At 38.1% G+C, this 144,179-nt stretch overlaps 1 long non-coding RNA gene and 1 other non-coding gene across 2 annotated transcripts; one reads left to right on the plus strand and one right to left on the minus strand.

Moving 5' to 3' along the window:
- Positions 1-24,348: 24,348 nt before the first annotated feature.
- On the plus strand, positions 24,349-108,258 carry LOC119797945. Its single transcript, XR_005282641.1, has 3 exons — positions 24,349-24,463; positions 88,784-88,859; positions 107,208-108,258. It is a non-coding gene; the product is annotated as an uncharacterized LOC119797945 (long non-coding RNA).
- On the minus strand, positions 41,456-41,528 carry trnak-cuu. Its single transcript has one exon. It is a non-coding gene; the product is annotated as a tRNA-Lys (tRNA).
- Positions 108,259-144,179: the final 35,921 nt, after the last annotated feature.

The raw sequence follows: 144,179 nt of genomic DNA on the forward strand, positions 1-144,179 counted from the left end.
TAACATAAACAAGTTCTACATTTTTCCGTTTACTCCCATACTCACTGGCTTCAAGGAAGGAGAGGAATGTTTATCAGATAGGGATGTCTCTGCCCTCGATGCAGAGCCAGAACATAGACAGGAGAGCCAAATGATTTGTAGCATGCTGGGCATATACAGGCTATTAGATCCATTTCTTGCTTCATTTTTGAGCCAGTGGAAACTTGGATTGCTTGATCCTCCTTAAACAATGCATATAAAAAAAGAACTTCAGCAGCAGCTGCACTTAGTGAAATAATATGTTCAGGTGTAATGGGACTGAGTAAAAAAGATCAGAACAGGATAACTTTTGGATTCTTACCATGACACTAAACTTGGGATGAGTTCTTGGTTCATTGCAGCTGACACCGTATTTATAAAAAAAGGAGGGAGGAAATTAAATGTAGCTATTTAGACAGCCGGGGAGATTTTATATTCTCTCTTTGAAACTTCAGTTGTGTGGAACCAATAGGAAGGAAGCACCAGGAAGTGGCTCTCCATATGCTGCACAATTAGTCAGGATGAAAGGCAGGCCAAGCCAAATTTTGTTGTGCCCTGGTCAGCACATGTAATTATCATTGCTTTGGATATCAATTACTGTCCAGTCAATTGGTTTGGACAGTTTGTGTAAGAGAACCTATGTTAAAAAAGTTTATGCATTTGCTCTATTATCAAAAGATGCATTCTGTAGCAATTTACTGTTAGATTTTATTAGCACAGAATTGTTAAAATTAGATTTCCAACTGATACTTATCGACTTGACTATCTTGTTTTTCCATACATGTTCCCTTTACCTCACCTTGTTCCTAAAAGGCTCTGCAAAACAGCAAAAACAAAATGAATATAAATAATCGGTTCAAATGAACATACCAAAAACTAGTGCGATTCCAATATGAACAATAAAATAATACATGAGGGAGAGAATACACATTTTCTTAATCACTAAACTTAAATCACCATGTCTTAACTTATCCAACAGTGTATGTTTAAAATAACTGTCTACAGGAATATATGCACAAACCTGACATTTACCTACTTAAACGTATTATATAGCAGATATCTTGGCTATATAAGTCCACTTTCCATATGCCTGCCAGCAAATAAATGATAAATGGACAAATGTTACCATTTGCCATTAATTTAAAATTAATACATTTTATTTTCATTTTAGCAAGATAGCACATTTATAAAAAGATTTTATATTTGAGTAAATCGAGCAAAGCTGGGGAGAGTACCTCAACATCATACGGGTAGCATAACTTCTACCCCTCTATTAATCCGTTTTCTCCCTCTTACTCCAACAGGGTTGGGCCGGTGCCCGACCCTGGCAGCCTATGGGCGAGAGGCAGAATACACCCAGGACAGTTTTTTCTGTGTCAGAGAAGAACAACCCTAGGGAGGATTTATAGATGCCATTCAGTTTTAGTATTCTGCAATTTGGATAAGAAAAACTAGAGGTTAGTTTAAAAAGACGTTGAGGTAATTTAAAGCTACAGTGTGTAATTTTCAGCGACATCTAACGTCCAGACTGCAGACCGCAGCAACATGAACATCTACCCCCCACCGCTTCTCCCCCCCATCAGTACGGCGAGCGTTACGGGACAAAACGTCTTCCACGACGTCCGCATCACCTACCTTCTCAAGTGATGAGGTTTGTTTACATAGATAATTTTAATACTGCCATCTATTGTTCAGTATCGTCTCAGTTCATCTCTCTCAACTTGCCGTAGTTACTTTCGAGCGTAATGGGCGATCTCGTAATCGCTAGTTTGTTGGCTCTGCGCTGCCGTAGTGCAAAGATGTCTGCCTCCATGGCTGCGAGACCCGCTCCTATGTAATTATAAATAACGAATTCTAAGGCAACGCAAATATTAAGGTTAAGAGGCTGAGCTCGTAGATGATGATAAATAACATAGTTATGTATAATATGTTACATTTCTGACTGTATATCCCTGTAATGATTACACACTGTAGCTTTAATTACCTGAAAATAATAAATATATTTTCCTGAAATGGGATTGCTATTCCCCCTGATGTACTGTTTTAAGGAATGCCAAGATTTGAATAATTATTGACTTAAATGCAGGATATTCCATTGACTTTATGTTAACATAACCCTTTTTCTACGATTTGGCCTTCTGATGCAAAATAAATTAGTCTGATTTTGCAAATCAGATCATTAACAGGATCTTTAAAGAGAGAGACTATTTATGTATTAACTAGATTCTGTTTTCTAAATTTTCTGAAATGTTAATGATCATGGGTATTAGCATCTCTGTGTTTCACTTTTTGAATGAAGTTCCTGTACTGTTTGATTACATTCAAATTTATCAAGATGCACCTGTATGAAATAGTGGCAATAAAAGTCTTTAAAATCATATTAATAACTTGCATGAAGCATATTTCAGTTTTTAAAAAAAAATCTTTCTTCCAACAACCCTAAACAACCAACACTTGGCGTAAGCAAGGTAAAGAATTACATTTGAAATTTTAATCATGTTTTTTTTGCCTTAGGAAAACATGATCTTCATGGCTCACCTCTGCAGCAAAACCCTCTGGGTTTATCTATAGTTGTTTTTTTTACAAAGACACTTATTTCAGAAAGAAATTCTTTGTTTAATTAGTAGACCTGATTATTCATTTGAGAGCCATTGATTATAGACGTGCGCTGTCAACACCCTTATTATTCCCTTTGGAGGATAAGAGTTCTTTGTCAAGATGCGTGATGAGTCGATGATGTGTACCTCTTAGCGGTATGGCATCTTAATCCATCATGGAAATTTTGGATCTCTCAATCTTCATTCCTTTGGCTCTCAATCACAGCTCCCTCAGTGGCTGACAGGCAGCCACTGTAACATGCAGAGGTAGCAGCAGATGAGTTCTCCATTAATGAAAAAATAACACATCACACAATACAAATGGGTGCAAAGAAGTGAGAGCACTTCAGAAATGCCCAGATAATTAGACTGTCCAGCACCAGATTGATGGATGCACTATAATTACCTTTTCTGTTATTATTTCAGGACCAGACAAAAAAGAAAAAGCTGCATTGTGTTGCACTGATTCATTAATCTCATTAATGTGTGGAATAAATATCATTTTATCAGACATTCCAGAGGTGTGTGCAGTTGAAGCCATGATTCAGAACTGTCAGCAAGCGCAAAACATACTGTTAGTAGATATGGTTTCAAATCAAAGCAGAGAGAAAAAGGATAAACACAAACTCGTTTAGTGTGGTTTTTTGACATGCTTTCTCTTGTGTCAGATTAATAGTATAAAGAAAAACAATTTCAATACGAGCTCAAGTACACTGTTTGATTAAAAACAGAAATGTTTCAACTTTTAAATTCAATAGACAGACCGGTTGATTATTTTTATTAGTTTAACTTTTTAAACTTTTTAAACTGTAAGACCATATAAACATACTGTACATAACCTTACATTTTTAAATTATTAATAACGATTTTTTTTCTACATTAGTGTAAAGTGTAATAATAATCAGAAATTACCCTAATTACTTATTAGAAGTTGGCTTTCTGGAAATGTTTCTTCATTTCATGCTATGACATGACTTCAAATGGCTTCTCATGGTTATAAAGAATATTGTTGAACCAATGATACTTATATAATATGTAAATGCTGTACTTTTTTTTTAACCAGTAGTGTAACTTTTATGCAAGCCTTAGCCTTTTAAAAAGTTTACAACTTGACCAAAACAGATGCCAATGATTGGCACTGTGGAATTGATAGGGCAAAGAATGCTTTGAAATGTCAAACTTCTATTTGTTTTGGCTTACTTCACTTGGTGTATTCCTCACACTAAATCAATACCAAACTGCTTGGAGAATGTCATGCAGTATGTCTGGACAATATGGCTAAACTTGTATCACAACACCATATTTCACAATTATTTCTATACAATAAAACTCTGATATGAACATAAACAACATGAAAGCCTCAGAAAAACTGCCAGCAATGACCTCAACAGATATAAAAACTTGTGAAAATGATTTTGCCATATCTATTAAGGTTTTCCATTGTAACATAATTAATAACATATGAAATTAACATATGCCTTAACATATTCTCAATATCAGTTCGTATGAAATCCTACAAGAAGTAATGCACGGTATTTCGTACGTTTTTGACGTTTTTCCTCGAAAAAAACAGATCAGTGCGCATGCGCAGCCAGACAGACGAACAAAGCAGATCCGCGGACAGACGTAAAACTGGGAAAAACAATACGGCAATAACTACTTCTTGTAGTCTCTCACTAGGTTGCTTGCTGTTTTGTATCTTAGGGTTAGGGTTAGGGTTAATTGTATGTTAAATTCTATGTTATTGAATCGTGCGTAAGATGCGCATGTGCAAGGATATCTTGTCTCGAGGCAAGACGTAAAAATACGACGAAAAAAACGTCAAAAAAATACAAAATACTGTGCATAACTTTTCGTATGATTTCATACGAACTGATAATGAGAATACACTGTATGGTTAGGTGATTATTTCTCTCCTCTGATATTTCAATCCAAGTGTTGTTTAAAGGGGAAAACCATTTTTATTTTTACATTGGGCCCTTGATTTTACGTTATTACATCATGTTCTACTCACACATATGAGTTTGGTGTCATTTGGAGCTGTTCCAAAGATATTCGGTTTGGAGGCACAAACTAAACTGTTCATAATGTATTCTTTATGGTACGCCAGCTTTCATAACATGTAGGTGAATTACTGTCCCACACATAGCACATACAGTTAGTCACAGTCAGAGAAACAGGACTATACTGAAAAAACAGGAGAAGCTTCATCATCTATAAACATGGTCCCCTCAAATTCTATGTTCTCAGCCTCAAGGAGGAGAAAGTTGAACATCCCTGACAGATGGCTCAACATAATGTTTCCAGCATACCCATACTACACGCTTGGGACAAACGTATCTCACTTCCTCCTCTACCACCTCAGCACCAGGACATGAGTTGGAGAGCTCTGCCCCTCTCTTTACCTGATTGTCCAAGAATTCCATCATCAATCTCTGAGCTTGGGTGTCCTAGTGCCAAGTGTACTGATGAAAATTTTTATCCTCAAACATGACATTACACATAATCTGTAACTTGTACAAAAGTCATATAATGAAATATGATTCAGGTTTGGAGCAGGGATCCATTTCTCCCAATCACTGTCATTTCCCACATGGCCACTGAAGTCCCCCAAGAGTAATAGAATCCCCCAGAGGGGCGCTATCCGGCAACTCCACCAGGGAACCCCCCCCACATCATGTCCTATCACCCTGCAGGTGGTTCAGTTTGTCAGAGGGAGGAAATGGGATCTTAACACTCAATTTGAGGTGAAGTGACTCAGAGTTTACATGTAGGATATCCCGTGACCCTGGAGTAATGACTTCCAGACTGCAGGTGGTCCTGCTCTTGTGTGGCAGTGATAGGACTCCATAAACAGATTTAATCACATTTTCAGCCAGTCTTGTCTGACTTTTTCATCGGTTGCTCATCATGCAATATTTTTGTGCATATATTTTCTTAATGAACATTATGTTAAGAGATGTTTGACTGCCCTCTAATTCTGATATCAATTTGTAAAATTGTAAAAAAAATTGTAAAATAACTACTAACATTTCCTACCCGTTTTCTGTTAGCAGCAAGTTGATCATCTTGTTCTGTGTGAGTAGTGTGTCAGGACAACTAAAGCAGTTGTAACAATAAAAGAATATCTGAACATATTTAAATTCCATAAAAATATTTTTTTTTTACTTTGATCTCTTTAAGCCAGACTTCTGAGAAAAGGCAAACCATTTCTATTTTATTGCATGTAAAACACTTGTAATTTATTCTACCCATATTTACATTATGTAATGTTTTGCAGGTCTCTGGATTTGTGGCTATTCTTGTCCTATCTTATAGTCTAAAAAAGCAAGTGATGCTGAAAAAAAGATAACAGATCTTTTGTGTTCTTAATGACGCAGTAGAATCTTATGAAATGTACTGATTATGATATCGGACCTGCTTTCAATGTACAACTAGATTTGGCTATCAATATATCTTTAATAAATCTATTGATCGCTTTTTTGATCAACTGAGTGTTCCTTATTGAGTAGCAAGAATGTTGTTTTAAGAGCAATTCAGTTTTACAGGGTTAGGGTACAATTTTTCAGACGTTAAGACAACTATAAAAGCAACAATTAAAGCTAATAGAAACAAATTATAATAAAAAATAATAATTAATATGGAATTGTCTTCATAGGCCCCATGCATGAAGCTGTTGCAGAACTGGAGAGCTCCTTCAGTGACAGACTGCTGCACCCTAAATGCAGCAGGGAGCGCTTATCACAGATCCTTCCTCCCAGCAGCTGGAAGACTCAATAGCCACCACTGTTCCCAACAACCTCAATAAGTTGTTACGTTCATGACTACCTTAGTCAGTTAAATAACATCCTGCTGTCATTTGGCATATCTCTGATGTTGCTGCTATTTTCAAATATGCATAACTACAAAAATGTCTGAAGCTGTATATAAGTTATTTATTTTCCAAGTGCACAGTTTTAACACTTTACAGTACAGTATTTTATTGTTTATCTTTTAACTCTTTCCTAGTATGTTATTCATGTGGATTTTTCTAAGGTTCACATATGAGTGACCATTTATTCTATTCAATTATATTACTTAACAAAAAAAAGGTATCTCTAAGAGGGAGCCTGGATTTTGCTTTCTGTGGGCTTCTTTCCCAGTTTGGGATGATGTTGATCTAAGAGAGTTGAGCTCCTGAGGCATGTCTTACAAAATTTATCATTGGTTGGGGGAGGCTTGAGCAGTAGAAACCCATGAAACCTGCCATCCAGGCCATAATTGGAGGTCATTAATCATGTGAGGCCATCATGTAGTGAATAGTTCTCTGTTTCTCTTTGTTGTTTGGCCAGTGTAGCGATGCCCGCACGCCTGCCTTCACTAGGATGTTCAGTCATGGACGGGATAGTTTAATTAGGCAATATGTTTCTCGTTTTTTCGTTTTAACACAATTTTTCTATATACATTTGACCTGATATCTCCTTCCAGTTCAGTAAAAAAAACATATTTATTAATGAATTACTCATAGAAACATATGTATTTGATTTGAAGGCAATTGAACCTGTAAATCCACATATCTCCTACTGCATTTTTGAAAAACAATTTCAAAACTTCAATTGATTTGACCATGACTTTCTTTTTGTAGGGTATCAGATGCAAGAAACAAACTCATAAATTTGGTTGTCGTAACACTAAGGCCTGAATTGTAACCAAAGATGAAAAATAAAAAATATGCAAATGCATAAAATTTAATTCCCAGAAAGCAGTTTATTTAGTAGAAACTCTACACTGCCACATTTTAAAATCCTTTTAATGACCTCCAATTAGTCCAGAGTAAGAGCTCCACTTTAAGCTCATAGATATGAATTAGATGTGGGAGTATATTTCAAAAGCTGGAAATCACAACCACCCTTCCAGCTGTTATTGATCGCAGCAGTGGAAAATCCATAGTGGCTGATTTGTGAACCATTAAGTTTTGAACCCGAAGCTTATAATGTTCATATTCACAGCTCTCCTTTGTACCGATGAGGGCGAGGGTGGGATAAAGCAGCAGGGGTTAGAACATTAGATACTGAGTAGGGGGCTGGGGGTGTTAGAAGGCAGGCTGTTAGGGAATGAATCAGAAGAAAACGAGGGATTTAAGATCATTGAGCCAATTGATTCTGCTCTAACTGGAAGATAGCCCATAAATGCAACAGAGCAATGTGAAAGGGCACAGTGGGGACAATTTGTTACTATCATATTTACATGTCTGTTCTAATTCCGTTTGAAATGTGTAGGCTGAGGCCAGATCAGAGAAGGAATGGTCTGATCATTGTTTTGAGTTCAAATGCAACAATAACTAAACAGAATTTTTCAAGTTGTGCCTTTTATCATCTTCTATTTTTCCTTTTCTTGCTCTGTGGTTACTCTGTCCCTTCTTCTTCCCCCTCTGGTTTCCCCGAGTTCATTTCACATCTCTAACATTTCTATGCTGTCATTACTTAATTACAATCCAGCTAGAAATTAAAGATTCTGAACACCTGGCTCCTGGCATGAAAGTTCAATATTATGCTCTGGTTAAGTCATAGAGTTAAAAAACAGCTATGACAACATTTTTGAGTGAACCCAAATGATAATTAACAGTTTCTAGAATAAGAAACTATTACCCTGGAGGTGTCAAAAAACTAAAGAAAAAACATTAATCACATCCCTCATAGCACTTTCTTGGTTACACATTCTCCACACTTTTGATCATCAACTTTTCACCACATGGAACTACAAACTGTGACAAACCCCAAGGAAAACGCTAAAAAGTTTTTCATCCAATTTTTAATTTCACCCAACTATAAGCTCCAAATGAAAATTATAACTTACTCACAGAAAGCTATTGAGATTTCCTGGATGTCAGCCATCTAACTGCAGTAATTTAGTGAGAGGTATTTGGGGGACAGAACTCAAAACATACCCTGGAACAGTTGGGTCTTTTACTGCCCAGCTAGGCTTAAAAAGACATCTTTGTTTTACAGTAATGGAATATATTGTCAATGTGGATTACTGCTTCTTTTCGTTGCACTTTTTATTCAAAGGTAAAACCTTTTTTGGTTGTTCAGAAGCTATGGGTTTACATTTATTTTTGACAGAGAGGTCAATGAGGGGAAAATTGTATAGTTCATTGTATAGAAATCTACGTCATTTTAATTACAGAATACACCCGGAGTCACCAAACTTTTTTAAAACAGAGCTACTAAACTGGTACTGAGTTGTAGGAAGGGCTACCACTACTTACCTATGAACTGGAGGAGTCACCATTCACCTAAAATTCATACATAATAAACATATTATTATTATTTTTTTTCATTTCTAATTTTCTTTCAGATAATTCCATTTAGAAATCAAATGTTTAACTTTTGCAATAACTAATGTGCAATCACCATTTAATACCATGTAATTTATTTAAATATTTAAGTACATATACATATAGTGTGTAGCACTGCAGGCTTGCAAAAAGAAAGTTCCGGGTTTGATTCCCAGCCCGGGGTCTTTCTGCATGGAGTTTGCTTCTTGATATATATACAGTGGGGCAAAAAAGTATTTAGTCAGCCACCAATAGTTCAAGTTCTCCCACTTAAAAAGATGAGAGATGCCGGTAATTTTCATCATAGATATACCTCAGCTATGAGAGACAAAATGAGAAAAAAAAATCCAGAAAATCACATTGTCTGATTTTTAAAGAATTCATTTGCAAAATATGGTGGAAAATAAGTATTTGGTCAGTTACAAACAAGCAAGATTTCTGGCTCTCACAGACTCGTTACTCGTTACCTTCATTAATGGCACCTGTTTGAACCCGTTATCAGTATAAAAGACACCTGTCCACAACCTCAAACAGTCACACTCTAAACTCCACCATGGCCAAAACTAGAGAGCTGTCAAAGGACACCCGAAACAAAATTATAGACCTGCACCAGGCTGGGAAGTCTGAATCTGCAATAGGTAAACAGCTTGGTGTGAAGAAATCAACTGTGGGATCAATTATTAGAAAATGGAAAACATACAAGACCACTGATAATCTTCCTCGATCTGGGGCTCCACGCAAGATCTCACCCCGTGGGGTCAAAATGATCACAAGAACGGTGAGTAAAAATCCTAGAACCACACGGGGGGACCTAGTGAATGACCTGCAGAGAGCTGGGACCAAAGTAACAAAGGCTACCATCAGTAACACATTACGCCGCCAGGGACTGAAATCCTGCAGTGCCAGACGTGTCCCCCTGCTTAAGCCAGTACATGTCAAGGCCCGTCTCAAGTTTGCTAGAGAGCATTTGGATGATCCAGACGATGACTGCGAGAATATCATATGGTCAGATGAAACCAAAATAGAACTTTTTGGTAAAAACTCTACTCGTCGTGTTTGGAGGAGAGAGAATGCTGAGTTGTATCCAAAGAACACCATACCTACAGTGAAGCATGGGGGTGGAAACATCATGCTTTGGGGCTGTTTTTCTGCCAAGGGACCAGGACGACTGATCTGTGTGAAGGAAAGAATGAATGGGGCCATGTATCGTCAAATTTTGAGTGAAAACCTCCTTCCATCAGCAAGGGCATTGAAGATGAAACGTGGCTGGGTCTTTCAGCATGACAATGATCCCAAACACACCGCCCGGGTAACGAAGGAGTGGCTTCGTAAGAAGCATTTCAAGGTCCTGGAGTGGCCTAGCCAGTCTCCAGATCTCAACCCCATAGAAAATCTTTGGAGGGAGTTGAAAGTCCGTGTTGCCCAGCGACAGACCCAGAACATCACTGCTCTAGAGGAGATCTGCATGGAGGAATGGGCCAAAATAGCAGCAACAGTGTGTGAAAACCTTGTGAAGACTTACAGAAAACGTTTGATCTCTGTCATTGCCAACAAAGGTTATATAACAAAGTACTGAGATGAACTTTTGTTATTGACCAAATACTTATTTTCCACCATATTTTGCAAATAAATGCTTTAATAATCAGACAATGTGATTTTCTGGATTTTTTTTCCTCATTTTGTCTCTCATAGTTGAGGTATATCTATGATGAAAATTACCGGCCTCTCTCATCTTTTTAAGTGGGAGAACTTGCACTATTGGTGGCTGACTAAATACTTTTTTGCCCCACTGTATATATATATATATATATATATATATATATATATATATATATATATATATATATATATATATATATATATATATATATATATATATACACACACCTGTGTGGACGCACTGTTTATAATGTATATTGCCCATGCACCTTTTCCTCCATATGGCACCATCTTTTGACTAATGAGCAAATGGGACAAGTGAATTTCTCCACTGTAAGCTCTATAAAGTCTATCTTATCTGATAAATAATTTAAAAAGGATCATATAAAATGTCAATCTTAGCCCACTGGTGAATTTTTTCCATTTACATAAGACACAGAGGGCACCCAATGTGGTTCTTGAGGGCCCCTTGGTACCCATGGACTCTGCGTCGGTGACACCTTATAAACACACGTTTATAATAAAACATTCTTCTAATAAGTCATCATGGAAAATAATTCAATTTGAGCAAAAAGTTGGTATATACTCATAAAACAGCAAGAATACCTGTGGGAATCCGGAAAAGGCAGTCTAACTTATAGGATATATTTTACCTGGGGGTTCAAAATGTGTTGACTGGTGTCCTAATCAAAAATCAATATTCCCACTTGACTAGGCCTACAAGGCTGCTGTAGCGGGTTATGTAATCTGATAATATCAATCATAACTGTGTTAGAGGCAATCTGTCTGACTTGCACAGGACTGGGGTCAGTGAGTAGGGGGAAGGAAGGATGAAAAAGCCTTGGCCTCCCATGCCATCAATTACCACTTAATATAAGAAGCTGCTTACTCGAGCAGAGCTGTGTAAGCCCCCCCAATAAATAATATTAACAGCACCACCCCATCAATCAATACAATCACAGCTGTATTGTTCCAGTCTAAATGGCAGCTTCCATAGCTCCTCAGCCTCAATCAATGACCATGGCTCCTACTGTTGGCGCAAAATGGGAAATCTGGCTGCATTTGAGCCCAGGGATCTTCAACCTGGGCCTTCTACTTTTGCAACATTTGTTATCCTCTATCGCACTGGCTTTGTTTCCCTTTTCAGTTTTGTTTTGGCTGCATTCCACAGAAATCATTTCGTACACTTAACTTTTCTTCACACGAGAGTTATTTTCTTTTTGGCGTAATAAATAAAGAGGTCAACATTATTGAAAGTGGCCTGATCTGGATATCACAAATTTCAAAGGACCGTATAAAACATAGAATCAAAACTCTTAAAATTTGTTTGACCAAAAAATGTAATCTAAAAAACTAATTTTAAATGTACATTTTTAGAAATAAACTTCTGTCGATTCCCAGTCTTACCTGTATATTGAGTGCACAACTACTGTTTTTGTCTGAGGTTGATGGAACTGCAGTCTCTGTAGAGCTCTCGCTGGTTGGTAACAGTATGAAGCACACATAGCAGAAGTGTCAGAAAAGTGTCCAAAAGAGTGATTATGCAGAATTAATGAGTCAGTTAATGATTCTCTTCCCTCCTCTTTTCCACCTCCTAGTGACATTTCCTGTTGTAAGGGATGTGCTAGGAATACAGGCAATTTAGGCTCATGTACAGTCAGTATGTGCTGTTTCACAAGTTTTACAAGTTATACACAAATTGTGATAAGCCATGTGAGATCAGAAGCATGGTGGGTAATTAATTAATTTTTTGTCCTTTCCTAATAACTTTTATTTTATTTAATTTTATATACTCCATATGTTTTTAACGCTTCTTTTATTTTTCCGTGTACTATAAATGCTTTTAAATTGTCTTTAAAATATTGATTTATTCCTTCTAATACCTTTTCGATCTATATTCATTTATACTGTCCTTTATTTTAATAATTATCTATGCAGTGTTTTTTTTTGTTTTTCTGCTGTCTTTTTGTGATCCATGGAATTTACATTTTTTCATATATTTTATTATTGATTAGTATTTGTCATGACACAGAACAGAAGGACCCAGTATTCAGGCTTGACAGACAGTGGGGTATTAAAAAGGCATTTATTTAAACTACAAGCTGCGGATCTGCAGTAGCAGCAGCTAGGCAGGAAACTCTGGAGAGAAGAAAATACAGGTTAGTATCCATAAACCTAAGGGGGGAAGATTGTGAACGGGAGTCACTCAGCTGGTTTATAAGACCAGTTCATAGCCAGAGAACGAGGTAGGATCCAGCATGTGTGCTGCCAACAAGAGGCTGCCCAGTGTGTCCCAGATGCTGCAGCCCTGGAGAACATGCAGAAGTTTGAAGCTAGGGCAGGGAAACAGATCAGAACAGGAAATGGCAGCCTTAGAGATCCACGAGTCCGAAGTGAGGTCAGGCAAACAGATCTGAACAGGAACAGGCAGCCTTAGAGACTCACAAGTCCGAAGTGAGGTCAGGCAAACAGATCTGAACAGGAACAGTCAGGCTCAGAGTTCCAGGAGTCTGAAGCCAAGTCAGGCAAACATATTAGAACTGGAACAGGCAGGCTCAGATGTTAAAAGGCAGAACATGTCAGGATCTGGAATTTAGAAACACTCAGGTATGCTAAAAACACTCTCACCACTGAGCTCAGACGGGAAGAGGCAGGCTCAGTGGTTGATAGGCAGAACAGGTCAAGGCCAGGAAATTATAAACACCAAGGAACTCCAAGAAAAAATCTCTCACCACTGGGTAAAGAGAACAACAATAATCTTGATCTGAAGACTGGATGTAAGCAGCTTAAATAGAGGCAGGAGCAGCTGGATTCAGACAAGAGAGACAGTGGGATTATACAAAAGGCGTTTATTTAAACTACAGGCTGTGGATCTGCAGTAGCAGCGGCTAGGGTGTCTGAGGCAAGAAACACTGGAGAGAGGAAAACACAGGTTAGTGACCACATAAATCTAATGGGAGAAAATTATGAACGTAAGTCACTAACCTGGTTCATAAATTCAGTTCAGATCAGACTGGGCAGAATTCGATAGGTGAATGAAATGAGCAATCAAGCTAGTCATCAGTGCCAAGATCATGACAGTTTTTCGTATGTATCTTAGAAAATGTTTAGGAATGTTATTTAAGCTTTATCTATGTTTACCTCCAGAAGTATTTATTTCCAAATTTGATTACTGTAAGTAGAATGTTTCTAAATGCAATCAGTGACTCCTCTGTTTGCATTCTTTTGTCATTTTGTGTGAATATGAATTCCTCCATAACTTTCCTATAATAGTTGTAATAAACCACAAACACTGGTAGATGGTACATTAATAAATAATCCAGCTATTGATTTCTTATTTTAAAGTTCTTAGAAATGTGAGCTCAAACTGATAATGCATCTGTTGAAAAAGCGAGCAGTTGTATTACATGGAACCGGTAACTATGCACAAAAAAACATGTTTCTTCAAATCAAATGCTGGTTTTAAGCAGTTAGGGAAGTCAAACAAGTGAAAACATTTTTGACCCTGATACTAGAATGCCTTTTCTATTGACAGTTCTTTCTTAGAATTGCTCTGCCAAACACCTGGTTTGTTTTTGCTGACTGGGTGATGGTAGGATTTATGGCTTAAATCTGTACCTTTATTGTTTCTGCATCTGATTTGTGTGTGATCACTTGACTCAGGTTGCTAATAAATGCAACGAAGTGGTCTGCAATCAATTTGGAATGTGGATGTGTCCTTTATCTTTTCTTTTGTCTTTCAGGTATGTTTAATGATTTTTAAACAATGACGTCTTTTTCCTTAGCTTTCAGTTATATTCCAGGACACTATGTACAAATAATGTCACTCAATAACACAGAGTTTACAACAACTGTTTAATCCAACATTATAAGCTTTCCAAACATGACATAATTTTCAAGTAGAAACATGCAACCCCTCTAAACACCAGACATCATTCAGACAGTGTTTTTTAGGCTAAATCTGGTTGGTCCCTCACAGTTTTGATTTATTTCAAAAAATAATTGTTGAAAATTGGGCTGTGTTTGATCAGTCTGGTTTTGTCCCATATTAGTCCAATAATGGATGTTTAAAAGATGTTGAAAACCCAGTTTTCAATGATCTGAAAATTACAGGATTTCTCCTCACTTTTCAACCAAATGTAGACCTTGTTTGGAGGTAAATCATGTTGTCCTTTCATCCAATTTTTGTTTGGTGGGAAAGTTGCAAGAAATCACTTGTCTTACCTCTTCTTGATGCCCCTCCTCAGCTTAGACTGCCTGAGAGCCGCTGCAGTGTTGTACCATGCCCCTGCTGACGATTAGTCTGTTTATTGACAAGGCTTGGCAATTTCGAGACCACTTGCAACGAAAACACATTTTTGCAAGTTAGAAATGATCTAAAAACAGACCCTCCAAACACCAGAGGTCATTAAGACATTGCAATTTGGGCTTAATCTGGTTGGTCCATCATAGTTTTGATTTAGTCAAGAAATTGATGTTGAAAATTGGCTGTTTGGTCGTACTGATTTTTAGTCCAATAATAGATCTGAAAATTATGGCTTTTCAGCCAAATTTAGATGTCATTTTCCCTTAAATCATGTTGTCTTTTCAATGTCTATTTAAATAATTTTTGCTCGGTGGGGCAGAGTCGCTGTCACTGGGCAGATTAGCATTGAGAAGTTGGAACAATTCTGCCATTACTATAGAGTAATATGGAAATAACCTCACAAATAAGATAAAGCTTTTGCAAATCACAGACTGGGTTTGAAACTTTTTGCTATTACAGTAGACTCATATAATCCAGGTTTAAAAAGTAGATGTATTGTATTTGTAAAACTACAAAAGATTTAAGATGTTATTAACAAAATGGGTGGAAAAGCCCTTCAGCAGTGTCCCAAATTGTAGGTTGCAACCTTAAGTTAAATTCAGCTCTATGCTCAACGGTTCTTAACAATGGTGTATTTAATTTTAATACTATGAAGAGCAAATAATATCATCTTGAAAATACGATCATAGACAATGTATACAATATACAAGATAACATTCCCGCTTCTGTATGGGCTGTTCTAAACAGGGGTCAACAGGGACAGTCTCCTTGAAGAACTGTTCCTGGCCTCTATTATGGCCACTGTACTTGTGACAACATAGTAATAAGTAATAAGTAAGTTTCTTATGTTCTTATATACTGGCACAGCCACAAAACCTGATTGGATCCCTGCACCAATTTAACTTTTTACCTTTATTATTTTAACAATGATTAAGGTGTTACAGTATGCTTTTAGCTTCAGCCATAGTGAGATAGAATCACAGCTTTCATTTGCAAACTGCAGCTCTAGAACAACTAGTAGCTCTTTGATTCATTTAATATAATTAGAAATGGACTATCCCCTTCAGGTTGGAGGAGAGTCCCTGCCTCAAGTGGAGGAGTTCAAGTATCTTGGGGTCCTGTTCACGAGTGAGGGAAGAATGGAGCGGGAGATCGATAGACGGATAGGTGCGGCTGCTGCAATAATGCGGACGCTGCACCGATCTGTCGTGGTGAAGAGAGAGCTGAGCGAAAAGGCAAAGCTCTCAATTTACCGTTCGGTCTACGTTCCTACCCTCACCTATGGTCATGAAATCTAGATCATGACCGAAAGAACGAGATCCCGGATACAAGTGGCTGAAATTAGCTTTCTCCGCAGGGTGGCTGGGCTCTCCCTTAGAGATAGGGTGAGGAGCTCGGTCATTCGGGATTCGGGTTCTCCTCCACATCGAGAGGAGTCAGTTGAGGTGGCTTGGACATCCTCTTTGGATGCCCCCTGGACGCCTCCCTCAGTAGGTGTTCCAGGCACGTCCCACTGGGAGGAGGCCCAGGTCTAGGGCTTCCCCCAACAGAGCTGGAGGAGGTGTCTGCGGAGAGGAAAGTCTGGGAGTCTCTGCTTAGTCTGCTGCCCCTGCGACCCGGTTCCGGATAAAGCGGGAGACGACGAGTATGAGTACGAGTACTATTGCCCCTTTATTTTGTTTGTTTCTGTCATTTGCTGTGTGCAACCATGATAAACTATTGGCCCTATAATAAATTGACGTAGAGCTGTCACTGGTTTTCGGAAATTAATCCACCCAACGATGTGCTTATGTGTATGCAACTTAATCTAGCACGTTGCTAGCTGTACAAGCAGGCAGCCAGGTGGAATACTAATCACTATTTAGGGATCAAGCAATTTGGCAGTAGGTCCAACCTGCTGCCACTGATTGACTGAAGTTTTCATCTTTCATCTTAGTTTTCATCTCAAGGCGATGGTGGAAAATATCACGTTGAAATAAAAGCTGAATTCTTAAATACATTTTGAATTAAAATTCCTGGAAATGAATAAAAAATCGGTATTAATAATTTCTAATAAATACAAAAAAAAATATTTTTCATTAATATTGAATTTTAATATTATGAAAAATGTTTTAATAATATTAGGATGATATTTTTGTTGCACTAAGTTAATTCAAAATTTGTCATAATATATATTTATATATTATCTATTAAATACATATTTTTATTGTGATTTATTTATTTGATTTTGAGCAATTTTATGTTCCATAGCCTAGTGACCGACTGTGTCACATTTCAAAAGCATCAGGTATTTTAATTCTCTACATAGTCTTTGGTATAGTCTAGTAAACAAATTACAAAAAGCAAAATTCAGCAAGATGAAAAATATTTTCCTGTTTATATTGTAAGAATTATGAACCATGCTAAAAGTAGGGACTATTAAGCACACTTTAATGTCTCTAAAGGTGACTGTAAATCATATATTTAAGGTTTTTAATTTGCTAATTTGAAATGTTTAGAAACTTAGAAGACTGACACGCGTATTGTGCATGGATATCTGCTTTTTTTTTATTCTTATGCATTTACTGGACAACACCCATTCAGTCGAACCTCAGCAGTGACTTCAAATGCTGGCCTTACACTGACCTGCAAACTTCAAAGCTTGATCAAGCCTTCCCCAGACAAGGAATTCTGTGGTTCAAGCAATTTGTTTAACAGGAGAGGGGTTTAGTTTGATTTGGGAATAAAAGGATGTTTCAGTAGTCCAGGATAACCCCACAGCCAAGCCACTAAGGGCCTGTGAGAAGTACAACAGATCAAGTCAGGAAAAAAAAAAAGGTCCCTAATGATACTTGGCTTGGAAAAGCAGGTATTGCTTTTTTCCCAGGGAATAACAACATGGACTAAAACAAGATTTTCAAACAAGGAGATATTTTTATTCTATGTTCTAATCTTGATTTTGAAAAGCAAGTTAATCTGCTAAATCTACATTTGATAAATTCCATAGCAAGGAAGAGTTGTTAAGAACAATCATCCTGGATGTGTGCTTTTGCTGTGCCTCAAATCAGGACTTCTCATAATTATTGGCCAACTATACAGCAAACAAATATACCCACTTCAGTTAAAGTTGTTAATTACACCCTACAAGTCCTGCCAAAGGACTTCACTGTGTAACATAACCTTCAATAGACTCATTGAGTCAGAAAGATAAGTCTAAGATTTTACAGGGCTTTTTTTTTCCCAACTGCAAAAATAATCTGTTTGGATCTTTTTCTAACACATGAAATAGTTATATTATTTTGGTGATATTGGTGATATTGTAATTCTTTACAATAAATTTTTGGTCACATTATCATTTGTGCTTTCCTATGGTAGTATATTGCATGCAGCTTAAAGCACACTCGCCTTGTTTTCAAGATGTTTTATTTTAATCATTTTCACAAGAGGGAAGTCAAAACCGCTGTTATATACGCCTCCAGTAATCGTTACAGTTGGCTGAAATCTGTCAAGCGAAGATGTATGAGCGGGCATATAAAACGGACATAATTCCACTGTGAAGATGGGAACTGTTATTGCTGTTTGATTATCGGAGCTTTTTTGGGGTGACTGCAAAAGCCTTTACTCCGGATTACCATTCAGGTTAAACCCAATTATTTATGTATAACTCACAATGGTGTTTTGAAATCTGTCTCCCTCTTTAAACAGTGTAAACAAAGGCTATCCATCATAACCCCACGACAGCTGTAATTGCTACCAGAGTGAGTGAGTTCTCTCAAAGCTGTATTAACACATTGTTTAGTCTCAGTATTCTGGCTGGTCTCATCAAAGTCCCATGAATGGAAAAAGTCATTTATTTTTAAGGTTTTTTTGAATCAATTTAGTCAACCTAGATTCCCTGTTTTCATGGCTTTTTATCTAACTTTAGAAACTCAAATATCCTTATAGACTTTATCACCTTATCACTTTGACAGATGAGTAATTTTTTTTTTAACTCATTAAAAGATGACAGTAAGTGATCTGAATTGCTTCTTTAGCTTATATGTAAATATCCAGTGTCCCTTTGTCTTAACATACATATCACAAAAGTAAAAAAAAAAAATACTTTTACGGAACAATACATTTCCTTTCCCATGAAAAGTATAAAGTAGGGGGGTGTTTAGAATAGAAGGATGGGTTTAAAGTCCCTGAGTGACCTGAATGTGTAACTTTTTTAAGTACCAGGAAAACAGCTTAGCAGAAGAAGCACAACACCTTAGCATGGTGCAGCTCGGTGAACACCACTGTTTCTTAATCATGCTTGGTTCATACGGAAATATTCCAGTATAACAATATTTTTTCTGTTCTGAAGATCATTTTGTGTGGCAGTAGGATAGAAGGGATGGCTCGTTTATCTTCTCCAGAATATTTTATATCCTGGACTTTTATTAGTTTAAAGCAGGATTACATATGAGGGCGAAAAATGTATTTTCTACTTAATGTCACTGGGATATGTAGCCGGAAAAAAAAAAAAAAAAGGATTTTTTAGGAACTTAACGAAAAAAAAAGTTCTGTAAAAAAGAATGTGGTAGATTATTAAGGAGGAACCATATAGTTGATCAGGCTTGGTTCAAATCGACTGGGAAAAAACCCCTCCTGGGAAATTTTGCTGTATCTCTGTTGACGACATATGCAGATGAAACAACCAAAAAGGTCTTTAAAAAATAGTAGACCAAATTTAACCCACAGGCCAATGTTAAAACAAAACGAATGTTGTTCTTACCACATTCTTTAAGCTTGGCGCAAATCCTTAAATGTAAGCAACCATAAACATAAAAAATATGTCTAATATTCAATGTTTTTCATTGTGCAGACCAGACAGGTTTAGACTTTACACTTTGACTTATTAGCTATCAACATAAACTAATCACAAATTACTTTCTAGATCATATGGATCCCTTAAATTAGGAATCCTTTCTTTGGAATCATCCAAACAGGACAAAACTGTGGCACGCATTTAAGACACAAGAAATAATTGTGATAGTATCACTGGTTAAAAGAGTTATTGTGGGTGAAAAGGTAAATATGAGATTGTTTTTCATCCTTCAAGGGTAGGGAAAATAATTTTTCACAGCTGCAGGACAGGTTGAAATATGGACCTCAAGGATGTTCATTCAATGAAAATTAAAGATAGAAATAGATTAAAATAGTATAAAGCAAAAATGAAAACAAAATAAAGCCTTTTATCTGGAATAAAGCTACACTACTAGATTAAAATTAAACAAGCCTTTCATTTTCAACACATGGTTTTAAATGTTTCAAACATTATATACAGCTTTTATATTCGTTTTTATTTGCCTTTTGACAGCCGTATCTATACGCAGGAAGCTGCCAGTCAAGCAGGGGAAGAGGAGGAAATGTAGACAGAGATCATGGACTCCTTTCCTGTTAATGAATTGAGAGGAATAGATTTTATGAAGCTGAGTCGTATTGACCTGTGGCTGCCACCTACTTCTTAGTTTCATAACATAATCAGCTCTTGACACATGATTATAATAACCCAGTGCGATTTACTGCACTCTCTGCAAACACATTGATTTTTCTGAACAGCTCTGAGAACCAATTACATAAATATTGCGGCATAATTTGTTTACACATTACTAAATTACTGAGAGATTAAAAGTGAAATAGCACGGTTCATACCCTGTATAACAAAACTGCAAGAGAGGAAATTAATATAGATTCAAGAGGCCCTTAGAGACGTGTGCGGTAAAAGGGAGAAGAAAAAAAAGAGACAACAATCTATAAGGAATGCTTGCACTTGGGTATTCTCTCTACAGGTTAGCCAGATGTTACATTCAACATTCATTGGGGCCTAGGTAATTAATATGGTCTTTAATTAGATTTGCATATGAATATCGATAGACTCTGATCCCTCCGAGGGTTTCAGCTTTCTCACAGTTAGGCTTGGATATGGACAGTTTTCCTTTAATTCACTGATTCACCAAGTTGCCTCCTGGAAACTTCAGCAAATTTGAGTCAGTGTTTTAAAAACCAGGATTGGAACATATTAGAAGCCTCTATACTGCACCTCCTCTCCAGTGAGGCCAAACTGCTAAAAAGCACACCAACTTTTCTGCAGAAATGTGTTTCACTGACCTTTGACGGCCCACATTGATCCGGTGTACTGAGTGGCCATTTCCGCACAAACAAACATATATAATTGGTATTGGGTTCCAATGGTGCTCTTTCAATGTCTTGAGGATGCTTTGCGGCAATATAAATCAATTCACACTTATAGACACGATATGGGTGCATTAGTGCTGACTGGTCATTTGAAGATGTGCAGTGAGACTCAGAATTCAATAGACCTTGATCAGGCACAGCCAATCGTTCTACATTAATCCATAGTTTCTGTCAGTATGCAGGTGTTTTAGATGGTTATATAAGAGAATTTAATCTCAAAGCCTTTGATTTTGCTTTTTTATTTGGTTGTTTTACTTGCCTGTATTTTTGAATGTGTGCTTTGTTTAAAAAATGGTATCTTGCCTGGTTTGCTTAACAAATGCAGTACTTTAGACTGTATGCCATCATAGTGTTGAAAATAAAAGCTCCCCTATGTTGTTTACACAGTATTTTATTTGCATTTTAGCAGCAGTCAAAACAAAATGTGATAAATCAACATTTCTGCTTTTAATGATTTTTTTTATTTTAATGCTTTTTATTGTTTTATGAGGTGCTGTATAGTCAACGAACATTTCAGATCTCCAAGGTGATTCTAGTCTGGTATTTTTAGATTACTGTGTTGAAAGATTTTGTTATCCTACTAACAATGAACAGATCCCTACGTAAGTTAGACTTTAAATATTTATTTTAAAGAAAGCAGTTTCAGTCCTCTAGGTCCCCACAAACCCCATTTCCAAATGGGGCTTGTGTGCAGAAATGGAGGCCGGGTAAGTTTGTATGTATTTCAGTGACTGCCATACAACTACAAACGTAACATAACAATTTTTTATGTTTTGGGTTAGAGATGTAACAATACATCTCTACCCTATCGATTTATGTTGATCTATATTTTTAAGACATTTTTTTTTAAGAATAATGTCTTTAATTCAAGCAGCTATTTTGATATACTGTAGATACCACATCATATCAGGTACAGACTTCTAAATTTAAATAAATCAAAACAGTACCAGGTTGTAGTATGTTGCGATATTGGGAAACATTGTATCAGCATCTAAACAAATCAACACAATATTTTGATAAAGCTAGTAATTTACCCTCCTGATAAGTAGCTTCTTAAGTGAGAAACTAGTAGAAAAATTTTTCAAAAGCAGTACATTGTGATGAAAAATGTCTAATAAATATATATATATATATATATATATATATATATATATATATATATATATATATATATATATATATATATATATATATATATAGTCCACATTTTCCTTAAAAGCCAGTTTCTTTCCTTTGACATATTTTACAATACTGGCAATATAATAGTGTCAATATATCAATTTAGCTGTAATATAATTAAAGAAGAGAAGCCGAAAATACATTTTGTAAAAAAAATATGTTCCATATTTGCTTTTGTATTTAATCTAAATCATGTGTAGCATGAGAGAAACGATATCTTGGAAAATTAACACAAACGTAATTTCAGAATCCAAACCAGCCTGGCCATATGTGAAATAATTCTGCCCCCTAAAGCTACTAACTGGTTGTGCCACTTTGCTGGGAGCTGCTGCCATCAAATGATTTTGATAACCGGCAGTCACTCTTTTATGTCACTTTAGAGAAATGTGGTGCTTCCTTCTTTTAAAAAAAACATGTTCCAATTAACCTAAACTAAAACAGTTGTTGTATCAAAGGCCTATTTAAGGTTATTGCACTGTCAGCAGAATTCAGTTTTTTGTCACTTATTTCAAGTCACCCAGATTTGGAAGCTACAAAGCAGACCTAGACCATGGAAGTAAATGTAGTTTTAGTTTTATACAAGATTTAAAATGATACACACCTTACTAAAAAATTAAGCTTTTGCCTTATCACAGCATATTTTCACAAATTTTTGGTGACACTTTATGCAGTTTGGAGTTCCAAAAGCCTTCTTGACTGTCAGTGAATTTTTTTTCTCACCTGTTTCTGGATTTAATTTAGATCAATGCCTGACGTTTTGCTTTTTGAAATATTGTTTTCTTACTTTGTGCTGTCAGAGAGGTACCCTATAAAGTGTCTTTTAAATCCATAGGTTAGATACTAATTAGAACTGAATATAAAAATATAGTACATTTTACCTTTATTGATCTGAAACAAAATGACTAGAAACATCTGTCAGGTAGAAAACACTTTTTCACAACCCTCTAAATCACTCTTAATTATTTGGAAAGCTTTACATAGACAGGCTCGAAGTAAAGAGTTAATGGCTGAATGATAAAAGCAGGAGATCTCTTCCATGTATTTTTATTGAAAAGTGAAAATATATCTTAAGGACTCTGCTATTTCCTACCAAGATTTATCCTTTTTTAACCACACATTCTACTCAAGGATTTTCAAAAGTCTTGTTTTTCCCAATTATTTTCCATTTATGTTTGAGAGAGAAAATGAGAGTCTCTGTTTACGTTTCTCATTTTGGCTAGAGGTTATTTTATTGGTCAGTGCTGGAAGGAAGATGGGTGCTAGCTATTACCTGTCCACTAAGCAGCTCTGCGCTGTTGTTTACTCAGCTGTAAGGCCTAGATCTTCTGCATTAGGGGCAAAAGGAGAAGGTCACTAAATATTTCATTTCCTAAGTAAAACACACTTACCCTTGTCAGCCTAAAAAAAAGAAGCGAAAGAAATAGGTTGTAGTGACGAATGTGCAATCAGCCTGATTAACCCATTATTAGTTGTGCAAAGGATCCACAGAAGAGAAGAAGAGGCTGTTTATATGTCTTGCAGTTAAAGTTATAAATGTGATGTAAGGCAAAGGTCTTATGAAGCTTTGCCTTTGCAATTTGGTGTAATAGAGTATTTATAACCTTTTTTTTATTTTCTGTCTTAGTTACATAAGTGTTTTATCCACATTGTAAACCAAAAAACATAAATTGCAAATTAGTTTAACCCTAAGAGAAAACAATTCACCAGCTTCTTAAAACTTCAAACTTCAGTTATCCCCACTTTTACCTCTTTGTTTACCTTGTTGCCAGCAGATGGTGCTACAGTGTCTTCACACTGCATCTACACTCTTATAGTTAGACACCATATGTTCTGCTCTGACGGCCTTCCACTGCCATGCAAACACTTGTAAAAGAAAATAGAAAAAACTTTATCTCTGCTTTATTTTTAATTTTTGCCACAAAAAAAGTTTTTATTTTTATTTTTTTTACTTTCTTTTTAGAAAAGAAAAAAATAAGTTTATTCACAGGATGTGATTCAGGGTATTAAAACTGCAGTGCATTGACTTTTTTTTTCTTTTTCCTTCGATGAATGAGATCAGCCAATGTTTTTTGGTCCCTGTTGTGTCCTGCAGCTGCAGCCTGAGAACCAGTGGACTCAGTATACAGGGTTCTACTGCATGGATTGGAGAGATGAGCCAAATGTCAGAGCTAATATGCACAGATGTGGGTAAGAGTGTTAATATCTTTGCTTTTAACCCCTTGGGAGTGGACAGGTTAATTATTAACTTTATGTGCTGGTATCTATTTTTTCTGATGTGATTTCTGATACTTTTAAGGAAAAAATGTATTTACTTTATTTGGATCTTATATTTTTTGTTACCTGATTATAATTATTATTAATATTATTATTATTATTATGAAATCAAGGTGGATTTATACATTTTTGGTGTTGAGCATTGAACATCAGGCTCCTGGTTGGTGGGCTGAGGTGGTAGACTATAGCATGTAAGCTATTAAAAAGGAGGAATGTGAAAAAGCGTTATTGCCCACACTTCATGTGAATGGAAAAGGCGTTAAAGAAATGACAGCGTACAGTGGGTGGTAGGGCCTCAGCGTAGCCCGGGAGGAAATGGAATGAGAAAGTGCAGTCAGGCACACCACTCATTCACCATGACAAATGGGAGAGGCCTAGGCCAAGGGGGATACCTGATACCCCACGGTGGGCTGTGTGCACCTGCCTGGGCTTCGTGTGCGCCAAGATGGAAATAAACCTTAACCACTTGTAGCAGCAAACCTCTGCTGTTTGCAAAAGGGAACATAGTTAAATAGAAAACAAAAACATTCATGACACAGTTATTGGAAATCAATTCAAATTGTTAAGATTTGTGTGAAGATTGTAAAAGTATCATCATGTTTTTAGAAAAACCAGATGAAAGAAAAAATTAAGAGACAAAAATTATTTACTTTACAATAATACTTTACTACTAAGAAGAACTACTATTAGTGTGCACTTTTAAAAAACGAATAAGCATTGAATAAAATAATCTCCGAGTTCATAAAACAAATAATACAACATGAGGAAAATGTCTTTTAAAACCATTGTTGTAAATCAGCCCTAACGCAACCAGTCAAAGTACAAAAATACTTTTACTATATTTTCTAAATACATCGTAAATTTTAGAGACATGAAAGCAGTTCTTATAAAATATTGCAAAAGCTCAGATACATTATTAATAATGAATACTTTAAATACATAAAATACATTTACAAAAGCTATTATTACATATAACGTTCTTCTATTGTGTTTTGTAATTAAAATGTAAACATTTTTCCCTACGTTTATTTCATTTTCCAAATGGGCCTTATGACTGCGCAGATAATTCAAATGTAAAAAGTTTAACCAAATAATCTTAATGCTATGTTTAGAGAAGGCTTGTAGAAATTTCCAAAAAGTGAAGAAACAAAATTCTTCAGCCGTCTCATTAAGGATCACCATGATTTCAAATAGAAGGTCACAAGTTGCACATCATGGGGCTCCTGACTTCTGCATGGATCAAATTCCGGGAGCATATTAAATCTTTTGGGAACTCCTGGGAATTATCTATAATCCAATTGTGTATATATGAGGACACAACAGTTAAACAGCAGAGAATCAGCCTTCTCTCCACATATGCTGACATATAGCTGGGAAAGCAATGGCAGACTTTAGGTTTCATTCTGCCAGGAGTGATGAGGAAGGATTTTGCTTACAGTACTTGTGACGCAGACAATAGAAATCAGATGTAGTCACAGCAGTTTTCTATGCATGCCATAAAAATATCTATTAACCTCCTCCCAGTTTTTAATTTCAAGTTTCTATTTGTAAATGTCATAATTTTAATATTGAATAACCAATTTTTTCATAATCCTGTTTAATAAATCAAACATAAATGTCTGATTTATTTTTGTTTTTCACTTAGAATGACGGGAAAAAAATCATTTCATTAACATTGTTACTATTATTATTATAATTATCATTATTAGCAGCAGCAGTACTAGTATGAATAGGCTTACTGCCTCTTGACTTGCTTTTATTTGACAAAATTTTGGGTCACTTTTATTTTCCAGTTCTTTGTCAGTCTTGAAGTGCAAAACATTTTATTTTTTTTCACTTTAAGACTGAAGTGTTGGTTGGAGCTGAGCATTTCCTTAATTAAAGGTGCTTGAAACTACTAGAAATCTGCTGCATACGCCTGGTTATATACGGTTTTACAGTTTCAGATTACTTTTAAAGTATATTTTTAGAGATAACATTTGCTGCTTTTTAATTGTATCGGTCTGACTTAACTTAGTTTTGCAAATTAAATCGTACCCCACATAATTTTTAGCATTATTTGACACCGCAGCAAAGTTTTAAATACAGCAGAACAACATTCCTCTTTGGATGATGAAATAGTGACACTTGTAGTTATATTAAAAATGATTAAAAGAATAATAAATAGAGGTAAAGGATTTAGACACAGTCATTAACAGCGTCTGTGAGGTCTTCACTGTTTTTCATCATTGTTTCTACAATCTCTTGTTAAAGTGTGTGTGTGTGTGTGTGTGTGTGCATGTGTGTGTGTGTGTGTGTGTGTGTGTGTGTGTGTGTGTGTGTGTGTGTGTGTGTGTGTGTGTGTGTGTGTGTGTAATCAGATTGCTCTAAGATTCCATACAACAGGAGCGCACATGTTTTGAAAATACTGTTACAATGGCTGTGATTATCCATGGGCTCAGCTCATTTTAGCTTTGTTTGTAAAGGTGATTAAAAGGAAACCACTGAAAATGCAGAATTGCACATTTAACAGTGTTTTATAAGTTGCATTTTTATGGCTCTGAAATTAATCTACAGTAGCAGTAAGTTTTCTTTTTAATTGAGTGGAAAGCATCTGGGTTAATCTCATATTAATCAGCAAGGGTCATTCTCACGGACAGTCATAGACTTGTTTCAGAGAACTGTGCTCTAAATTAAAGCTGACGGCGTTGGTAAATGATTCTGTTTTATTTTGAAAAGTGTTGAAAATCTGCATAACATCTAAAAAAATTATTTTTCCATAGCTTTTCTGAATTCAGGGCTGCAACGAGTTGCAAGATTAGTTAAATTAAAATTGGATCCTCTACATTTTTTGTCCTATAGTCTCCATATCCATATAGAAAGTAAAATGTGTACCTCATATGAAACCTCCATAAGTCAGTTTAGTTAAGGCTTCAGCCTAACAATCCTGACTTTTTGCTCCTAACACTGCTTGTCCACTTTTGTGCAGTTGTTTGTGCTGCATTGTATACATTAATGTTATTTAAAGGATCCGGTGGTTTGCATTACTGGGCTCTGCATTCTTTGCCTATTACATATTGCACATCTCCCAGTTCAACAATTTGACTTTCAAATTGAAATTAAGCAAGAAAAAGGAATAAATATGTTCAGAATTAAGGTCTGATTTTAGAATAAACCTTATGTTGTGCATGAATCATATGGATTAAAACATGCTCTGTAAGTAGATTAGGTCAACTGAACTACCCCCAACCATCTCAGACGGTATGACCCTCAACATTGAAAGCTCAGAGATGTAATCCAGATTCATAATCCAATGATTCTTACAAGCTGTTTTGGGCCATTAATTACTGGGTATTTGTGTTGATTTAATATCTTTCTAATCTCCTTTAAACTGACAGTTGCCGTCTGTTTCACAGCCACGTTGTTTATTGCTTGCTCTCTATTCTTGACAGAAGTTACATCTTATGAGACTAACGACTTATTTTCTTGGGTCGGATAAAAAGTATAAAAAATATTCAAGAGAAGCTGTTTAGCTAAATTTTTTAAAAGGTGTATTTATTATTTATAAAGTTTATTGTGCTAACCTTGCCTTGGTCTAAACTGCAACAAGGGAATTGCACTGATTGCAATGATATTATATTCAATACATTTAAAACCTGAGAAAAAAAGTTTTAAAAATGGATAAATGTGTTTTATAGCAAAAAAGGTGAAATTTCCTTATTTAAGGCTGAAAAAAGTATTCTTGTGAATGTTTTAGATCAACTAATTATAAATACTTAAAAATTGTTTTTAAACCTGGTTCGCATTTTTATAAACAATGAATTAAATGTATTTAACAGTATAATATATATGATCAAAATGTGTTGTAAAAAACTGTGTATTTAAAGAATGAAACAGATCATAAAGAATCTCTCCATAGTTTTATCCATGTGGGTGTGTGTCGGGGTGTGTGTGTGTGTGTGTATCTTGTAGTTTCCAGCTACATATTTCAGAAATAAAACCTTTAGAAAAAAGGTTTATCACAGCTTGTGAATATTGTCGAATCCAACAGGTGGTACTGAGAATTTTGACTTGGAGGTATTTACTGTCAATAGTACTTTAAGGTAATTGACTTGTCATAAAGCTTAGGCTGATAATTACCCTTGCTATTTTTATTTAGTTTTATTTTAAGTGGATTCTGCTGCTGGAGGACTTCTTTAGTCCTCTGACTTGCTCGTCTAATATTATTAGATGCTATGAGTTGAGCCAGAGCAAATCTGTTAATGCATAAGACCATAAGAACCTCTTATGTTCAAGCCAGGTCAGAGAGAAGACACAGCAGATTAATATTTGATCATGCAGAGGGGGCCCTTAATCAGATCTGCTTATTCCTTCAGCTGAGGGCTCTGCTTCAATTACCATAATTGTTGTGTTAAACATGCTTGTTTTTTTGTTGTTCTCTACGGTTAGTGGTAGGACGTGAGCGTGTGCTGTGAGAGAGGGATTCCAGCAGCAAACCCAATTAATGCAGGATGGATGGCTGGGCAAGCTGAGGGACGAGGAGGATATTACGGGGAGGAAAGGGAGGGCTGTGGGCACAGGTTCTGCTCCAAGCCACAGTTGGTGGCATAGCCCCGGGCAGCACAGGTAACTCCAGCCAACCAGAGCTCCCTAGGAGGGCAGCCTGCCCTGCTATGATGCTCGCTCTGCTTTGCCCCCAGCAGCACTGAATCACACAGAAATCAAATTGGCGCAGAACATTCACCATTTCAGCCCACAGGTTTTCATTCAAGTTCAACAACTGTCATTGTTCTCTTTGTCATTTGGGCTTCTAACTGAAGAGTTTATTTTCTGTTTGCTTCTCTGTTGTCTGTCGCTCTATGACTGTCAGCAAAGGTTGATATTTAGAAAAAAACACAGTGTGCTTGTTCTTTTTCCATAACTGCATGGTTCCTAGGTGTAGGGTGTTAAAGTAGTTTTACTTGGAGTAATGAAAGGGCTGAGAATAATGGCTTTATAGCCCTTAAAAATTAATTTTCAGGGTATATTATGGAGCAAAAGGGCTAAAATACTGTAAGTGTTTGCAAATACACTCATAAATGAAAAACTCTCTTAACTAATACAAATTGTTGCAATAACCTGATTGTTTTCAAATTTTGCAAACATTAAACAAATCTAAATTAAAAATATTTTTTCTTTAAATTTAATTAGGAAGAATTAATTTGTGCAGTTTAATTCATAAAAGATTTTTTTTTTCACAATTGTATTTCCTCTCAACATGCCAATAAAGACAAAATACCTTAATACGTCTCTTATATTTATTTATAAATTTAAAAGGTAAAGTATCCTGAAGTACAACCTTGTTGAAAAATAAATAAATTTGGAACGTACCTAATTGTGTCTAGTCAGAATAATCATCACTATGCTTTTAATGTGCTTGAGCATTATACTGTATTTGTAACAGTTTGCTGTTTTTAGACTTTATTTCTCATATACAAACTTTAAGACTAGATGCTCTTTAGATGTATTAATATCCAAAGCCTTTTTTTTTACCCTTCTAACAGAGAGCATATAGGATGTCATTTAGTTTTTCTTTTTTGAATTCCTTTTTAAAAGTTATTGGTTAGTCAAAAGCAGACAGTAACACAGAACAACTCCCAGATGCTGAAAGATGTGGGCCTCGTGGGAAAATCGTAAGGAGAAATCACTCACCTTTTTTTATCTTCTGCTGCCATAAAATCTAAATAAATCCAGAAGTTTTGTATAAAGCTCTGATCATAAGAGGGGGGACTGCTAGCTGAAACAAATGTTAAGAGATGGGAGTGTTTGGGGTAAGGATAACACAGGGAAATGGGATTCAGCCTTAGGGTCTGATTCGTTAAATTTTAGGGAGTTTCACTGTGATAGTTTCTACTGCAATGCATTATATTTCATAATAATAATAACAATAATACAAATAATACATATGAATACATATTTTTTCATTTTATGTTGGCATGGAGAAAACAGAAAAATGTTTATTAGACGCTGTAATAAATCTAATAGATTTTTATGTTTCAAATTCTCTTCATGGCAATGGCAATGGATTTACCACTTTTTTAAATCTAAAAGATTTAGGTTTATAAATGTATTTGTGAAGTGAAGAATAACCTTGATTGCTCATGCAAGCAAACACAGACAACATGTTTAATTATTATCCAAATCTCCGCAAAGGAGAAAATAGTTATTTCTATCTAAGAAAATAATAAAAGAATGAAGCACCTAGTATTTTTAGTCCAACAAAGAAGTGCCAGAAGGTCAGGATGTTTTACACAAAATTTGTTTAAAGAAATAGATGTTGGTTATATAGTGATTGATACTGATTTTATCAATTGAAATGATTGGATGACAACTAAACATTGGATGACAACATTTCTGCAAAGAATATGTAAAATAATATTCTTTATATTTTGAAAATGTTACACTGGTTACTGCATGTTTATTTGGGAAAAAAAAATTACTTTCCTGATGTTTTCTCAGAAAATACTTATGGGTGTGAATGAAAAAAATAATCAGAAGCTATGGGGGGAAACTTTCCTATTATTTTATAATCTGTTATATGGAGCAAAGATTATTGGTGTGGTTGAGTGAGGATTTTATTGAGTCCACAGTGATTAGAAAAAAGTTGCCACAACTTTCAGATTAATATCCTTTCTTAGTATTAAAGCAGTCATGTCTCTAATTCTGTTCATATGTCACATTAAACAATAAAATTGCCAAAGCAAAACTCTGCTCTGTGTCATTTTGATTGCTGTTTCATGAATATGCTGTCAACCAGCCAGTTCGTCATACGCTTTCCTGTTGGACAAATGAGTCTGTGAACCACTTCTGTCTCTATGAAAGCCATCTATCCTGCTGGAGGCATAGCACAGTGCAAAAAAACACTAGATGAGATGGTCCTCCATTAATCTATGTTGACTGGCTGGAAATTGCATCTTTGTAATGAGTATTAGGTGTGCATCTACATGAATTAAAGCTGAATGAGCCTCAGATTGATCACCTCATCCTCAAATGACACTCCTTCCTGTGATCATTATTGTTTAAAAGTGACCAAATCATATCGGGATGAACACATTTCTTTGTAAAGAAAGAAACAGAGATGAGGTCAAGCCACAAAGCTGGAACAATTGAATCTGTCTCCAGGTGGGAGTTTATGTACAGTAATTTTGGTTGAATGATAAAGCTAAATTTGAGGATGTGTCAGCAGCTTAATTCTGTGTCTCTGCAAAAAAATCTTCAGTTTAAGTTGTTTTCAATTTGTACCTTGCGCCCCCTAACCCACTTTTTTTCAATTTGACATTTTGCAGTCTAAAACCACAATGAGATTTATGTGAAAGAGCAACATAAAGTAGAAAATAAAGGGAAGAAGTGAAAATACGGAAGAAAAAATATATTCCAATAGTACAGAAATGTGTAATTTCTCCTGGTCCCATGAGTTGATACTGTGTAAAAGCACTTTTCACACCTATGTTTCGAGATTTCTTCTTTGGAAACTGGAAACAAAGCCTTTGCAAACAATAGATTTCTGATGTCTTTCCACAAACTCCAAGATGTATAGTATTCCAGTGGGACTTTGACTAGGCCATTTTACCGATGACTATGCTTTGGTCTAAACCATTCAGCTGTATCTCTGGATGTATATTTAGAGTCATCATCCTGTTAGATTATGCTTTTTTTTTTTCCTCTCACTTTTTGCTGATTTCACAGCAACTGGCTCCACTTATCTTTATTTCAATGTTTTCCCGCTTCCCTCTCCATGCTGAATACAAGCATTCCCACAGCAAGACGATGCCCCCATCATGTTTCCTCTAGACAGCATTTTTTTGTGGGATTTTAAATTGTTCGGTTTTAGTTTCTTGTGGCCAAAGCACCATCTTGCACATGTTTTTGTGTCTTTTACATGTTTTTTTTTTTCTCTCTCTCTCTTCCTGTAACTATTTTACAAAGAGACTGATTAGTATGGAGATACATTTTGTAAATGATAAAAACACAGTCCAGTAAAAAATTTTTTTTTTGCTTTTTCAGAAAGTAAAGTACAGATTGCATTCTTTTGAAATTGTGGTTTACAGATCACATTGTTCTCACGTCAGGCTTAATACAAACACCCGCTCTTGAAAAATCCAGAGCAAAATCAGACCCCACAAGGGAAGAGAACGCTATCTATGAAACGCAATTTGAAAAGAATGCAAAACTCAATGTGAAAAAGAGAATCTGAAAAATAATATTTGAAAAAACATTTTCAAATAAGAACTGCATCTCTTATTAAAAGAATTAGGTCTGTTTCATCTACCTAACTTGCAATGCAATGAATCCTGCGAATACAGGTGCAAAAAAACTCAAAAAATATTCCATGTCTATCCTCCTTTAGAGGATAGCAAAACAAGCACTATGTGTAAAATGCAAGAAAACACACTGCGGATGGGCACATGGTTACATTGTGCCCATCATGTGGAGGACACTGAATATGTTGAACATGGACAGTTTGAAAGAAAGTTAGAAAAAAGAAATGTACTTTTGGAAAAATGAAAACTTAAACTTAACATTTCTCAAAAATAGTGCTGGAATAAAACATTTTATCGGGTGTCACTTATCAGAATATCTATCTAATAAAACAAAAGTTAAGTGGCTCAGATTTCTGACTGTTCTTACAAGATTAATACATTATTATTAAAATTCAATGTCATTTTTTCCCCAACATGATATAATGGTTAATGGAAACCCAGCTTTTGCATTAAGTCATTGACTTTACAGGTGATTGATTGATTGACTTTATTGATATCATAGTGGAGACATTTTCTAAGGTGGGAATACATAGATCACAGTAACAAATCTGTGTTACTGTTTTGCATTTTTTATGTTTTTTTATCTTCAGCCATTCTGTTTTGTTTGTTGATCTTCATTGAGACGTTCGTTCACTAATGTTCCCTAACAAAGCTCTGATGCCCCTTTGAGAACAGCTGTATTTAGGTGGATTTTGTACACAAACTGAGAGGGTACTTATTTGCAGAGGAATTTGTTTATTCGAATTAAGCTAAAAGGCTTAAGACAAATGCATTCCACACCTTTCAAATATGTATCTTTAAAAATTGCAAACCATATGTATTTTGAAACAATGTATTATGAAATGAAACAAAATATGAAACAATAAGATTTCTCATTGCTTGTCATAATATGAAAGAGGACTTTTTTATAGCAACAGTGTGCCCAACAACGTAATAAAACCTATAAAGTATATTCTAACATTCCTATATTTTACATCAAACTATTTTGAACGTTTGTGCATTAAAGTGACTCCAACTGCAGGTTCGAGGAGGACAACCTGACACAGGAGAGATTTTGCCTCAGATGAAAAGCAAAGCCCTTCACCTCATGCCTCGACATATTTACCGTACCTGGACACACTAATACTCCTTTGTAATGTCTTTCTGGTAATTACGCTGCCAGGCACCCTGTTGGGGTAATTATACTAAAAACACCCTCATTAGCAGCATCAAGATGAAAACTCCCAGAAGCTACACCATTGTTCTTTCCATGCTAACACCTTATTGTTAAATTTTGCTTGATGCACCACAACTGCTTTTCAAAGAGACTGCAACGAAAGACGGTTAATTTTTATTATTGGAGGTTATGTTGTTCATCCCTCCTGTATCTATACAGTACTGAGACTAAGCGATACTGCACACCACTTTAAATGAAGAATGTTACACAAGCCTGTTTACCATTCCACTACAGTTTATTTTGTAGTACACCAGAACTACCAGTATTATACAATTACTGGTTGTGAAGAAGCAAAATTAAAAATTCATCATGTTAACACTGTATTTGTTTAATTCTTTCTTAACTGACATTCTACAGACATATTACTGGATAAATATTTAAAGTTTGCTGAATCTTTTACAAAGATATTAGCATATTGCTATAAACCAGCTTTAGTTAAAGAACATAACTAAGAATATGTTTGAGAGTTTTATTTCTCTAACGTAAAGGCAAATGGTGCTAAACATATCAAACCAACGAGAAAATTATATGAGTTCTGAGCCCTGAACTGTCTGACAATTTGCTCTTTTTAAATTATTCAGGGGCAAGCTTTTTTTATGTCAGCAACTGTGTGTTTTCCAGTGACAAGCAAGCCTCACCTAATAGTTTCACTGTGTCTGCCGTTTTATGACTGACATAGCAATACGCTGATTGTCCAGATATTTATGCCATCTGCAGCTAGGAGAGATAATTAAAGTATATAAATTAATCAAGTGCAATTAATTAAAGGCTTTATGTTCACAGCAGTACATCTTTGCATGTATAATTTATATTTATTGATTTGTTTGGTTTCATTAGCCCATAGGATAACAGTGCAGATGCATTAGAGAGGAAAATGCACAATTAGCATGCAGTAAGGGCTGCTGGTAATTGATACATCAGAGCGCACTCCCTGCAGATATAAAGCTGTGTAAACTGTCATAAGCAGTTACGATCGATGACTGATATTTCGCACCATATCTCCTGCTTGATTAATGATGTTTTTGAAAGCGGGCCCCCACTTAATGGGACCCTGATAGGTGTTCAGAATTTACTGTTTAATCAGGGGAAAAAATTTATTGCTGTGCAGAACTTGCGCCGTTGCAGGCGGAAATGTATGATTGGTCTCTGTAAGTGCTATGCTGATGTTATTTGCTCCCGTCAGCAGCCAATATGGCTAAGCATTTAGAGCTTTGTGCTTCCTGGTTGATTTTTCATTGACTGTGCTGCCATCGTTCATCACTAGCTGGTTTCCCTCTGTTTTGCAAGGCTGAGAAGAAGGCAAGCTGTGTAGTCAATAGAAGTCAAGGTGTAGTCTGTTTTTTGGCATTCTCGGAAGTTCTTACAATGTGTAAAATGTCCTCAAAGCTAACTATGAGATACATTTCTAATGTTTCTATATAAAAGTCTACATGCCCTATCAGATGTGCACCTTTGTCAATGGCCCTTAGTTATATTTATCCTTTACAGTGAAGATACAGAGTGAAGCAATCAAAACTATAAAGAAAAAAAAACTCCCATTTTAGACTCTTTAAAATTGCTTTGATAACTGTTTTTTACACTTTGTTTAATGCATACGCACATAGTCACCTGAAATATTTTTTAATTAAAAATAAAGGTCAACTTTTAGATGAGAAGGTGTCTATTCCTTGGACTGGGTGTGTGCTTTTTTATGTGAGTGTAAATAAATATATTTAGAAAAAAATTTACCGTATTTTCACGACCATAAGGCGCACCGGACTAAAAGGCGCACTCTCAGTTATGTGTGCCATTTCTGTATTTAAAGGAATAGTACACCCAAAACATGATTAGCCTTCATTTTCTACTCACCTCCATGCTGAACAACACTCTGGAGTACTTTTTTGATATCTCAAATGCATCTGGAGATCTGGGAGGCTTCTTGCTGTCTGCTGACATTCAAATAATGGAGGTCCATGGCGCCCGAGACAGAAAGGTCCATAAAAGTCCACAAAAACGTGTCAATATTCCTCCATACTGCTCGTCCAATGTAATCCAAGTGTCCTGAGTGGGTAGCATCCAGAATTTACTCGAAACGAAGTCATTTAGAATGTTTTTAGAGCATAAACAGTAGTGTATAGGATTTCCTAATAGCGCCCCCATGCGCGCTCACGATTCTACGGAAGCCGGCAGACCAAACCAGCGCATTCAGCTCGGCAAAGAACTCATGCTCTTCCTCAACACTGAAGTCCTCAGACATTTTTCTTTCGTTGTTTCTTTCTTTGCACAGGTAAACAGCACATTTCTTCTTCTATGCTTGCATTATCGGCAGACCAGACGCTGAATGCGCACTTTCTTCCGGTTTGGTCTGCCGGCTTCCGTAGAATCGTGAGCGCGCATGGGGGCGCTATTAGGAAATCCTATACACTACTGTTTATGCTCTAAAAACATTCTAAATGACTTCGTTTCGAGTAATTTCTGGATGCTACCCACTCAGGACACTTGGATTACATTGGACGAGCAGTATGGAGGAATATTGACACGTTTTTGTGGACTTTTATGGACCTTTCTGTCTCGGGCGCCATGGACCTCCATTATTTGAATGTCAGCAGACAGCAAGAAGCCTCCCAGATCTCCAGATGCATTTGAGATATCAAAAAAGTACTCCAGAGTGTTGTTCAGCATGGAGGTGAGTAGAAAATGAAGGCTAATCATGTTTTGGGTGTACTATTCCTTTAACACACACATAAGGCGCACCGGACTATAGGGCGCGTTTTTTATATACAGGTACATGTCCTCTCAGGTGGATTTTCTCACTTAAAAACATATTAAAACTACTTTATTCCCACTGATCACAGCAAATAAAGCTGCAAGGTGTATTTATTACAAAGTATTATTAAAACCTGGGAACCGGCCGTGAGAGACACATCGCTGATGACACAGGGCTGTGATTACTCCTCTGATACAGTTTATTGACGCATAAATTAACTTAAAAAATAGGCAGGATAATAATCTGGATGAACTGACTGCAATGATTAAATTTTCAGGTGGACTTTCTCACTTAAAAAGATTTAAATTATTTAGATGAAAAAACACCTGCTGAGGTGAGTCCGGATGCGCGCGGCCCAGAGGCTGGTGTTGAATTAAGTTTTCAGGTAGAAAAATAGAGCGGGAGCAAAACTGAGTATGATTGTGTTTTATTCATGTATTTATTACAAAGTATTAATCAAACCCATCAAAGTCCTCATCCTCTGTTTCTGAATTAAACAGCTGCGCTAAATCCGACATGCCAGTTCCCCCTTCTTCTTCGTTTATTGACGCATAAATTAACTTAAAACATAGGCAGGATAATAATCTGGATGAACTGACTGCAATGATTAAATTTTCCGGTGGGCTTTCTCACTTAAAAAGATTTAGATTATTTAGATGAAAAAACACCTGCTGATGTGAGCCCGGATGCGCTGCGGCCCAGAGGCTGCTGTTGAATTAAGTTTTTTAGGTAGAAAAATAGAGCGGGAGCAAAACTGAGTATGATTGTGCTTTATTCAAGTATTTATTACAGAGTATTAATCAAACCCATCAAAGTCCTCATCCTCTGTTTCGGAATTAAACAGCTGCGCTAAATCCGACATGCCGGTTTCCCCTTCTTCTTTGCTGTCAGAGTCACTTTCCGTGCCGGGCGGCTCCTTGGAAATGATGCCGGCTTTTGCGAAAGCTCGAACAACAGTCCCAGCAGACACGTTAGTCCAAGCATCTACAATCCATCCGCAAACGGTGGCGTAACTTGCCCGCCGCTGCCTTCCACTTTTAGTGAAACTGTGGTCTCCGTCTGTCATCCATCGCTCCCACGCCGCTCGCAGCCTTACTTTGAACGGGCGGTTCACACCGATGTCGAGCGGTTGAAGCTCCTTTGTCAGACCTCCCGGAATAACAGCAAGCATAGCGTTCATTTCTTTGACCTTTTTTTTCACATCGGCTGTGAGATGGGCACGCATGGAATCACAAATTAACAGAGATGGAGATGCGTGGAAAAAACCACCTGGTCTCCTTACATACACCTCCCTCAGCCAAGCTTTCATCATCCCCTCGTCCATCCAGCCTTTTTCATTCGCCTTAAACCCATCAAAGTCATCATCCTCTGTTATCCTCAGCATTCCTCTGAATAAAACAGCTGCGCTAAATCAGACATGCCAGTTTCCCCATCTGCGCTGTCAGAGTCCCTTTCCGTGCAGCGCAGCTCCTCAGAAATGATGCCGGCTTTTGCGAAAGCTTGAACAACAGAGCCAGCAGACACAGTCCATCTACAATCCATCCGCAAACGGTGGCGTAACTTGCACGGCGCTGCCTTCCGTTTATCATGAAACTGTGGTCTCAGTCTGTCATCCATCGCTCCCACGCCGCTCGCAGCCTTACTTTGAACGGGCGCGTCACACCGATGTCGAGCGGTGGAAGTTCCTTTGTCAGACCCCCGGGATAACGGCGAGCACAGCGTTCATTTGATTAATCTTTTTTTCACATCGGCTGTGAAATGGGCACGCAGCGATGGTGATGCGTGGAAAAAAGCACCTGGTCTCCTCACATACACCTGCCTTTCATCATCTCCTCATTCATCCAGCCTTTTCATTTGCGTTAATATCATCAGAGCGCTGTGTCTCGCTGTCAGCTCCCAGATCAGCTTCTCTGATTGGTTGATGCGGCGCGTCCAGCAGCAAAACTTCAATTTTTCCATCTGAGCAGCAGCAGCGCGTTGGCGGTGCGTCAGATACTTAAACGCTCCCGACGTGCTGCACCAAAATGCGCTGCAGGACCTTTTACTGCACCTATATGCGCGTCAACCATTGACTTTGCATGTAAACTCGCTGCTTCTGCTGCACCTGCTGGGTCCGGTTCACACCGATGTCGAGCGGTTGAACAGCGAGCACAGCGTTAATTTGTTTCCCCATGTTTTTCACATCAGCTGTGAGATGGGCACGCATGGAGTTACATATTAACAGCGATGGTGAGGGGTGGAAAAAACACCTGGTCTCCTTACATTCAGCCACTCTTTCATCATCTCCTCAATGAGGTGGTCTCAAAAGTCGCAGTTACAACACACATAGGGCGCACCGCACCATAGGGCGCACCGCACATTTTGAGGGAAAAAAAAGACGTTTAAGTGCGCCTTATAGTCGTGAAAATACGGTAAACAAATAAAATAATGAAATTTAAAAAGACTATCAAAATAACTACAAAACTAGCTTTATCACAAGAATATAATTCTTTTTAAAACACAAACATACTGTACAAGGCAAGATAAGCTGCATCAAAACAAGTCTGACGGATGAAAAATGTTAAAAGCTAAACAGTAAATGTTATCTTCAGTATTCAACTCAATTTCATTTCAGTTTATTTACATAAAACCAATTCACAACATATTTTAGCATTTACTGAGATTTTATGTAGTATTGTATGCTCGGTCCCCTTGTTTGTTCTTTATATTGCCTGTTAGAAATGGTGCCGCCATCAGACACCTCCTTTGGTTACACTCAACAAAATATAAATGCAGCTACACAACATCCCCATTTCCCTCAAATATTGTTCACAAATCAGTCTAAATCTGTAATAGTGAGCACTTCTCCTTTGCTGAGATAATCCATCCCACCTCCAAGGTGTGCCATATCAAGATGCTGATTAGACACCATGATTAGTGCCCAGGTGTGCCTTAGACTGCCCTCAATTGGACCAGCAATGGTCCAACACCTGCAACAAGTAAGGCAAGTCCTGAGAAGTCAGCTCAGTGGCAAGTTCAAGTTCCAGGAAAATCAACAGCTATTCCTTCCCAGACATAATATGCTCAGCTGGCGTAAGGGTGGCCAAAGGAGTAAATTAGGGTGGCAACAATTTACTAATAATCTGTGGTAGATTGTACCCCAAATTCAGTATCCACAGAATATACACTAAGCACAAAGGAGGCAAAGGCCTAGTGAACATCAGTTTATCTATCTGTCTATCTATCTATATAGATATTTATATGTATAGCCGGGTACTCTGGCTTCCTCCCACTTTCCAAAAACATGACTTGTATGAGTCCATGTTGCCCTGTGATGACACAAGGGAGGAATAAACTTAAGGAAAGAAGATAATTCAGCAAACAGTAACTGCAGAGGAGGAGTATATATGCTCAACAGAACAATGCATGTAATCAACTGATTGGGAGCAGGTGTGGACAGAAGTATCTAAATGCTACCTAGGGCAAGGAGACTGGCACAAGGGGGCACCAGAGAGTAAACAAGAAGAACAACGGTGCTCAAATATAACCAGAAAACAACAAGGATAATTGAAAATGAAACCAATGACCTATAAAACACAGAATGGCATAAGTCAAAGTGTAACTGAAAACTCAGAAAGAAACTTTAATAGAAACCAAAAGGATAGAATTATACAAAATAAATCTTACACAAATATCTAAAAACCTTTTCGTTCATTTGAGTAATTGTTCAGACCTTTGAATTGGCAGCATACAGTATCTATACAAATATTGAAGCCTTTCCACAAATTCTTGGTTTCCTGTCAGTCTGAACTCTGATTGGGCCATTTTAACATATGGATTTGCCTTGATATAAGAAAAATTACATCAATTACATTAGCTCTGACTGTCTTACTAAATAGACAGCCTCTAATGAGGGTCTGCTGGGAATGTGTGGTGGAGCCCTCAGTCAGCGACATGTTCAACTCTCACCTTAGGGACAGCTTCTCCCAGATTCCGAGGGAGGCTATAGGGACAGGGAATCTGAGTGGAACATGTTCTCTGCCTCCATTGTCGATGGACAGCCCGTAGCTGTGGCCATGAGCTCTGTGGTGCTAGCCATGGTGGCAATCCCCGAACCCGGTGGTGGATACTTTCAGTAACGGATGCTGTTAAGTTCAAGGAGCCTCCAAAGGACTGGCAAACCGCCAGGCGCCTCTGCGGGAAGCAGTGCTTTGTTTACACTCTGAACTGCTTTTTGCTGCTGTAGAATAGTATAGAAGACAATTAACTGAATTAAACTTTATTGTCAGAAGCACAAAGCAAGGAAATTCCCTCTCTGCATTTCACCCATCCCTTTGGGGAGTAGTGGGCTGTCATTGTGTGGTGCACAGGGAGCAGTGTGGGGGTTAAGTGTCTTGCTCAGGGACTCAGAGTTGCAGTCTGTGTGAGTAATGCTTAAACTCAGAACCTCTGAGATCCAAGTGCAATTAGAATAGAATTCAAATTTATTGTCATTCCACTGTCACAAGTACAGAGCAACAAAAGGAATTCTCTGCATATAACCCATCCCTTGGGGAGCAGTGTGCTGCCATTGTGCGGCGCCCAGGGAGCAGTGTTATGGTTGTTGCTCATACCAGAGTAGCAGTGGGCTTGAACTCCAAGGTTTATGCCCTTGCCCATAGGCTGCCATTCCGCCAAGAGGTTTGCGCCCAACGTGGGGCTGGAACCCACGACCCTGAGATCAAGAGTCTCATGCTCTACCGACTGAGCTAGCCGGGCTCTGGCTACCAGGTCAGCATTCCCCAGATCAGTGTATCTTCTTATATACAGGCCACATACATTGAAAGTGTGGTTTTAATGTCATTACTGGGTATTACGTTTCAAATTCATCGCACTGTTGGTTTTTGATTCCACCTAGATCATACACACTTGTTTTATTTTTATTTTTTTTATCGAGAGTTGGTTATATCTCATTCTTTGGGCAATGTTTTATCATCAGTCCCGGTACCACTTGTTTTTTTTTTCTGATGTGCTATGAGGACTAATTAACTATGTTGTTAATGTTAAATAATTGATAAGTCATGTGGCTGTTGCAAATTGTATATGGGGTTTATAGCCACCACATATGGTGTTTGGGAAAAACCTCAGTACAGTATTCATGAAAAGCTTGTGGAGGAGACCATGTTAAATTAACCAGGATGCTGTCTGGTCTGTATGGAATACAATACACTCCATGGCAACTAAATGTTTTAGGGGATCCTTTCTCCAGGTGGGCGCCAGACAAAAGTACATTACCTTCTGTCCAAAACAATTTCCCCCTCTAATGTCAATGTAAATGCCTATAGAAATCCTGCCCCCTGTTTAGGGGTGCAAATATTTGACTGTATGGTCTGGTTGAACTGTAAAGTGCCTTGAGATGACATGTGTTTTGAATTGGTGCTATATGTATAATATGAATTGAATTGAACTGAATATGTCCAATATTAGAAAAAAAAGTTTTTAGGCCGCTGGGCATGTGCTTCAGTTAAGACCTACACCTGCTGCTCCCTCAATAAACACTTAATAATCACATGAGTTACATCTGCACAGAAAAAATTTAAGTCTTTTTCTGAATTTGAATTTTATTCTTTGATGCAAAGCTGAGGTTGTATTTGGACTTTAGGGGTGAAGAAAAAAAGTTATAGAATACAAATGTTCTCCCAACCTAATTCTGCTGTGAGAAAATAACTGAAAATGTTTGTTCCTTAAATGTGTCCCTTTAATCCTGCAGTGAGAGCTGGCAGTGAGGTAAACATCAAGGATTAAGTAATGGTAATCTTTCTCAATTTGATTTAGATCCAGACTCTAACAAGGTCATTCCAATGCGTAAATATGTTTTGATCTAAACCATTTCATTGCAGGCCTGTTTGCATGTTAATGGTATTGTGGAATATGTTCTTTTTCGGGGTGGATCATCTCAGTAAGTGGTCTTCCTAGTTGTCAATCATTCTGGTGATATCTTTTGTAAGACTATGTGCTCGCCCCCATTTTCACTTACAGTACCAGTGGTGAGTCTGACATAGTGGAAAAATTGCAAAAATTTTTTTAGAAAGTAAGCTTGTATGAGCGATGCAAACTGCAACTTTTAGACAGAGGAGAAATAGCCTCATGCATGCTCTCGCATGCGTTAAATATGCGCTCCCTCTCAGAAGCGGGTAAAGGTTTTTTTTTTGTTTGTTTTTTTTTCGTTTTTTTTTTGGTTTTTTGTTGAGAGGACGGGTCTTTTCAAAAATTTGCAAAAATCCTCTACTACCCCTTTAATGGTCACTGCCATTGTTCGAGGTGATCCTGAGTTTGCTTTAGTTACCAGTATTTCAGAGTCTTTCAAATAATCTCCAAGATATGATGAATCAACCATTATATTTTGCAGTTGAAATAGTTTGGATAGATTAATTACAACAATAGTTACATTTCCTAAGTATTTATCACATATATGACATTTTAACATCAGATAAAATAAAACAGGCTGTACAGTGGTACAGTGTACAGCACTGTTGCCCAGAAACAAGAAAGTCCTGTGTTCGATTTCTGGCCTATGTTTTTTATGCATGGAGTTTACATGTTCTCCCCATGCACCGGGTAATTCGGGTTCTTCCAACTGCCCAAAAAAACATGACCATCGAGTTAATCTGCGTTTCTAGACTGTCCCTATGGTAGGTGAGAGTGTGCGTGGTGGTGGTGGTGGTCTGTGTTGCCCTGTGACAGACTTGCACCCTGTGCAGTGTTTTCCCCCGTCTTTTGCTCATACGCTGCTGTAGATAGCTAACAGCCATAAAAATCTATAAAAAAGTATAAATTTTCATTATAATTATAAAACGGGACTTCTCAAAAATATTCTTTTCAGTTGCAAATGACAAAGCTTTGGCATTAAATAATCAAGCTAATAGCTTAGCACATGCAGAAGGCTGATCTGTAGCTAAGTTACAGCTTATTAACTTTATGAAACATCTTTTGTCACAAGGTTCAAGACTTTGGTAAAAGAAAGTTACCATCACCCTTCTTTTGCTCCGTCCCCTGATTTTCTATTATATTCCCTTTCGGAAATATACTGTAGCTGGACCTTTCCAATCATCAATATATTGAAAACTATTTTAATAGATGTAATTACTTTAAAGCTGTATCTTCCAGGGATATGAATAGATTTGGGGTGACATGTTTTTTTTATTATTATTATTTTGTTTAAAAAGGTCAGATTAGTCTCATATGACCTGGGCACTTTTTTGCATGTTTAGGTCTTATTAAGTAATGCAGAACTGTAAGAGAAACCCTTTGACCTTCTCTCCTTCCACAAACCAGGAGCAGAGCTGACATAACAGTTGGATTTTTTCTCATTCAATCCTCTGATCTTTATGTAAGTGCTGGTAAAGAGGATGACCCATCTCATCCTGTAGCTGGACCATATTGAGGAGACTGAATTGGGATAACTTTAGAAATATAAAAGGCTATGAGATTTTCTTTTGAGGGTTCCCAAGAGAATGAGAAGTTTTGTTTTTTTTTTCTTCTTGTGTATAAGTAAACTGCAGAACCCGACAGGGCGGTCAAATCAATCTTTGCTATTTATTACACAGAAATGTGACACTCCATCCTAAATGCCCCCATCCCAAGTGATTTAACATCTTGTCTGTGCTGTCTGCTGAGCGCGCCTACCGCTGTGTGTATTTCTGTGTGCCAGCGAGGTGAGGAGCGCTGCGTTTTACGACCATTGTGCCAAACTGTCTTCTTTCTCTGACTCGTCTCTTGTAAACAAAGATGGCTTAATATGCTCTTTGGAGACAGTTTTATGTAAAGCTTTTAGCCCTGGTGTATGTATCATATTTACTGTAAGTACACTTCAAACACAAGGACAGGCTAATGCAACCAGGCTGAGTAAGGATTGTATTTGAGCCCAGGTCAAATCCTGAACACAGAGACTAAATATGATCAGTGTCTCATTCTTTGATGCACATTCAGGTTTTGTCTCTATTAAGTTGTTTAAACTGTGCAGAAGACCAGGACAGCAGTCCCATTTCAGTGGGAATCTGAGTGCTCTTTACTGCGTGACAATGTGATATTGTGTTGCTCATGCTGTCTAAATTGAAAACAGTCTCACCCCACAAAAAGAGGCATGAGACCCTTGATTTGGTAAGGCAATCTCATTGCTCCCCTTTCCCACCACCCTTCCACTTACCCCCCTCCTCTTTGCCTCTGAAGCAGCAGCGCAACCCCCTGAAGCATTTCCTTAATCCTCCAGAAGATCATGCTCTCCCACTAAATATGGTACCTGTGGACAAACAATAGATTTTTCTATAATAATAAGCTGAAGATTTCATTATGACTGACTAATGGGTGGACAGGTCCAGGTCTAAGCAGACACTCAGAGAAGCTTCCTTTTGATCAGCAGCACAGGGTTAATCCATGGTAAGAAATAATGGAGACTTGGAGAGAGAGGAGGGGGAGAAAAGTATTGAGCTGGGCTGAATTTACAGCTGAGAGGGCTCAGTAAAAGGATGATTTTTAGAGCCTCTCGCTGTGTATTGAAGGGAAGACTGTCTGACAAGTCATCAATGAGCCCTTGCGCTATACTAAACTAATGAAAGCTGCATTTGATCTTCTGCGAAGAGGTTCAATACTTCTCCTGCTATTATTTAAGTCCTTGGCTTTACCCAAACCTGTTTTCAGACCCACAAAATCAGTAAATTGCACAGTGAAGTAAACCGTGTTGGTAATTATTGGAAGGGGAGGAAATACCCAAACTGCTTCTAATGTATCCCTGTTGACTGTACCTGATATATGCTTTCTTATTTGTTCTCTGTTTTTCTTTGCACTCAAGATGGTTTGAATAACATTCACATGTTGCATTTCTCACTTCCATTCAAATGCTAGGTATACACAGACAGTTTTTGTTAAGCATTTAGCCTTTATCGTCTTTCTTTCTACTTTGTTTGGCCACCTTGTGTGGTCTGTTGACTTTGGTTCACTTCAGCTCTTGAATATGAACCAGTATATAGCAGTCTAACAGCACTTGAAGCATTTTATGTGTTTTGACCTTGTCTGTGTTCAGCTTTCCCAACTCTTACACCCAGATGCCTGCATCTTATCTCCTGTTCACACATTTAACAAAAACTCTGAAATCTGTTGCCAGCTGTATTATTTTCTCATCGAAGCCAAATCAAAATAAAGGCTGTCTGGAATTTATATTAATGCCCAAATGTTACAGGCCCACCCCAGCTGCACTTGAGAGGTGAAGCTGGATGAAAGATTTGGTCTGAGCTCATGCCAAGGAACAGGGCATGCGTCATCTGCTAACATCAATGATGGGGTTGCACCGCAAGCAAAACAGCCCATCCTTACACTTGAACTGCTGTGATTCAAGGTTATGTTAACTGAAACATGTTGAAGCAATAATATAAACACTGTGATAAACCAGCAGTTTGGTAGATTTCAGTAATAAATCTGGCCAGAGGGGGCATGGCTGAAATTTGTGACAACATCAAGGGGTTGTTACTGTTAAAGTCTCCCATTATGCAGCTGTTCAGCTTCACATTTCATTGCAGAGGCTTTGAAGTTATTGTTTGTTAGGTTTATTCTTTATTCTAAAATATATTACAAAGGCATGCACTTAATAAAGTAATTATCCTCTTGCAAAAAACATCCTGCAGCACAAATTCACACAGTCCTTGAATTTATTTTAAGCAGACCTGTGTTATGTTATAGAAAAATCATCTGAGGAACAAGTCCATTTAAAAATGTTTTGAAAACAAGATTAAGTTTTTGAAGTTTCCTAGTAAAAGACCAGACTCATAACTATTGAAATGCTGAAAAATTAACTCCAATAAATTGCTTGTTTTGCAATACTCTTAATGTCTTTGTCAGAAGTGGCACAGCCGGCTTCATTTTTGGACAATTACATGGTTTACCAACTGTAACAGCTTGATAACTGGAATCATTGTTTAAAAGTAGTTTTTTTTTTTGTGGAGATGTATATGCAGGTGTCTATCTGAAGCACTGTACATCACTTTAATTGAAGACTTAAAATTTCTACTGTTTCCCAACACATGAGCAATAAAGCATACAATATTAAAACTTTTTGATGACAGCCCCCTGTAGTTACACACATATAACATAAAAGTTGCAGACAAGAGGCACTAAAACAGATCATTCTGCAAAATGGTCCATTACATTGTTAAAATCATAACCAAGATGTTTCTGAAGCTTACGTGGTGTGATAGAAATAAGGTGGAGACAAAATGAGACTTTCAGAGAAGAGCCCTAGAAATGATAGAGTAAAAATAGAAAGGGAGACACGGGTGAGACCTTCTTATCCTCACATATATATTGCCTTATTAATCCTGATTACTAAATTTTAATCAGCCTGCTAAGGGTGCCCTGGAATAAACCAACCCTTCCTAATAAATTAAACCTTCTGTTACCAACATTTTTTTAGCATCTTATGTTAGTTTTGTGTGGGGGCAGTGTGGTCTCCCTCTTCTCAAGTTTACTGCTAAATCACACCTGTGCCCCTCAATGGGCTCTGGATTTCATTTCAGTTAAAAATGATTAGATTTAGAACATTACTGTGCCTTACAAAACTAAATAGCCCCTGACATTTTTCCCAATTTTTTTTCACAAACTTTAATTGATTATGTCAATCCAATTAGGTTTAAATATTTATTGATACTTTATATCTCTTTATGTATCGAGAGACATATCTATATATATGTATCTATATAGGTATAGATATGTGTAGCGCCAATTCGCAACACTTCAATTTAATAAAATCATACAATTAGAGTGTTTTTAGAAATTTTTATATTTAAGGAAAGCCAGTTGATTGCCTAAAGTATTTGACTTTACAGGATTTGCTCTTCCTTGATGAGCGTGTAGTAACAGTATATATTTGACTGCATCGTCGTTGACTCTGCAGCAATCCCTCATGGCAAGCATGAATGGAGTGCCAGTGGAGAGAAAAAAAAACTTCCTTTAACAAGGAGGACTCGTCCAAAAGAACCAGAACAAGGATAAGTGCGAGTGGCCTTCTGTTCAGACAGGGTTCCAAAGACTCAGAAGCCAAAACACAAATGAAACACAGCAGTTCTAAATAGGTGCTAAATAGGTGAATTTGTCTAGGAAAGAAAAATTGAGCTCTGAGCCAGTTTTTATGGCAAAAAGGAAGAAAAGAGCCCACATGGTTAGTCATAGTAAAAGCTGAGCCATGGCTTTGTCTATAATGGAAGATTTTGCAGTCAAAAGACCAGCTGTTTCTTCCAGGCTGCTGTCGATGCTGCCAGGCTAGATAAAACTACTATGAAGAGAAAAAGCAGAGTAAACATAAAGTTAGAAATTGAACTGCCAAATACTGCAGAATTAGAGAATAGAAGTAGAAGGGAGCAAAATGATGAAAAGTGGTCACTTTGTACTCCAGCAGCCTAAGCTTATAGCAGCATAACTATAGAGGTAGCTCAGAAGAGCTTGAGTAAGAACACATCATTGTGAATTGTAAAAGAATAACACAACTTTTTTCAGCAATCGCACCAGTATCTCCAGTTTGGCATGTCTAAAACTATTTTTCTCTGTTATTGGCAAAATACCTCTAACATAGTCAAATTGCATTGACAGGTACTGTAAACAACAATACCTAATATTTTGTTTATTCTATACTCAATTGAATTTAAATCTGTTGCTACTTATTGCTGGGTAATTTGAGCACATGAGTATTTGATTTGAAATTTGTCATTGCATCTCTTACTGTGTAATGAGACATGTCATCCTGCTTCAAAACTTCTAGGGTATTTGTGTCGAATCGTCATGTTAGCAACTCTCACTAGCTTACCTGGTCCTGCAAAAGAAAAAAATCCCCAAAGCATGATGCTACTGTACAGAAGCACAGTGGGACTATTTCGATTGGTTTTGCTCTATCCAAGACATTATGCATGTACTGTAAGCAAAAAGGCATCATTTGATCAGAGCAGTTTCATGTGTACCCTTAAGCCCTTCTTCTATCAGATTTGTGGGCGCCCTGCCTTCTTCTCTTTTTAAAGTTCTTAAACCACCTTGTAATTTGTTGTGGATGGCTCTGTCCTTTAAATGATGTGTTTGTTCCATGCACTGGCTCTAGATGATGAAGTGAACATTCTGTGAAAAATAAATCTCTATTATTTTGTCCCTGATTTATGTCAGCTGTGTGTCTTGAACTTTTCCCATTCTGTTTGTTTGCTAATTATTTCTCAGAAACATTGAGGCCTTCACAGAGCAACTGTTTTTATACTTGCATTAAATTATGCACAACTTGCCCCATGTTAACCGAATACTGTAGTTCTGGAGAAATTTACTTTCACAGAATTTTTCAACAGTATCAGTATCCAGCGCCTGCTTATATGAGTTTTTAAAATATCCAGCATGCAATTGTAATGTGACACAATGGGCAAAAGTTCAAACAGTAAAAAATATTGTAGAAGGTGCTGTATATGTTTGGTGTATGATGGTGAATGTGGTAGATAAAAACTTTTTTTTAATTTAAACTCCAGTCTACCTTTTAACTTGAAATGAATTTCCCATATATGAGTGTGTATACATGTAACCATGTTTTTCCTTCCAGGTCAGTGGTGGTCAGTGGCGAAGTGGTTTGAGACCATAGCTGTAATGAAGTCTGTCCCCCTGCGGTCAGGCCCTCTGCCTTCCTTATTTGAGTGGTCCATCCCTGGAAGATGGGATCCTGTGAGGCAGTGATTGTTTCCACAATTAGGTGAGCAGTGTGGAGCGGGAGTGCTCATGGATCCCTCCCACAGTTTCGCTCCCTCAACTCAACCTGGCCTAAAAACAATAGCTAGCTGTCGCCTGTTGGCTGATGTGCCTTTGATCAGCCAAATGAAGGCTGCTGGCATGTCTTATGGAGTGGAGATTGCTTATCGATCTATATCAAAATATTCATGCTAATCCAGGGCAGTGGGAGACTATTTTCAAGCCGGGTTAGCAATCAGAGCAGCCGTCCTGTCTGGAGCAATTCGCTGAGCTGGGAAGACTAATCAGCTCAGGGTCCTCCAGTCAAATGCACTTTGCCGTTTAAATTTGGACCCCTGACATTGATGGAGGAGTCCAGAGAAAGGTGTTGACAAACCAAATTGTTTGTTCCAGCACTATTTTGCTAGAGATCAAGTCCAGAGTAATGTGCAGTGAATTTGTTCATTACTAGCTCAGGTTGGAGAAGAGAGGGCTGAGGTTTACCCCTCACTCCAACAGAGAAAGGCTGCTTTAGACTTTTAGGGGAGAGCTTGATATTGGTTTTGGGGTGTGTGCGTGTTTGGACTGTCGGTGCATTTAGATTAGATGTATGATGTGGACAGTTTGCAGGCAGATTGTTTCTATGTGGCAGGGTTGGACACAGTGCTGAAATCATTTGGGAACTGATTCTTGGAATATGCACAGATTACTATTTATTTTCCCTCTTCCTTTCTATTGTTTCAATAAAAATTGCTGTGCTGCCATGCAGAACCACAATGTATTTTGTTCTCATTTTATATGATTACTCAATAAAGACATTACACAAATGTTAAGGTAATGTAAATTGTACATGCCCTAATAACAAATAAATAATAAAATAAGAAATATGCTCTGTGAATCTGCTCCTTTGAATTGATATTCTTAAGTTGAATTACAACTGCAATTTATCTGGAATGCCTATACTATTTATTTTATCAAAAGACAAAGGTTTGTCAATATATTTCTTTTAAGAATCGCATTATTTGAAACTCCGGATAGAGTAGGTAGGTCTGGACTGTAACATAGCCATTTTTAAGACTTTAATTTAGTAAGCTATTTTATGAATACCTCTAGCTGTTTGTCAAGTGTTCTGTTTTACATTCAGTATGACTAGAAAAGTGCTGTAGAAATTCCCTCCATTTACCAGTTGCGTAGACCAAAAAGCTCAACTTCTGACCAGAGAATCATCTCTCACATATTGTTTTTTAACTCCAACATGGTTTATGCTAAACTGCCAATGTGACTTAAGATGGTTTTCCCTCAACAATGTCTCTCTTGACAGTGGCGCCGGATGCAGGAGTTTTCCCTGAAATCTAAGGGTTGGCGGTTATAGCCAAGGCTTTGGCCTTGGGCGACAGTGGCGTTGGATGTAGGAGTTTGCCCTGAAATCGAAGGATTGACGGTTCAAGCCCTGGCTCCGACTTTCAGTGTCGTTGTGTCCTTGGGCAAGACACTTTACCTGCATTGTCTACTGATGGTGGTCAGAGGGCCTGGTGGCGCCAGTGTATGGCAGCCCCGCTTCTTTCAGTGAGCCCCAGGGCAGCTGTGGCTACAATGTAGCTTGCCGCCATCAGTGTGTGTGCGTGAATGGGTGAATGAATGCAGTGTAAAGTGCTTTAGTCAAGTTTCCTGACTTGAAAAAAGGCGCTATATAAGTACATGCCATTTACCATCTAAGTGTTGTTGTGTCTATTGGCAAGACACTTCACCCACATTGTCTACTGATGGTGGTCAGGGGGCCCGGTGGTGCCAGTGTACAGCAGCCTCCCATCTGTCAGTTAGCCCCAAGGCAGCTATGGCTAAGATATATTTTGCCAAGGTCAGTGCATGATTGTATGAATGGGTGAATGACTGTAGTGTAAAGCACTTTGGTCTCTTGACTTGAAAAAGTGCTATATCTCTAATGGTCATTTTCCATTTTCCTTCATCCTGGTATATGTATTATTAATAGATTGTTTCATCTGAACATCTCTAGCTTTTCTGGAATTAGAGGTGTAATGCTGATTCACATTTCTATTTGCTCAGTGTGTCACTTCAGGTCATATCTCAGTGGGTTTGCCACACCCTTTCAATTTTAAAATGAGTCAGCAGTTCTAGATTAGAAGGTAATATTTTAACAATTTAGTCCACGCTAAAAAAAAAAAACTGGTGGTCTATAATTTCCAATTTGGTGACCTGTGTGGGCAACTGGTTGCAATTCATTTTTATAATGTATTTAAGGGGCTAAAACACATCCATACCTCACTGTGCAGAGATTGATTTATAATAACATTTGAAAACCATCTCTTCCACTTACCAGTTATGCACAATTTTTAGGGGGGGCCTTAACCAAAAATCTCAACCAATTGTGAAGTTTTGTCACAATGTGGAAAACTTGAAAAATGTTTGAATAAAGCTGAAGAAAAATTCAGATAGAATACATTTTGTTACTAACCACAACAAAATTAAAGCTACAATTAGTGTTTTTTTAGGCCTCCATATAGTCTGCCACTAAATTTGTTCACTTGCTGTAGAAGACAGTAATCCTAGCAAGCCTTAAAATTACCATCAATAAAGTTCACTTTGGTGCTGGTGAGCGGTCTTCAAAATGTCACCTTCTGATAGAAGTTCTGGTCATTTCCTCTTGCAAGGTGTAGTTAAAGTGAGTCCGTTAATTACCTGTAAATATGCTGTTTTAACAACTTGTTTGTCTTTGCTGGAAGAAGTCAATATTTTAATGCTTAGCTTACCATATTTTTTGTTGTAGCACTTTTTTATGCTCTAAGACTACACTCTGATGAGATAAGGGAAATTATAGCCTAGTGAAACAGATAGGCATGGCAAAACATTAAACATTGTTAGGTGTCACAGCAACATCATCCAACAAAAGGTCTCTGACATTGGAAGTAAATGAAGCCAACTGGTTATCTTCCTTTTGGTTGGAGTTAGTTTGGTGAAGGCCGTCAAAGGGGGATTTTTTTTTCAAGTCCAAAAAGGGATTGCTTATTTTTATATGGCATGCCCTAGATGATGATCAAAAGGCAGCGAAAGGGCAGTCTGAGGACTGACTTAAACTCAATATTGTATAGTTTTTAACTTCTGTCCAGCTTGGTTATATAAAAAAAACATATATATATATATATATATATATATATATATATATATATATATATATATATATATATATAATATATGCTGACCTCCTGTTTGGTTATGAGCATACCTGCAGGAACCTTGTGGAGGGTTTTGCATAACAAATTAAATTTTTTTATGTTATGCTAATTGCTGTGGCTAAGTGTAGGGTGTCACAGTTGAGTGCTTTAAGCATATGTACCATTTTACCACAATTGAAATACTACAGTTTAAAGGCACACTATGCAACATTTTTCAGTTAATTAATGTGTTCCATAACGTTTTGGATGATTAAATGAGTCATTTCAGGTTGAACAAAGGTATTCTTGGCCGCCCTGGTGGTCTGTGGGGGAAATACCGCACTTGCAAAGGCAGGAGCCCTCGGCCCGCACCCACAGGCTCAGAAGTCTCGCGAGAGTCGGTCTTGCTTTACGGCGAGAACTGCTACACGCCCCCAGTTAAAAGCATGCTCGTTGCTAGCACAGTGGCGATCTTTGTGCAGTTATCATGGCGGAACCAGCGTGAAATCAGCGAAAGCCCATGTCGGAGCAGGCAAGAAAGAGGAAAAGGGCTCCGGACAGAGAGAGGAGTCGTACACGGGTGAACATCGGGCAAGCTTTTTCCGAATGACGAGAGCTAAAATAAAAAGAAGGCTGCAAGGCTGTCGCGGACCTCGCGTTTCTGCTGATGCGATTGTAAGTAGCATTGGAATGGTTTCTCTCTCTCTGTGTGCATGTTCATACTTTCACTGTGTTAGTCATTCGTTGCGTTCGCCTGTCTGCTAAGCTCAAAACAACCGCGCCTGGCTTGACGGAGAAACCAGGAGAACAGCTGTGCATATTTACGACAGTGCACTTTTACTTTCGCCCTCTGGGGGGGGCCTCGCTGGAAAATCAACACCGGTTGCATAGTATACCTTTAACTAAGGGCTGAATTAAGTTCAAAATTTGGTAATTAGAATATACATTTAGGTCTTCCTAATCTACTTTATTTTGGGAGAAAACAATGATGGGCATTTAAATACCATCAAACCATTGCAGAACTTTCTCTGCTTAGGCCTAAATAACCAATGATAACCTTTGAGACTTCAAAGGACTGTATGCATGACCTTCTTGCTCACATCATTTTTTTCTTTCTCCTATTATAAGCCACTCCTCCTGTACAGTGACGCAAGATTTGCTAAATCCGTCCGAGTACTTTAATACTGTCATGCAACAATTGTGCAAAGAAATCTGGTAAGAAAAAGCATTGCCAGAACTAAGAGATTATCCTGCTAGAGGGTTGAAGGGCTAATGTCTTGCCATATGGCCCAGATTGTAATGTGCAGTGTCCTGGTTCAGGGTCAATCATACATCAAGTATTAGTGTCAGGAGGGGATTAATGCTTAATGTTTCCCCACCTCCGACATATAGTGGTGTACTGTAGAGCTCTCTACCTGGCATAATGTATTTCGCATCTGCCAGGTTGTTAAACAGGTGTTGTTGTGAGGGAGTGGGAGAACAATAGAATGCAAATTATGTATGTTAATAGTTAAAAACTGTTAGACACATTTTTGGAAAATGCAAAAAGAATAATCTGCTTTTGCTTTTTCTGCTGTTTGCTTGGAAATGTATGTCTGCTATTGCTGCATAAACTACAGATTAGTCAGAATATTGCTAATGTTGGTTGGTGCAGAGTTCTGCATTTTTACACAGCATTATTTACTCCACACTTACAGCTTGTAGGTGCCAAAGCCAGAGTGGTTTCTCTGTGCATAATAAAGATTTATTTTTCTTAGTTTCTGTGCTGATATTTAGCTTATATTGCTCGTTATCATTCATCCAATAAAATGTGCTCACAGTCAGGAAAAACTGTAATTTGATGCAAAGTGGAGTGGGTGTAAAACAGGCTTACACGATCTTATATTAATTTATTATTGCTCGTGGTTAAATGGAGCTTAGCTTTGTTTTAACACTTATCTAGGTCACTTCATAACAATGTGTGCAAAGCTCTTTCTAGAGATCGTAATTTCCATGGATTTTGCAGCTGCCCTATAAGTGGCCTACCACTGTTTGTCACCTGGCAAAGCATTAAGCCAAGTCCTGGCTAAGGAATTAACCTGAATCACTATATAAGTAATTACCCTCATAATCCCTTTTTGACTGATTAGAATTGATGGGTTGTTTCTCAATTGACATTCATGCCCATCATTATGAATCCTGTGCAAACAAAGTGGCAAACACAAATGTCAAAGAGGAGGAGAAGGAGTGTTGTGGGGGCAAAACATATTGTGTATTGTAACCTTGAAAAATGTGTTGATGGAGATGTGGGTGTGACATGGTTAGCTGAGGTGTTTCTGTGTGTATATTTCTGTGTGTGTATGCATGTGGGGTTCACATATGTCAGACGGCAGGATGTAAGGTGCAGGTGTCGCTAGGCTTTGGTGCTGCTTGTCACCTTGTGAATAAACAGCAGTTGTTCATCAGGAAAGGCGGGACTGATTCATGTGAGACGAGCGGATCATGGCAGATGGATGTACTTTTTCATATGTGTAAATAGTCGCAGCAAGCTATTAACATTCCTCTGTGCAGATGGCAAACTGTAATAAAGTACAGGCGATAAAACAAGGCTGCTCGTCGATGGCTGACGCCCAGCCGATGTTTGTTCATTTTTACATACAGTGCAATATGTTCTCTATAGCACAAGGGCACAATAACTAGTGGGGATATTTAGAAGTGCCTGTTGTTCCCGAATAGTAAACAGTTTTAATGTCACACTAAAAAGCCATTTGATCTGTTTTGATTTTGCATGGCAGAACTTGAAAAACTTATAATTGTATGCCACTCCAAATTCAAAATGGTGAAATACTTTTATAAAGTTTTGTCTCTGTAAATTAGAATATATATTAGGAAACACCAGCTATTTTAGTCGTTTGATTATGTGAAAATGATACATTGAGTCCTTACACACAGTAAAGTATTTCAAGCTTTAATTTCTATTACTTTGTGTTATTTTTGGTGTGAAAATTGAACAGAAAATCCCTTCATTGTCCAACCATGGGGGAATTCTAGTGTGAAAAATGCAAACCATTAGAGTTATGTCTGTGTTGTGTAATGTATAAATGGCCAGTACCTCTTTTGTATGGTGGGTTGTATGAAGGCAGCTCAACATGGAGAAAGTCATCTGCATTTTTGTCTCAGGTGTCTCCAATCCTTACCTTGGTACTTCATTGATTTTCTTTTGGTGGCTCCATGGACATTAAATTATGCATTGGTGCTTTGGACCATGTGGGTAGGTGTGAAATTCTGCTGGAAAATATATCATAATTAATCATTGTTAATTTTAGAAGCACTTGGCTGACAACAGCAGATGTTATTGCTTTATGAAATTATCACTGACCTTAGGACCCTGATTTAAAAAAAGATACTTTGGATTTTTTTCTCCTTAGCAAAGGTAAGATGTAGCGCTAGCTTGTCCTTCCTGCTGCATGAAGGGTGTCGGTGACCATTTACTTGAAACTGACCCCTTTCCCCATGATTGTATAGGCCATAAACTTTTTGTAATAGAATTAATTTTATTAACATTGTTTTTTTTCCAAGAAATATACTATTGGGTTTTCTATCAACAATTAGCATAGATGTTAGAGAAATAAACAAAGGATATAGTAGAGCTATAGCCATTCTGATCATCACCCAAAAAAGATGCCTCTTTGCACTTTTTGGCCATTAAAATATAAGTGCATACAACAATAGTGAAAATATTTCCAGTGCAATATAATAAATTACGAACTAATTTTTCTAAGTGCAACCCGAATCCATGTCCTTTGAATTTAATCCATGTCTTAAGCAGTAGTTGGCTGTTACTGCACAGCGCTGTTGCTGTTCAAGCAAATACTAAGATTTACATTAATCTCACCCTTTTATTTTTTATATTGAGAATTGTTTGTGACTATGTTCTTTTATTCCAAATTTTGTATCCACTGAGCCAATATACATTCTAGTTGATTTGGGCCATAACAGAGGTGCTATGAACTCTTTTTTTCTGCGCCATTTAGGCCTGTTTTAAAAATACATAATTCCTTTATTCTGCCATGAAGTTTGTAGTGTAAAGGGTTAGGGTATTACGTCTATTTAAAGAGTTTTAATTAAAAAATGTAAGTCGATGCACTATGTTAATGGTATAGTTGCATGAGAAGTAGTTCTATGCTTGATCAGGGGAATAAGCTGACGTCAGAGTAGCCATGGTCCACAGCTGGTTCCCCTCCAACAAGATGATTACCTACTTCCTTACTCCAGAGGCCAGTAGGAAGAGGCTGAGAAACCAAGAAAACAAGTAAAAGCAGAACAGCCAAATGTGTAAAAAGTGAGAGAGAGGGAAGGGCAGGGAAATGTTGAAGAAGATAAGCTTGAGTAAGAGGAAAAAGTGGGGGCACAAGGCCCCGACATGCACTACAGGCAGTCTGATGTGTGTCTTTGTAGCAGTGGAGTGGGTCCGCCGAGCTGTAGGACTGGTCGTCTGTCTGCTGCTGGTTGTGGCAGCCAGCTGTCAGGGGGAGCTCAGGGGAAGGGACAGGGGAGACCAGGTGAGAGGAGGGCTAGCGGCAGACAAGGACTGGAGCCAGGGCTCGCTCACTCTAAATGAATGGTGACAAGAGCGCTAGAGCCATTGATCCACTGGTCAAAGCACCCCTAAGGCTGCAACCTAATGTGCTGAAAAAAAGAAACATCAGCCCCAGTTGGGACTCTGGGAGAGACAATCCTCATCGGATGAAACACACCTTACACACAACACAGAGTGGATCAATAGAGAGCTGATGGACATGGTCATTCAATACATTTGCATTCATTATAGACAAAAGGCACGTAAGACATTACAATTTGAAAAATACAAGAACATAATAGAAATACTTTGGGAGGTGTTTTTCAAGTCGAAAAATAGAAATAAAATAGATCAGGCATTTTACTTTTCTACTGATGTATAATAATATAATCTACATAAAGGCAACCTTAGAGATCACTTACAAAACAAATCAAATTTTGAAAACCTATATACGGATAAGTCAGTGGCTGTGTCTGAATTCAATTATGAGAAATGTAGTTTGTTTAGAATTTCAAAGCAGTTATAATAGCATCACACATACAGCCATATCCTTTATCTATCAAAAACCCCTGAAGCCATACCACACCATGTGGACATTTCAATCTCACTGATGAATTCCAGAGCTTTGCCCTGAAACATCTGCATGATGGGGAGCATTAACAACAGTTTGTGTTGGCAGCTGCAATTTTCATGTTTATTTAGAATGTTTGCGGTGACTGTTTATCTGTTATTGACAAATAACTTCAACAAAACACTTAAATTTAACAGACAGAGGATAAACCATGCAACATAACTTTGAACAATCTAAAGTCAACAAACAAACATGGTGTAAAATATCACATAGGATCCAAAATAGGATGTAATTCAGGACACTTTGCAAACACCCTTCGAGCATAACAACTGCATGGTTCCAGGACTGTTGGATGATAGTGAGGCTAATTACCTGAGCTGCTCCACCTGGCTCTTCACTATTCAAATGTTGTGACAAGAAATTAAATTACATTAATATAAATTATTCCATACAATTAGTTCTCAGGGCGAGCAATTGAAAATTATACAGATGCTCCCTTATGATTTAGAATATTTCCAGGTGATTTGGGTTCTGCTGGTGGGACACTTGATTGTTTGGTGTAACCCGAGCCAGGTGGGGAAGAAAAGAAGAAGGCCCTTTCAAGGTGCAGCGCCATCTGATTGATCGGTGATACGAGCTGAGGGAGATGATTGATTGATTGAGGTTGGTTAGGTGACAAACAATGCAGCGCCTAGCCTATCAAGGTGCAGCCCTGTCAGTGGCAATAAGCCTTGATTGCCTTTACTCCTCCTGTAACTCCCCCCTGTCCACCTCACCTGAAGGAAACACAGGCTTATTTTCATTTATCTTTTTGTACTTTGAAAATAACTAAAAGTGATGCAGTCCAAAAAGAAAGGGGAACTTCTCATGAAATTAAAATAACAGATTAAAGTATTAAATAAAAATATAAATAAAACATTATATAAATTAACCATTTCAATGATATTGAGATGAAAAAAATATTTTAATCAACAATGTGTTCAGTCAGGATTTAACAGGTGACCAATGACCTGAGTGGTGTAGCTTATACCTAACTGAGGTGTTTTTAGCCCATAGCTGTTTGTTTTTTGTTTTCTTTTTGTTATGAGTTTTTTGTTGTTGTTGTGTACCTTTTGTTGTTCCACAATGTGAATATTGGCAAAGATAAGTATACAGAAGAAATATTACAGATACGCAGGCTGAATAATTTGAAGAAAAAGAAATGACTTTGTGGTTACTCAAAAAAGAATATTCAGGTAAAAAGGAGAAACACTTAAGTAAAATAAATAAATAAATAAATAAATAAATAAATAAATAAATAAATAAATAAATAAAAGCTAGTTAAAGTCAAATCTGTGCAATAAGCATTATCGAACAACAAAAGACTTCCAGAGCAGCTAACTGCAAACAGTGATAACATCTCTATAGATGTACAAAAACACACACTGAGCGATCAGAAACTGGGCAAATCGCTGTTTGTATATAAACAAAACCATCTCTATTAACAAATACAGAATCTGTGCTACTAATGGTGTAGTTATGCATTCTTTATAAAGCCCGTTTGTAGAAGTGGAGATTTTTAAGTCTCACAGTAGTAGTTTTTTTCTGTTTTATTCTGATAGATACCACCTTATACATAGCATCATGTGTCATCATAAATCCGCATATATCCCACCTGACACAGCAATTACAGCAGGGGTCAATGACTATGTAGTAACAAATGGTTGTGAATGAGTATCGATAGGCCCAGATACCAAAATCTTGATACCAGTCTTGAGTGGAATATGGAAGCAGTAGTCATCTTCCTCTGGCACCTTCTTCTTATCATTTGACTATTTGTGCTGATGTAACATGTACATTTCTCCTCTGTGAGATCAATAAAGTCAGTCAATCAGTCATTCCTGGAAGGTAGACAAACCGTCTTTCTATAATTTTCCAACATAGAAAGGATCAAGAAGATCAGCTTTGGTGAAAGGATCGGTGAAATCGGCAAAACCTGGAGTTCAAACACAAAGTGGACCTGCGTGTGTAGTTGGCAGTGTAGGCCTTTATGCAGCAGAGACTAGCTTTTGTAATCAAAATGGGAGATAGAGAAAATAATGTAGACATTAAGTGCGAAATGAAGTGGGAAGATTCTCTTAAGAAGTTTGAGGGCGGCTTCTATAAGAGCCGATTTAATTTAGCCTTAGGAGGACTACTTTGTGTTCTTTACCTCCAGACACCGGCCAGCTGCTGCTTTCCTCTGCAGACTTATCTGATCATCTGCCTATGTGTTCTGGAAATGTTACAAGACTGAAACAAGTTAGTTTAGTTGAATCAAGGCCTTGGCCTTAACGCCCCCTAGGTTACTTTATTGCGATTCTAACCTTGTTGTATCTGTTTAAGTGCTATTGTCTGATCTTGTATTTTTAGGACTAATACAATCTGTCTGTTTTGCATAAAAATCTGAGAAAAAATCCGACCCATTCTCTCAGAATTTAAATGTTCACAACTAAATCTGTGGATGTAAAGAACTGTTGTCATATGATAACATAGAAATAAAAAATTTTCTACATATTTTTTCCTTCTAATTTATCTTGTAATATATTAAAAAAGGACTGCTTTGCCAAAAAAAGATCTGAACCATTCAGGCATCAGAAAATCCAAATAAATATGTTCTGATTAGTCATTTAAAAATAGCCTGGACTTAAAGAGATTCTAAATATAATATGAAGTTTTTACTTATTTAAAACTTGAAGAGGTTATCAAGCATTTTTAGAGCATATTTCGGAAAAGCATGTGTTCTCTCCACTTACCCTCTCTGTTAGCATTCTTAGAGAATCCCACTTTTCAAAGCCATAAACCTGTAAATGTATGTGTGTGCATGCCTGTGCCTGCTTTGTCTAAGTGTGCAGTTCTGTGAGTAATCTGTCTGTCTGTTTCACTGCAGAAAATATTGTAAGTAGCCAACGGCAACCAGGCCCCTTGCACATATTATTTCCATTACTGTCAATTTTGAAAAATTAGTTTCCAGGATATGAGTGCAAGATTGCAGAGATTAAGAGAAACTTTAAATCCTTCCCAGATCCAGTTAGCATATCGCACAGCATGTCTAAGCTGGTGATTGTTTCCGGGCTTCAATCAGGTGCTGTTCTGCATCGGCTGAGGAGAATTGTGGGTGATGTGGTTTTCCTTCTTTTTCATATTTCCTATAAAAAACAAATGCATTATTCCTACCTCAGTCTATAGATTTATTTGATAAAATTAATCTGAGTGATGATTTTATTAAGACTTTCACAAAAACCTTTGTTTCTCCTTTAACTAATTCAAGATTTCAACCTTGCTTCCTCCGTGTTTGACAGACTGCCCTGAAGCTCTTCCGCTCAATGTGGGCGGCCTGGTAGCTCTGCTTTGCACGTTTGGTTCATGTCCCACACATTTTCCATCTTGTGGGCATCACAAGTATTTTGCTTTAATTGCAAAACGTTGCCTGAATGAGTGGAGCTTATTTGTATGTTTGCTTGCCTCCCTGCCTGAGCTATTGGTAATCCATTCTCGCCCTCTTAGTAGGAAGAAACTTAGGCAGCCACTGTCTGAATTCATTGAGCTGGCAACACAGTTAGAGCATTACCCTGCTGGGTTTGATGCTGGAACAAATTCAGCTGTCTTTCCCTTATTTCTAAACTATGGACCTCTGTAGTTTAAACACATGAAAACCCCATCACATTTAGGACTCGCTGCATGTCTATTCAATATTCTATCTTTATTTGCAGAGATGTTATGGAGTGATATGCACTTCTTATCCTCGGGTAGTAAATACATTGATAATCTCTGAAGAGATCCAGCTCACAAAAGGCAGATTTTACCGATGATCCATCTCCAAACAGTAGGTCTTCAAATCAAAAGCACTAATTGTACATGTCTATAACTTATTATTATTATTATTTTTATATATTGGCTTTTTATTTCCCCCTTAGTGGAAAAAATAAAAAACTTACTAAATTGTACTACATAAAAACCTCACACTTCAAAGCGCTTTGATAACACTGCCCATAATAAACAGCACTATGAGATAAAAAACAGCAAAAACAAAAATAACGTCCTTGTTAAAAGAAGAAAGAACAAGGATGCAGAATGAGTTCAAGGAGCACTGATATAATATTTGTGGCATACACAGATCTGAAACATTTTAATCTTTTAAGTTCAAGTATCTTATCTTTTAAAGATAATAAATGTTTATGAGTCCTTCCAGTTTCTTTAAAAATACACTTAAGGGAATAGGGCCACCATATGGGAGATATGCACACGCACATGCAGCTCTGCAATCCTAACCTTGGTGTCAACATATTTTTTATGTTTTATTTGCACAGAGATGATAGTGGTTGATTTACACAGGTTCATTGCCAAGAGATAAATGCATTAGATGTTCCTTAAAATAATATTCATACACCCTGAACATTTCTAAAGGTGAAGGAAAAGGATTTAAAAAATTAACTTTTCCCGAAACAAGTTCTCTTACAGGATTGTCCTTTCTTTTAGCAATGGCTGCTTTTTTGCCTCTCATCTTAAATAGACAGATTTTTATTGATAACAATGTCCAGATTCTGCTCTGAGATATGGATCACTGCTGGGCTTTCGTGTTCACCGTTGACATCTTAGCTGTTTTCTCTAAACAATGCTCCTCTTTAATAATGACTGATCTTATCAGTTTAAATCTCCAAGCATATTTTGATAGTTTTGCTAAAGTGCCATTTTTTCACATTTTCAGATTATGTATCAAACAATGACCAGTGAGGTGTTACTTCTGTAAAAGTTTAACCTGTATTATTGTTTTTTCCCTTTTTTTAGGAGACGTTTCTGCCTGTTTTTAATACCCTCTTTACTAATGTCCTCTAACAAGTTGCTGAGGCCCAGAACTCAGAAATGTTGAAGCTATAATAAGTGTAAAATTTCCAAACAGCTTGACATAATTTGATAAATAAGGCACTTTTTAATGCATTTAATTGCAATGGACTGTATTTAGGTGTAACACATTAAGATATAAATATAAATGTACAATACATGTATTAAAAATATTAAAACTGCTTTCCTTATTCATTCATTTCTCAATTATGCATTATATTATGTTTGTCTGTTGGATAAAATACATTCTAAAGCCTGTGGTTATAGCAAAAAAAAAAACTACAATGGCTCAAACATTACTGCAAAGGCATTCAGCACAAACCTTATGAAAGCTTCTGTATCCTGGAAACCAGCTAGAACAAATCCCTGGTTAATAATATACATGTAGACTTATTCACACAGGCAGTTTGTTTAAGATGTGGAAAAACATACTTCCCATACATCACTTTTCTGAGAAGTTGATTCACATGCACACGTGTGATATACAACGAGAATGCTGAGTAATCTAGTAATTAGTGAACCTCTAAACCCCACTCACTTGCACACGGTCTCTGTGTCACAATTAAGCAGGAACAAAAGCAGAGCATGGCAGTATTATAGATCACATAAAGAGCATATTGTCATTAGATTAATATCACTGCTTGCAGGAGTCTTGACATACTGCCAGCACAGACAAGTGTGAAATTGAGTACATAATTATGACATCCATAACCCTCCACGCTAGCTCTTAGCACAATATTAACTGAAGAAATAATATGTTTGAGTACAGTATGTGTTAATGCTATGAAAGCCTGTTTAATTGAAATATGACAGGGGAGCAATGACGATTAAATTAAACTGGAGATAATCTTCTGACACAAAGATAATTGAGGTGAAATCCTCAGGCACTGAAGAATAGCTCAGTAAGAGGAAAGAAATAATCTAGCCTTGTGCTGGGGAGGAATAAGAATATTTCTCCTTGATGGGGGGATGGACATATAAATTCAGCACTCAGATTAAAGTGTGATTAATCAAAGCAGTAATCCACAATTTGAGTGGAATCAGAATGGCATATGTCCACTTTATGTAATTTTCTTTTCTGTCTCCTCAAGGAGACTTTGTGTTCTCAACTTTGTGTTCTTGACTTTGTCCTCAAGGAGAAGTGTTTGTTTTTGTTTCGATCCCCTGAGATCTGTCATCCGTCCTCGCAGGATGACTTGATGACTGATCCGGTTGCAGCGGGAAGAGAGGCTGGCAAAATGTTTTCGTCTTTCTTGCCCACTTAAAATAGCACAGGGGAGCTCTTGTGCACTTCCAAACATATGGCCTCATGTTAGTGCTAGGGCTGGTTCAAAAGGGATTAGAGCCTGTGGGTTAAAGTGTCTCCGTGTCAGCGGTGGCACCCTGCTGAATTTCCAAGTCCCTGTTCTGCCAAACACCAGACACACTTGTTTGAGCTTGCACACTGAAAAAGTCATGCATAAAGCAATTACATTTTTTAAGTAAATATCTTTACTCTTGTCATTTAGTTACCTTTAAAAGCAGCATAGAGACACTTTTGCTTAATTCTTTGCAGTTTTCTACCACAATTGAGTTGTCCTGAATTAAATTAGTTCTCCAAAATATATACACATCCCAAAGAAGTTTGCAGTTCCCTTTGATTTTTTGCATTGTCCAACCACATATGAAAATAAAGCCTTTAACAGCAAATGGCTATTGATACTGAACTTAGTGTTACAGAATCTAAAATACTGTAAAGGCCACTGTCATCTAACAAAATGTGTTGTTAAGGGAGAATATTGAGCAAATAATTATTATTATTATTATTATTTTTTTATCTAAACGTTCGTATCAAGTGACATGATGAAAGGCTACTTTGTTTTCAGAAAGGTGCTCATCAGGGATTTTAGTCTGTGCTCGGTCAGGTGAGGACAGAGGGAGGGGCTTGCATAAGCTGCATTCATTCAGTGTATTCTCATTATCAGTTCGTATGAAATCGTACAAAAAGTTATGCACAGTATTTCGTACGTTTTTGACGTTTTTTTCGTCGTATTTCGTTGTATTTTTACGTCTTGCCTCGAGACAAGATATCCTTGCGCATGCGCATCTTGCGCACCATTCAATAACATAGAATTTAACATACAATGAACCCTGACCCTAACCCTAAGATACAAAACAGCAAGCAACCTAGTGAGAGACATCATGAAGTAATTATTGCACTGTCCGTCCCAGTTTTACGTCCGTCCGCGGATCTGATTTTTTCGTCTGTCTGGCTGCGCATGCGCACTGATATGTTTTTTCGAGGAAAAACGTCAAAAACGCACAAAATACTGTGCATAACTTTTCGTACGATTTCATACGAACTGATAATGAGAATATGTTGATTCATTTGAGAATCAAGGCCAATTAGACATTCAGGCATTAGTACAGTATTGTTTCCATCTACTTCTCTGTAGTATTGTATTAATATTTATGTTCTCAGTTCTTTTTTTGATGATTACCTATTTACTGCTGAGTTTCGGTAATATCCGTAAATGACTGTGACCTTAAATGTTACTTCCATACAAATTTAAATGAGAGCTACGCATGTAGACAGTCGGTCTAGTTTTGTTTGGAACCCTTTAAGACCAAATGTCTAACGATCGTTGATATTAGAACTCATGGAATTTTTTGTAAATAAAAACAGAGTGGGTTATGATGGTCTCTATTGTATTTCTTTTTAGGAGAGGTTGTCTGAAGTCAATATTATTTATAGTTCTTTTACCTACAGTAGAAAAATGTCTAATCACTTTAAACTTGTGCAACACGATTTTGTGGATAAATCTTTCTGAATAGAAGAAACTAGCAATTAATTCTGTTATGAGTTTTAAGTGATTTTAGGAATTTCAAACAACTCAAAAATATTATAAATATATTTTTAGTCAAGTTTAGCACTGATAAGACCATCGCAGTACCTGAAATCAAGACTATACCTTTAATGCTGCTGATCGCAGCTGTAGCTCCTTAATAATTTTATCCCTCTGCATCAACCAATATACAGTTATTGGCTGATGACTGGCTGGATTACTCATTTCATTCACCTGCCTAACTCCGCCCATTTTCTCTTTACCGTTCTTCCGATCCACCTGCTCCTGCTTCCAATTAACCAGCTCTCTAACCAGTCATTAATGCCAGATTATTCTTGAGTCAGTGGCGTTTCAGAGTGTTTCAGCTTTACCTTAGCGTTTCTGATTTCCTGATCCTGACCTATTCTGCCTCTCGACCACTGAATCTGCCGGTTCCTGTCTGAACTGTTTGCCTGACCTGTCTTTAGACGTTTGCTGGATTTTGTCTGTTTGCTTAGCTTGGAGCTGCTCCCAGTCAATGACTTAGATTTCCCTTCGGAACCTCTTCGGACTTCTGATCTCCTGGTTCTGATCCTGAGCATATCCTCGACACGGGCTTTTGCCTCGCGCTCTGGATTTTCCTGCCTTCCTTTGTCTGCTCGCATCTGATCTCCTGCATGTTCTCTCTCCTCCATGGCTGTTGCATCTGGGAAAGTCTGGGTGGCGCCCTCCGCATCTTTGGGCAGCCCACCAGCTGGATAGTACCTCATTCTCTGGGCACGGACTAAACTATAAAACCAAGTTAGTAAATCACACATTCACGCATTAATCATTCTCTGTCAGATTAATGCGGTCACTAACTTGAGTTTTCCTCCTGCAGAGATTCCTGCCTTAGACATCCTTGCTGTTTTTGCAGATCCGTCATTTTAAAGTAAATGCCATTACATTTTCTGACTGTCTGTCTGGCTTGAATACTGGGTCCCCTGTTCTGGGCCCTGACAGTTATATCCTTCTTCGTCACTGTTTACCCTTTTCTATTTAACTCTCTGTCGTATTTAGCTTAAATGTTTAATTCCATATCTTTAACCTTCTTTTATCTATAGAATGAGCAAAAAAACAGAAATTGAAAAAAATATAGATTTTATAGTTGTGCTGTTGGCTAGAGGTCACTGAGCTTCCCTGGTTCCAAATGTCCGATTTTGTTTTGTTAATAATTTAAACTGTGCTCATGGGGGTGGTATAGTATTACAATACAAGGAGAATGGGTTAGAAAGGCCAAATTACTAAGGGCAAAGGTCACATCTAAGAATTGCCTCCAATTTGTGGTTACTGTGGAGCAAGAGTAAAATTAGACAAGCATAGAGGCTGTTTATCCAACATAAATAAGCACAGAAAGATGAATAAAAGTTATATTAATTGATTTGGGTTAGTTAAATGCCAGATACAGTTTAGTGTATGAGAATTTTCTCCTAAAAGTCCCTGTAGCAAAGCCAGAACAGAACAACTCCAAAAAAAAAAGGTTACAGCAATCTGATGATGACAGTAATAGAGGAGAGAAATGTTATCCAAGAATGTCTCCTAATAATGGTTTTGTCACTATCTCCAAACTGGTTTTAAATTTAAACAATACTTATTTTATTTTTGATCACTGCTGCACTTTATAAATGGATGCTAAGCCTCTGCTCATTCACTGTCGAAAAGCTGAATGTAAGGAAATTTCCTTTTTTTATACACTATGTATACAAAAGGAAAAAGTTTGTCTAAGTCTAAGTCTAAATGGAATAATTTTTCCTTAATTTCTACATGTTGAATTTCATAAAAATTAGGCAATTTGCCAACTAGCTCAAATATATTGATATTTGTAGAATATTGTTTCATATTTTAAACAGAGAAAATACATAAAGACTGTTCTTTGTTTATGTATTTTAACAAATGCTAATTGTTTTCAAACTGAGATCATGTAATGAATTGAAGTTTGACTTGATTTTAGCTATAAACAATGAGCCTTTAAGCACTGTCCATACCCTGGTGATTTTAATAACTTTTAAAAAACATAAGCATGTGTGCTTAGAAACACCTCAAATATTTACCAACAAAATAATCCCACCCTATTAGGGGGTAAACATGCAGAGCCAGTGCGATGAAATGTTCAAAACCAAAAGAGGTGTGTAGTGCGAGGTTACATATTACAGCATAGCAGGTCATAGGAGGAGCTTGGAGGACAGAGAGTGTTGTTCCCAGAGGCCAAATGCATTGAGGAGGGGCGTCAGCCAGCACCAGCGATCTGCCTTCCCTGTGCCTTCCCAGCTGCTGGGAAAGATGAAGATACCAGCAAATCTGTGTTTGTTCAGCCACTCCACAAATATCCCTTCTCTAGATTGCGTCTGGCTAAGGAAACGGCACTTGACTGGGATTCAGAAATGATTATTGGTGGCAGTGTCCTTCTGGGGCTGCTTTTCTAAATGTGCCAATAAATTTCACATGTCTAGCTTTGTTTTGCTTTCATTAGGCCTCTAATCTCCGTCCCTGGGCCAGGCAGTTTCTGCCATGACTGAACTCTCTGTTTTCTCTTCAGCAGAGCCAGTGATTAATGACTGGACAGCATTATTACTAAGGCTCTGCTTTTTGAGTTGCATATATGATTTTGTAGAAATTGTCACAATCTAAACACAAAATGAATATATGGTGCTCTGCAAACATAGTCTACCAAATACTATTTCATTTGTCACATTACAACCATGTATTGTGGGGGTTTTGTGTTAGAATTGTGTGACAGAACAACATACGTGAGGCATAATTGTAAAGTGGACAAAAACAAAATTAATACATGGTTTTACATTTTTTTGCAAATTGAATAGAAATAGAATGGAATAGAAAGAGCGTTGTGCATATGTTCTGCAAAGTCTTATATACTTTGATGACATTAGTGGCTAACCAGGATCATGAAGACCAAGGAATACACAAGACATGTTCTGAATAAATTCTTTGATACATTTAAAGCTTGGTTTGCTATATAGTACAAGCTTTAATTTAGTTCTTTATCTAAAAATTGAAATAGTTTGGCACAACTGTTGTCCTACCTAGACTGACTGTCTAATTAAATGGTAATTGGACTTATGTCTAAAATTCCTTGCGAGGCTGCTTTAAAACATCAGATTGGGGCAATGGTTGAACTTCCAGTAAAGCAGAGACCCTAACAACAAAGCCAAAATAACAATATGGTTGATGCAATCAAAAGATCTTGCTGCAGTACTGGTCTGATGAAAATCTAGCCTTAAATCAAATTTAGAAAATAATTTAAACAAGTTCAAATATCCTCTCCACCGATTCTGACCCTGTGTTTCTTTACAGGCACCTTTTGACTATGCATAAATGTGTTTTGGTCTATCTCATAAAACTACAAGATGTTTTCGTAAAGTAACAAAGTGTGAAATCATTCATGTTAATGACTAGAAAACAAACCAGTTTTACCTTCTGTTACATTGTGTGTACAGCAGCTCATTTTTCTTTCCTCTGTTTTACATTTCAAATCTATCACTAATAATCTGTAAATGATTACACCTCTAGACTGTTTATGAAACCTGACCTGCCAACAACCCTTCATCTTTTCAAAATGTGACTGTTGTCTGTGTTTTTCTTTGAAAATGACTGAGCCATCAATAGTCTTCCGTTAACTTGACATTTATGCTACTTTTAATGACTTCTAGCTGCTCTGAGTCATAACAGTCATATACTCATATCCGTGGCTGTTAGTCACCCATGATTTTGCCGTTGTAATATCATATGTTCTTTTTTTGTCTTAGTTAGAGCTCCTGGCATAGGGATCTATGCTTGGCCTCACAAACCAACGTGCCATAAACCCAGCTATTGTGCTACATTCATCCAGCTAAGCTGACTGTGTTTTCATGTGACTAATGTATGATGCATGGTGTGTGCCAGTGTAAGTTTTTACTTTACTTTCACCTCAGAGTCCAGAGAGTGTGCGATGGGAACAGGCAGGCCAGGTTTTCAAAGAAAGGCAAAGCCACTTGTAGAGTGCAGTAAGCAGGTGCTCAGCCTCTCAGGTCTCAACACCTTTGCTGTCTGGGGAGGGAATGAGCTGCCTGCTAACCAGCTGCTTTTGTGAAGGGAAAGAGAGATTTACTTTTGCCACAGAGAAGTTGCCTCTTTGTGTAAAATGTGTTAACATTATAACCAACACCAGTTGGAACCTAAACCCAAAGTAGCTGGACCCACAGGGAAAACCTTTAAAAAAGACTTGATGAATGATATTTTTGTAGCAATGAGGCCTTTGTTGATTTTTTATTCTTTTTCTGAATGTTTTTTTTCATACTAGATTGAGTGTTTTCCTGGGGACTGAATAAGCCTGTCACTCCCATATTAAACACTAATAAATGGACACCACCTGTTTAAACGGTCAGTGACATGTCAGGGTCAAGCAGGTTTCTCTATGATTGGCCACACTGAGTGAATGGAGCATGTTGGATACCCTCTGTGGTAACTTTAAAAAATGTTCAGGAAGTTTGGTTCACCCTTTACGGCCTAGGACATTTCCTACTACAGGAGTTAAGCACTCAGGACAGGAAACCATTTGCTGTGGCTGTAAGATCTCTTTAATGACTGTCTAACTAGAAACAGGCTGGACTAATTCAGTGCCTGGAGCCAGCAGGAATGGCCTTGCATCTAGACGTTGTTAGAATATTTACTGCTTCTTCGATGGGAGTCTTTTTGACAGTGCTGTAATAAAATTTACAAGGAATCCCTTTTTAGCGTGATGCGAGGCAAAGCGTGGTCAAGAGGGGCAGAATCATGCCTGAAAAAGTAGCGGGCCATTAAAGTTATCGTTTGTCTTTGTTTATGTGGATCAGGAACTACAGATGGCTGACATTTAAATAGCGTTTGATCGGCTGTGTCCCCGGCTACCTTAGAATACAGCAGGATGATGCTCAGCATCATCTGACTTTGCAGGATGTCAGAGGAGATCACTGTTGCAGTTGAGGGAAGTATCAGAGGTGTCCTTTTGATGTAAAAAACAAACAAACTGCTGATTCAGACATATTGAGCGGTTCATGCTCTCCCCTCTTTTTTGTTGAATGTTCAGGTACTTCAGATCAAAGGCATTTGTTTTGTTTTATTCAGAAAACATTGTGGAAGCCAACACTGTTGGACGCACAAACTTGCCAACAGTGGGACTGGTTATAGATTAGGGGCTTGCATACATGGCCATGTCTAACTTGTCTATGTGGGTGTCCATGCACTGCATTACACAGCTTGTCAGTGCTCCTGTTGACTGAGGAAATGAGCTTGGACCACCAGAGGTGATTGCGTTTGTGCAATTGGAGACTAGAATTGGCTTGTTCTAGCCAATGACGGGGTCTGCTCTATGAACCACCAAGTTTCAACCCCCTTCAATCTTGGGTTAATAAGCTCACAGAGTGGTAGTCCCATTTTTTTTCCTAAAGGGCTGCAATGTCTGGACAAACTGAGACACTTCGGTTTCACTCCGACCTCTCCACCCTCCTTTCTCCTTCTTCTGTTGGTTTAAACAAATGCAGTCAACCCCAATTAGGGGAGAGTGAGAGCAGTGCCAGAGAGGCGTTGGTAATAGTAACTTTGTTCAGCTGGTTCCTGCTGTGACCAGCCCTCATTTAAATGAGCCGCTTGATAACCCTAAGAAATACGATCCTAGCAAGAGAGAGAGGGAGAGGGGGAACAAGGCGGTCTCTCCACTTTCCTTGCTCCCAGTGGAGCCTCTTTAACAGGCCTCTTACCTCTCTGTGTGGAGGGACACCAAAATGACGCAAAAGAGCCAGCTGGGAAACAGGGAATTGGTGTTCACTTTCTGCAATTGCATATTCAATCTTTATGATGTGCAATTTAATTTTCTCGCAAATTATTTCATATTATGACAACTTTGAGTATAAAATATCAGATATGGTCTGATAAACCAAACAATTAGATTAGTACAGAAATGAAAAAAACATGATCAATAACATGTTATTGATCACTACAATTTTAACAATGCTCTCCAGGTCATAAAGATTTTGGAACAAACACTCATGAACCTTGATAGTACTTTTTTGTGGAATAATAAACATATTTGCCCCTCTGCTCTTTACAGTGTAATTTGATAACCTCATATTGTCAAGTTAAATAGTTGGGCTATCTGTTCAAGTAGTTAGTTGTGTGTTTTTGATTCAAGATTTTATTCTTCTGAAAACTGCAGCCAAGAACAGCTAAAACCAAACAGACCACAGATTAAAAAGACTTTGTCATGCAGGTGCAACAGGTGCAGCAATACAATAAATGGGATGCCACAAACGGTACTAGAGTAACTGGTGTTTTCTCTGGATTTATGTGGTATTGTACGTAAGTAATAATCCTTCTCCCTAAACTGTTGCAGTGTACTGCTTCTTTAACTACCTGAAAGAGGATTGCTGAGAATTTGGTTCCTTTATGAAAAGAAATAAATTTTGCTATTGGAACATATTTTTGATCACAATAAACAAAAACCAGCCTGAAAACTAATGTTGTGTAACCAATTTCTCTTACACTGTTTTTAGCTCTACATTAAGGTAAATCTTTCAGGTAATTGCTCAAATCAAATGTCAAGAGAAAAGATATAGATAACAGAGACTGAAAGATTGAAGGATTCTCTATCTTGAACTATATGGACCCCAGCAGATATGAAAGTACTGTTAACCAGCTTATTGTGTGTGGGTTGATGGAAAAACTAGAAGTCCAGAAGATATGCATTGCATCCTTGTTTACGTATCAGTATATTTTACTTATTTAACCTACATTTGCGCTAAACACGATTTCCGCTATTACTGCACAAGGTCACTGTTAGTAGGCTCTGTATGTCTTTGAAAAAAAACAAAAGCATTGTCTTCTTGATATACAGTTAAATCCTTTATGTTTTCAACATATTTTTACGTTCATATCTTTAAATAAGAGTAAAAATAAAGCACAATGTAATCTGTCACAAATATTGATGGACGCATATTTTGTGTTTTATGTTTTTACAGAACGTAAATAAAACAATCCTCCTTCAAAATTATTTTACCTCACCATATTTGATCTGTTTTCCAGCATATATCCTTACTGACCCTAAAGCCTGCTGCCTTGGCTACTTCAGGCAGATGGTGCTTTTGTCACTTTGATAATAAACATCCAATAAAAATGGTAATCATATTAAAAGCAGCATATTGTTGTTGGGACTTTTTGTTCTGGTCCTGGGAATGGCAAACAGTTTATAGCACTCAGCCCATACACAAGCTGACTTCCTAAGCTTTGAAATCAGCACTTGGTTCTATCATAACAAGGACTTACAGTGTTAACATTTTCTCAGACTCCCTTTGACATTGCCAGCAGGTCAGAACAGAGGAGCTGTTTGGTCTTTGATAGGCGCTCAATTGTCCTGGAAGAGGATATCTCAGGGAACCCACAGGTCTCGCTGCCCATGCTCCTTCCTCCATCCTTTCATTGCACAAATCAAGCTGTGACACCAGCTTGTGTTTCCACAGGCACTTTAAGAGACCGGATTTATGGGACCATTGGGTTTATGTCAGCTTCAGAAAAATGACAAACGGTAAAAACAGGCATAATAGTGCTTTAACTGGAGCAGGACAATGGTCTGCCACTTATGTCTTGTCAGAGACACATTTTAATGCCTTCTTTATCTTAAAGAAAGCTAACAAAAAAAAAACAAGCACTTAAGGATTAGAACAATCTTGCTCTTTTAAAAACAGTGTTAAGATAAATTGTTTATTGGATTTTTGCTTTCTGTGATGTGCTTTTGTCCATGACAAAAATCATAGTCCCCGCATCAGACTATTGAATTAATAAAATGCTACTTTGTAGCAGGGGGGATGCATTCTGATGATTGCAGTAGCACTAGCAAAGTCCTGCGTTTCCCCCAATGGGATCAAAGATCTCCTCCTTAGTACAGCAGCACCATCCTGATTTATGCAGGCCTTTTTACATTTGACATTGTTGTCAAATCTGGTTCCATTTAGGAATCAGCAAGCTCTTTTTGTTACAAGTGACTGTCGCTGGGTGCTGTAATCAGATTAGTGTGATACGCCACAATGACAGACACAGCTGTTTGAGAGGCTTCAGGCATCTGGTAGGGAGGGGCAGCAGTAATGTGGACTTGTTTTGGTGGCTGCTGCAAAACATAGCACTGTTCTACCTGCTTGCTGAGTGAAGTGCTCTGTTTATTTATTTTTGCAGAGATTCAGGATTAAAGTGTGGAACCTAAAGAAGACTCATCTATAATACAGGTATTATGGGGGAATCTAACATTTAATATAGTATGGGGAAAGAACTATAGCCGACAAGCTGTTTGAAATAGTTATACATATTGCTTCAGTTTTTTGTTGTAATATTGTAAATAATTGTATTATGATATTCTTATCACATCCAGAAATGTAATTCAGTAACCAAAACGTAAACAGACTAAATGGTAAATGGCCTTTACTTATATCGCACTTTTTCAAGTCAGGAGACTAAACCAAAGCGCTTTACACTACATTCAGTCATTCACCCATTCAAACACACACTCACTGATGGTGGCAAGCTACATTGTAGCCACAGTTGCCCTGGGGCTCACTGACAGAAGCAAAGCTGCCGTAAACTGGCGCCACCGGGCCCTCTGACCACCATCAGTGGACAATGCAGGTGAAGTGTCTTGCCCAAGGACACAACACTGAAAGCCGGAGCCGGGGCTTTAACTCTCCTACACCCGACGCCACTGTCGCCCCACTAAAAATTATGTGTTATTGCAGTCATATATATTTATTTCCTTACTCCAATATATATATAAAAAAATAATGGTTGCAATATAGACAGGATTTACATTAATTATCTAGCTACTTTTAGTCACACAATTGTGCTCACAAATCATTGGGGAGCAATGTTTATTTGAGAGTGGCACACCTCATTTTAGGATTTTTATGCTACAAAGCTTTGAACAGGGCAAAATAAATTGACAGATTTATGGCAAAAAAGTTTATTTGTATAGCACAATTAAGTACGAAGACAAATTAAACTAGTTTACATGAATTAAACAACATAATAGATGAGAATAACAGCAGAATAATAGCAAATAAAGATAAAAACTTGATAAAAGTTAATACCGTATTTTCACGACCATAAGGCGCACCGTACTAAAAGGCGCAGTCTCAGTTATGTGTCCCATTTCTGTATTTAACACACACATAAGGCGCACCGGACTATAGGGCGCATTTATTATATACAGGTACATGTCCTCTACTACCTTTAAATAGCTCTACTGCGTATTTTAAAAATACAGCGGGCCCAAAACTGAGTATGACTGTGCTTTATTCATGTATTTATTACAAAGTATTAATCAATCCTGCGAGCTGGCCATGAGACAGACACATCGCTGATGACACAGCGCTGTGATTACTCCTAAATTAACTTAAAATCCTGAAACCTGCCGACGGAATATGTTCGCTTTTATTGCCGGTATCCTGGTGCCTGCACTGTAAATTATTTAGATGAAAAACACCTGCCAGCCGCCGCGGTGAGGCTGCTGTTGAAGGGATTTCTGCTGTCGGTGCACCACTGGTATGTGGGGGTCTGAGCGCCTCCGACAGAAATAGATAATCTGGATGAACTGACTGCAATTAAGTTTTCAGGTGGCCTTTCCCACTTAAAAACATATTAAAACTACTTTATTCCCACTGATCACAGCAAATATAGCTGCAAGATTTAGATTATTTAGATGAAAAACACCTGCCAGCTGCCGCGGTGAAGAGGAGGAGACCCGCCCAGAGGCTGCTGTTGAATTAAGTTTTCAGGTAGAAAAATAGAGCGGGAGCAAAACTGAGTATGTTTGTGCTTTATTCATGTATTTATTACAAAGTATTAATCAAACCCATCAAAGTCATCATCCTCTGTTTCTGAATTAAACAGCTGCGCTAAATCAGACATGCCAATTTCCCATTCTTCGCTGTCAGAGTCACTTTCTGTGCCGGGCGGCTCCTCAGAAATGAGGCCGGCTTTTGCGAAAGCTTGAACAATAGAGCCAGCAGACACGTTAGTCCAAGCATCAACAATCCATCCGCAAACGGTGGCGTAACTTGCCCGGCGCTGCCTTCCACTTATCCTGAAACTGTGGTCTCCGTCTGTCATCCATCGCTCCCACGCCGCTCGCAGCCTTACTTTGAACGGCTGCTTCACACCGATGTCGAGCGGTTGAAGTTCCTTTGTCAGACCCCCGGGATAACGGCGAGCACAGCGTTCATTTGATTCACCTTTTTTTCACATCGGCTGTGAGATGGGCATGCAGCGATGGTGATGCGTGGAAAAAAGCACCTGGTCTCCTCACATACACCTGCCTTTCATCATCTTCTCATCCATCCAGCCTTTTTCATTTGCGTTAATATCATGTCATCGGAGCGCTGTGTCTGTCTCGCTGTCAGCTCCCAGATCATCTTCTCTGATTGGTTGATGCGGCGCGTCCAGCAGCAAAACTTCAATTTTTCCATCTCGAGCAGCAGCAGCGCGTTGGCGGCGCGCTCCCGACGCGCTGCACCTGCAGCTCAAAACGCGCTCCGGGACCTTTTGCTGCGCCTATGCGCGCGTCAACCATTGACTTTGCATGTAAACTCGCTGCTTCTGCTGCACCTGCTGGGTCCGGTTCACACCGATGTCGAGCGGTTGAACAGCGAGCACAGCCTTAATTTGTTTCCCCATGTTTTTCACATCAGCTGTGAGATGGGCACGCATGGAGTTACATATTAACAGCGATGGTGATGAGTGGAAAAAAAAACCCTGGTCTCCTTACATTCAGCCACTCTTTCATCATCTCCTCAATGAGGTGGTCTCAAAAGTCGCAGTTACAACACACATAAGGCGCACCGCACCATAGGGCGCACCGCACATTTGAGGGGAAAAAAAGACGTTTAAGTGCGCCTTATAGTCGTGAAAACACGGTAGTAAAACAAATAAAACAATAGGACAACAGCCTTAAACTAGTAATACTAAGTAGCAGTTTAACTTCAACAGTCAAAGGCAGTTCTAAACAAATGGGTTTTTAAGTCAGGCTTTCAGCAATTTTCCAGTCTTCTGAGAGTTTGTTCCAGATCATTGGAGCAAATAAACTAAATGCTGCTTCTCCATGTTTGGTTCTAGTTCTGGGTGGACAGAGCAGGCTGGTACTAGAAGACCTGAGTGGTCTGGGAGGTTGATACACTGACAATAAATCTGTTATGGATTGAGGTGCTGAAGTGTTTGGTCTCAAACTGAAAAAAAAGTCATGACTGAGTAGTAATGTAGCACCACCTGACATTTTTTGGGGCTCTCTCCATCACTTGACAAAAGATTGTAGGCGTGTTTAGCGAAAAAAGCAAAAGGGCAGCCCATGAGGCAACAGGACACAGCAGCTGACCTGCGGCTGTCACTTCAGATGATGAATGAATCGGTTTCACATCAATCTGATGCTGAGCGTCTGTAATTGGATTATTTTCACACCATGGAAGCACAGGGTCTGACCATTTAAACCGCAGGTGGGCCTCTGTTCTCAGATTGTGGACTGTGTGACCCACAGTCAATATCCTGCTGCTCTGCTGGTTATCCTTAACCTAGTACTAACTAGAAACACAGAGCAGACTGGTAAGAAAAAAAATCCAAGAGCATAATCAAAAGGAGGAGCTATGTTGGTAAGAATTGAGGACAAGCAGAAAATTTTTGTTATGTCTGATTTTTTTTCCTTTTCTAGGAAATTCAATCAGGAGAGCCTTTCAGTTGTAAACACCTTAGACTATTGTAATTCATTTTGAGGCTTTTCCCACATATTTAACATGAATTTTGTATGCAAATTAGCTGAAAAACAAACAAATAAGTTGAAGCACAAATAACACAAAATGGCAGGTTTATTTTATTACAACTAGCATTTTCATCAAATGTAAATCTGATTGTGAGAGGACCCCGTGAGATCTTTGTTCACAATTTTCTTTAGATGATGCTCACAAATTTCCCCACAACTTATCTGAATGTGTCATTTATTATTTATTTATTATCAGTAACCGTCTTTACCTGTTTTGATATATTTTTGGACTTTGATTATTCAAAATTAAACCAATTTTCATATGTAGCATCCCAGTAGATTCTTTATGCCTAGGTCACAACTCCCATCCCTTAATCTTTATATACTGAACAAAAGCAGGTTATTGTTGCATAAATAACTAAAGTATTTCTTGGTTTCTAACAGCTATGTTGGTTTTCGGTTGACCTTTCATAATTAAGTTAAAAATATATCCATTTGGTTATGCTTCTGTTTTCCCATTTTTTTCAAGTATTGATGGTACCTTCAGTGTACCATGGTATATACATACTGTAAGGCTGTGGAGCGTTTTGAAATCTCCTGTAATAGTCTGTTTTAAGTTATCTGTTTACAAACTTTAAAGGGGTCATAGAATGCAAAACCAATTTTACATTGACATAGATGAATAGCGATTGTTCAGTGGGTGAAATGGGTGTACTGAGAAGTAGCTACGGAGAAAATTCTTGATGAAAACTACGGTAACTGTAAAAGACAGTGGGTATATGTAGAATATGATGCCTCTTAGATTACCCACAGGTATAATATGTGTGTAGTGGTGGGGGATAACAACCTGCAACAGATTGTCAACTTGTTTACAGTGTGACCCAACTCTCACCTATAGAGACCAGCACTGCCGACCCCTGGGGATGCAGCTGGGCCCCAAGGGGTATAGATAATAGATAAGCGGATTGTCTATTCTTGGATTTAATGACTATTAAAAGTCCTGTCAAGGACATTAGCTATGCGTTTGATAAAGGAAGCTATACTTGTTTCTACTTACAAAGAAAAATCTGGTTTTAGGATTACACAAAGGTTAGTGGTACACATCTTATTAGAGTTTTCAACTTAGATTTGGTAAAATTTCCTTTGAATATTGATCAATTTAACCTAGTCTTTGGATAGTTATCCTACCCAGCTATGTTGGGTTTAACCAAGAATGCAACCCTGTTAACTTAAAATAACCCAGGGCTGGATTGGTCCAAAACTGACCCAGCACTGTTTACTGATTGGGTCAATTCTAACCTAGAACTTTTTAGTATGTGGCAACACTGAATTTTTGTGTGTAGGTTTGAAGTGTCTTGGTGGAGGACATGTTCATTTTGTCACAAAGCATTTTCTGTTTTATTCCGGCCAGTAAAGTTTTATAGAGCTGCATTTCTAACATTGGATTAATATGTAAATTCACATGGGGCTCTCTTCAGTTACTGCGTCTATGATGCTTTTATAAGCAAGAGTTTTTCAATACGGAGGTCAGTTGCAGATGAAATGTAGTACAGTGAGTTATTATGTGAAGTCAACATTTCACTCTATGTTGCAAGCTTTACTAAAAAAAAAATTCAACAATCTTTTTAATCTTTTGTATTTTAGATTTTAAATTTTCTGACGAGCAGTTTGAAAGTTTTCCCAAAAAGAACCATTCAGGCAGGGTTGAGAGTCATTTCATTTGCTTTTTAAATTTTCTCAAAAAAAACAGTTGCATTTATCTGTTGATTTCACTGTTTGGTAACAACAAGCAGGATCTTCACCACTTTCGTGCTACTGTTCTCCCTGTAGCTTGTCTCTAATTAGCACTCATGACCTCCCATGGGTTTATTTACTCTGATTAATAACCAAAACACAAATGTGAGTTGTCCAGTGAAAAAAGTGCATACCCATCTTTTCTGGCATTCTGCATTAAATCAGTGGAAAATTCCACAGGATTGTTTTTTATTGGACTGAAGTTCCCAGGAGCTGCACAGCCAATAAAAAGGCAACAAGATAAAAGAGCATGGAGGATTAGGAAGGGATGAAAGCTGTAAAATTTTCCATATTATCTTGTGAGAAGCTATGTCCTCTGCTCTCTCTTGTTACATTTACCTTAATTATTCTGAAGGACAGAGCCAAAGTAGGAGTAATATGAACCTTTTGTAAGTCAGCTTGCACACTCACTTATGGATGGCATGATTTTATTTTTTTTTACTTTACTGTTTTGACATGCATTTCTTTTACCAGTCTTGCTCTTGGTCATGACTCCAGTCTATTGTTTTGCAGACAGCTAGGCTTTCTCCTTCTTTTGCTCTCTGTTTTTACATGTCAAAGAATCGTGTCACAAGTCATGGAGACTTATAAAAGGAGAATTGAAGATACACTGAAATATCTGGACCTTGCAAAGATAAACAAACTGGGGTATTCATTGCTCAGTTTATGGGCTGTCCTTTGAATTTCTGTCTGCTCAAGAACTCTTTGGTGGTGCAACGCAGAGATTTCAAAGCTGCAATAAAATCATCTTATGTATAAAGGCAACCTCACACGCACTTGAACTGGCACTCAAATACACACAAAATGGATAAATTGTGAATTAAACAGCCTTTTCTTTGCCCAGTTCATAGATCAGTTTTTACAGTTATGTTCTGAGAACCATCTGGGTCTCTCCTTTCACTCCGGTCTGTGGAGCACAGATGCTCCTTTTGTGGTGCGCTCCAAATCTTAATAAGCAGTTAAAATATTTACCGAGGCGGGGCTTTTTTTTCTTTCTACCCAGCATTTTCTGCATCCCGTTTCTCTTTTTTATTATCATTATTATTATTTATACCTTTTCACTGGCAGAAAATGGAGATGTCCACTAAATGTGATTGATTGGGTCTAAAAATGGCCATTATTGCCATTAAGCTCCACATGTCAGCTGCTGCTTTTGTGTCGGCTGTATTTCTAAGCTAACCAGTGATCCATGAGCACAGACAGGAGGAGCAAGAATGTAATGCTCCTGAAAGAAATGCCCATTTCTCTATGGATCCTTCACTTGATTAAAAATACAGCTGCAGACACTAGCATACAAGTGGCCAAGGGAGTCAAAGAAAAGGAGGATAAGAAAAACGGAGAAAGTAAGTTTGAGTGCAAAGGGGAAACCTTAATGATATATGAAAAGAAACTCTCTGAATTGGGAGGAATAACGTCTTTCAGGCGATGTGTGAAGGAAGCATTTTGGAAACTTAGGGAATATGCAGTTAAGAGAATGCTCTTGCAATTATGTGGCCAGGAGCTAACTAAGTTTCCGACAAACATGGAGCTGAAAACTTGTGGAATGTGAGGAGGGGGTTGGTGTGAATCTGTTTACTGTTGTTGTTTCTAAACAGCAGGTTTGGAGCAGGCTGCATGCAGTTAGCTTCTGCTCGCTGTCTAATGAAAAATGTGAGAAAACAGCCATTGAAACATTTAAAGGTTACCAGATTTTTTCTTTGCTTTTTTATCCTCTGAGGTGTTACACATATCTTATCCTATGCATATACACCCAAAAGTTAAGCTAAAAAGTGGATATCTTCAGTTTTGAATATAACATCATAGGGCTAAATTCACCATGGATTTTAAGAACAATCCAGTCATTGTGTGACTGTGTGATTCATGTGCTAATCATATGGATGGAGGGTTTTGGACATTCTGATTGGGCACGGCTGGCATTATAATTGTGTGTTTAGATGATATGAGGAAGACATTACCTCATGGGAGATATAAACAGCATAGCCTCATAGCTGTGTGATCTGGTGACTCATCAGAATCACACTGTGGTGTTTACTTATAACTTCCTTGGCTTTTGCTTTTACAGAAAGACTGATACTGTCTTCTCATGCTACAGAAAGCAGCTGGAAATGCGCCTCGGTCACTTTAAAACCTAAGTACACTTCAGGTATGCAAACTACCTGGACTTTCTCATATTTTAAGTTACAACATAGAGAATATTATCATGTGGAAGTGAAGTGAATTGTTTTTTTACGCATTTGTCATCAGCCCCCTGGAGAAAACACATTTTAATACAAGGATGTGGTTGAATGTGGTTATCCCAATTCCTTTCCTTTCCTTTCCAGATCTCCATTTTAAGTCACTTTCCTGTTCAAAATTAAACATAGGTATTATGCTCAAGAGTTTTACAGTCTTAAACAGATTTTTTTTGTCAATAGCGTCACGTATTACTTTAAGCTTGTTCTTACCATTTATTCGCTCAGACCTGCTTCGCTGTCTTTACTAAAGAAAAGCATCTCAATAGCATGATGCTGTTACCTCCATCTGTCACAGTAAGGATTGTGTGTTCAAGATAATGTTCATTGGGATATAGTGTATAAATGTATAGGAAAGTAGCTACTTTAATTTCACACAAAAATGAAAATTCAGTATATACAAATTTTGAAATGGACTATGGTCTTAATCTAAATTTCACAGAATGTTGAGCGTGATATGCAAAGATTGCTGCTGTAAATTAATGCAAACCAGTTGGGTTTCAACCGGTGAAAATTAGCAAATTGCATTTTCTATAGGCAGTTCGAGAGTGGTCATAAAAGAAAGATGAGGTTCTAAGCTAAGCTATGTATATATATATATATATATATATATATATATATATATATATATATATATATATATATATATATATATATATATATATATATATGTACTAAAAATTCAAATATTTCTAGAGCACCTTATGTAGGCAGCCAAACACTAAGTGCTTTGTTGAGTCGAAGGAGATCAAATTTCGAATTTTAAGTATTTAAACACCACAATATTTCATTTTTCTCTTGCAATATTTTTTGCCATGCATAGATGTTATTAGTTGTTGTTATTCTACTATTGTTATCTCTTATGTTCCAAATATATTTACATGTAAATTGTGAATAAAAATGCCTGGAAACAATGACCAAAGAAATATATGTAAGTTTACACCTAACTTTCAGAAATACTCAAAAAAAAAGCAAAAAACTAGCCATGGTTAGGATTTTAGACTTGGAAAATTGCATTCTATGTTAATATTTTGTGTATCCTCCACCCACGAATTTCCTCAGTTTGCTTTAGAATACGTTCTGCATATTGATGCCGGCACACATGCAGAAAGAGGTTTCCACTTCCAATCTTCTCTGCATGTTCTAACAAATGTTTATGTGTTTTAGGACATGAAAACCTTTTAAAGATCAGACCATAATGTTTTGACTATTGTTTAAAGAATGATGAAAAAACATGTGCTTTGTTCCAAAATTGTTTTTTCCTCATGAGTTACTACAGAATCTTTAATGCCTCCATGCTTATATGTAGGAAACTAGTTTTCTGTGGCAAATCACTAACTTTACAGGTAGATTGCTTGAATCAGAAGAAGCTCCATAAGTAACTCTTGAAACTGAAGTAAGATTAATTTCTGTCCCTTTAAAAGATCCAGTGTCTCAGACAGTAAAGGGACAGTGGCAACAGGGCTCCAGAGGTCTGTATTAAAGTCATCAGTCATCTCCACTCAGGAGCTCCAGCCATTAATTTACTGCGTGGGACACTGCTGTCCACCCCTCAGTCCTATTGACTTTTTTAGAGGGACAAACACAGCCTACACATTTTGCACATTTTATCTCACTAGTTACCGACCTGTGCAATATCAGTGACTTGTTTTTTCACCATTGTTCGCTAGATGGCATGGGATATGCTTTGGTCGGCCTTGCTATATTTTCATAACTGCAGAGCTGTGTTGATACAGTGCACACAGAGGACAGGAAAACACAAATCCGAGCACAAGGCCTGGAAAACATGACCTCACACGCGTTGCAGCGCAGGAGAAGATTCCCAGAGGTCAGAGCACTGTTGTTCCTCTGAGGGGAAATGACCTAGGGGTCCCTGAGGCTGTAGAGTGACCTCAGCAGGCGACATTTAGGGCAAAGGGCAATCTGCTTCAGACGCCCACTAGTAGCACAGTCGGAAAAGAGGGTCCAATCCATAGTGGTGCACTGCACTGATTAGATCCTTGTTTCTGTTTGTAGTTGAGTCATAAAAATCAACCAGTGGTTGCCATAAACCCAGTGAATACAATGCTTTTATTTGGATAAAAAGGACATCAAAGTTACATTGTATTCTGACCCTTTACTGCATACAACAGCATTTATTTACAAAGGTATGCTATTTTGGGCAAATACAAAAAAACTGTTTGTAATTGTAAATGCCTATTCCCATCATTCTAATGAAATTAGGTCAAGTGGTTAAATCTTGCTATTCCACAGCCATTATTTTTTTTTTACATTGATGAGGTAGGAGGCAAACAATTTTTTCCAGCAATCTTGACATATAGATATACTTCTAGGTTTATCATTGTGGAATTTAGGCGAATAAAGTGTCAAAATAACCTGGGAAAAATTAAATGCTTGAATAACTGGTTACCCCACTGATAACCTAAACAAATGCCACCAAAATTTGAATATAACTCTCAGTCCCTCGTTTAAATCTGATGTATGAGACTGATTGAGGTTATTTTAGAGCATTTAAATCAAATTCAAAAAAAAATTTCAAGCTAGATTGTAGCCACAGCTGCCCTGTGGATCACTGCCAAATAAACCACCATCAGTAGGAAATGTGAGCAAAGATTCTTACCTACGCACACAACAACAATATTGACAACAACCCTTTGAACCCATTTCAGGGCAAACTCCTGCTTGTACTGCCACTGTTGCCCCCAACATCTTATTGCTAAAAGGGATTATCATTTTTGAAGCACATTTGAGACGTCCTTTGTGGTGTGGTACTTAGTCAGCAGATGTTTTGGCCTGTGAAGACCCCAGTGGATGCCCAGTCATTTCATATTTTTTGAATCATAAACGCTTTTGGGTTTTTTTGTTGAAACGATAGTCTCCGTTTTGTTGAGGAAGGAGTGGTGACGAAGTGGCTCAACTTGTGCCCCAAGTAAAGCTGTATATAAAAGCGGTTTATTTAAAAAATAAATATTTACATCTGTGATACCTATCTACTATATATTGTTTGTCAATTGGTACCAAGTTTTACTACAGCATGTATTTAATGTATACCCCATCCTGACTGGCTATCCCTTTCTGCCTGCCAACACTTTTCACCCTCTTTATATCTTCCTGAGCATCCCTCTTTCCTCCCCCTCGGCTGTTACTATCCGACCATTCTTGTTGAATCTGAATGTGTACTCTGAAGCCAGAACCACGTGCTTGTCCCCCCCCCCCCCTTTTTTTATAGCTCTAGACCGTTTGTTTTATTTATCTGACAGACGTCCCCCCACATTGTCCAGGGTTATCAGCGCTCTCCTGCAGATCACGTTACTGCCTGTGTGAGTCTCTGACCCATCTCAGGGTTCACCTTTAAATCTGATTCTTATCATTTCCTCTGTGATAAATAGGCATGGCTTAGAGGGAGATTACTTTGCTCGTCCTGTTCCCCTTTTCCCACTGTCAACAGCGCTTGCCACTGGGCCCCAAGCTGTCATCCCAGTCTCAGTCTGAGGAAGGCAAATACTCAACTCTGTTCCTCTAAAGATTTGGTGACTTTAGAAATAAAGAGGAGGGCTAGTGTTGTTCCCATGTGAATAGTCTCTTATCTCCAGTGGGCGTCCTTAAAACCCTCTTCCCACTCTGCATTACTCCTGTGAGAGTTAGTCAGCACATCGTCATACTGACAACTGAGCTTCCACATTGATTTTTCACACGGTTCTTATCTAAGCCAATACTTTTGAAAAGTTTTTTTTTCTTTTGCTTTGTTTTGTTTGCTTTGTTTTCAACTATCAAAAAAAGGTGTCACTTCAGATAGTATGTCCCAGTCTACATTCCAGTTCAGTCATCTTCTAAGAGTCTGTCTCAGACTCTGCAATCGTAGAGCCCAAACATTTCTGCCAATCCTTCTTCATGCAAAGACTCAAGCTCAGTTGGATTAGATTCTGTTAAAAACAATTTCAATTCTAACCACAAATTCTTAAATAATCTGTCTATTGATTGGGTCAAACTGACATGCTTTGATGTGATCTATTTCACTGGAGCTGCAAATGTATGTTTAGTTTTCCTCCCGAAGAAATACCCCATAAATCAATCATCTACTGTTCTTTATATTACTTGCCTCTATTTAGCTCAAATTATCTTCCTATCAGCTCTGATGACCATCCCTGTCCCTGCTTAAGAGAAGCATTCCCATAAGATACTGTTGTCACCACAATGAATGAAGAAATATTTAAGTCCACAAATTTCCCACCAAACCTCTGAATCTTCGCAGCGTCTCCAGATCTGACTTCTTCCCTAATTGGTCAAGGCCTCTGTTTATAAGAGAATGTGAATGTAACAGCCTTTCAATGTTAAAAAAATTAGAGAGCTTCAAATCTTAATCTTGCTTCAAATGCTTCAACAACTCCACCCCAAACTCTCTAAAAATATAATTATCCCAATTTAAAATGAAAATAAGCTCCACACTGGACTTCACTGGCTTATATGTATAGCTATGAGATTAAAATTCATATCACATACGGTATTTCAGATTTCCATTTGTAAAACATTTAAAATAATGTAGGCTATCATTTTCTTCTACTTCACAGATTAATATTACGTTGTATGTCCACCTCAGAATTGGACAAAACCATTAGATTTTCATAAATACATTTCACTTTTTGTGTTGAAATGCGTTTATAACTGAAACAAGGCCTACTAGCAAGCAATCAAAAAAACATATATACCTGGAGACAGCATGTGAAGCAGTGGTCAGGGATTCTCAGTTTGATTGATGGTCACTAACAGCCAATCCTACCATTTGCCTTTGGGAAATATGGAATTCATTATTCAGTTTCCCATATGGGGTCAAAGGTTAAACTGGGACAATGATAAAATTGGGGAATCGTTTGCTTTGGAGAGCATATGGGGGATGAAAGGCGGCACGTTGACTAACAGCTGGCTTCTCTCACCTATATCATGCGGACAGCTTTAATAGCGGTGAACTAAAGGGACCGGGTTGATGGAGGATGCTCATGTTAGCCCTCGGTCGCAATTTCTAACCCAGGTTCACAATCTTTAGGTAAACATTTCCATGAATGCATGTGTTTGGCCATATTCATCAGTGTGAGACTCCCCAGCTGTCTTCATGAAACCTGAACACAGCCTATGGACAGTGCTCTGGTGGTCTTTCTAAAAGGAAGTCATATGGCAGATGGCTCTTGTATATTGTTTTAGAAATCACATATTCATACATCAGATAATGGAATTCCACCTCGGAAACAAAGCTAAGACTAATATAAACTTACAGGTAACATATTTCTATTAAGATCTTGGTTATTTATATTTGACTAAGCATTTAGATTTCTTTGTCCTATTTGGTAAAGTTATGAAGTAAAATAAAAAAATGCAACCACAACAGATCTGGAATATTTTTCCCTCCATCATAATTGGGCAGTCACTTAATAAGGGAAAAGCGCAGCACTAATGATGATAGATCCAACACCCAAGGCCCTCGAGAACAATAACTCAGAGAATCCCATCCTACACAGTGACCTCTTGACCTTTCTTAGGCCACACAGCAAAGGAAATCTATAAGCAGGCTCAGAGCCAGAAGTGACCAGTCTCTAAACTGACTGGTCAGTGAGCATTAGAGCCTGTTTGCTAGACAAACAGGCTACAGCATACCAACCTCACAGCTGGAGAATAATCCCATTGGAAACCTCCTGGATATCTGGACTATGTCAATTAGAAGAGCTGTAAGATATGCAAATCTTTCTAAAAGCTAATGAAGCACAATCTTATTTCACAACAGGCTGAAAGTTCTTCTAAAGAGACAGAAAGAGACAATTTTAAAAGAGTCTCTGTGTTTCTCTGTGGGAAACTTGTCATCTTTGAACTCTGTGGGGTTCCATCGCTGCTCCTCAGCAACCGCTGTGAATTTTCTCTCTTTTCTATATGTGTTTGCAATTAATCCGCCTTGTATTCTCAAGACATGCTGTTTAGATGTGTTAATCTTTAATGCTCATACAATTTGGCTTGATTACTAGTGATTTTATACATTTCAGCATTAGGTTCAAATAGAACAAATCACAGGATATCTTGCCTAATTAGATGTGTTTCCATAAACTTTAATCTTTGATGCACATTTTGAAAAATCAAACCAAAATGTCTTTGAGCTTGCTTGAGGTGCTTTTTTTACTTTTACAAAGAAAAAAAAAGAGGAGATGGAAACATATTATATTTACGTCACATGACTGTTCAACTCTTTCCACTGTGACTGTCCCAGTAGAATATAAGGAAGAAATACAGTATCATTGGATTCTTCTTTTTTCTACACCGAATTTTCAACAACGAATTTTTTTTGCACCAAATTTTAAACACTGATTATTTTTTTACACATTCAATTCCGTACACGGAATTTTTATATAGTGAAAATTCAATAAAAAAAATGCAGCTGCAGAAAATTCTCCTGCAAAAAATTTGCCTCCAAAAAATTTGCCTGCAAAAGATTCGACTGCAAATGTGTTGACCTTTTGGTGAACTCAAGCCAAAGCAATCTATTCACTGGCTAAAAGCAGAGCAGCTTCTAGCCAATGAAATTAGCTCATTTGGTATGAAAAAAAAATAAGATAGCCACCGGCTGCTTCTTCCAGATTAAACCAAGAGCCTTCGCAGACAGGGGTGCCATGCTACCTGTGATCAGCTTAATTATTTTACTCAGTCCGATTAGATGAAAAATTCTATTGGCTGTCTACTAGTAGAAACCTGACGTCTTGTAATCATATCTATTTAACAAGATAAAATCCTTATTCAGCTTCATTCAGCCGGGAACAAAGCTATGCCCAACTGTTGTGTAGGGTGGCCAATTCCATAGCAGCAAAAAGGAGGACATTGTGCGGCATATCAATAAATTACTAAGGTGTACATAAGAATCGGATAAAGTCACATTTATAGTACAATTCTTAGTAGTTTTAAGAGGATGCTTGTGTAGCTGAATAGAACAAAATATTTAAAAAATGTAAAAAAGAATTGGTTGCCAGCATTTTTATTTATTTAATACATTGTGGTGTTTAAAAAGTGCCCACCGAGATGAATCTTTAAAGTGCAGAATACCACAAAGCATAAGATGTGTGGACTTAAACGTTAAAAAAATCTTTATAACAAGAAAGATTCATAATAAAATAGCCTAATATTATTTTTAAACAAAAAAAGAGATTGTAGAAAACACATTCAACTGCTCTAAAAGAATAGCTTGATTTTTAAGAGCCTCAGTCTTTTGGGAACTTATCTTAAGTGTCTGTGTGTGCAGCAGACCTGTCTTTATGGTCATCCCTTTAGCTATGGGCAAATCACTGAAATCCACTTTCATGTCACAGTCTATACTTCCATAGGACTAGTGATGTTCTATAGTATAGTCCACCTTGCAGCTCTGCACAAGTTATTTTAGCATCCAGGGGCGACAAAACTTAATGTAAAAGCCAACATTGAAGAGTTCAATGCTGCACGTTTATTACTTTTATGTTAATCCATACTCGTATGCCGTTCAATTGCAGCTTTTCTACGACTGCTTACGCCCACATCGCATCGACAAAGTGGCAGAAACCATGGAATGAATCTCCACTACCTTTGGTAATAAATTCATTATCTTTTGTCCATTCTGGGTTAAACGACGTCCTGGTTTTGACAGGACGCTAACTTTAACACTTAGCAACAGTAATTCTGATTCTACTTTTGTAACCAATGACAAGCAGATCTTTATCTGACACGCCGCCACTCTTAGCCAATCATCTGTTAGATCAGATAGTGATGCATTTTTGATGATTGGATATTGTGCTGCAGCCCAGCAAAAAATAAATAAAAATCTGCTCTACAAGCCTGGTGCCTCATAAAAGAGGTCAAATACATGTCTGGCTGGATGCGGCGCCGGACGGTGCAATGAAAATCCGGACTGTCTGCCCTAAAGCCGGACATCTGGGCACCCTACTGTTGTGTCACATGACCAAATAAGCTAATTTCATTGGCTAGAATCTGCTCGACTGCACTGAGTTTAGATTGCTATGGCTTGAGTTAACCAAAAGGTCACACATTTGCAGTCGAATTATTTGCAGGGGAATTTTTTGCAGCTGAATTTCTACCAGATAAAAACTCAGTGTAAGGACTTCAATATGTAAAAAAACTCAGTGTTTAAAGTGTTGGTGTACAAAAAAAGGCAGATTCCAATGAGACTGATTTTCTTCCATAAGAATAGCATTTCTCTCTCAATGTCTCCACATGAAATGTAGCATCACTGACACAGGTTGACATGAAGCATCTCTAACTTTCCTAATTAAACTCACTAAAACCCCAGTATTGATCTTTGATCTACTGGATCACAACACGTCTAATTCGCATTTTCCTTTTTTTCAATATTTTTAAAGTTTGCTTAAAATTTGCATGACAATTGGATCAGATTAGGCTAAACTCTATTTAGCGGTCTCAACTTTATCATAATTTCATTGGAATTACAAGTGGACTTTTAAAATCCAAATGAGATGTTTTTATCTCTTGGAGCAAAATAACCAATAGAAGCCAACCGTGATGTCATCATACAGGTACAATGACATTAGGCATGGCTGTAATAAGCAGGAATTACTGTGGAGTTTGCAAACCAGCATGGACCACATATCAGTAGTTGAGCAAGGTTTTAATGAATGTGTTGCCTTAAGGCAAGTTGTACTTCTTTATCAGCTTCTATTAGAGATGGTTAAACCCACCCGGAGATGTGGAGAGAGAAAAGCAATTCTAATGCTGGTATTCAGGAAGCCAGCAGAGGAAACAGCTGATCCGACATGTAAGGTAAATGTTTAGTGCATCTGAACTGATTTCTCAAACATGTTTCCATCTCCGCTTTATTGCATTTATTATTTTATAAAATATAAAAAACACCTCAAATAATTATTTAATTTATTTTTTTGTTTTATTTAGTTCATTCATTTTAATTTTGCTGTTTTTATCAAACTCTTTAATGTGCATAAGAAACTTTGATATAAACACATCTAGTCTTTTAGAAAATCACGCCTACACTTGGTAATGTTTCTTATCATAGTTTTACATCATTTCTGTGTGAGTGACCTATCTAAGTGCAGGACATACAGTTAAATATTTGCTGGTACAGAAGTCCAAAATGTATAAGTAGCTATATGATAAGCATTAACACTTTTGAGTTGGTAACTCTTTGGCTTTTAATTGATGATTGACTTATCATAAGTGGAGGCTTCCAATGAGACAGGAATTTCGATATTTTTATCATTCAGTTAATCATGGGTTTGTTGTAGCACGACTGGGAAAGATCTGTCGTAAGCACTGAAGAATCACTATTATCCCAGAGAGGCAGCTGCCCGTTTTTCATACTTCAAATCTTCTGTCTGCACCTGCCCTTCATGCTAAACAATAACATTTGAAAGCAGGTGGTTACAACACTGATCTGGTTCTTAAGGTAGGTGTACCAGCCACAAGAAAATAGAATAAGCTAGAATTTTATTGTGATATAATACAAATGGGAGATAATCACTGCAGCAGAGATTTGCAAGTGAAAAGAGAGCAGAAACACTGAATCATTCCGTAGTATTCAACTATAGTGAGAAAAGCACTCAACACTGAGTTTGAAGCAATAATAGCTGATCTTTTGGTGAATAGTTATACAATGATTTGCAAGAGCAAATTGGATGAAGGGAGATCCTGAAACAAATGTTAAGTTAGTTGCTCAGGTAAATGTTAAGTCATAGGTTACGGACCTTTTGATCCACAATCCCAGCTACTTGCAATGAAAACAAAACTTTTATCATAGTCATACTGATAACAATTACAGTAAGTCATTACATTTCTATGTAAACCTATTCATTTCTACCTATAGGTAATTATGACCTTACAAACTAAATGCTGTGACTGAAATCTTGACTTATCAGACCAGTCAACCTTTTTTCCAAACTATTATTGCCCAAAATTAGTGAGCATGTATGAATTGTAGTGTCCGTTTCCTGTTATTAGATAACTGAAGGGTAAGATTATTATGCAATTAAAAAAGTTATGGCCAGGAAAATCCCTTTGATTCTGCATTATGACACACGTATAGTTTATAGACTTAAATGTTCCTACCAATACAATGGTGTAGCATCGGTTTTATTCTGCATAGAAGATCACGTCTCACTGACACTGATCCATAAACTTAAAAAAGTATGTTTTCTTTGTGATATTAATAATAGTTAATAAAATCTTAATAAAACTTAAGGTGTGGCCAGTAAAAGCAAAACCAGTGACTCTGATAGTAACCCACTCTGAATGTGTGCTTGTGTTTCTGTTAAGTTAGATATTGATTAATCTCCATTGCTTATCTCTCACTAAGGGGATGTGTGTGGGTAGGGAGGTTTCATGTGAATTTGTAAATGGGATCTTTCATAAAAGTCCATGTGTACAAACTTTGTCCATTCAAGGACAAATTGTTTTCCATGAAAACCTGATAAAAACATCTGTTCATCTCTGTGCAAACTTTAGTCATTATTTGTGTTCAGAGAAAAATTCCATCGAGAGGCAACATGCTGATGGGTAATGCAAACTTTGGCTCGCCTTCAGTCAAACTGAGCCATGGTTGATTAGTTTATCAGCCACAAAAACAGTGCTGCTGTTAGCCTTACTGGTTGATTATTTCATAGCTGTCAAGGCTGTTGTCCAGCAGGGCAAACAGAGACATCTTAACCTGTTTGGAACAAATTTCAGAATGACTTAAGCTTCTTCCTGATGTGATGTAATAGGGGCCAGGGAATTATAACATTTTCCAGTTTGACCAAAAAAAAAATTTATCAAAAAAACCATAGAAATCTATAAGAAAAACACCTTAAAAGAAAAACACTTATGTTGTTTCATCTGGTAATGTATTAAAAACCATGACAGTGGTTTATAGATTAGATGATTAACCTAACTTCTGGGAAAACCACAGACATGACACGTTTAATATGAGTATGACCCTTCATTTGATAGAGGTGAGTCATAAAAAATATGTTTTCATGTTTTATGTTTGTGCAGTGAATCAGACCTTAGACTCCAGTAGATTTCCTGTTATTTCAATGACTCACGTGGCAACAGACTGTACTAGGACCCATTTTCTTCTTCATCTTTTTTTTTAACCACTTCTTTGTTGCTGTCATATACAGAATCCACATGATGTTGTTTCTATCAATGTCAGATAACACCCTGCTGTCCATTCAGTGATGCCATTCCTGCTGGGAAGGATTTAGTGATTAAAGCGGCAGGTGTTTTTGGTCCTCAGAGAAATAAAGACAGGAAATCATCAATGGCAACATGCAGCAATCATGGAGGAACATCCATAAAATAGATCATGGCAAGGAGAAAATGGATCAGAGCTGGAGGTTATAGGGATCCAATCTAACTGCGAATCATTACTGGCTGCAAAACTAAGGTCTTAGAGAATCTTAAAAAGCAATTTTCCCTTACTTCTATGGTTTTATTCTAAACATGCATTATGGTAGGTGGCAGAAGTATAAACATCTATTAAGGCTTTTTAGATTTGCCTCATTTTACGATTATACATTTCAAAAACCTCAAGGCATCTTAACAATATTTTAACTAGATTACACCCAATAAAGTGTAAAGCTTTGATAAAACTGTTTAGCTAATAATAAACAACTTTCCAATGAAACTTTTTTACTTTGATACTGAGATAAAATCCAGCAGCTGGAGAAGGTTAAAGCAAGTTTAGATTATAAAGTAGTAGAAGAAACGAAAGGGGTTAATGCAAAAATCAACTCATGGGGAGCTGCATGGTTCCACAGCTCAGATGGGGAATCCATTGTTCTCTCCAAAATATTAATTTCATGCAAGAAGGGCCAAAAACAAGCTCATGTTTCAAAAATGTCGTGCTCCTTCAAAAGCCATGTAGTGGAAACAACAAATATATAGAAAAAGTTGTTTTAGTTATAACTTGGAATTTTGTTCCACATTCAAAATGCAGTTTGTCATACACACCAAACACTGCTCATTTCCTTAAATTAAACAGCACCAGTGATACATGGTGGTGGCAGGGCAGGGTCCTGCTGTGGGAAGGCTATTTTTCACAGCAACGGGGAAGATGGATGGGTGCTACGTGAAGGTGGATGGATGGATGGAGAAAAAACTCCTCACGCTGTCTGACTGAGCTGATCTTAAGCTAATTTGCAAAAACAAATTAAAGTATTTCAGTTTTAAGATGTGGAGAGCTAATAGACACACCACAAAAGATTTAAAGCTTTTGTGGTATGTCGTATTTCACTGTTGTAAAAATATGCTTTGGTAATTTCTTGAATTAGGGGAACTTAATCTAAGTGCATGCCGCATTGTTTACAGAGTTTAGAGTTAAAAAAAGTCTGTGTTAATCTATCGCATAAAATTCAAATAGTGTTCTGGGTATACAGTAATGTCAAAAACATTGAAATGTGTAACTAGTTTCTCTGCAAGCCGCTGTACTTCCTAAGCTGCATGTGGTAACAGGCATACTGTACAAAACTAGCCCGCGGTCCAAAAGATCTGGCATAAAAATATGTAATGACATGGATGTTTTATATCCTGTCAAAGGAAGAATTATGAATCAAAATATGCAGCCAGTGAGCTGTAAGCTTGGTATTAACGTGTTTCCATCTGTTTCTTGACACTCGTATCCCTAAGGGAAGTGTTTGTCTGTAATTTTTATCATATTACAGTGCACCATTCTGACAGCAGGGCGTATTGTCGTGGGAAAGCTAATTGGATTTGCTGGCTGAGTGTGCCGCGGCGCAGCCACTGTGGGTCTGTCACGGCAGTGACGACACGTCATGTTGCTCTCCAGCATGTCAGCAACTGGGAGGAAAAGCCCAAGGCCCGCAAATATCATCAGACTGATGAATTTGTCACCCTTACATCACACCGCAGCCACCACAACTGTTCAAGCTTGATTTATATTAGCCGACGAGTTAGATGGTGGTTAAAGCGCATTTCAGGATTTTGTCAATCTGCTGCAACATGACAGATTTACTTTGATTCATTACTGCAGTGAAAAAAGTGACACAACAAACAGGGGGAGTATTGTATATTTAGAAAGCTGACACTAGGGTGGACTCACAGCAAGGCACTAGATAGATAAAGACTTTGTGGGAAGTGGCTCTGGGTGAAAACCGCACTGGCAGAACTAAAGAATGATTTACTGTGTTCCCTATTCATACTGCTCCTTTCGTTGAAAAAAGGCTAAACTGAAAGAATAATGCATGTTAAAGTTTCTTCCCAAACATTGCTTCAATATATGCATAACTTACTTGATGGCATTCCTTTTTTGTACACTGTACACCATGCCTACCCGGCATGCATTGCAAAGGCTTTAAAAGCTCCCGGTGCTTCGGAGCAGCTCAAAGTTGAGGAGGCCTGCATAACTGGTGCAAAAGTATAAAAAGCAAAACTGAGAATTTAAAAAACAAATAAACTTTAAAGAAAGGGAACATCAAAAACAAGGTGGGGGGGGGGGGTTGGCTTTAGATGAAAAATATACATTTTTTTTAGTCGGCATAGCAAACAGAGCTGATTAATTCAGCCTCCGCCACAAAAAAATGATCCCCCCTCCCTCAGCCCAGGAGCACTTGGGCATGTTTAGCACAAATGTAATTACAGCCTCAGTAAGCGGGTAGATTTTTAAAGAACCCTTCTTGTCTGCTCTCACTTCAATACCTGATGATGTCATGGCCCTTTGTGGGGTTCGCAGAAACTTCTCAAATCAACTGCCACTCATGACCCTTTCTTTCAATTTTCTCTCTCTCTCCCCCTTCACCCAGTTCTTTCTTCCTCTTTTTCTTCTCCTTGCTCATAACTGAGTTTCCCTTTATGGGTTGATCAAGCAGCACCCGCCCCCCCCCAGCCCCACCTCACCCCACCCCTTCTCCTCCCATTGGCTTGCAACGCTTTTGGAGACGCTTTATGAGAAATGCGTGCCCCTGTTTAAATGTATTGATAGTCCTCATAGACATCCCAGCCCTTTGTCCTCCTGGCCGCCTGATTTCTAAAAAGTTCCCGAACATGAGAAAAAACCTACTCGGCATCCGGCTTTGTGCTGACAATCCTGCCACTAAACATATTTCACTACAGACATATTGCAGTTAGAGAGAGCATTGCAATGCGGCTCAGATAATCTGACCCCTTTTACTGCCACTTTCTGTGGCAGAAAAAGAATGTAGTCTGGCAAACAAATGTTGTGACAGACAGCTTGTCTAGAGAATTTTATGGCCCGTCTGTGCAGTTTGTACATGGGTACACCAGCCCCCTGAAGAGCTAATGCTACAAACATTTACTTTTGACGTTTACATTATGTGCTGTTCTGTTTTGTTCTTTTCTGCTTTAGTGTCTTGAAAAGCATGAGAAAAATAAAAGATTTGGTAAAAGTGCATAACTTACCAAATTCCAAATAAGATGTTAAAACATAAAGATAATGTGTTTTTATATGGGTGTGGTAAAACACTTCCAGTACCTCCTTTTCATGAAGATCACTTGGAGCGCCTCAAAACAGACGGAGCAGGGAAGGAACTGTGAAACTCTGAAGCTTTTCAATCCCAGTGGAGACTTTTCAGCGTGCACAGTTTATGTCTAATTATTTTTGTCAGTGTGCCGGGGAATTAGTGGAGGCATTCATTTGTCCTTTGGCCTGATTTTCCATCTCCTCCATGGGTTGTCTCTTCATCTCTTCCAGTCCAAGTGATTACAGCACACTTAAATGCCTAATTGGCTTTGCTCCTTATTAGCAATACAATTATACAGGCCTAGGGATTCTCATGTGGGCAGCCATCTGTGGAGAGGAGACACCATTCAGATGTATCCATAATTCAAACTGCAGTTATTCTTTCACCGGTGAGCCAGGAGCCTTTGTGAGTGTTGTTCTTATCCTGGCTTGCAGGGCCCCCTTCTCCTTTGCAGTCTTTTGATCATTACTTCACCTTTGTTCAAAAATAAAAGAAAGCTTCCAGATAACACACATCACTTTTGTTCATTCAGTGGTATTCTGGTACCATATATAGTGGCCATTCAAGCTGTATTTTCCCTAGCGAAGGATCAACATGTATTTCTTTACCAATAAAACTTTTCCTATATTAAAGGTGGATATTTTACAACTGACCTGAAATCATAAAAAATTTACTACTGTTAGTTGAATTATTTTTCAGCAATGTGATTTTTTTTTTCATGTGTGTTTGTGTGTGTGTGTCTGTGTGTACCTGTCTTTTCCAATTTCACCATCAAATTGAGGACCAGTTGTTGGACATTTTGCCAGTCCTCACTTGCTATTTTGCTAATGGTGATGTGTGCGGGGTTAACTGTGGTTTCCAGTTCTGTGATTCAGATTCATGTTTGGTCTCTGATTTGCTCGTTATCTTTCGGGATTGTATGTTTTGCAATACTTCTAAGTTGATGTAGGTAACTAAAATTTGTTTCCAGGATCTTTTGAATGATGATTAAACTGTTTCTGTATTAAACTCACTCACTATTCGGTTTTGATTCCTAGCTTCAAGGAATATTTACATACATTCAATTTCTCGAATAGAAATATATACTTTAAGCCCTTTTCCTGCAACTCAGAAATAAGATACATATTCATGATTTTTACAAATGCAAATCTAAATAACTCTCTTCAGAACCTTCATAACTACCGGAGTCTATATCTTAAGCTGTATTGTTAAAGCATAAGAGGTGTTTTTTTTTTTTTTTTCAGCATTATGAGTAAACAAACTGCATGTATCACTCTGCTTTGATTTTGACATGCCCAAGATGATATAAAGGGTTGAATTTTCACAGCACTACATTCTATCTTTTTGATCTTGACACAAACATGACACCATCTTTTATTTCTGTGTTAGTACCCCCCACCACAGAAAAGTACAGGTGTTACCTTGACAGTCAGAAGTTTATGGGTTGTGAAGGAGCTCCCTGAACTTTGGCGTTTGTGATGGATGGATTAACTCAGCCAGGTATATTAGAGCACACAGTTGTAGAGCTTCATTATCAGCTGGCCATATCTGTGCACAGAGGAAACCCTCTATCTGCCCGAGGTCTTCCCCAGCTGTAATAAGACAGCACTGATAGTATCTAATGACAAGGCAGACACCCCGGTTCCTGATGCCATTATCAAAAGTGGCCTCATCAATCAGACGGCTGTGTGACGGGGGGATGTGTGTGTGTGTGTATGATGACAGGAAAGATCACTGATGAGAGGTTGAATGTGGAAAAAGGTGGGACAATATGAACAGAGCTGGGGTGGCAGGCAGGAAGAGGCGGAGAGGATCTGTTCATAATGAGGAGACCAACCTATCAACTCCCTCTGCTGAGCTGCTGAAAGATGGTCTTATTGGGGGTGTGGGGCAGAGCAAGGAAACGTCTTCTAGAGTTTGACAATTCAAGTTTTACTTAAGCTGCTCAACTGTTTTTCTGCCAAAACATTTCATAAAATGTTCTGCTTTTAAAGGGACACTGGGAAAATGTCACAACAAAACTATTCGGCATATATAATGCTGAATAATTTTGCAAGGCACCTTAAGTGAATCTTTCTGCTTGATCCAGCACTGAACTTAACTGTCACTCATTTCACAACATTTATAGATGTGCACTTTTACCCAACAGGTGTCATTTTTTTCATGAAACAAAGGCTTGATGAAGAAACAACTAAGTAAACTTGATGAATTTTGTGACCGGATTGTGTCACACCAAAAGAATTCTGTATTCATATTGCATCTTAACTCAAAAGGTACACTTGTGTTACTTAAGAACAGGAAATTTGTAACCCACTGACTTGGACTGAAGAGCTGTGTGGAGGAAGGGGCCGAGCTTATGCTCAGGCGGATTAACACGTTTAGAAATTCTAACTCTCTCCGCCTGACATCTTTGTGTGAGAAGAAAAGCAGAGGAACCTTTTGACAATGACATTTTTCAAATGATCAGGGCTGCAGGAAAAAGTGCCTTTGAGAGGCAGTGAAGCCCTGGAAAATTGTTTGTTGACCGCACAACAACCATCGCTCTGTGGCTGTCAGGTCTATGTGGCATGAGGAATTCCTTTGGAAAAAAGATTAATAGTTCATATTAATGGCAGAAAAAGCACAGTGTATAAAGGCAAAAGCAGAGTTGATGGTTTGAGGAATTGTAAAAAACAACCCAATAAATGCATTTATTTAATATTGTCAAAGCTGTAAACTTTAAACATGTTCCATGCAGAGTCATTTGCAAATCAGTTGCTTTTTTACTGCTGTGATTTTAAATATATGTGCAATGCTTTCCATTGGGGGTATTCAGAAGACTGTTACTGCTTCCCAAAAATATCAAAACTTTAACTTTAACAGGGAACAATGCGCATAAATTGTTAAATGTTCTACATGTTTTTACTTGATGAATTATTGTTGGGACGAAATTAAAAACTTTTTTGCAATGAATCAAAATTAAGACATTTTTTATAACAAAGAAGATATTCCAGTATATAAATAACTTGCTACCATTAAACCTATGATAAATGAGATACTTGCCTGGAACCAACTTCTTACGTTAGGACATTGAACCAGATAATTTGGAGATAATCTGTTCACTTGCGGAATGGCAGGGACAGCACATTCTTTCGCAGCTTGTGCTAAGTTTTCATTTGGAACAAGAACATTAGTCCTAATTTGTTGGCTGTGTCACACTTTATAGCCTCAGGAAAATGCTCAACAAACAGTAACAAATCACTTTCCCGGGACACAAGCAGGTAACCTCACGATAAGTAGCACCAACTTTTGTCCCTTCCCAAAGTTTTTACACCAGTAATTGTTCTAAGTGCAGGTATCAATCAAAGCACTTGCCATTTACAGTACATTATCTCCTACATTAGCTCACTTAAATTATGTGGGAGTGCAGGTAGAAGCAATACAAACACAAGCGTGTATGCATGTGTGTTTTGAGAGAGTGGATGTGTGTGCACGTGGAGTTACCTTGTTAGCCTGTTTCAGTGCAGACAGAGGTTTTCTCCCCAATAGATCATGGCCTCACTAATGGCATATGATGCTGCGGCTGCCTCAAAATGAGGCATGTAAAAGAGCGACATTATTGATCGTGCCTGGTGAGTCGTGTGGCCTGCAAACACCTGCCATTTTAACAACACGCTTACTTTTTCATGGCTGTGGGAATAAATCACAAGGTAGCTGTGTTGGACTGGATGAGAGGGGCCTTGGCAGAGTGGCAGAGTGCTCCATCACATTTTATATTGTGTTAATAATGTCAGATGTATCTGTGTGGTGGTGGTGGGGGGGGTCCATCCATGCATTCATCACAGGCTATGAGGTATAAGGGTAAAGGACGATACTAGATGTCTTGCTAGGAGACAGACGCCTCCAATGAGCTCTCTGTCATTCCTCCACAGAATCGGACAGAGGCTGCGAGGATCTATATAAGAACCGTGTGACTATCCATCTGGTGGGCTTCTTTCAAAAGCACTAAATCTAAGCCCAGCAAACATTAGTCAAGACATATGCTTTAATTCTGGCTATCAGAGAGGTTAATGGGATTAATTCACAATTTCAATCACTTTGAAATATAGCCATAAATTATTCATAATGCCGGTGCAAGGGGAGACTTTTGCTCATTAATTCTTTGAAATTATTTTTACTCACTTTCTGCTTGAGAAATTACATGCACAAGAAAAATATATTGAATAGTGCAGGAGAAGAAAGAGATAGCGCCAGCATCTTAACAAAGGCCATGCAGTAAGAGTGTTACATCTGCTCATCTGCCTATTTTAAGCTGTGTCAACATATAAGACCCAGATCATCTTGAGGATCTAGCTTCTGCCAAAGCTGCTTCAGCACACCTTCTAGGAAAAGCACCTAATCTAGTCAGGACTTCCTCGAACTTAGAAAATACTCTGAACCATTTGAGACATGATTTGCTAATAAGCAGAGGGAAGGAATTACTCAGAATGGCAAGTTTAAAATCCTTCTTAAAATTTTATACAATTTTTACCACCATCAGCATCATACCAGCTAGTAAAACTGAGAACTCTACTTGTCAACAATGATTTGATTATGATCCAGATTCAGATAAAATTCTTATTCTACAGACCCCATAATATTCTGCTCTGATAGACAGATTACTTTTTTTTTTTGAAGGTACACTGACAAAACAACTAATAGAATTGACTTAAAAAATATATTGTAACTATTTGCACACAAATGATTCAAATAAAATGTAATGCTGCAATATTAAGCAACACTCAGTTGCCACAATCAATTAAACTTAACTCTCCATAAGACATAACAGTTGTGAAGATTATCAATATTTTTATTGAGGTTGGTTGAGGACCCAAGTTCAGAGACCAGGAGGCAGAGGTGAATCTTGCAGATTTAATGAAGAACAGAGGTAGACAACCAAAAATACAAAATAGTAAAAACCAAAAACCAGAAGGCATCAGGGAAAACTCACCTGGGAAGCCAGAGACGAGGGAAAAACAAAACAACAACAAGGAACCAGCAGTGACTGTATAGGTGGAGTATATACTGTAAGGGGAACAGAACAAAGGATGGACTAATGAGCTGAATAAGAAGCAGGTGTGAGTGGAACTAACTAGAAAGAAGCCAAAGGAAAGGAAACAATTACAAGGGGGTAACAGAGAGTAACTAAAAACTGGTTATATAATGGAAAATAAACCAAAGATCGACAAAACAGAATAACTAATAACTGAAAGCTCGGAGTCCCAAAAGGGGAACAATGACAAAGACATTAAGTAACATTTACTTAATTTACCCATGCATTCACAGAGAGAACATGCAAACTCAACGCAGAAAGACCCTGGAAAGGGAATCAGACCCAGAACTTCCTTGCTGCAAGGCGGCAGTCCTACCCCCTGCATCACTCAGCAGCCCTCTGACTGGAATCATACTTTTCAAATATGCAATAAAAAATGTACAACCCTCTGAATTAGCCTGATCCTGAACGAAGAGAACACAAAGGAGATCTCAGGAAGAACCTAGCCAAGCTCCACTGCTCATCAACAGCTCAGCCGTAGATGTGGTCAGCAGCACCAAATTCCCGGGGGTGCACATCAGAGACACCCTCACCTGGACTGTGAGGCTTTGAAGCATCCAATGCAGGTCCAGCAGATTCCAGAATAGTTTCTTCCCCACTGCCATTAGACCGCTGAATGTTGTATAAAACTGGATTTCAAAAAAAAAAAAACCTAAATGTTTGAACTGTAACCAATATACAGTAGTAGGGTTAATTTATCAATGCTGCTTACCTTTATCACGGCTGCACTTTAAAAAGATGAAAAATGTCTTGAGAACTGTACTGAACAAAATTTATTTTTTATACACCCTGTGTATAAAAAATTATAATAAAGTCTGTCTAAGTTTAAGTCTAAAACTGTGAGTTTCAACATTCGTTACAGAAATGTATTCATACGTAAGATCTAGAATAATATCTCTACTAGATATGTGAATAAAGGTATCTGTTATTATTTGCGAAATAACATATACCTTATGTAGCAAAAAATAAAAAACATGAATGACACTCAACCGTCCATTAAGTCATCTACAGACAACTAAAGACTGTTTCCACACTGAAAGGTCTGAGCTCATTTGGACCTGATGGAGTTATAATATTTATTCAAATCAGCATAGTAATTACTGTAGTTAAATTTACTCAGTTAAATTTACATGAGGAACACCATAATATAAATACAGTTTTAGGTTATACTTTTACACCAGCATCTGCTGAGCAATCTACAAAGTTAAGAGGTCAAGTTAATATACATTATGGGAGAGATCTTCTCATTGGAAGTACTATTAAACCTTCAGTACTGTAAATATAGGTTTTGTAAGTTTTATGCTGAAAAAAAAAGGTTTGGAGAAACATTCCCTCTACTTGAATAATTGTTTTTATTGTATTAATTATTTGTATCAAACTTTTTTTCTTTAGCTAATCTGAATTTACACATAACTTAATATTTTGGTCTGTCTTATTTAAAAATGTAAACACTGATAAGATGTAATGATGACTTACTCAGGAATAAATCAGCTTTTTTACTGCAATGTATTAGATGTTTTTTTTTTTTTCCTACATATAAATACATAGGAAATGCGGTGCTTTATATATAGTATTTTTTGGGGGGTTATATACCCACATCTGATAACACATGATACTGCTAATAGGCCTCTTATGCAATGCCAGGCAGGATTGAAGTAACGTTCCCACAAACAAGCAGAAAAGGAGCAGGCAGAAAAAAAAAAAAACACAGATTGAGAAAAAAGTCAACTGTTCCACTTCGAAAGTGTAGAGGAGCAAACAGTGTTAGTGTAAAATCCACAATAAACTGAAATGCTTTTAACGTGCAACCAACAACACAGAGGTTCCAACAATATCTATCATGGTCTTAACAGAATTAAATTTGATAATTTTTTTTGTTGCATATTTGCTGTTATATCCCCTAAAAGGATGTAATTTGCCCCACTGTTCCAAACCAAGTATTGAAGGCTGTCTTAAATAGTCAATATGCATCAATACAGGTGAACATCAGGTAGCAAACTTGTAGTACCATACTATTATGACAACATCTAGGAGCAATACCATGTAATCCACAAGCGCCCGTCCCAGCAGGCACTTAAAGACTTTGACCTTTTTGCACTCTCGTGCAATGTGGTTAATGCAGATTACAATGGTTTGGACTACTGAGAGCCTTCCTAACAGCTGCTCCCACCTCTTCCAGTGCACATGGCTGTAATTTAGAAGGCTGGCCAGACGGCTTCTCTCTGAAACCTTTGAAGCCAAGTCAGTAGAAATTAAAAACTTTGACTTGATGATATAAAAATAATAATCAACTAAAATGTAGCTCTTTATCCACATTTGCCTGAGGTTGAGATGAGAAGGCCAGAGTAGAAGACTAAAAAAAACAAAACAAAAAAAACAAGCAGCCCAGCTTGTGAGACTAAAGTTGGCACTTTCCCATTACCGCTTTTCTCTCTTGTTGACCTCATTTGCACTAAAGCAGGATAAACCATAGCAAATTAACCACATAAATGTCACTTTATGATTTATAAAATTTATTTTTCACCATCTTAAACCTCACATTGCAGTTATAGTTACATTACTATGTTAGTTACTTTTTCCTACTGTTGTTGAGTTAAGAGTTGGAATAGCAGCAACGGTTGTCTTGGACATTCTCCAAACCACAGGATTTATTATGCCTTGTCAGTGAATTGCAGCGTGTATTGAATATATTCGCTCTAAACTAATTGACCAGTATGGTGAGAGGCGCTGAATTAGGCAAATGGGCGCAGAATGTGAAGTTGGACTTGATTTATTACTTTGAATACAACTCAAATCAATGGCTTAGCTCCCCAAAAACATTGCATTTTCCAGCTGAAATCATTGTTATTCTTAAGAAAAGAGAGATTATGCAGCCTTAATGAGTTTCAGTGGTTGAATGTGTTTGCGTCCCATTCAGGGGCGAAATCATATTTAATGGCTGACACTCAGTTCATGGCAGGTCCTCCTTTTTCCCAGTGGCAGGTCACCTTCGTCAGTGGGAAGGCCCTTTCAAAGGGGAGGGCCAAAGATAGGCTTCTACATTCATGAAAAGAAGAGCACAAATGCAGTGCATGAGAAATGAAATGGGAGAAAAGCAGCTGATTTGCACACAGCACTGCAGCTCAGCTTAGGGTTGGCTAAAGGCCCCAGCCGACTGACCTCACTGTGCCAGACTGGGAACTCACTTGTTGGGGGAGATGCCTTTGTTTCTTCAACTCAAGAAGAGCTCTAATTTCATTTGGGTCATGACAGAGCACTTGCCTTGGCTTTTTTGGTAAAAAGATTGCAAATCATTAATAAATTAACATTAGACTTCCCTTTCATGGAGTGTGTCACAATATCCCCAAACAGCCCACAATGTTTATCCAAAACAGCATATATGATCATTTTCACAATTTCAAAAAAAAAAAGAACTAGGTAAGCAATGCTGCTCCAGTTCAGAGGGTAAAATACTTTGATGACATCTCCAGCTAAATTGTGATTCCATTAAATTGCGCCAGGAACATATGTTTTGTCCTCCGTCCTCATTTTTTTTCTTCCCTTTAAAACAGGATTGAGATTTTATTATAATAACCTTAAGGCAAAAAGTGTTTTCAGACAGGGATAATGATTTTTGCAGTTGAAAAGAAATCCTACAATCCTGGCGCAGATATTTGTTGGGGAAGCACTTCATCCTTTTTCTTCGTCAAAATTAAATGGACACACATGTTATATCCCATATAACCTATTCAAATATCTTATTTGTAAGTTTTTGTTGAGTCTGCCACAGTTAGAGAAAATGAACAATTGTTTGTGAAGATGGATCTTAAAAGACCAGCCAGAAGTGCACCTCAAACCCAATGATAGACTCCACACAAGAGTAAGAAAATTAACCTTTTTTCTATCGTGACAAAAAAACCAAAGTTGGGGTCTGAACGGCAATGAGGAAAAGAATAGAGTAAAACACAGAGTAAGAGCCATTTTTCTGAAAAGGTAAGATGCTCCTTTCAAAATAACAAACTTTGATAAGTGTATTAAATGACATTACAACTCTAAACAAAAGACTTGTTCAGTCGCAGATACAGACTTTTGAGCTTTTTCTGTCTTCTCCTGCATTTGCACTGGTGTTATTTAAACTTGTCACCAGAGGGGGAAAACATCTGCAAAAACTGTAAAATTTGTGCTATGCTTCTTTAAATCAAAGGCTTATTACGATTTTTCTCATACTCTTAGGAATGTTAGGTTTTATGGCTTTCTTAAATATGGGCCCTGTTTGAACTGGGTAACTTAAATATTATTGTAATTTAATTCAAAGAAAAGAAAGTAAAGATAAGAACTTTATTGTTAAGGTTTTTTTCTAGTGAAAATGCTCTCCTGCGCTGTAGAACACTAATCATGAATTTTAAAAGTCAAAATGTTACTAAAGTGCCACAAGTATAAAATACCAGGATTAACTGCTTGGAATTAACAATAAGCTCAGGATTTACTTGATTTATTGGTTAGGATTTAGTCAGAACCCCATGCCAGTTAGCTTTGAATGCTGGTGCACAAATACATTACTATATAATAATCAATGAAATTGCTGTAATCTGATTTGTTGACAATGCTGTTGTGCTCCAAGTTGGAGCATTGCATTAGCATGAGGAGTTATGAGATTAACAGTCATTGACTTGCATATGGAAAAAAAATCTCACCTTTTCCTCTTTAATAAGCATCAAATCCACTTTATTGATTATTCACTGCTAATATGCACTAGCAAAAGTCAATAGGCAGTCCAGCTCTCATTTCAATATAAATCCAATTATTTTCATTGTTCGAGATGAAGAAATTAGTGGGGAAATGGGCTGGCATCTTATTTCATCATTTGCTGCTGTATAATGACTTGGGGAGTAGGATTTGTTAAGCAAAATTACAATGTTTACCAATTAAATAAGCTCCTTTTTCCATGTATTTGAGGTGTGTTTATAGTTCGGCCTTATGGTGACCTCAGAGCTTAATTAGCTGATGTGAATCAAGCTTACAGTTACTTTGTTTTATAAACCTTAGTTATGAAATGTTTAATTTATTTGATGACTTTAGTTTTAGATATGTCGATATGCTCTACATTTGACAGCTCATCTTGGAACAAGCTGAAATATTCCCTGCATTCCTCAGAAGAGTTTGGTAATCCTAGTTAAGCCGCCTTAATCACCTGGTTACACATTAGGATGTTTGTTTTGTTTGTTTTTTTTCAAATTTTTTCTAGTTAGACAAAGAAGTGAGGGAGACAGAAAGAGACATAATTACTCTGTAATAAAGCATCCATATGGTGTAAATGTTGAGCTGGTGCAAATCCCTGCAGCTTAGCTGCAGAGCACCCTGGTAGGGAAGGTCAAGAGTGACTGCTTCTCACTTGAGCATATGTTTCCTCTTAGTGCTGTTTAGATTTCTGAAATGATGTCACAACTGGGAGCTAAAAATAATCTCGGATTCTTGAAGGCAGACAGTGATTGATTATAGATGTAGCTTGATAAAAAAAATGTATTTCATTAATTAATAGCAAAATAGAACTCAATTATAGTATAGATTCATTTAAAAAAAGTGGCATATCTTTCCTCGTGTTAACTAAATTTGGTTTCCACAAAATGGTTTCAATTACAAAATATTTTTTATCGTCTTTTGAATAATTATTTCGACATCAGGTAGGACAAATATACCTCTTTATGCAAATGTATTTTTATTATGATTGCAGCATCAGCAACAAGCATGACAGTTCTCAAGAATATTCTATAGACACATTTAAAAAGATGCCTTAATTAAAATAAATCTTCAGAGTCAGTCAAATGCATATATTTGTGTACAAGATAACAGTGTTTTACCTGCCATGGAGGAAAAGGAACACAGCAGATTTTCATTGGTTTTAAAAAGAGAAAATTAATCAAAGCAAATGTAATAATAGGGAGTGTAATGCTAAACTAGGAGTCATCCTATAATGTTCTGAATGACCAAATAGTTGTGATGTTTTTACAGTTTATGCTTATCTAATACAAAGCCTTAAAAAATGTTTAAAGTTTGACTTCAAGAAGGAAATAAGTAACAGTATATGATTGTGAAAAATGTTGTTTTCCTGAGGAACATTTATTTGAAGGAGCTTAAAAAAACTAAAAATCTGCAGACTTTCTATACGTTTTTTTTAAATGGACAGACACTGATGTTCAGAGAAAATCTTTTAAATGACCGTCTGCAACAGACCTAATATGGGATAATTTCTGTCTTTGTTCAATAAAAAATTTATGTATTTGTTGCTTCAGTGTTTATAATTGTTCTTTTTATGTTTTGTTTAAAGAAGTTTATTGATTCAGTAGTGATCACCTGCACGTGAAATGATGCTTGACCTACAATAGTTAGAAACTGCACTGCTTATTTTGTTTATCTCTGTCTCAGCTGCTTGGATCGCACCACCGGCAAGTAGAAGAGCTGAAGAGGACATGGACAGAGTTGACCCGTCAATATTACTTACAACCTTACAGAAGCATTCGTGCTAACTGTACATTAATATAAATATTTGATAGGAAATTGAGTTAGCAATGACACCCCTAGTGTTAAGGTTGATGAGATCATTCTCATTTTCCATTCAATAACTCATCCCACTGTCTCTTTCCTGCACCTGGCTGGTGGGGCCTTTCCAAACACAGGTGATAGGCAGGTGAAGTAGGAGGACGCAATCTTCTCCACCTTCTGCCTGGTGCAAGTTTGTTTTGTATTGTTTATATCTAATAACAAGCTTTACACATTTTTGATAGATTTTTTTTTACTTTTCCCACATTTTGTGCCCAACAGGCAGACAGTGATTGATGTACATCGGTTGAGTTGTTATTGTTATTAATGTGTTTCCATATGTGGTAATTTCATTGTGTTGATTCCCCTTTTTATTTGCTGTATTCTACTCTTTTTGTACTATGTTTTAAATTTTACTTCATTTTCTTTTGGTTCGTAAGTATTTTGTTGTTGTTTTATCCAGCCCTTTCCATGTTCTGTCAGTGTTTATTTTATTTCTTCACAGATTTTAAGCTTGAGCTGGTTTTATTTTTCACAGCAGGATTCCTCTGCTACTGTCACCCTGCTTCCATGCCCAGATTCCTTTACTGTTAAACTTCAGTTTCGAGTGTTGTTTCAAAAGTTAATTTGGAGCATTTATTTTATAGAGTCACCTACAATTAATACCAATGGGCAGGCTTGTGAAGTAATGAGTGCCTTCTCACAGGAGATGCAGAGATACGGTTCGACAAGTAGGTGCAACATGAGGTAGTCATTACATTTAACCCTTTTTATCACTGACATATACACATCATTTGAGTTTGCACAGATAAAAGGCAGCAAATTTTCCCTTAATCCTACTTTCTCTGTAGTAGCACACAGTTTTCTCATGTTGCCTCCTAATAATACCTTTACCCATAAAGACCAGCTGTCTAAGAGGCAGGTAACCATTGCGCAATTGTCTGCTCCTGTTAAACAATGCAAAGAAATGGTTCTGAAACTTAGTGATGTGCAGCTGACCTCAGGTTAAAAGTTCTGAAAGCACCATTATTTTATATCTTAATGGGATACATGGAAAACTGGAGTGCTTTACTTTCACCCCATCCCCCAGTCTGAAATCTTGTACTTTGCAAAATCCTTTTAAAGTAGACAGTAGTCACCGTGGTCCCAAAGGCTCTGCCCCTAATTACAGAGGAGCTGTAATTACAGAACCTGGATGGAGAGAGAAAGAGAAGAAAACCTAAATCCAGCTTTTGTAAATGTAGACTGCCTTTTGATGATACCTGTTTTCCTGCACTGAGAGGTGGAAATAATCACATCAAAAAGAACAATGGGTGTGCACCTGCCTCCAATGCATGTGTCCACTCATATGCAACTAAACATTAGGGCTGCCCGCCCCCTCGCTCCCATCATTCACCTAATATTATCAAGGGAGCCTGGGAGTAACAACTATAGTGCTAATGATCAACTTATTAAAGCCAGAACTGGGTTGGAGCTGTCAACTTAATGCCAGCAAGAAGGCATTGGGAGTTATCAGAGGACAAACATGCACTTACTTTAAAAACATCTGTTTACCTGCCCAGTTGCTGTTTATTGAACAATGGTATATTTATTTTAAACAATTATAACTCAGCGATCCCAACAAATATCAAAAACAGCAACAGCCATGTGATGTTTCCTATTATGAAACTGCACACTAGAAAATGAATAATTTGAATGTCCAGTGATATCAAGAGGATGTCAATTATTGTTGCAACACCAGTAAAATGTAACACTTTAAACAAACTGAACTTTATTGTTCTTACAATGGATAAATCAAATCTCTGCATTTAACCCATCCCCTTGGGGAGCAGTGAGCTGCCATTGTGCAGCACCCGGGGAGCAATCGAGGGTTAAGGGCCTTCCTCAGAGACTCAGAGTGGCAGTCTGTGGGAGTGAGTTTCGAAATCACAACCAGAGGATTCCAAGCCCTATGCCCTAAACACTAGGCCGCCGCTCCACCAATACACCAACAATCAAGTGTTGTAATGGCACACATGCAAAAAAAATATTTTTTCAGATTTTTTTTTTATGAGGCCATGGTAACACATAGGAGGAAAGCAGTAGTAAAGCATTTACTAAAAATAAAAAAAGTGAGCTTTTTAAAGAAATTTTAAAATGAAATTAAGTTAATACAAATTAATCTCTCTATCTGCATAAAATCTGTCTCAAAGTAGATGTTGAGCTTCACACAGACATCCAGAAGTCTGTAAAAATGATGACTGGAAGACTTTGACATGTGAACTAGTTCAAAAATTATAAACCGCCTTTCCTTTAAGATTTGACAGTAATTGAAGATAACCTGATATTTTATTTCATTTGTTTATTTTTTAATTCTTCACTATTATATTATTACACGGTCTATATTTTTGTGACTATTTTTTCTTTAATCTTTTTGCTGCTGTAACACCAGAATTTACCCATTTTGGGACAATAAAGGGATTTCCTATTAAAGCTACAGTGTGTAATTTTCAGCGACATCTAGCGGTCAGACTGCAGACTGCAGCAACATGAACATCTCCCCCCCACCGCTTCTCCCCCCCAACAGTACGGCGAGCGTTACGGGACAAAATGTCTTCCACGACGTCGGAATCACCTACCTTCTCAAGTGATGAGGTTTGTTTACATAGATAATTTTACAGATAGTATTTCATTAGTCTGTGTAGGGTATAGATTTCATGTAGACTTAAGATAATAAATATACCCGTTATTTTTTCTACATCGTTGTGACATTTTGGTGAGCTGCTTTGCATGGTGATATAAACAGACGAAGTAATTGTAGTCATTAGTTTAACAGCGAGATTGTGTTCGCTGGAAGAATATATATTCCCCGTTTACAGAGTCCAAGTCATGTTTGTGGCACGGGGGTTACAAGGCGAGGAAGAGGGAGAGGAAGAGGGCAGAGAGGCCATGGTGGGCGTGCAGCTAGGGCCAGGCGAGGGAGGGTGCCAGCAGGGTGAGAGCAGAGGAGGAAAGGCTTGAAGATCTCCAAAGGAGCCGGAGAGAAGTAACCGAGGTATATATCCAGAAAATTATTTTACAGAAAATTACTGAATCATTACCTGTGAAACGTCAGTGCTTACCTGTGCTGAATAAGTATACTGGAGAGTAACAGCATCATCACGCAGCATGTTATTGTTTTAGACAGGTCTGAGCATCCTGTACTCCAAAAACTGCAGTGATATTAGACAATTGTGTGTGTAGGATTAGTTACCTGTCCAAGAGAAAACTGGCAACTTGAGCGTCACTTTGAAAACCTTTTTCCTCCACCAGTGACTTCCATCGTGTAAATGCCGTGCCAATGTTGATCCGTGTTTTTTGTCGTTTCTTGTCACGCTTGCGTTTATTCTCGTCGTGTTTCCGCTTCTTAGATGATGGGGGTTCGGTGTCCGCCACTTTTCGTTGTGATACAGAGTAGGCATGATCCTCCATTCGTCTGATGTTTGGCCACACAGTGCCAAACAGTTTGCAAAGTCACTCACGCCTGCCGCCTTGTTCACCTTTCTTGTTACTGAGGCGCAGTATACCTGCTTCTTCTTCTTCTTTGGTTTCAGGCAGACTAAACGCTTCTCAGGCATAATACTGCCATCTATTGTTCAGTACCGTCTCAGTTCATCTCTCTCAACTTGCCGTAGTTATTTTCGAGCGTAATGGGAGATCTCGCAATCGCTAGTTTGTTGCCTCTGCGCTTGCCGTAGCGCAAAGATGTCTGCCTCCATGGCTGCGAGACCCGCTCCTATGTAATTATAAATAACGAATTCTAAGGCAACGCAAATATTATGGTTAAAAGGCTGAGCTCATAGGTGATGATAAATAACATAGTTATGTATAATATATTAAATTTCTGACTTTATATGCCTGTAATTATTACACACTGTAGCTTTAATTTTATTCTTTTCTAAAATGAGCATACATGTACATGCAATTCTTCACCTTTATTCTGCCACCCTTTTTAATGACAAAGTCTTTGTCTCAATAGTTTTTGTGTATTCACTCGATCTGTTTGCCTTTAATCTTATAACTAGCATTTCATCCATTGGAGGAAACATACTATAGTTTGTTTACAGGTTGTAGTTAGGTATAGAAAATTAATCCCTCACACTAAGCATGCTTGTAGCGACAGTGGTGAGGAAAAACTCCCTTTTAACAGGAAGAAACCTCCAGCAGAACCAGGCTCAGTGTGAGCCGCTATCTGCCAAGGCCGGCTGGGGTTCAAGGAGACAGAAGCAGAGACATAAAAAGCAGCTGTAAAAGGCGGCCCCATCCAGGAAACACACAGCCAGGTAGACGAGCTCCATGCCAGCTCCCACATCAGGAGATGAAGAGAGCACATCCAGCCAGTCAGAGTCAGAGAAACAGGACTACACTAACAAACAGGCCAATTTTCAACATCTATAAACCAAGGTGTTGATGGCAGCAGCACAGCTGATGTTTCTCTCCAGGATGGAGTCACAGCCAAACAGGAACAGACCAGATGAAGCTACTATGAAAAAAAGCGGAGAGAACTTAATGTTAAAGATTGAAATAACAGATTCTTTCAAGAGATAGAGTGAAGCAGAATGATGAAATGGGGGTCCCTATGTCCTCCAGAAGTCTAAGCCTATAGCAGCATAACTATAGTGATAGCTCAGGATAACCTGAGCCACCCTAACTATAAGCTTTTTTAAAAAACAAAAGTTTTAAGCCCACCCTAAAAAAATAGACGGGGCTTCTGCCTCACGGACTAAAACTGGTAGTTGGTTCCACAGGAGAGGAGCCTGATGATTAAAAGATCTGCCTCATATTCTAGGAACCACTAGTAAACCTGCAGATTGAGAGCGAAGTGCTCTGTTAGGAACATAAGGAACAATCAGATCTCTGATATCAGATGGAGCTTGGCCATTTAAGGCTTTATATGTGAGAAGGAGGATTTTAAATTCTATTCTGGATTTAACAGGAAGCCAATGAAGCGAAGCCAGGATAGGAGAGATATGATCTTAATATTCATCAGAACTCTTGCTGCAGCTTTTTTGGATCAGCTGGAGGCTTTTAACTACAGTTTGTGGACTTCCTCATACTGTAGTAAAGAATTACAATAGTCCAGCCTTGAAGTAACAAATGCATGGACTAGTTTCTCAGCATCACCCCTGGACAGGATATTTCTAATTTTTAAAATATTCCGCAGATGAAAGAAGGAAATTCTAGAAACCTCTTTGATATGGGATTTAAATTACAGCTTCTGAAAATAACACCAATATTTTTTACTTTATTATCTAAAATAATTGGCTGACTAATCAGCTTCTTTTCAAAGACTCTGTCCAAAGACTATATATATTTTATGTCTTCAAGACATGCCTGTAATCTATGTAATGGGTAAGCTTAATGTGGATTTATAATTCTACTGATTGGGAGCATATATTTGGTAAAGAGAATTAGTCTTAGCTCTGATCCCTGTGGTACTCCACAGGTAACCCTTGAGCATGAGGAAGATTTGTCATTAACATGAACAAACGTAAATCGATCAGATAGATAAGATTTAAACCAGTCTACAGCTGTTCCTTTAACATACGAAGTATTCAAATCTATGATCAAATGCAGCACTAAGATCTAACAGCACAAACACAGATACAAGTCCATTATCTGAGGCCATGAGAATATCATTAGTGACTTTCACCAGAGCTGTTTCAGTGCTATGATGAGCTCTAAAGCCAGACTGAAACTCTTCAAAAAGTTCATTATGGTGTAAGTGATCGCACACTTGTTTGGCAACTACTTTCTCAAGAATTTTAGATAAGAAAGGAAACGAATTTAAGTCTTGAGTGCAGTACTTTTTACATTATGCATTAATCACCTAAGTTCGATTTTCACCATTTTCATGTTAAAATGTCAGATTTTAATTTTCCTTGACAGAGCAGAAAGCAGCACCACTTTCAGTCTAACTCATTCCCCTAAGGCCAGAAGGAACATTGAGAGTTTAGGGCTGCTTTAGCAGAATGCTTTTATATGCCTCTGTGCTGGAAGTGAGTGCCGCTCAGTTGTCATTTCCTGCTCTGACTTTGCTGCTCACAATGTCTCTAATTAAGCACCATGCTGAGTGTTCCATAGAGTGACTGGCCACGCTGCTGATGTTTAATACCCGCAACCAGACACAACGCCTCATTGACAGTGGTATGGTTCAATGGCTGTACATTTAACCTTACGGTTGATACACTTCAGGTCACCTTCTCAGGTGAAGTGTACGTCTGACTGCCTCTTTATATATGAACTTAGTTCACTGTGTTAATCAAAGCCAGATGTAGTTCATTTAACAGCTTCAAACTATATGGCATCGTCAACTATAAAGACATGCTAACAGAGGACTTTACAAAGTTTGATAATTTAAATACGTTTTAAAATAGTTGAATCTGTCCAATGTATCAACATGCTATTCTTGCCTTCAGAGAAATGCTATTAAGTGAAAATGGCATCAATTATCAATAATCATGCAAAAATAGTTTAAAGAAAGATAAAAAGAAAACAGGCCTTTTTTTCTGTTCTTCATCAAACACAAGCTTGACATGAATTTCATAGCTCTATGAATTTACCACTGGGGCCTCTGGCTGAATGGGACTTTTCAAACAAAGGTCAAAGTAGACGACTTAAGTGGGTCTGGGTTGTGTGGCACAGCTGGAAATAAGGCCCTGGGAGTGTAAGTGCTTTATGGGCCCATAGTGAGGCTGATAATGTGCATTGTGGGAGTATATTCTAAGGATGAAGAGGTTAAAGACTATGGGAGGAGATCAGCAGCTTGGCTAAGGAGGTTTAGTGGTAAGAAAATTATTCCACCAATATTGCAAACAGACAGAAGGCTCAATAGATCAAGGAATGTCTGTGGTAATAAGATTGGGAAATATTTGCTAAATAATAACTGGTAAATACATTTATTTAGAGAATTGTTTTTTACTGCAGACAAAGCCTGAAATCTATAAACCCAGTCCCATAAGGCTTTAGTGTTTCACAGACTTAACAGTGTTTTGTTTCTGCGTCAGCCAGAAGCCAGTGTGTGTAACTGTTTCTGTCATGGCTGACAATTTGATAGTTTTTCACACTTTGGTTTGCCAAGGCTTCCCATTTTTCTCCTTCTCCCCCATTTCCGCACTAAAGCCAACCTAAGGTTTACAAATATCGAGCCCTAATCCTCGAGCCTCAGACAGCGGGGCCTGCTGTGTGGCGCTCAACAAATGACTGAGTGTTCATGAGCAAAATTAGTTCAGGGAGGCCTCTGTTTCCTCCCACTGTTGATATAGGGGCAAATAAAAAAGCAGCATAAATGTGCAGTCCCACTTCATGAGAGCCTCAGGGTCCTGCCACTGAAATTAAGCTGAAGGCTTATAGTATTTTCAGAATAAGCACAGTTATGATGGAAGATCTGTCATTCTGTCAATACCTTAGGCACATGTTCTTGGAAAGCTACTGCGAAGGATTAACATACAATAAAGAACAGAGGTTTAATTTAGTTTTGCACAATTTCTACCCAAAATTAATATTTAGCCATATCTATTTAATGTGTAACATACTCCCTGAAAGTTAGTCTGCAGCCAAAAATGCCTTCTTTGTTATTAATGGAACTCACGTCTGTCATTTAAGCAGCACTACTTTATTCATTTTAAGCTATAGCTTATGGGGCACTCTAAAGGGTTCAATCTATCCAGTCATAGGAATGCTTTACATTTGAAACACTTTTCACATACAGATGCATTCCAGCACCTACCTACAGCTGATAGGAAAAGCTGGTTCCTCACCATGTGAAACCATCTGTGGACCCTTGTTTTGTTATTTGTATGAGATTCGTGGCAAGGTTGCATGCTGTGGGAGTTGTGTTGTTTTCCGTCTCCTGATACTGTATGTCCTGAACATTTTGTGCCCTGAAAATAAATATTAATCCATTCGCAGACTTTGTTCCCACTCAGCTGCTGTGTGTGTTTGTGTCTCAGTGTGTGTATGTGTTTCTGTTTCTGGACCAGGCCCAGCTTTAGCCCCATTATCTCTCTGTGTCTTTGTATGTGCTGATTTATTTCAACAGTGCTCTTTCGGCCAAGCACTGGGTGCCTCCTCTTTGTCAGCTTCTGTGTGAACGTAGAAGCCTTTGACCACCTTTGACAGTGTGAATATTTTAGCTCCCTTTAATATGCAGCCTGATTTTTTTATGTTAAGATGAGGAGTTGGAAGGGGGTTATAGGGATACAAGTATAGCGGAAGATTGCCAGGGTTTTGGTAATGGTTGTGGAAGAGTCTAACAATGATCCTACAACTTGAAGAAGGGGTATATTAATGAAAAACCTTTTTAATGTGAGACTGCCACAACACCATTTATTTCTCATTCACCTATTTGCTGATGGGATATATTACGCAGTCAAACTTTTGTTTGCAAAGTTGAAAAAAGCATAAAATGGGCAAGGAGAAAAAAAAGATATGGATAAATAGCTGGATATCCAATTTGCAAAAGGGGTTAACATTATACCTTACTTATATTGAATCAGGAGAAGAAGAAAAATGGTTAGTGGAGTCTAATTTGACATATAAGCTTCTGTAACTCATATTGTTGATGATGTTAAGCTGTTTATCATAGATGTCAGACCAAATATCAATGCTGACTCCTATCAAACACTGAAAGTAACAATAAGCACAGGAGCATTAGAGCTGGACTACTTACCTAAAGAACACATGGTACCAGGTGACACTATCAGAAGTACTGTGTACTTACATGGCTTAAAGAGAAAAGCATTTATTTCAAAATAATAAAAAGTACATATATTAGAACATACGAACATACATTTTTTTCACAATAGCATATATATTATTTCAATGTACCTGTAGTGTTATTTAAAACATGTCTGTGGAAAGCTCACCTGGGTCATGGCAACCAAAGGCTTAAATCGGAAAACTGAGCAAAAGTCTGGTTTCCTCTGATTCAAGCCTGCCTTGTGGTTGTCATCTAAAACATTACAACGTCGCTCTGACTATAAGATTATTCTAAGTAAGGTAATGATGAAGAAAAGTTACCCACAGCATGATGCTGCCATCACCATGTTTAAGCATGTTTAACCATCGTGTATTTAGAGTGATACGCATACGGTATCATCAGACCAAACCATGCTGCATCCCTTATCTAATTTTTTTCAAGCTTTTACACAATAAGCAAATATTAGCCAAATACTGCGAAAGGTAAATGTGAAAATCTCATCAAAGTGCAAGGTGAAAAAGTGCATGTAATTCACATCAATTAATTGTGACTGACAGGATAACAGTCTGTGCTAAGTTTTCAAAATACTTTTTACTGTCTTCTGTTCTGCATCTTTTCCTTTGTGCTTTACTAACTTTAGTTAACAGATACAAGCTGTTCACAGTGTCTTTCTGCCCTGGTCTGAATAATTTAAACTCAACAGGTGCTGTATGATCCAGTCTTATGTTGATCTCAGAATGGTTGGTTATTAAGTTCAAAGATTTGCTGAGTTCTGAACAATTTGATGGTAAAATTAGGACTTCAGTTTGAGAGGATATGACTGTTGTTCCAAAGAGGACAAAAGTGCAAGATGCAGAGATAACAAGGACAGATTAAATAAACTAAGAGAGGCACATAAATGAAAAGCAAACAAAAACAGATAAAGAGACTCAGCATCAGTGAAATTAGGCAGACTTAAGAAGGAATGAAGAATGGCACAAAAAACGAATTATGATATAATCCATGTGACGATCATAAAAAAGTAAAATAAAATGTACTTTTTTTAAACAGCAGGAGCAGTCTGATTAAGAAAAGCTACAAAAATATTAGAATGCAGCAAAAAAAAAGAAAATTGTGTTTCATGATAAACACAAACATTACCAGAGTTTACCCACCATATTGAGAGCCAACATGCTTGAAGATGAAACTTTACTGAACATTTGTAGAATTATTTTGAGTATTTTGACTTAAATTTTTTTTGTACAAATTCAGCTGTGATCTCTTTAAATAGTTTAGTTTTTCCCTAATGTTTGCACAGCATGGAGGAGGTTAAAAATAAAATTGCTTCCCTGAACTGTATGTTTGTCCTGTACATATTCAAATAAAAACATTTTTTTCTTGTAAAGCTTCACCCTCACAGATACACACGTCACTGCGCTGCGAGGAATCAGAGTTCAGCTGTCACGTCCCTGATTTCTTGGAAGCAGCAGTTGGTGCACAGGTCCAGCCTGTTGCTTGAAGGCACTTTTAGGCTAACAGATGTAATCATCTTCTCAGATCTTACTATTACTGTTTATGCAACCTTGGTGACATATATTTACGTCCTTGAGATGGAACTGTTTCAATTAGAATGACCACAGTATCTTTTATATTTTTTCCCTGCATTTTTACCCATACAACCGACATTCTATCCCATATATATATATATATATATATATATATATATATATATATATATATATATATATTGTACATAGTTACTATGTCATGTAATTATTTGTATCTCAATAAATTACACTATAATGAAAAATATTATTTATTTTAGGCATTTTCTTCAAAGGTTTATATAACTTTTGGATTACACATAGAGATTAGATTTTTTTTCTTTTTGTTATGTTTAGGATCATAGCAAAGCCAATATTATATTTCTCAGGATAAGTTGGTTTTATAAGTATCCTAATACTCACCATGCCCCAAATCTTGGTATCGTGATGGACTCATACCTGAACCTTCAGAGGCACATAAATTTACTTACCAGGTCAGCCTTTCAACCCCTGAAGAACATTTCGGGGATTATTTAACATTAAAACAGACAGAATGGTGCACTGGAAGTTTAAAAGCTGTTTGGTTACAACTAGCCTGGCCAGTAGTGACAGGAAGTTTGATTCTTCTTACAGAGCTGGCTGTTTTGGCTTGAATCCCATAAAAGAGCCTGCTCCTTCATCTCCCAAATGGCTCCATTTAATTCTAAGTGTTATCACTTATCAGAGTAATAAATAATTTTGTGTTTGGCTTTTTTTATGAGAAGCCTTTTTGCTTGCCTAATTTTTATGTATTAGTTCTGTTACAAAAGAGGCATTCTTACTTTATTGTAATATTTTATTCAAATTTCTAACTTTCATTTAACCCAAAAACAAAGGAACTGAAGACAGCAAACTAATCCAACAAACAGAACCATAACAGAAACAGAAGCAAACTCCATCTGGCTCGCTCGTTTCTTCCCATCTCTGTTTTTTTTTTAAATTGATATTATCCCGCATTCCAACCAGACCCCTATGATGTCAGCAAAACAAAGGTCTTCTCCAAGCAGGGCGGAGCCCACTCAATAACAATTGAGCACTGAAAGGAGCCGACTCTTGGTATTCCCTACAAAGCATCGGCTCTTAGTGGCAATGCAGAGAAAGTCGGTCTGGTAGGGCTTAGAATTTCCGTCAGATTGGACCAATCACGGGGGGGGGATTATACCAGAATTACTTATAATACAACAGTGGTTTTCTGTAACCATAACTGTTGATATTGTAGCTGTCACAGAGCCATATTTAATGAGGCCCCTAGTTATGTCAGGAATTATATCTGCTTAGTGCTGGTATAATATTCCAGCAGGACTTGGACCTCCCAATAGTGGCAAACTCAACTCAACTTTATTTATCGAGCCCTTTAAAACAACCACAGTTTTCACAAAGTGCTGTGCATACCAAGGAAATACAATGGTATAAAACAACAAAACAGTTAAAAGGAATAAGACAAGTAAAAAAAATCACATTTGATTGAAACAAATAAAACTAGATAAAAACTAACAAATAGAACAAACGTCAAAGCAAAAGAATATAGTCTAATACTATTTTGAAAGCTAAAGAATAGAAATTGGTTTTAAGGCGAGTTTAAAAATTGGACAGGGAGGAGGATTATCTAATGAGGAGAGGTAAGCTAATCACTATCTAGGAGCAGCAACTGAAAAAGCTCTGTCCCTGCAGTAGGTCAGCTGACCTGAAACAAAGTAGGAGCGTAGGGATGGAGAAGCTCAGAGAGGCAAGGACTTCTTAAAATTAGCTCAAAAATGCACACACAGCCAATGCAGGTAGACCAGGATGGGGGTTGTGTACGTAGTTATTTGCTCCACTTAAAAGCCGCTGTATTTATCACCAACTGGAAACGTACGAGGGAGGACTGGCTCACCCCAAAATAAACTGTGTTATAGTAATCCAATTGAGATGTAACAAAGATTTGCAAATCCATTGTAGAATCACTTTCCATCTTAAACCCAAGTTTGAAAAGACTGTCTTTAAAAAATCACTGTAAGGGCTTAAATAATTCATAAAAGCTACTGGGACCAAACACCCTCACCTCATATTTCTTCTTGTTACAGAAGATATAAAGAGTTAAGAGCCAACCAAGCTTTAATGTCATCAAGGCATGTCAGTAGTGGTGTGAGGGAAAATACATTTCTTTTTTTTACTAGCACATATATCTGACTGTCATCAGGATAGAAATAATAGAAGTCATGCCTTGTCAAGATGGACCCCAGGAGCAGCAAATACAAAGATAAAAAATGGCTCCTAACACTGAAACTTGTGGAGTTTGATTCATAATTTCTAAGTCCAAGTACAAAAGTACCATTACCTGCTTTAATGATATCACAGGGCTTGGCAGACCAGCAAACTGGCCTGACCTGAAACCCGTGAACAAACTATAAAGGATATTCTGATAAAGATTCTCAGTCATCCAGGTCATAGTCATTCAAACATTTTTGAATTAAAAAACATTCCTGGATGGGAAGCGAAATGTCTTCAAACCTTGGAAAACAAGTCCAGTGGATTGTTTTTTAAACTTTTACGGGGAAAAAAAAAAAAGGATGACAAACTAAAATGCAGATGATCTGAAAGCCGTAAACAACAGTAGCCTGAGCCGATCACCTCTATACCATGCTGCTTTGGTGCAACAGTTTATGCCGTTGGATCTCAGACAGAGCAATAAGTGTATGTGGAGTTTGGATATATGTTTCAGTCGCCAATCATATCTGTATTAAAGTTTTTCATGATTTAGGTTGTTTATCTATGTTGATAATATTTCCAGTTTTCACCAGTTTCTAAAGAATAAACATCATAATTAACCACTATATTTTATTAAATGTGTCACTCTATGAATGATGGATCTATTTAATATAAATTAGAGATTTAGATATATAAAGTATATTTTCAAAAAAAAAAAAGTTGAGAAGCATTTTAATTTACCTTGTAAGATGTACCACCACAAACTGTGAACTACTTTTTGTCAACTTACAAGTATTCCTGTTGATACATGAACGCATCATCCAACCATTATGCCTATAGTTCCAACGGGGCAATCTATAAAACAGACAGACAGCATGGAGATTATAGCTAGTCAGACAAGAAGCCTCTCCAACCAGACAAGACAGACACGGGAGGGAGTTAGGATGAGATTTGTATGGGAAGCAAAGGCGGGGGAGAGGCTGTGTCATAGTAAGGGTAGACCAATGGAGCGCAGAGGCCCTCATGCCCCTGCTGATCACAACAGGGGATTAATTATGTCAGCATAATAAGTACAAATGGTGATCTGAACGTGGAATTAGCCCCCTGAGCAGAGGCTGTTGCAAAGCACACTGGAGTGGGAGAGTGGGTGGTAATGGAGGGGGCATTGTCCCAATTTGTCCCAGTCTGGGCATCCACAGGGATGGAACCTCGGGTGGGGTATGTTGTCTGTCGGGTTGGCAGACTGACTGGCTGGCAAACTAGTTGAAGTGCCTGGCTGGTCGGGTGGGTGGTGGGCGAGCTTGGTCAGTCATCTCTGTTATAATTTGCATGGGTGTCAGTCTCAGTGGCAGCTAAACAACTTTCCGGCTGAGCAGGAGCTGTTTCCTTTGTTTATTTCACAGTATGACCCATATCACCCAGTTGAGCTACAAGATAAACTCACTGTTGAGTTAAAAGTTTGAAGAATGTAAAAAGTTTTTACTTTTTCTCATTTCTAGATAAATTATCCCCCTGGTTAATAATGCAGAGAGTTTTTCACCTTCTTTTATGATGTTTTTGTTAGAACAAGTTTTGGATACAGCTTAGTGTCAGATTGAGGTCATGCTGCCCCAGAACTCAGCACAAAGGCAACATGACCATTCATCCTCAGCCTCCCTGTTGTAATGGTTGTTGTCTCTCCTGGCTAAATGCCTGCTGATGTCACACATTTTCTGTGCAAAAATGTAAACACACTTGGATTTCATAAAAACTTTTACATAACATGTTAACAGATTGTATTTTATGCATGTCTTCAGTATGTGAAAGCTAGCTAATGTTTGGAATTGGGAGCCAGCATAGAAGAATGTAAAAAACATACAGCTCCATACATACATTTAAGTAAACCTCAATTATTATCCAATCTATGGCAACCTTTATTTATCTAAACAGATATGAGTTTTGCTGGAAACAGACTCATATCCAGCACTCAACTTTATTTACCTGAATAGTTAAACATATTTCTCATCTAATGAAAATGGCAACATTTTTCAACAGCACTGTTGTGTGGTAAGGTACCTGCACCAGGTAAATTTGCATCTCCTTTAAATGTTAAACTTTTTCCCCAGTCTTGTTTAACATTTATGAAGTAAACATTTCGCAGCCTCCTTTTTTATTTTGCTTTCTGATAGACTATTTTTCCAGGTGCAAGGCAAAGAAGGATAAACTGAAGTTTTACTTAAGTTTTTTTTTCACTAATGACACTGTATCAGAGATGGCAAAAGTACTCACTTTCCATACTTGAGTAAAAGTACAGATACTTGTGTTAAAAAATACTCTGGTAAAAGTGAAAGTTCTGATAAACTTCTTTACTCAAGTAAAAGTAACAAAGTACAGGCTTGTAAATTTACTTAAAGTATAAAAGTAAAAGTAGAAACCACTTTTTTCATGCCCTTGCCTACATTTTAAATGGATGTCTGCCAATAGCACTAGATCTCCGTTGTGTTCATTTTCAATCATCTCGTCGTCCATGCTACTATGCTAACGCCACCGCCACCAAGCTGCAATGATTTGCCGCGAATGAATACCGCCGAATCTGTCGATTCATCTTGTAGTGGTGCGTCAAATGCAACCTAGATTCCCATCCAATTAGATTGAATTTGGTATTGATGACGTGAAAAATAATAACGGTAACTCCATTGAAATGATTCAAAACTAAAGTAACGAGACAATTTTTTAAAAATGTAAGGAGTAGAAAGTACAGATATTTGTGTAAAAATGTAAGGAGTAGAAGTAAAAAGTCGCCATAAAAATAAGTAGTAAAGTAAAGTAAAAATATCAGAAAAATCTACTTGAGTACAGTAACAAAGTATTTGTACTTCATTACTTCCCATTTCTGCACTGTATGTCCAGTTGCTCACTCCACGCTGAACTTCATTGCTAACCCAAAACAATGTCAAACCAAATTTAAACATCACAAATACTGAAGGAAAAACAATAAATGTTCCAATGCTACCTGTATCATCCAGTCTGATCGTACTCTATTCACATATGAATGGCAAGATCCCTGTATGTTTCCCAAAAGCTATCTTATGCTAAATATCTACACATCAACATATCTGTAAAATGGCCAGGGGGTTACAGGATATGATCATGGACTTCTAAAGACAGGAACTTTTTTGGTCATTTGTTTTTTTTGCACTTACTTTAAAGTAAATATATCAAATCCCTCCATCCTTACTATAATTACTCCAAGCTTCTTAGTTGTCAACATAAGCTAGACAACACAGACCTGGAGATGGTTTCCTTTTAGTCAATGAAACTTCTAGCAGGCAGGTGTAGATAATGATTTCCCCTTTAATGCAGTTGGGCTGCAGAGAGGCAATGTCACATGCAGACTCAGGCCTCATAAATCCCTGACTATGATGAGCACTCTCCATACAACTTATGAAGATCAGAAGCACCCAGTTAAGATGCTGACCCATAAACATGCTACCTTTCTGCTCTGATGGTGCTGTCAATTTTCATATTTCACTATTTATTAGGCCCAGAGTCGTGAGATATAGCCCCGGCAGAGCCTAGTCAAGGACTGCATTTGTAGTGCTGACAAACAGTTTATGGAGAAAGCAAGGAAGAAACCAAATTGATGTTTTAATTATGAAGACAATGATAATGTTTCTGCAAATAATAGCTTCCTGTCTACGATATTTTATTCAGAATGGTAGTTGATTCTTTTGAGCATGTGCTTCAAATGCCAGTCTTAAAAATGAAGTAGATAATATAGATCTTTCTAAATTAAGCATTTTTTCAAGATAACATACTACCCATGCTGTCATGCTTCTCTTGTAGCCTTTCCAAAGTCTCCTTTTCTTTACTTACCTGCCCTTTCCATCCTCCAGTGTATCCCCACTACTCAGCTCTAATCTGAAGGACTAAAGGGAAATATGTCTTTGTGCTGCCAAACACAGAATATCTGCTATTATTTGCAGAAATAGTAGCATCCTCTTCATAATTAAACATCAATTTGTTTTCGTCCTTGCTCTCTCCATAAACTGTTTGTCTGCACTACAATTCCAGTCATTAACTACACTCTGCCAGGTTATATCTGATGACTCTGGGCCTAATAAATAGTGGAATATGAAAGGCAGGTGTAGATAATGATTTTTCCTCTAATGCAGTGAGGCTGCTGAGAGGCAATGGCACATGCAGACTTAGGCCTCATAAATCCCAACTTCAACTCTGGGTATATTCACCCCCTCTTGAAACTCTGTTCAACGCATAAGGCTCTACTCCATAAATTTAAAAAACTAAAAAAAAAAAAAAATTGTACACACTGTAAAATATTGTAGACTAGTCATTGTTTGTCATGCAAGGTGAGATCAGATTGCAGGGGAAAGCAATCCGGATAGAATACCTTGACTTTCATGTCCCCAAGCAACAATCTTTAGTTATTTTGTTTTTTGTAAACTGGTTACTTTTTATGTGCAGGGACTCTGTTCTGATCTTCCCCTGAATAATGAAGCACCTTACCCTGTCTTATAGGCCAAGTCCAGTCACCTGGAGGAAGATTATTTTAGCAGCTTGAATCTAGGATGTTCTTTTTTATAATGACTGGCATATCAAGGATGTGGGTGAGGGTTAGAACAATTGTCATTTTTATGGTTCTGTTCAGTTTGGTTTTGGACTTATGAGGACTTTTTGTGTTCACCCTGTCACTATTCAGCCACCAGCAGTTATCCTACCAATTCAGTCTGCCTCCAGCCACCACCCCACAGTAGATTATCTCCACCTGTTCCCACTAATTAGTTACTCAGTTCACCTGTTCACCAGCCTACTTATGCCTGCCTCTGCCTATTCATCTCCACCTGAACGTCTCACTTTCTTTATTGTTTTTCCATGTGATTTGCCTTTGCTTCACTAGCTCATGTATGCTCTGTCAGCCTGGATCAGTTTCCTGACGCAGGTTTACTGAAAACTCTTAAGTTGTCTAAACCTGAAAATCAGGTTGTTTTATTCCCCGATTTAGTCAGATTTTTTTCATGGCTTTGTGCATTAAAACCTAAAATAATATATATATTTTTATATTAATTTAATTAAAAATGTAATTAAAAAAATCACTAGGTACGTTAGACACATTAGGTGCATATGTCTGTTTGATGATGATATTATTAAAGAATGATTGGCATTTTTTCACTTTGAATAAAATATTTATAGGGAGAGGATTCAACTACTCAATAGATGGAATATGAGATTTATTTCTTTTTGGTTTGTTTAATACAAGCGACATACAGATCATTTTATTTTTATGTATTCATTTCTTACATTACATGAAGACCTACTGAAATTATTTTCAGATTACACATAAATATATTCATTAATTCCGCAGGGGTTTGGGGGGTGATTACCTAAGGGTTAGGATTATGATTCACTTGTTTATAACCTTCTGAGCCTACTGGCAGAGTCTATACCCATTCTATGGTACTGATGACCGCTAATGACCAACATCTAATGGGATGATAACGTTCAAAGCGATTGCAAACAACCTCTTACTGTGTAATGGAAGACAAAATCAGACTTAGGAGGAACCCCATGAGATGATGAACAGGTCCTATCTATTAGAACAAAACATTTATTTTTCATTTTCACCTGCTGCCAGATGATTTGTTCCTAAATACTGTACATACATCGATCTACAACCATTCAAGAAATAACCCCATAATGTTATTGGTATCACAACAAACTATGGCAAGCAATTTGGATATGTATTAGTTTTACTCAAATATGCATTCCTGATATATGAAAAAAACTTTTTTCTTTGTCAAAATGATCATTTTATACAAAACGACAATCTTCACATCTACAACAAATGTTTTGGATCTCTAGAAATTATTTTCAGATGTCCAGATTGCTATAATGCTGGTCAGCGTTTATATTATTTTGACTATAAAGAAATGTATTTCAGATATCATAAATACATTCGGTCAAGCTGATAAATGTGAAAAAGGGGTATAAATGTGTAAATATTTCTAGGTAACTTAATTCATACTGTGCTGGTGAAGATTCTCAGACCAGGTCATAGTCATTCCAAAAAAGTAAAAAAATATTCCAGTGGACTATGTTTCCAAGTATGAAGACGTTTCACTTCCCATCCAAAATGCTTTTCCGTTCAAAATGTCAGAAATGGTGTTCCAAGCTTTATAGGGTAGCCCAAACAAAGCTTTGTTTTGGCTTAGAAAACATGCAAATTGAACCTGAAGAACAGGTCCACCTCTTAGGAATGGGGAGTCGTTTGAGGTCTTTGTTAGCCTGTAATACCCAATACGGGTCTATGCCTCTGAAGGGGGAGTCTTCTGGTCATTTCGCATGTGTTTTTTTTTTTTTTTTTTTTTTTCTTTTTTACTTTTTGGAATTTTTGGAATGGTTAAAACCAACTCAAACAATGTACTAAAACATGTGATAAAGAAAAGAGCTAACAGCCTTAAAACATTACTAATCATTTGTATTTCAGCTGAAATGGTGTTGCAGGCATTGTCACATTGTTCACTTGGATATGCCATTTAAATCTGAGAAGGAAGCCTGTTTATAAGCTTTCTATTTTAAAGTATATGAATAGTATTTATTTTCATTAGCAACTAACATGCAGTACTACACATTTTTCACATTATGTCATGTTTCAAACAGTGGGGGCAACTTTTATAGGGAATTTCTGTTATACTGTATATAAGCACAAACTAGCACAAATAAAATTGACCTGATAATATTTATAACTTTGGTAGATTTAGGTTTAAACAATGAACAAAAAAATTCTAGCTGAAGAAGAATTTTTGGAGTGACCAACCAGTGTATAACTGGAATCTACTTTTGAGTGCATTCTCCAAAGATTTGCTGTGAAATTACCAAAGAAATCATATATAAAGTTTGTCAGTTATTAAAAAGGTTTGATTATTTTCTTAACTGTAATGGTTTTTCATTTATTATTGGAGAGCCCTTATAAAAATAAAATGTGAATAAAAATATATTTTGATTTTATTCACATAATTTTACATTGTTTTAATATATTTTATGAGATGGCTCATTATGAATTATTACTAATCTATTATTATTAATCTATCATCTTTAACTTAAATGTACATATGAAATCTGTGAAGTCCATACTATTTGAAATCAACTTTGACAACAACTGTAGTTGTTTTTGGAATGTATCCAGCAGTTGTCCGCTTCTAGGATTCTGTTCAAAGACGGCTTTAAGCTGGCTGATCCACTTGTAAGAATACCAATCAACTTAAATTCAATGCTAGTATCAAAATTGTTCCTCAGGTATCAGACCTTTCCACTTTCCACAACACAAAGCCACAACATACACTCACCGGCCACTTTATTAGGTACACCTGTCCAACTGCTCGTTAACACTTAATTTCTAAGCAGCCAATCACATGGCGGCAACTCAGTGCATTTAGGCATGTAGACATGGTCAAGACAATCTCCTGCAGTTCAAACCGAGCATCAGTATGCGGAAGAAAGGTGATTTGAGTGACTTTGAACGTGGCATGATTGTTGGTGCCAGAAGGGCTGGTATGAGTATTTCAGAAACTGCTGATCTACTGGGATTTTCACGCATAACCATCTCTAGGGTTTACAGAGAATGGTCCGAAAAAGAAAAAACATCCAGTGAGCGGCAGTTCTGTGGGCGGAAATGCCTTGTTGATGCCAGAGGTCAGAGGAGAATGGCCAGACTGGTTCGAGCTGATAGAAGGGAAACAGTGACTCAAATAACCACCCGTTACAACCAAGGTGGGCAGAAGAGCATCTCTGAACGCACAGTACGTCGAACTTTGAGGCAGATGGGCTACAGCAGCAGAAGACCACACCGGGTGCCACTCCTTTCAGCTAAGAACAGGAAACTGAGGCTACAATTTGCACAAGCTCATCAAAATTGGACAATAGAAGATTGGAAAAACGTTGCCTGGTCTGATGAGTCTCGATTTCTGCTGCGACATTCGGATGGTAGGGTCAGAATTTGGCGTCTACAACATGAAAGCATGGATCCATCCTGCCTTGTATCAACGGTTCAGGCTGGTGGTGGTGGTGTCATGGTGTGGGGAATATTTTCTTGGCACTCTTTGGGCCCCTTGGTACCAATTGAGCATCGTTGCAACGCCACAGCCTACCTGAATATTGTTGCTGACCATGTCCATCCCTTTATGACCACAATGTACCCAACTTCTGATGGCTACTTTCAGCAGGATAATGAGCCATGTCATAAAGCTGGAATCATCTCAGACTGGTTTCTTGAACATGACAATGAGTTCACTGTACTCAAATGGCCTCCATAGTCACCAGATCTCAATCCAATAGAGCATCTTTGGGATGTGGTGAAACGGGAAATTCGCATCATGGATGTGCAGCCGACAAATCTGCGGCAACTGTGTGATGCCATCATGTCAATATGGACCAAACTCCCTGAGGAATGCTTCCAGCACCTTGTTGAATCTATGCCACCAAGAATTGAGGCAGTTCTGAAGGCAAAAGGGGGTCCAACCCGTTACTAGCATGGGGTACCTAATAAAGTGGCCGGTGAGTGTATATTGTCCTGTCATCTGAGCCATCAACAGATCTGCTATTTGGATCTCATTACAATTTTTTTTTACTTAAAATACATTTATTTTCCAGGCTGAGTTGTGTTTTTTTATTATTATCATTGCCAAAAACTTGATATTAGCACCGGTATAGTTTAAACAGAAACAATACAAGAGAGAAAAGAGAAAATACGAGACTTTTCAAAACTCAGCATATAAACTGCTAAAATAAGTTTGCACAGTATTAGACATGAGAGACAACATGGTGGTCAGATACACATACATCCAGATAATACCTGATGAATGATATGACAAGATAAATCTGCCACCACTATGTTTCACTATGAGGAGGGTGTGTTTACGTTGAAATATAGAGTGAATCTCACATAATCTATGGGGCTAATGAGTTTATTTTACAAATCATGTCGCTTCTGCAGGCAAAAATCTTAATTGAAACATATTTGGGGGCATCAGAATATTAATGCAGTTAATTTTCTTTTTTTTTCAAGATACATGTAATTGTAGAACAGAGGTCCAAACATTTCAGCCTGTGACCTCCCTTACTAGAAATATTGAAGCAGTTATATCCATTTCTAAAAAATGCATGTTTCTTGAATATTCTACTTATTATTTCAAATGTAATTTTAGTGGTGTGCAGCAGAAGTTAAAGTACTTCACCTGTACAGAGGGCTTAGTTCTAAGACATATTGTCAAATGTGTTGCCTACTCTCTCTCAATAAGAGGCCAAGGAATGCCTAAAGAATATCTTGAAATTTATTTCCAGTTATTTAATGGTGCATTTTTCTATGTAATGGTATATTTCATATTTGGATCATGTATTAAAAAAAAAGAATGTTACATCTACTCATATCATGGAACATTTATTAATTTGGCCCTGCATATACCTCATTGATCATATCCCAGTGATCCAGTGATTGTCAAAACCATCTTGCGACCCCCTACTTGTGACCTCCCAGGGGGTCTCCAGCCCCACTTTTGGAACTGCTGTTGTAGAAGAAAATTTAGGCTGAAAAACAGGTATTTTCAAATAAACGATAAACTACAAAGTTGTTATATTCTCTTTCTTACAATCCCAGTAAAGCTGAACATCCTGTTTGGAGCTGGAAAAAGAAAATACTTTTAAAACACATGATTTTTTTACAAGCTACTGTAAATGTTAATGAACGGTTATTTTAGTTTCAAATATAGATATATTGCCGATTAAAACCTTAGAACATGATTTAACTGCTGACTGGAAGGGTTAATTTAAAGGTTCTTGGTGTCTACATCTGGAGGAAAATAAATAACCTTTATTTGCTCTCACACCACAGTAATAGCTCCATTCTATCCATAAATGTGCCAGTTCATTTTGACCCAAAAATCCCACATCAGTGTAAGGGCCCCTGCCTGGCGAGCCATGACTGATGATGCATATTGACTCACTCTAGACCCCCCTTAGGTGAGTGCTGTTCTGTGTCACTTACTGGAACACCCTCTCCAAAAATACAATGGATACCTCACAGAACCATAACCAAACACATCCATCCATGTAAAAAAAAAAGGGCTTTGCTAATGACTCAGAGGACAGTTTTCTTTGCCTTTCTCTACAACCACATACCTCACCATCACCACCCCTTCAAGCTCAAAATATCCAGCATGCATCAGCACAGGTGCTCTTTAAATATAGAAAAATGGGATTAAAATAACAAATGAACGTTCATAGCCAAAGTTGTCAACGCTGTGACCAGTGGGGAGAGTTTTGTGTACTCAGACAAATGAGATGATGTCACCTTTGCTTTTATCTAGGAAAGAGACTGCAAAAAAGGGAAAAAATAAGAAAGACATATTTCTCCCAAAAAGACATGGATTCACACAAGCAACATAGCTTTTACCATGCTAAAAAGGAATATTTCCTTTGTTTATAAATCTAATATTCTTATGAATTTAGTAGTAATTTAATATTTGAATGCAGGCAGTTCTATGGTGAGAATTCAATTCAATTCAATTCAGTTTATTTATATAGCGCCAAATTCACAACACATGTCATCTCAAGGCACTTTACAGTTCAACCAGATCATACAGTCAAATTGATACAAAGTTTTCTATCTAAGGAAAACCAGTTAGACTTAGACTTAGACTTAGACTTCTTTATTTGTCATTTTGTATGCACAGGGTGCATACAGAACGAAATTGCGTTACATACAGCTTATGAACGTTGCATTGATATTTCACAATGGCACGAGTTATAGAAAAATACAAAAAGTGCAGCAGTGGTCAAAGTGTGAACAGTGCAGAGGATAAGAGACAGTGTGCAAGTTGCAGTGGTTCAGTGCAAAATGGCATTTGTGCAAAAAATGCGTTATTGAAAAATACAATGAGATGAACAATTTAAAGGGCTAAAAGTTAAAAGTTCAGCAGCATTTGATGCCCGATAATGTGCAATAGGTGCAGAGTTCGGATTGTGGATCAAAGGTTCAACAGTCTGATGGCAGTGGGGAAGAAGCTGTTGCACAACCTGGTGGATCTGCAGCGGATGCTGCGGAACCTCTTTCCAGAGGGCAGCAGGGAGAACAGTCCATGGTGGGGGTGTGAGGGGTCTTTGATGATATTACGGGCTCGGGACACACAGCGCTGTGATGAAATGTCCTTAATGGAGGGAAGAGGAGCCCCAATGATTCCTTCCGCTGTCCTCACCACCCTCCTCACATTCTTCCAGTCAGAAGCTCTGCAGCCTCCACACCACAGAGAGAGACAGCTGGTCAGAACGCTCTCTATGGTGCTTCTGTAGAAGGTTGTGAGGATGGGCGGGGGCAGGCGGGCTCTCCTCATCCTCCGCAGAAAGTACAAGCGCTTCTGTGCCCTCTTCACTAGAGATGAAGTGTTTACAGTCCAGGTGAGGTTGTCCGTGATGTGCACCCCCAGGAACTTTGTGCTGCTGACCACCTCCACAGCTGAGCTGTTGATGAGCAGTGGAGCATGGTGGGGGCGGTTTTTCCTGAAGTCGACGATGATCTCCTTCGTCTTCTCCACGTTCAGGATCAGACTGTTTTCACTGCACCAGTCCACCAGCTGCTCCACCTCCTCTCTGTAGTCCCGGTCGTTGTCGTCCCTGATGAGGCCCACCACCGTGGTGTCGTCCGCAAACTTCACGATGTGATTGGTGGTGAACCTGGGGACGCAGTCATATGTCATCAGGGTGAACAGCAGGGGGCTCAGGACGCAGCCCTGAGGGGAGCCCGTGCTGAGGGTGATGACATCAGAGGTGTTCTGACCGACCCGGACTGACTGAGGTCTGTTGGTGAGGAAGTCCAGCAGCCAGTTTCGAAGGGGTGTGTTGAAGCCCAGATGTTCCAGCTTTCCCACCAGGTGCTGTGGGATGATGGTGTTAAACGCTGAACTGAAGTCCAGGAACAGCATCCGCACGTGGGTGTTCTTCTCCTCCAGGTGGGCCAGGCTCAGGTGAAGAGCAGAGGAGATGGCGTCCTCAGTGGAGCGGTTTCGCCGGTAGGCAAACTGGAACGGGTCGAGTGTTGGGGGGAGACTGGAGACGATGTGTTCCTTTACCAGCCTTTCAAAGCACTTCATCATGATGGGAGTCAGTGCGACGGGCCGGTAGTCGTTGTAGCAGGTGACTTGAGGTTTCTTTGGCACTGGGATGATGGAGGCAGACTTGAAGCATGCTGGCACTGTGGCTTGCTCCAGCGAGGTGTTAAAAATGTCCGTGAGGACACCAGCTAGCTGACCTGCACACTCCTTGAGCACCCGCCCAGGTATGTTGTCGGGACCTGGGGCCTTCCGCGGGTTGACCCTCCTCAGAGTCTTCCACACGTCGGCTGTGTCAAGGCAGAGAACCTCCTCTTCCTGATGTGGGACAGCCTTCACTGCTGGAGTGCGATTTAGTGCCTCAAACCTCCCAAAGAAGTTATTTAGTCCGTTTAGGAAGTCAGCATCAACTTCATCCACCGGGGCAGGGGGCGTGTTGTAGTCTGTGATCGCCCGTATGCCTTGCCACATGCTCCTGGTGTTGTTGGCGTCGTGGAACAGATGCTGGATTTTCTGGTTATGGTTCCGCTTTGCTAACCTGATGGCACGGTTCAGGGTGGCTCTAGCTGTCCTCAGTGCCTCCTTGTCACCAGACTTGAAGGCTGAGTTCCGTGCTTTTAGCGCGTGGCGGACCTCCTCAGTCATCCAGGGCCGTTGGTTGGCTCGGGTGGTGATGGTCTTTGTTGTGCTGACGTCCTCGATGCAGTGGTTGATGTAGGCTGAAACAGTCATGGCGTACTCATCAACATTGATCTTGTTGTCATATGTTGCTGCTGATTTGAACATGTCCCATTCAGAGCATTCAAAGCAGTCCTGGAGTGCATCCATGGCCCCCTCCGTCCAGACCCTCACCTGCTTCACTGTAGGTTTTGCTCTGATCAGCAGGGGTCTGTATGCAGGAATTAGCATCACAGAAAGGTGGTCTGAGGAGCCGATGTGGGGGCGGGGGGCTGCTCTGAATGCGTCTTTTATGTTTGTATAAACTAAGTCCAGAGTGTTCTCTCCACGAGTAGCAAAATCCACGTGTTGATAAAAATGAGGGAGAACAGTTTTCATATTCGCCTGATTAAAATCTCCAGCAATGATGAAAACGCCCTCTGTGTGTGTAGATTGCAGCTCAGAGACAGTCCGATAGAGAACACTCATGGCCTCCTTTGTATCAGCGCTGGGGGGGACATACACCGCTGTGATGGTAACAACAGTGAACTCTCTGGGCAGGTAAAAGGGTCTGCAGCTAACAGTCAGAAGCTCTATGTCCGGAGAGCAAAAACTTGAGACTATTCTAGCATTTTTACACCAGTTGTTATTGATGTAAACACAGAGTCCGCCTCCTCGGCTCTTACCGCTGAGTTCTTTGTTTCTGTCGGCGCGGAAAGTAGCTAGCCCCTCCAGGCTAATGGCGTTGTCCGGGGTTGATGATGTGAGCCACGTCTCTGTCAGAATGAGAGCGCAACAGTCCCTAAACTCCCTCTTTGCTGAGAGCTCGAGTTGAAGATGGTCAGTTTTGTTATCCAGTGAACGTACGTTGGAGAGCAGGATGGATGGAAGCGATGGTCTGTGGGGGTTAGCCTTTAGCTTGGCTGCTAAACCTCCGCGACAGCCGCGTTTCCTCGGCCGGCTGCACCGCTTTCGCTTGGCTCTCCTCCAGCGTGAGCCGCTCGACGGGTCCGCTGCATCGCAGGCCTCCGGGGCTTGATCCCGGAGCACTCCGGAGTCACGTAAACAGTCGAGCGTAGTGGTGGTTACAAGTCCAAATACACTGCATGATCGTAACTCCAGCAGGCGCTGGCGGTCCAGTGATGATCTGCTAGGTAGATAAGCAGTTTGCAGCGGGTTTGGCGGTATATTTTTATGAAAATCTCCGCAAGTTGGTCGGAGCTGTATGCCAGCCGCTGCCGCCAGGGGCGCCGCCATTTTTAGAGTTGATTGCATTGACTCATTGACTCAAATACAATCCCCCACACTAAGCATGCTTGTAGCGACAGTGGAGAGGAAAAACTCCCTTTTAACAGGAAGAAACCTCCAGCAGAACCAGGCTCAGTGTGAGCGGCCATCTGCCGAGGCCGACTGGGGTTCAAGGAGACAGAAGCAGAGATACAAAAAGCAGCTGTAAAAGGCGGCCCCGTCCAGGAAACACACAGCCAGGCAGACGAGCTCCAAGGCAGCTCCCATGCCAGAGGACGAAGAGAGCACATCCACTCAGTCACGGTCAGAGAAACAGGACCACACTGGAAAACAGGCCGATCTCCAACATCTATTAACAAGGGTGTTGATAGAAGTAGCACAGCTGATGTTTTTTTCCAGGATGACGTCACAGCCAAACAGGAACAGACGAGGCAAAGCTACTCTGAGGAAAAGCAGAGACAGCAGAAGGTTAGAGATTGAACTAACAGATTCTGCAGAATAGGAGAACAGAGAGAGAATGAAGCAGAATGATGAAATGGGGGTCCCTATGTCCTCCAAAAGTCTAAGCCTATAGCAGCATAACTATAGAGATAGCTCAGGATAACCTGAGCCACCCTAACTATAAGCTTTATCAAAAAGGAAAGTTTTAAGCCTAGCCTTAAAAGTAGACAGGGTGTCTGCCTCACGGACTAAAACTGGTAGTTGGTTCCACAGGAGAGGAGCCTGATAACTAAAAGATCTGCCTCCCATTCTACTTTTAGAAATTCTAGGAACCACTAGTAAACCTGCAGATTGAGAGCGAAGTGCTCTGTTAGGAACATAAGGAACAATCAGATCTCTGATATAAGATGGAGCTTGGCCATTTAAGGCTTTATATGTGAGAAGGAGGATTTTAAATTCTATTCTTGATTTAACAGGAAGCCAATGAAGAGAAGCCAGGATAGGAGAGATATGATCTCTCTTTTTCATTTTCATTAGAACTCTGGCTGCAGCATTTTGGATCAGCTGAAGGCTTTTAACTACAGTTTGTGGACTTCCTGATAGTAAAGAATTACAATAGTCCAGCCTTGAAGTAACAAATGCATGGACTAGTTTCTCAGCATCACCCCTGGACAGGATATTTCTAATTTTTGCAATGTTCCTCAGATGAAAGAAGGAAATTCTAGAAACCTCTTTGATATGGGATTTAAATGACAGGTCCTGATCAAAAATAACACCAAGATTTTTTACTTTATTATCTGAAATCAGTTTAATCCCATCCAAATGAAGTGACTGGCTAATCAGTTTCTTTTTCAGAGACTCTGGTCCAAAGACTATAACTTCTGTTTTGTCTGCATTCAGAAGCAGAAAATTAAGAGTCATCCAGGTTTTTATGTCTTCAAGACATGCCTGTAATCTATGTAATGGGTTAGCTTCATCTGGATTTATAGACAGATATAGCTGGGTATCATCAGCGTAACAGTGGAAATTAATCCCATGCTGTCTAATAACTCTACCAATTGGGAGCATGTATAAAGTAAAGAGAATTGGTCCTAGCACTGATCCCTGTGGTACTCCACAGGTAACCTTTGAGCGTGTTGAAGATCTATCATTAACATGAACAAACTGAATTCGATCAGATAGATAAGATTTAAACCAGTCTAGTGCTGTTCCTTTAATTCCAACAAAATATTCAAGTCTTTCTAAAAGAATATTATGGTCAACTGTATCAAATGCAGCACTAAGATCCAACAGGACGAGCACAGATACAAGTCCATTATCTGAGGCCATGAGAATATCATTAGTGACTTTCACCAGAGCTGTTTCAGTGCTATGATGAGCTCTAAAGCCAGACTGAAACTCTTCAAAAAGTTCATTATGGTGGAAGTGATCGCAAACTTGTTTGGCAACTACTTTCTCAAGAATTTTGGATAAGAAAGGAAGATTGGATATAGGTCTATAATTGACCAAGTCATCTGGGTCAAGAGACGGTTTCTTAAGCAGAGGTTTAATTACAGCAATCTTAAAAGCTTTAGGTACATATCCCTGTAACAGAGATAGATTAATCACATCTAAAATGGAGGAGGAGATCAAAGGGAATACCTCCTTAAATAACCTGGTTGGAACTGGATCTAACATACAAGTTGAAGGCTTAGATGAAGACAATAATTTTGCTAATTCAGAGAGTTCAACTGGATCAAAGCAGTCTAAACCCGGTTCAGATTCCATGACTACCTCAGGTACAATCGCGGATAGAGGAGTGCTTATGATCTTATTTTTAATAAGATCAATCTTATTTATAAAGAATCCCATAAAATCATTGCTGCTAAGAGCAGGTGGAATGGACGGTTCAACAGAGCTATGGCTCTGGGTGAGTTTGGCAACTGTATTAAAAAGAAATCTAGGATTATTCTTATTCTCCTCTATTAATGAGGAGAAGTATGCTGCTCTTGCTTTACAAAGGGTCCTCTTATACAGCAGTAAACCATTTTTCCAGACTAGGAAGGACTCTCGCAGGCCTGTGGAGCGATATTTTCTCTCCAGTTTCCTAGCATTTTGCTTCAAAGTACGCAGCTCTGCATTAAACCAAGGAGCAAGCTTTCTATTTTTAACGGTTTTCATTTTCAAAGGAGCTGCGTTGTCTAAGGCAATACGCAGAGAACTAGCAACCCCCTCAACAAAATCATCAACCTGTGAAGGGGAATAAGCTAAGCTTTTGCACTCTGCAGCACTGCTCAGTGACACAGAGCAGAGAGAAAGTGAAGCAGATTCTTTAAAATTTATAACTGCACTATCTGATACAGATCTACTAAAATTGAACCTTCTTTTGGGGGAGGAGAACTCTGTTAAAGTAATCCTGAAGGTTATTAGAAAGTGGTCAAAGAGGACAGGGTTGTGAGGAAATACTGTTATTTCTTCACATTCTATGCCGTATGTCAGCACAAGATCCAAAGTATGAAGATGAGAATGCGTGGGACTATTCACATTTTGAACAAAGCCAATACTGTCTAAGATAGCATTAAAGGCTGCTCTTAAGCTATCGCCTTCAATGTCAGCATGGATGTTAAAATCTCCCACTATGATGACCCTGTCAGTATTTAATACCAAATCAGAAAGGAACTCTGAAAACTCATTCTCAGTCTCAGAATGTGACTATGATTATACTAGCCCAATGGGACAAAACCAAGTATCAAAATACCTCATGGCATTTGTCTTACAAAGGCACACATTGTGCTTCTGAGAAACACAAATGCACTGTAGCACCATTTCCTCTTATTGACGCTCTTGGCATGTGTAATATTTACAAAAATGTTATGGCTTGACAACCTACAATTAAACCTGTCATAACAGAACCCATCCAAAAAGCCAGACAGGAAGGAGGAGATGTTAGGAGTGATGTCAGTCTGGCGGATGAGGAGGGGAGGCACGCAGGCAAGTAAACAGCTGTTCTGTGATTGTCTGTGGTTCTGTGGGGTGTGAAAATGTGTTGTGTGTTTGTGATGTTATCACAGAAAACAATGGTTTTATGTTTGTGGGTACTTGAGAAGTTTGACCCTGTTAATTGGTGCCTGTCATATTTAGGAAACCAGAGTTTGCTGCTCAACGTTGCTTTTAATAGTGCATCTCATCAAATGAGATCACTACATTAATTAGAAGTAAATGTATTTCAGTGAAATAATTCAAAAGCCGAAATCCTTTATAATATAGATTCATTATAAACTCGATAAGTGATCTAGTTCTAGGATTTTAAACCAATGAAACCCCTGAATTTCACGTGGAGTATTTGGAGATCCTGGGTTCTTTTAGCATGATGTTTGCATGTTCTCTCTGAGCATATGAGTTGATACTTACCGGGTACTACTCTGTCTAAAAACAAGCCTGTTAGGTTAACTGTTCTCTCTTAATTAGCTCTCAGTGTGAATAAATGTCTATGCGGGTTTACCCTATGATGAACTGCTCACCTTTATCAGGGTGCAAAACTTGTCACTGACAGCGTCCACAATCAGGGCAAATCGCACAATGTAAAAGAAATGGGCTGCTCACAGGCTTCTCTGTAATAAATAGTTCACTGGAAGGTACATTGTAGGGAAATATGTAGACCACTAAATGGGATAGTACTGCATGGTATGGATTTTTAAGGAAAGTCCACTGAAGAGTTAAAGAAAAGAATATATAAAGAAAGATCAATTGTGGCTAAGTCAATAACGCGGGACTACAACTAAGTCTTTTTCTGTATAGATTAAGTGCAGCAATATGGCGGAAAATTATATCACCATATGAACCATTCAAATCAGTCAATATCAATAAATATTGATGTGTTTTCTTTACCTATATTGGCCAAAAGCCCTTTATTTATATTGTAACTCCAACCCTGTTTAAACGTAACCTTTGACCTTTAAAAATAAGTCAGCCCTAGTACCAACCTAGCTAACTTGGCTGTTAGAAGGTGGTTGGATAAATATTTTTCTCTGCCAAAACCCCCAGAATACCATGTGTTTTGTTTTTTGTCAGTGTTAAGTGGAATTATTAAAAATTTTATTGGATTTATTTACTATTGATATTGATCATTGAGCTATATTTTGCTTTATTGCTTAGCCCTAATTGCAACACTAAGGCAGGACATTTCATGGTATTTAACACTACCATCCACAGAAAAGAGATAAATAGATGCTGACTTTATTCTCCAGTCAAACTTCGGGCTTGTCCAAGATGTCAAAAGTATTATAGCTCATAACAATCACTACATCACCAGCTAATGATCTTCATTCCATTCTGCAGAGATGCAATAACCTATACTAATGCGTAGAGAGAAATTGTCAACATAATTTTAGACTTTTCAAAAAGCTAAAAGGATGGATCTCTTTTCTAGCTTTCATCATGTTTGTATTACATCTATTTTTGTTATATATATATATATATATATATATATATATATATATATATATATATATATATATATATATATATATATATATATATATATAATTTCAATTCATAGCATTAAACTTCTGAAATAACTAATATGTAATATTCTGATTTATTTACATATACTTTAAAAAAATGCAAGGAAACTCAGAGTGTTTCACCTCTTACTAGTCAACAGCGAGAACCTTAACTCATGTTCTTTTGACCACAAACGTATCTAAATGGTTTATGCAGATTTGGTTGGTGCAACTGCTACTTCTTTTTCAGAAATCAGTCTCCAAATTGTCTATCTCATCATATTTCATTAGTCCTCAGCTATCATTCTGTCTCTGTCTCTGCTTTGAAGTTCAGCCACTTTTGAAGCAAAGCAGAGTTCAGTGAAACAGAATGCGGGGGAGCGAAGGTGGAAAAGAAATCTCCTTGTAATACTTCTCTGAATTATTACAGGCATGTGAGCATGTAACTCTAGCTATGGAAGTAGAGTGCTTTTGGAGTCTATGTGTAAATGGATCTAGTCAGAGGTGAAGAGAAAACAAGTCTGACCTCATGCACTGTGCACCGGGGAGGTCAACCTGTCTGTTTGGTTTTCTGAGCCAGGACCATGTGCTCTGTTTGAGAAGAGGTAATGCCCGTGCTGACATCGTAAATTACATAGTCGGTTTGTTTCACGAAGCCTGTCAGTGTCTGTGTCTGTTTGCTACTCACTTTAAGCATGTTCATATAAATATGTCATCCCAGCCTCTCATGGAGCCACATTGCTCATTTTCTTTACCTTTTCCTTGACTGCAACCACAATTATATTGCTGTTTTACTCACAGATATGATTCAACATGGAGATGACGGGGCCTCTTAAATGCCATTTACTGGGTATTGGCATTGAGATAATTGAAAATGCCAGTAAAAGTGCTTAGGAGAAATTCCAACAGGATTATCCCCCCAGTAACATGGACAGACAGAGGGCTTGTCTCTAGAGAACACAAAAGAACTTGTCTCCATATCATAAAACCTGCTCTGTTCCCCTGCTTTTTTAATGAAACTGCCGCTATGCCAGCCCTGGGAGGGGAGTTAGAGTAACATCTTCGTTTTTCTTTTTTTGTGTGTGGTGGTGGGGGGGGGGGGGAGTTTGTAATATGTGTGTACGTGTTTCATAGATGGGCGGAGAGGGTGAGAGTGTTGAGGGGGGTAGGACAGGGGGTATTGTTGGGCAGTTTTCCTACCCTCTCTCTTTCGAAAGCCAGTGTTGTCGGTGCATCATATAAAAGAAGATATACAAGCAATTCACATGCAAATGTTGAGAGTGATTTAGAAAAGAGGGGGAGAAAGGGGAAATGTGCTATTCAAAGCCAGTGGAAGAAAGGGGGAAGGCAAGAGGGCTGAGCAGATTGGAGGTGGTTGGAGGGGGGGTCACATTAAGTTTTACAGAGGGAGGTGTGAGTTGGTGGTGCTGTGAAACAGAGAGACATTTGTGTAATCTGGCTTTATGTATCTCCACTTCTGAATAATAACGTGGAGAAAAAGAAGACTTACCTCATCTGCCTGGTAGAGCCAAGGCATAAATAAAAGAAAAAAAACTCAACAATGGAATTACTATTGCCCCAGTCTCTGTGTTGAAGCTACATCACCAGTATTCTTTGGAGCCACTGGCAAGAAGATTAATGTTTAGTTAAATATCAGTGTGGGAGCTGCTGGAGCAGGGAGAGGGGAGGAGGAAGAGAGTTGCTTACTGGCTCTTTTAAACTGGTCAGCCCTGGCTCTCTTTGTAATTATCCTGTGTTGCCATGGATGAGTCCCAGACGCTTCCCTCTTAAGTTTTGCTCAAACCAGGTTTAGAAGTTAGATGTATCCATTTCTAAGCAGTTTTACCGGTTATATCTCATTAAACAGTTGAGGAGCGAGCTGCTTTCTTTGTATGTCTACAGGTTTGTGACCTTAGGAGCCTATTGCTCCATAATGCCAACAACATCTTTTGGGTAATAAATTTAGCCATTTTGCTATTTCATACTTTTGTGTTTATGGTAAATGTGAATTCAAATCCAGTGAAGAACATTTTTTTTTTTCACAATGGAGAATAATGATATGAAGTTAAAGTCTCTCATGACTCTCTTTAAAAGTTAATACGATCTCAAATCCTAGCAGGAGTTTATAAGGCTTAGTTCATTTATAACACAAGGTTCAATAGGCCAAAAAAGGAATTAGTTCTAAAATAAATGTAAGTAGTGTCATAAAAAATGTATAAAGACAGAGATTCAGTTAAACTAAATTAAATCAATCATCAAACCAGGTTTAATTCATTTTTTTTCATAAAAAAACAGACCTAAAAGGTTTTAACGATTGTCATGATCCTGGCACTGATGGCTGGCTTGATTGCTTATTCCACTCACCTGTTTAACTCTCATTATTGCTTATCTCATCCACTTGTTTTTCAGCTCCTATATATGCTGCGTGTTTTCCAGCTACCAATGCCAGAATATTTATGCTGTTTGGTGTAACTCTAACGTTCTGTTTGTTGTTCTGATTATCTGATTCTGACCTGTTTCTGCCTTGTGGATACGTTTTGTTTTGCCTCTGTCTGCTCTGTTAATCTGCTCTGTTCTGGACTGATTCATGGATTCTACTGGCTTACCGAACTTGGACTTTTCTTCTGACCTCGGCTTAGATTCCTCTTTTGTACCTCATCGGCTCTCTGATCTTCTGGTCTGTGAACTTGGTTCTACTATGGCTTCGGATATTCTCTTCAGGACTCTGTTGAAACTCCGCATCGGCTGGCATCAGCTCCACTCTTCACCCAGAGCTCTAGGGGCGGCGCCCGCTTCAAGCGGAGGACAATCTCCACCATGGAATCATCTCCTTCTTCTGGGAACGGACTCTGAACCAGGTCTGTGACTATTTTCTCTTAGTTGTTATCAGCTTGTTATTAGTCACTGACCTGAGTTTCTGTTCGGTTTACCCGCGTCGGCTGACGAGCAGCCGCCTGCTGAGTATTCAATAAAGACTTGTTTTGAACTAATCCAGATCTGTCTGCTTTGGATATTGGGTTCAAAATTTTGAGCTTATGACAAATGAATGTATGAAACAACAGGGTACAAATGAAACTGCCAAAGAGCAGAACTGACCCTGAACTTTTTAGACTTCTTTTCTTTTGTCATCTGTTGTGCTGAGGTGCAATCTAACACGGGTTGCATTTACTACTGTTTATTCCTTTAAGGCTTAGGTCTTTTGTTCATGATTCCAGTTATACAGCATATATGTGAGAAGGAGCAGAAAAACTCACTTGTAGTTAAAGAAATTTAAATCAAACTCTTTCCAAATCGTTTTTTAGTAGTCAATTAAAGCAGTCTTTTCACAAATATAATTTAAACAAGATTTTATCATAACTGGAAAGTAAAACCCAGCAAATATTGCTAGAATGCATTGTTTATAAATTAAGTTATTAGCTGCATAATTCCTTAAGCTAATTCTGTAGATCCCCAAATAGCATCTCCCCCCCATGCTGCGCTTTTAGCTGATAACAGCAGCAGTAGCAGCTGTGATCTATCACATTCGTGATTTGATTCACAATGGTCAAGAACCGCCCTGAGCACCTTAGAGCTCTGGAAGTTGTTCGGTATTCATGATTGACATGCCTCTTCAACATTGATTGTGGTCAGGGACAGTGCCCCCAGGAATGGCAGACTGGGGTAGTGGTTCCGCTTTATAAGAAGGAGTTGAACCTTTGCTTCAGGAGAAGGAGTTTAGTTTTCATACCATCAGTAGAACAGTGGACAAGCTCTACACCCCCCGGCAGGATATTTGACAGTTCATGGTTTGGCCAACTGGTCAAAATGTGATTTTTGCACTTGGAGAAAGACTTTGGCCACGCGCCTCGTGGAACCCTGTAAGGGGTGCTTCATGATCGGGAGTCCTAGGGGGTCTTTGGTCTCTGCCAGCATTAAGTCGGACCTGTTGCGTGTGCATATTGGACAGGGCTGCCCGCTGTCACCGGTCCTTTTCTTAATCTTTATGGACAGGATTTCTAGTTGCAGCCAAATGCTGGTGGTGGTCCAGTTTGGGGACCAGCGGATATCATCCCTGTTTTTTGCAGATGACTTTGTGCTGCTGGCTTCTTCTTTCCAAGACATACAGCAAGCACAGGCAAGGTTTGTAGCCGAGTGTGAAGCAGTAAAATCAGCTCCTCTATGTCTGAGGCCATGGTTCTTCACCTCAAAAAGGAGGCTTGTCCCCCTCAGGTTGGAGGAGAGTTCCTGCCTCAAGCAGAAGAGTTCAAGTATCTTGGGGTACCTTTCATGAACGAGGGGAGAATTCAGAGGGAGATTAAAAGATGGATTGGTGTGGCTAACATGAATACATGGATAACATGCATTATTGAGAAAGTGGTTTACGATCAACTGATGGCCTTTTGGAAGAACATGATATTTTAGAGGTTTTCCAGCCGGCTTTTAAAACAATACATAGCACTGAATCGGCTCTTTAAAGGGTTTTTAATGATATTTTCTTAGCTACAGATTCTGGTGACTATGTGATTCTTGTTCTTTTGGACTTGACTGCAGCTTTTGATACGGTAGACCACAGACTTTAACTTTCTCGTCTGGCACAGTTGGTTGGCATACGGGATACGCCAATGGATTAGTTTAAATTATATTTATAAAACCAAACTTTCTGTGTCTCTCTTAGCAATTACAAGTCTTCCTCTGTTACCCAATTGTGTGGGATGCCATAGAGCTCAGTTTTGGGCATGCTTCTCGTTGCCCTTTTTCTACTCCCGCTTGGCTCCAAAATGAGGAAGCATGGTGTCCATTTCCATTGTTATACTGGTGACAGCCAAATTCATATTCCCTTAAGCAAAAGAGATGGGAACTCTATTAGTGTGCTGTTAAATTGCATCGACGACCTAAATACCTGGATGGCCCTTAACTTAAGACAGAGGTCATGGTTTTTAGCGGCACGGCTGAGGTTCCCTTCAATGACCTAGGTTACCTAGCCCAGTATACGAAGTCAGTTATCACAAGGCTTGGTGTCAAAGTGGTTTCTGATCTTAAATTCCAGAGCCCTTTTGATTCGCCGCACCTTTATGCACCCTCCCGTTCACGCTGGTCAGCCGATCAGCTGCTTCTTCAGGTGCCAAAAACTAAACGGAAGCTTATGGGCGATCGTGCTTTCTCTCTGGCAGCTCCAAAAATGTGGAATGACCTTTAATTGTAAATTAAATTGTCAACTTCTGATGTCTGATTTTAAATCGCTCTTAAAAACTCATCTCTTTGCCTTGGCTTTCTAAACTGTGTAAGATGTTGATTTTAATCTGTGATACATTATTTTAAATTATTTTTATTTTATTATAGATTTGATGGTTCTGATTTTAAATTTGTCTTTTATGCGTGTATGTTTTTTGAGTATGTGTAATGGGGTTATGTTGTTTAACTGTACAGCACTTTGGTCCTTTGAGAAATTTTAAAGTGCTTTGTAAATAAAGTTGGATTGGATATTAGGA

This window comes from Cyprinodon tularosa, unplaced genomic scaffold (assembly GCF_016077235.1).
Source record: "Cyprinodon tularosa strain WSP-4 unplaced genomic scaffold, ASM1607723v1 ctg604, whole genome shotgun sequence".
Taxonomy (NCBI): domain Eukaryota; kingdom Metazoa; phylum Chordata; class Actinopteri; order Cyprinodontiformes; family Cyprinodontidae; genus Cyprinodon; species Cyprinodon tularosa.